This window comes from Malus sylvestris, chromosome 15, assembly GCF_916048215.2.
Source record: "Malus sylvestris chromosome 15, drMalSylv7.2, whole genome shotgun sequence".
NCBI classification, from domain to species: Eukaryota; Viridiplantae; Streptophyta; class Magnoliopsida; order Rosales; family Rosaceae; genus Malus; species Malus sylvestris.
Genome location: NC_062274.1, coordinates 9,018,874 through 9,120,967, shown reverse-complemented (window position 1 = coordinate 9,120,967; position 102,094 = coordinate 9,018,874). Strand labels below are relative to the sequence as shown.

The following is a 102,094-nucleotide window of genomic DNA, read 5'->3' as shown; positions in this document are numbered from 1 at the left end:
AGAAAACGTATCCTTTCTAATCTCCACAAAATGGTATGGTAATAAGAGCTAAGTTTCCTTCATGTCTAATCCCTTATCATCTCCTAGAAAAAAAATCATTCATCTCTATCACATATACTTTGAGGACGTGCTTACTTATTGTATAAGTAATGAGAATGTCATCCCTGATTGTTCAAGTATGAGATAAACGAGCCTCTTAGTGAACATAATATTCAAGTTTGAGAATGATATCGATACATGAACAATTAGGTATGATTCTCATTCACGGCTTCTCCTATTTTACATAAGTAATGTCTTCCATGTTAAGTCAATTTCTTTTAATCTGTTGCTAATGAAAACCATGGACTTCTAATTTGTTGTTTAATAGAGCCATTTTCTTCACCAAACTATACCGCAAGAATGGACAAGCCTATGGCAACTATTTAAGCCCATTTCAATATAAAACTAGCCAAACCACAAAAACCAAAAACCTGTATATTGGATTTTGTTGGTTCGAAACACTATCAACTCCGGTCGGTTGGGTTGATGAGTTGAACTCCAACCCAAAGGTCCAAACTAGTTTTAATCTTAAACGATTCACAAAAGAGCAATTTGCAAATATGTACGCTTATAAGAAGATAATTGCTACATAAGAAACCGTAGTTTCGTGATCTAAAACAAGTCACCCCTAATATCAACTACTTAGGGGTGAAAATACGGGTCTTTGGGCCCGTGGATCCAGAACTTATTAATCGGCTTTATGTAAAAGCATCCAGTTTTTATTTTTGATTTTTAAAATGGTCCAAGTTGGACCCGGCTTGTTAAAAACAAGTCCATATTTTTTATGCGTGGGCAACCCGACCAGATCGTTAAGGGTTGTCATGACACTTGTTATTTTATTAGTAGTCCACAATGAAACCCATGATCCATAATTCCATATCTATCAAACGCTAAGAAATAAAACAACGATCAAACTTCTTCAAACAAAGAGTCATAAGAGTCCCTTAAGAACATTTGGTGCTATTGATTTTGTTAGATGTAATTTTTTCGTAACAAAAATATTTAGAGATTATTTTATACTTTGTTTTGTTATACGACATATGATTGAAAACAGATATGTTCCACTAATAAAAGTACATAAAATCGAACCGACTCAGACTCATTTAAAAAGAAAAAATTTGTGTGTATCCAACCAAAATGAACCCGGCTCAACTCGCGCCCACCCCTAGAACTGCTTGTTGGTTTTAGCAATATTAATATTCTTAATGCCGAAAGCTTCAAGTTCAGAATCTCCCCTTAATCAAAATAATACTCCGCAAAACTCTAGGCTTTAGCTAGACCTAGCAATGCGGTCGTGGTTTTACAGGTGCATATTCTGTCGTTTTGGTCCAAAGTGAAAATTAGCTCAATTTAAACACGAAACAACACGACTCGCAAATTTTAACTATTAACACAACACGACTTGTTTCCTTCCTTTTTAAACGCAATAATAATGGGTTGAACTTGTTATCAACACGATCATCAATGCTCATTCCCAAACACTAGACTTTTTGTGCGTGTGTTCGACCTAGTTTGGGAGTGAGGTGCTTAAAAAAAAAGCACCAATGAAAAAAAACTGTGAGGGTTTTAGGTGTTTGGTAAACTGAAAAAAAAGGGCTTATTTTGGAAGCTGCTGTGAGAATAAGCTGAAATCAAAGGAAAAAGCTGAAGCTACTATTTGCAGCTTTGGAAAAATGGTTTTTTTCAAAGCACACGGAGCTACAGTGCTCCTTTAACGAAAAGACCCACTATCAGACTGCTTTTTTTTTCCAAAAGCACTTTTACAAAAAAGTTTACCAAACGCTCTGCTGATTTATTTCACAGCCGCTTATTCTCACAGCACAGCCACTTATTCTCACAACAGCTTTTTTTCAAAGCACAGCAATACCAAACCAGCCATTCGTTTCGTGTTATCAAGGTGTGCAGAATTTCGCCAACTCTAGCGTAACGATCCAAATGGGCCACTAGCAATTATGGGCCATGAGGCCCATGATGACAAACCTTTATGCCGAAGCAAATGGTCCAAAATAGGCATCCGATGCTTTCTCTGTCCCCGCCGTGAAGCTCAATGCAACTGCAAACGGAGACAGTTAGGTAAGACTGTTAATATTACCCCAAAAAAAGCAATTAATTTTTTTTTTTTTTCCAGAAAATAATTAAAATTAAATTAAATTAAAAGAAAAAAGGAGGAGTGCGTGGGATCGGTGGAAACGAATACTGACAGACTCGGAGAAAAGAGAGAGAAGACTTGGCGATTGAGAATTTTTGCTACACAGCTGCAAAGGCGACACGCAACGCAACGGCCGCCCTCCGCCGGCTCTGGTTAGCCACATAGTCCATTCACCTGCTAACGTGCGCCATCGCTTTTGGAGTGACGACGAAGCAGAACAATGGAGGCTCTGCGGACGCCACCTGTCCGTTGTGTTTTGTGAATGAGTATTGACTCTCCTCGGCTGGTTCGTCCGATCCGATAGCCAAAACGCTAGCTTCCTCTCTCTGGCCGTTCGCCATTTGTTGAGGGAGAGTGGGCGATGATCGATTTCGATTCTTAGAGAGAGAAACAGATAGGGAGTTTTAGAGAGAGAGAATTATAGGAAGATCGGAAAATGCAGAGACGGAGTCCTCCGAGGCACAGACACGATGGGACTTCGCCGCTGCCGCTTGGGATGGATTGGAGTCCTGCTCCTCGGAAATGGGTTCGTCTGCTTCCGCTCTTTCTCTCAATTCCAATTATTTCAAGTTACTAACTTTGGAAATTGTGTAATTGAAGATCGTTACTTTCTCATTTAAGCTTGTATTTATTATTAGTTCGATTGTGATTTTCGTATAATCCATCAGATAATCAGTTATGGAGTTTAGATTCACTTCCTAGGGTTTAGCTCAGTTTCAGCATGCACTCACATTAACTGTTTTTACTCTTTAATTATCTCTTGTTAATTGCAACTTGTACCTTATAAAATCACGATTTTACTTCGTCAGCAAGTAATTTCATTTTTTTTCGCGATTGGCTTAAGATGATCGTATAACCACTAGGAATGATAACAATATAATCTGCAAACAGAAGTTGAGACGGATCTACTCTTCAATCACCATGTTACCGAAAGAAGAAAATGCGTTTTCGTATTAGCAACCTCTTCAATGAAATGAACAAATTTGACCTTTTTTATCAACAATTTGCATTTTTGTTCTCATTTGCGGATAAGCTCGTTGCATTGTTCTTTCCTGCCACAGTGGCTTATATAAATATATTGCCAATCATTGTTACAAATACTCACTGGGTATCTGTCTAATCCAAAAGGCTGACATTCCTATTGCAGAATGGACGGGACACAGTTTGGCCACATGATCCTCGCACAGGATGGAGTTATTGTGTCACTATTCCTTCGTGGGTTGTCCTTCCAAAGTCAAGAAATTCCGATCCCGTAGTGGTACTCAAATTGAACGACTCTCCAGTGTTTATCTATTCCCTGGGTTAGATGTCGTTTTATATTATCTTTTAGGACTAAGTACAATTAGGAAATCTGTATCCATGGTTGAACTTTTCATGTGTGAATCTTTCAGTATCTCCTATCAAATAGGTTATTGGAGCGTTATGGTCTTTAGGGTTCTGCAATGTTATTGGTTGCTATTATGGTCAGTTTGGTGAAAAGAATGTTAAAGGTGATCCTGTAGGTGCCTTGTCGTTTCTTGTGGGATATAGCAAGTCTTCCTTATATTACAGTAAAATGTTTCCGACTATGCAATTTAATCACGTGGTAATCTATGATTGTGACAAACTTGATGTCATTCGATTATAATATAGATATTCTGTGTGGCAGTCAAGATTAAGATTTCTATTTGGATAAATCCAACATTTTTTTCTGTTGGATTTGTGTAACATATAGATAATAGATTGATCATAGCTTTTGGTGAAATAAACATTTATACTACCTACATGCGCAATGGTTATTTCAAGCTCATTGTATTTCGCATTTGTTCACTACCAGTCTTTTGCATGGGTTCTATTATAACATTTTAAGGGACAGTTCTACAGGGTTGAGGTTGGTGTACAATCACCAGAAGGTATTACAACTACAAATGGAGTGTTAAGAAGATTTAATGATTTTCTGAAGTTATTTAGTGATGTAAGTACTGACTTTGGATTGTCTGTAAAATAGGTATTTACTTTATGTTAGTATGGTAATTCATATGAAACGACAACCTGGTTGTTTTCTAAGCACTACTTTAGGAAACGCACTGTTGATTTTCCCTTTGTTAAACTAATCAAAGGACATTCTTAATATTTGTTTATTGGCTGTTACTTGTAGCTTAAAAAGGCATTTCCCAAGAAAAATCTCCCACCAACTCCACCCAAGGGACTTTTGCGGATGAAGAGCCGGGAACTGTTGGAAGAGGTAGGTAACATGAGTGTCGTTCAATGGAGGACAACAAACTCACACTAGTGTAGTTCATATTCTTAACAAGGGGGGATTACTCTTAACTGGAAAGTGTAATATACAATTTCAACCTTCAAATGTGTGTGTACTCGTACACATCTAAAGGGGTGATTAATATTCTTAAGAAGTTTCAGTTTTGTTGCAGAGAAGGTGTTCGTTGGAGGCTTGGATGACAAAGCTGCTATCGGATATTGATATATCAAGAAGCGTTGCAGTGGCGTCCTTTCTTGAACTAGAGTCTGCAGCTAGGTCTTGTATGTGACTATCTTGTGCATGAGTGCTGTGACACATCCCTTTTTTTTTTTTTTTTTTTTTTTTCTGTGTTAACACAGATTCCTTTTATAGAGTTTTAATGTATTAGTTCCTTGTCATAATACATTTCAGCGTTCCAAGATGCAAGCCAAAACACTTCAGACGCGAGTTCGCTTCAATCACCTTCTTATTCTACCTTACCTGCCATTGTAGGGAGTTCATCAATCACACCAGATTACGGAAGTGATACTGCTTATGAGACATCTGAGCTAGGAACACCAAGGCTAGGAAGGAATGACAGTTCTGACATTGGTCTCGAAGATCTGGTATTGGATGAAGATTTAACAAGCCCAATAGAAAAGCTTGTGAAGTATGGCATGACCAATATTGATGAGGGACTATTCATGGGACACACAATACTAGAGGAGTTGGAAGGCCTTCCTAAGCATAAAGTGAATGCTAGACATGTCAATAATGTTGTAGGGAAGGATACATATAATGGAAATGCTTCTAAATCTTCAATTCTAGCTCGTAATGGAATGGAACTTTTCTCTGAGCCAGAGCGTAGTAAAGTATTCAACCATGCTCGCAAGCTCTCAAATGAAAGTGTGGGAAGTGATGCCAGTTCTCTAAGAGGTAGTGAAATGTCCAACTCTGGTGTTCCAAACTCATCTGGTGATGGATCTCTTGACCATCTTGGAGGTGCTGAGGTTTCAAGCATTATGGAAATGCTGGGCAACACAGAGTTACAACCTTCAGGTGGCACTCAAATAGTTCTCCCATTAGATCCGCGAAACAAATTGAACAGGGTTCTCTTGACCATGCAGCGAAGACTAGTCACAGCAAAAACAGACATGGAAGATCTTATATCTAGACTCAATCAAGAAATAGCAGTGAAAGATTACCTTGCAACAAAGGTATGTCAAATTAAGTTGATCATGCTCTTCATGATTTCAATTGCTAGAATTATATTTGTTTGGGATGGAGAACTTCTTGATTGTATCAAATTTGGTTATTTGTAACATGACATTTTTAAAGGACACAAATAAGTACATTTTCAATTTAAGGATATCTAATAGGAGAAATAAGCCATTATAAATAACCTGGAAGAAATGTTTGTCCCGTGCCAAGACCACTTGGAAGCTTGTCATAAATTCTTGTCCCAAACTTTTCACTATGAAATAAATATCCAGTAATTTTGCAGTGACATAGTGTCTAACATATTTCATATATAGATTACCTCACCCTCGCCTCCAGGGCCAAACCCTTACAGTTGCATTTCCGAGGCTTAATTGACAAAAATATTTGTTTTCCCCCTCAATGAAAAAGAAAATCCATGAAATTTAAATTGTATACTTAGTTTTTATGCTTGCTTTACATATACCTAATTATGAATTGCTGCACAAATAAATTGTTGATAAAAACTACTTTACAAAGACCCAATTATAAATTGTTAAAAAAAATTATTGCTCAAATAGTTTGAGAAGATTAATTGGGATATATTATGCATTGTAAATCCAATTGATTTCGATGGAAGAAGGATGAACACAATAGCTGTGACACTTACGAAGTTATAGATTTTGATAAAATCCAGTTACAGTCTGTCGGCTGAAAGAATTGGTACACCATTTGATTTCACAGAGGGAGTTCATAGACTAATTGATTGGGTCCTACAGGTCAAGGATTTGGAAGTTGAACTTGAAACTACTAGACAGAAGAGTAAAGAGAACCTGCAGCAAGCTATTTTAACTGAGAGGGAAAGGTTTACCAAAATGCAGTGGGACATGGAGGAACTCCGGCGGAAGTCATTGGAGATGGAGTTGAAGTTGAAGTCGGAACAGGTTATTGTTCTGGAAGTTTGTCTTTTCTACTTTTATGTCTTTTCATTTTTTTGGGGTCAGTCTGTGGCCATCTTTTTTATGATCTGGATAGTTATACGATATATTCAAATGCTACCAGGACAAGAAGTCATGTGCAGAGTCAACAAAAGATTCATCTGGTCGAGAGAAAGAGATATTGCCGCAGGAGTTGGATCCTTACAAGGAGCAGCTTGAGAATTTATCAAAGCAATATGAAGAGCTAGAAGCAAAATCTAAAGCAGATATTAAAGTTCTTGTTAAAGAAGTTAAATCCTTGCGCAATTCTCAAGCAGGACTGAAGCATGAACTTAGTAAATCACAGACGGAGAAATCTGAAGCTGAGGTATTTTGTCACTCGTCCAATAGTATTGTTGCATTCTAACTTTTTCAAACTAGTTCTTCTTAGGTTGTTGGGTTAAATTGGTTGTGCTTTCTGTTATTGATCCACATAATTGGTGTCCGTCCTTTTGATTATTACTTCACTTATATTCCGCAATACCCTGGAAGCTTTATGTTTTGGTCCTAAGACAGATGCATTGATAGAACAATATGGCACATTTTCATCTTGCTTTCAGAAACAAATTAAAAATTGAATTGATATGTAGCTGACGAGCCAGAGAGTAATCTATTAGTTAGGTTTGATGTTTTTCTTGTTTTCATTTATTTTTCTATTTTTCAGAAGCTCCGCCAACAGGAAAAACAAATGAGCAAGCTTGCAGAGACTGCTAGAAAAAAATTGTTGCATGAATGCAACGTTCTTCATCAGCAGCTTCAAGAATGCAATATCAATTTTCCTGTTGATGATTCTTCAATTCTACCAGAGGCTTCAGAATTGTTGGATGCTTCAGACAACCGTATCAGTCTCTTACTTTCAGAGGTACTTTCTACTTATTTCCCAAGTTTCTTTTGTTTGCCGACTTTTATTTTCTGGCATATGGTCACATTACAACACTTCCAAATTTGGCGCATCTTCAATATTAAAATTAAATTTGTTTGTATGAGAAACATAATGTGCTGCACGTTTATATGTTTCTTGCTTCAACGATCAGTTGTAAACATTTGTTACGTATGGATGGCAGCATATTAACCGTTAAATTATACTTTTCCTAAATGGTTCTATATTTGACGTAGTGAAATTCCATTTGAGTTTGAAGTAACTTTAAAGCATACTGATTTTTGGCTTAAGCATTGTTCCCATTCTCATAAACCATGTCTGAAGTAACTTTGCAATAATTGATCAGGCACAACTCTTAGCTCAAGACAGTGTAGCTACTAGTGAAGTTGACAACCTCGATGATGATACGAGGACAACAGACAATGAGTTAAGGAAGATTCTGGCAGAAATTTTTTCAGAAAATGCTAGATTACGGAAACAGGTGAACTGTCTCATACGTCGTGCTCACAAAACGGATGTCCAATCTATGAAAGACGAAGTCCCTGAAGACGAACTTCACTGACGAGTAAGTAGGAAGGTGTAAGGATGAATATTGTAAATTTTGTCCTTCAAAAGAAAAAAAAAGAAGGAATAATTTGGCCACTCGCATCGTCTGTTGTTTCATGTATTTCTTGTTACACGACAATTCAAGCTTGTGGTTACACATATACGAGTCTCAAGAAAGTTTGTGCAATCTCTGGTTTACAGGAATGTTGTATTATTTTTTTCTGCGATGGCACCAATAAACGAAAGAGATGAATGGAAATTATTAGTGACAAACGTGTTTCTCTTCTGTTTTGGCTTAGAAATTTGAAAGTAGCTCTGCTCTTTTCCATTGTATGCACGTATAAGCGAATCATAATTTTGTCAAACTTTTCGGACGCCAGTCTGCTGGCCGTTTCAGCTATAAACATTAACCCTACGATGTTGCTGCTTGTCCTTCGGTACTGCTGCCTTTTGCAAACGTAGTTGCAGCTTTCCTTTCATTTTCCTTGGTTAAAAATTGACATTCTAGGTTGTGACGTAAATTCTTCATTGATTTGTTTAAATATCCGACTTTAGGTATTTCATGACACAAGTGAACGAATTAGGGAGATGATTTCGACGCTCCAAAGATCACTTCCCGCACTCACTCTCAAGCGTGAGGAGTGCGGAAATGAAGTGCAAGCATGTACAACCAGCCTGCAGTAATGAGCTTTCCTTTTTCTAATACAACGGAAAGAGGATTTTGAACACAAGCTCAGGTGCATGGATAAATGCTCTTAACCACATGAGCAAAGCTGCTTTCGATTTCTTTGGTTGGCATGCATTCGAGCAAGAGAAACCAAAATATGTCTTGGAGCCTCTTGCTTGGCAAAATAAATGAGCATTAGAGATTTAAATTGAATAATTTGCCATAATGCAGCAACGAAGTTTCCATTTTAAGAATAAATCAATCTCTCGAAAACAACATTCGTCCATGAATTTTGTTCGAAATGGCTAATGTTACATAGTAATCTACACGAGACGGAGACAAGGGAATGGCGAGCATTGTGCAGCGGAACTCGGTCACCCTAAACATTCACGGCCATTTTCCCAAGTGAAGCGTCATTGTTTCTGCAGTCAGCCCAAGCAGAACTCCAACAGAACTGCATGAATGAAAAGAATTTAATATCTAACTTGGGAGAACTTGTAGGAGACCAGCACACTTGATGACCTAGCGAATACTTGTCTGAACCGTTAGACCAACATATCGCTCTTGATCTAACAGTTCAGACAGTGTTTTGCGGTCAAATTTCCCACGTCAAAAGGGCTTGCTTCAGATCACAATCGAAGGCGAGACTCATTATATGCCACAGACGGGAAAACACAGGGACAACGAAATTTGAATCGAAATAAAGGAGAATGGTGGGAAGTATTAGTACTACCTCAACAGCAGTTATCTAACTGGCGTGGCTCCACAAGGATGTAGAGTGGCTTTCCATTAAGCCTGCACTGTCCCTGAAATGTCACAATCATCATTCATCAAGAGCAGCTCAACTGCATTGCACTTGAGATATCAAAAGACTTACGAGTAGCATGCACTCAATACACAACAATGCTTTCGAATTTGAATATCCCTGAAGTTTTAGGTCAAATTATGATGCCCGTCCCTAGAGTTTGGTACCCGTAGGTTCATCTTTCGCAATTTTAGATTTTAGTCTGAATTTTTAGGTCAAATTATGATGTTGGTCCCTAGAGTTCGGTACCTGTAGTTTCGTCTTTCGCAATTTTAGTACCCTATTTATCAATGGTTGCAACCCAAGGACGATAATCTACCTTGACATTAGCCACTCACGTAGGTCACTCGTTGAAAAATTGCAGCAATGACAAATGACTGGCCTAAAATCGCGAAAATTGAAACCAGAGGTACCAAAGTGGAACTTCCGCCAAACTACACGGACTAGAATCGTAGTTTAGCCCAACTTTTAAGTTAATAAATGCTTAAACATTACCTTAACCTCAGGCAACCCAATAACGCATCCACATTCGACCACTTCCGCCCCAACACGTTCTAGAAACACAGAAATTTGTTTTGGGATGATGTGAATTTCAAGTAGGGTACTCAAGCAGTATAAGGAAGAAGATGAACAAGAAATAACAAACGCCTCAACAGCAACCACTCACCTAAAAGTCTTATTGCTGCTGATAAGGTCCCACCGGTAGCTATTAGATCATCAATTACCAATGCACGTTCACCGGGCTGAGCAGCACCAACGTGCATTTCTAAGCAGTCGGTTCCATACTCGAGCTCATACGCTTCTGAAATTACTTCTCCTGGATAAGCAGCATTGTTAAGTGAAGATTAGCGTACAGCGAAAATGAAAAATGCAAGGCACAAAATAGACGCTACATCAACAACCAAGACCTCACTTCCAAACATCCCAATGTTGGAGTAAATTTTGCCTAAAACCGGTTATCTATCACGTGACGAGAGAGAGAGAGACAGGTTGTATATTGTGGTAAAAAAGAAAAAGAGCCAACAGCAACGTCGCCCTAGTAAAAAAGGCCTTATCCTAAATGAAACTAAGCACTAAACAATAGATAAAAAGCATTTTACCAGACATTAAAACTAGGGCTAATTGTAAAAATTAGCGCGCTGACTGCTTAAACGATGGGGGGCAATACTTTAACAGCCAAATCCAGTAGACCTTTCAAAGGCTCAAGGGACACTAGCTTTATATTATAACTACTTCAAAAGTTGATTAAGGAGGACTGAGTGCATGATTAAAAAGGTAATTAGCTCCTGGACATTAAAAAAAAAAAAAAAAAAAAAACCTAAGCAAATCGAGCTAATTAAAGTTGAGCGTACCCGGCAACTTTCTAGGTTTACGTAAAGGGACAAACTTGGCACCAATTGCTAGAGCAACTGAAGGACCAAACATGAACCCTCTGGCTTCCACTCCTGCAGATTAGTCATAAAGACAAGAAGTATGAAAAGCAGACCACGTAAGAATTAATTATATAATAAAATTTATAATTAGGGTTGTCGTTATCATGCTACTATTTGGTAAACTATATCACCAACTTGAAGAAAACAGTGATTGATTAAGGCCAATAATTGGGACGGTCCAACGTTCAAAACACCCTTCTTTTTAGCAATGACTGTTCATCTGTCATGAGGACAGCAAAATGTTGATGAACATCCACTCGGAGTTAACCATCCACATCAATAGCTAACTTTCTTCACTTACGTAAAGTGCCGACAGGAAAGCAAAGGTCTCAAGGAGCAAAAAGATTGATCTGTGAGAAATTAGTGCTTATCCTTTAACTCGGGAAACTTTCTCTTGCAGTAATGACCGATACAAGAATGCTATCCTTACCACATTTGGACCGCCTCTCAAATAGAGGTGGGACCTACCTCTATTGGAGAGGCGGTAGGAACGTGGCAAGTGTAGCATTAATCGAAACCAAAATGATGATATCCGAAAGATTAACTTTTTGTGGAATAGTAATGGTATCAGGTTGGTAATTAACATGATGGTCACACAATCAGCAGCAACAGAAATTTCTCAATTGTTTGAGAATGCAGTTGAGGTTAATAGTTTTATTAATCAAAATATACGAACAAAATCGTAGAATTTCACAAAAAAAAAAAAAAAAAAAAAAAATCCTTAAAAATCATAAAGAATGCATCGACAAAATTGTTCGTGAATTGGTCAATGAATCTTCTATGTGTCCAAGCAACCCGAAAAATGCAGCCGTGTAGAAGAATGCAATCAGCTTAAGCAAATTATACAGAAAAATGAAGAAATCTGCTCTGTTTTGAGCTTGTGATCCCACTGCATTAGCCGTAGATATAATTATTGAGGGGAATAAATTCGGAAAACCATTCCACATTAACAAAAGTGGTCAAATTAGAAAATCATTAATCTGTAAAAGTGCATAAAAACAAAATAGGAAAAATTATAAACTAATTTGGCTAAGATTAATGATGTATGAAACCAAAAAACAAGCCTTTCAAAGATATGGAAAATCTTCAAAGGCATCAGCAAGGATTGCAAATCCAGAAATTTATTTCTCAAAACAATCGAAGTGGGGAAAAACCAGTAAAACCCAAGAGCCAAAAGACAAAGTTGCAGACAGCAACTCATAAATTAACTAATTAAGCCCACATTTTAATATTCACAACATTAACAAACCTTAAAAAATACTTCAAAAATTTGTACATATATACAGATGTATTATATATATATATTGAGAGAGAGAGAGAGAGAGAGAGAGAGAGAGAAGGAGTGAGAGGGGGAGAGTACCGGCGACAACAGAGATGTCCATGTCTCTGTAGCGATCAACAAAAATGTCGACAACATGCTTGAAGGCCTTGTGATCAAGCAACAATGTTGTTATGTCTTGAAACATTATCCCTGCATACATACATAATAAATAATAAACAAATAACCACACAAATCATCAAACTTCACAAAAAAACACTGACAATCTACTTAAAAAAAACAACAAATTAAAAAAATAACCCAACAAAATAAACAACTAAAAAAATGGAACCTGGTTTCGGAAAGTGAGGCACAACCCTGATGGCTTCTGATATGGCTTGGAGCCTTGGGTCTCCTTTCAGTCCATTTTCTGCTGCAAACATTCTCTCTCTCTCTCTCTCTCTCTCTCCCTCTGGTTTTTCTCTCTTTCTCTCTCTACAAATACTCGAAAGGAATGGATTCTGCTCTCTGGGTTACGAAAATTTATGGGTTGAAATATATGTCAAATGGGTTTTGGGTTTTTGGGTTTTGGGATTTTCCCTCCTAAAATCTGAACAGCAAAGCTCAAATCTTTGTTCTTTCTTCTCTCTCTCTCTCTCTCTCTCTCTCTCTCGGTGCGTGTTTGGAGTAATTGCTGGCTAGTGGTTCTTTGTTTTCTTCATTTATTATGCTGGCCAAACCACAGCACTTTGGAAGATACGTAGGGGAAGTTTGATGGTGACGCGGTTTAATTGCACGTGTACTGCACGCTGCACGCTGCACGCCTTTTGCTGTACCGATGCACCCTCCAATCCGACGGCCACGATCCTCCTCAAATCCCACCCTCCTCGATCAATCCAGCGTAACAGTAAAATAACACCACCGGCAACGCACACTGTAACTTTGCCCCGTTTTTCCCTGCATGCACTTTTGTGTATAACGAGGTAGAGGGCATCATCGTCATTCCACATTAATTGACGGCTAACTATTGGCAGAGAATCCAGCCGCAGGAGATTTTGCAGATTTTGGAGGTGGTCCCTAGGTGGTCCTGCACGCCCATCCCCTTTAACACATGCTTACCTGGCTTGGCCCAATCTTATTCCGCCCTACACGTGGCATGATCATCCGAGATACACACTAGATCAGCGACGCATTAGTTTGTCGTTTCCTTCTATTGACCATATATTGTTACTTTATTTCCGTGGGCCCTGGTAGTGGATACGATGAGGTCACGGCTCTCAACTAGTGGAAACCATGCCCAACGCTCCATAGGGCGCGTGCTAGACAAACTCCCGTGAAAAACTGTTGTTCTAACATGTGACTGTTGTTCTAACTTGTGAAAGAAACGCATTAGGGACGCAAGTGGGGAGCAACACATGGAAGGAGATTGACCCCACGAATTCAAATCAACGGACAGGATCGCTGTTCATGTGCACGCGAGTGTACCTTCTATACAACATGATAACATGATCATTTAGATCTCCCATTTTCATCCACGGACCACTCTATATAGCCTACACAAACTCTCTCCCTCCCAAAGTGTCTCAAAACTCAAATCTCTCCTTTTTTTTCTTTTTTTTTTTTTAATTTCCTTGCATTGACTTCATAATTTTACATTTTATAATGACTAGACATTTTTTTAATATATCTCTCGTATAAGATGTATTGAGAATATAAATGTTAAGAACATCTCCAAGTAAGGAATACAAAAGTTTCCACCAACAATAATAGTTAAAAAAAAAAGGCAACATTAGTGTTTTTAAACCTAAATATTAGTGGCATAATGCGATTGACAGCAAAAGCGGTTGCTATCTAATTTGACATCAACTTTAAATCTAGTTAAAGTGATTATTTTTTTTTTGTTTTAAAAATACTTATTATTATTATGAAAAGTAATTAGTGCAATCTCTGAAATAATAGCTTACATTTGTCATATCGGGTGAAGACAAAATTTTTTTTTTATTTTTAAAAGTGCTATATAAGCGTTCAAATTTAAATTTTATATTTAAAATTTAACATCTCATTTAGAGATGCTCTAAGGAAACTCTCCATGAACTCTCTGTCATCTCAAGTTTTTGTCACAATGTTTTATAATGTTGGCACGAGAATTGACGTTAAATTGTGAGATAGCAGAGAGTCCACAAAAAGTTCCACTTTGAGAAGTCTTCTTAGCATTTCTCTTAATGAGAAAATAAATACACATGTTATAATTTTTTTTTAAACAAACGATATTATCTACACTAAAAAGAAGATGATGAACTTAGCTTCACAATGGACTAATAATAATATGATTTAAATTATAATTGAATTGAATAATTACATTACATAACAATGGTATGGATACACTTTTAAGTTCATTCCCATTTCAGACCAATTTCACATGTTTTCCTCCCTCATTACATCTTTATGTTGTCTCCTCGTACGGTGCTTTTGGATGGTGGAGATCCACCGCCGTAGTCTGAGATCACATCATGGCCGTCAAAATCAAATATCGGCCTAGGGTATGATGCAAGATCTTAGGCTTTTCTGGTTTACACGTAAAGTCAAATGCAAGGGTAAAAGAGTAAAGTGAAGAAGAAGGTCCACACACTCCTAACCTATGGACTTGACGACTCTAATTTCCCCATGCACCAATCGTTTATGTTTTGGTGTTCAATTGCACCCGGTCTTCCACAAACATGACGTGGATCATGTTAAACGTGAGTTCCAGATGCATACAACTTTGATATATATTGTTGGCAAATCGTCTACCAATGAAGTTTTATAATCTGTTGTTATGTAACATCGTATCGTATCTGCTTTTTTTCTTCGTTTCAAATAACTACGAGTTTGATCTGGTTCCATATTTCTTTGTTGGTTTTGCAAGGTATACTTGTTTCAATTCTAACTCTTGAACTAGAGGAAGGACCTACCCACCGATTTTGAGAGCGGTTTACAATTCTAAATTGCCAGTTGACAAAGGAAGACCACACTTGTTGGAGAGTTTTTCCTGATTTAAAGAAATTAAGATCGATTCTCCCCTCCTCATTTGAAGCTACAAAAATCCTTAGTCCAAGAGTTTTTTAAAACATTATTGATGTAAAAAAATGTGAATTAAAGATCTCACTAAATTTAACATTTTCATGGCTCGATGGATTATTTGATAAGCCAAGGATTTTTGTGTTTTTTTTTTGTATTTCAGAATAAGATTAACCAACATGTTAATTAATCGATTACGATAAATTGAATCATAAATGATATGCATGGCTACTTTTTTGTGATATACATAATTACTCACTCTGTAATAATGATTGTTAACAACATAGTCCTCACCTGAAGCTACGAAAATCCTTAGTCCAAGAGTTTTATAAAACGTTATTGATGGAAAAAAAATGTGAATTAAAGATCCTCTATATTAAACTTTTAAATTTCTAGATAGATAATTTAATAAGTCAATGATAAATTTTTCACATGTTTTAGAATACGGTTAATCAACATATTAACTAATCGATTATCATAACTGAATTAGAAATGATATGCACAACTACTTTTTTAGTGATATAGATAGGGGTAAATTACACAGTAGCCCCTCAGGTATTGAGGTTATTACAACCTCATACAACAACTTTAAAACATTTCACTTTCATACCTCATGTACTATTTTATTTCAAAACAACACCTCCGTTAGATTTTCCATCCAATTGACTGTTAAATGCTGACGTGGCTGCCACATTTGTGCTGATGTGGCTGCCACATGGCAAAAAAAATAAATTTTTATACATTAACAATATTATAATATTAACCCTTAAAAAAAAAAAAAAAAAAAAAAAAAAAAAAAAAAACCAGAAAACCCGAACCCATATCCCCTTCCCCACAACCCCACATCTCACCCCCACCCCCTTACCCATCTCTTCCTTCCCGTCAGTCTGTCCCCACCCCCTTACCCATCTCTCCCACTCTTCTTCTTCCTCCACACCATCCCCAACACACTCCCTGACACCCTTTTTTCAATTCCTTCATTCCCTCTCCTTCTCTAGGGTTTGAACTTCGAATTCCACCCATCTCCCCACCTCTTCCCCCGCCACCCTCTGCCTCCATGCGTCTCCTTCCCCCAAAATCCATATCCCCCTCCACCTCTCCCGCCTCAAAGCCCCCACCTTTAATCACTTATCTGCTTTTTTTCCACTATTTTTCTTAGAAACCCCTGCAACCCAAATACCTGCAACCCACTACCTGCAAAACCACAACCCGCAACCCACTACCTGCAAAACCACAACCCACAACCCACAACCTGCAACCGTCGCCCGGGGGGGGGGGTCGCGAGCTTATCATCGACGGGAAGGGCAGAGGTGCCTAGATGGGTCGTCGCGGGGGGGGGGGGGTCACGGCAGGTGGATCGTCACGCCGGGGGGGGGGGTGTTCACAGCAGGTGGGTCATCGTGGGGGGGGGTCACAGCAGGTGGGTCATCGTGGGGGGGGTCACGGCAGGTGGGTCGTTGCGCCGGGGAGGGTGGGTCACGGCAGATGGGTCGTCGCGCGGGGGGGGGGGGGTTTCATAGCAAGTGGGTCGTCGCGAGGGGGAAAGGCAAGTGGGTCTTCGGCGGGAGGGGGAGGGGTTTGGTTTCTTCTTCTTCTGGGGGAGTTACAGATAGGTGGGGGAAATGAAGGGGATTGGGTTCGGGTTTTTATTTTTTTTTATTTTTTTATTTTTTTAAATATGGTTAATATTATAATATTATTAATGTATAAAAAATTATTATTTTGGCCATGTGGCAGCCACATCAATACAAATGTGGCAGCCACGTCAGCATTTAACAGTCCATTGGATGGAAAATCTAACGGAGGTGTTGTTTTGAAATAAAATAGTACATGAGGTATGAAAGTGAAATGTTTTAAAGTTGTTGTATGAGGTTGTAATAACCTCAATACCTGAGGGGCTACTGTGTAATTTACCCTATAAATAGTTACACACTCGGTAAGAACTAACACATTTAAGAGTACTTATTAACAAACCACAACATAATCATTTACATATCTTTTCTTTAAAAAACAAAGAATTGAGTAAGTAGCAAAATCTTTCTTTGGATTTCAAGAATCATAGTTCTCGGACCTCTATTCCAAATTTTGTGGCTGAGAATCTTCACATTAAATGAGATCCTTTTTGGATTGGGGACCTACAAACGTTGCGCATGATTTAGTTTATAATTAATTAATTAACAACTCGTGGACAAAGAACCATGAGGTTATAATGATGAAGCTTATCTCATGGCGTCACATCGTCTGAATACCTAACCGCAACCAAATCTTCAACCTTAATTATAGTAAATAATCTAGTAGATCAAGATCCTCACCAGCTGCGTGTTTCACTTCTAGGGATATAATAATTCAACAAATCACATAATCCGTACTATTAAAAATTGATCAAACGGTTGAAGTTATTATAATTTTTAAAGTAGACCCCTGTTTGTAATCACTTAATCAATTTTCAACGTCACGGATTCCTGATTTAGTGAATTACGAGGAAGGGATCCGGAGAAAATCTCTTTCATATAAAACACATTACTTGTTTGTTTGTTTGTTTGTATGAAATTAAAGCCTCTTTTGGTGTTTATGATTGAACTAGAATGAATACTTAAAAGGAAAATTATAATTAAACACTCGTGTTGAGCCATTTTTTTCGTTTGATTTATTTAATTTGATAGTGAATAATCAAGAGGCGTGTGTTAAAAAAACACCTCTCTACGTTAAAATGATAAATAAAAAAATTTGTGTCCAGCTACATATGGTAAAGGATGAATTACTTACGAAAAAATTGTGTCCAACTGTATTCCTTCATGTGTTTCTTTTTGGCTTTTTGAAAGTTTAGAGGAGATTAGTTATTCTAGGCCATACCCATAATATTGAGGTGGATGAACTTACGCATAACATCTAACTGACATCTGCCACTAATATGGATTTACGTAAAATTTACAGATTGCGCACTAATAAGGATTGCTGACAACGAGACTCAAACTTTAAAGGACCGACACACAAAATAGGAACCTTACCAACTAAACCAACCCTTGTTGCCATTCATGTGTTTCGTCCCCTCCTAATTCCTTCAATATGCAAAAAGCATTCACTTTTAACTTGAGTATATCCTCGAACACAATAAATTATCGAATCTAATTTAATCCTAGATACGAAATGAGACCTATATGATCATCCACTAAGCAGATTCAAAAATTAATAATCAGCTACTTGAGTAAGTCACATCACACACCTAGTCCTAGACTCATAGCTAACAAAAAACAATGATCGTTTCTTGTTTAGATATCACATCAAACAAATCCCTTTTCGTTTGTTTATAATTATCCTTTCCTTCTGCGGCAACGAAATATATGGGTTTGTCCACAGCATCTTAATATATTCTTTTTTACTTTTTTCGCTACATCTTTGAGTACGTTTTAGGAAAAGGTGTCTATTTTATTAGGGAATAGTTTAATCTTTATTAACTATTGAGGACTGAGGACAAAAAAGGGAGATTAGCTCGTGGATTTGTTAATTATTAGTGTGATTTATCCATTTAGCTCGATCTCCATGTACGAAGTGGAAGATTTGTGGGTTTGGGTTTGTTGATACATGTGATCACCCTTCACCAATCAAGTGTGTTTTGGAGCTTCTACTTGCCTCCTAAATTATTAGCCATCTTGATTACGACAATGAGAGATTAAGAAAGTCATTTGCCCTTGGAAAAGTTGAGGACATGAAGTTTGGACAAGTCTCCTATCAAATTAAATGAGTCTTTAATGCTTTGCTCTAATATTATTCTTCAAGAGATTTTTGGGGTCTACGAATTGTCCAACGTAATTCTAGACTTATTATTGGTGATGGTTTTCATTTTTAATAGTAAATTATTATCCTCTTTGTACTTGATTTTGGATAAACAAATCTCTAGTTTCGAGCAAAAATAGCCCTTAAACTAATGAGCTCCTAACTAAAATTAAGGAAAGGATTAAAAATAAATAAATAAACTCCAGTCATGTTCTGTATCCACAGAGATTCATCTAAGAGATCCTAAATACAGGGAGTGAGAAATGAGCTTCTAGTGGCTCTCTATAATATAACTGATGCTTACTGTTTCAATATTATTTTAAATAATTAATTAATTTCTATTGGCTAATTATTGTCTCATGGTCATTATGGCTCTAAAGTAGGGTGGTATGGTTGGAGTACAACTTACAGAGGTCATAGAATAACTTTTTGATAGATTAATTAAAACTTTGATGTATAAAATAGAGGGCATAACTGGAGATTTTCTAACTATCTCACCTACAAGATATTCAAAGTTTTGAGGAGTTTATAATATATTTTTCATCCGAACAACAAAAACATATTAAATACATATATAAATGTGGGTTCAAACGGCAACCACATTTGTCGAAGTTATTGTAGACATCGAAATTTCGGTAAATAAATGTTGACCGATAAATCAAAGTTTCAACGCTCATGTATTACATAAATTTTCCACGTAGCGTGTGTCTAAACAAAAAAGTGAAATAAGTTGGAAAAATCATCAAACAGGACACGTGTCAACACCTGGCAGAAACGACTTATTTCATCTGGGATATTATATTCAAAATTAGACCTTAGAAAATTCTATAAATAGAAGCCAATTTCATTCATTTGAGGGGACCAAAATCATTAGGCAAAATTCTTGAAGCTCTGAAGCTCTGAAACTCCGAAGCTCTCAAGCATCCAAGTTCCCGAAGAATCAAGAAAACTCTCTTCGTTCTTCGTTCATCGTTCATCATCCGTTCATCTTAAGATCAAGCCCCAACGGCCATTTGGATCAATAACGTCGACAAATCCACACATCCAACCGTTATTCAAGATCAAGCTTCAACGGCCCTTGAAGAAACACTCATCCTCAAGATCAAGCCCCAACGGCTCCTTGAAGATTCGCTCAAATCCACATTCAAAGATCAAGCCCACGGCCCTTGAAGAAACTTCCAACAGTTCATTCAAAATCAAGCTTCGACGGCCCTTGGATCAACGAAATATCCACAAATCAACACCTTACGGAGATCGAATCAGATGATCAAATTTGAGAGAGATTGTAACCCAAAACCATCAAATACAAATATTATTTTGTGCACGTTGTTCTTGTCTCTTTCGTTTTAGGAAATTTTCGTGTTCACAGTTATCCCTTCATAGACATTCTCGTAAATAAAATACATATTTGATATATATATAAAGAACAAATCTTACACACATGAGTGAGTGCATGTAGAGAGTCTAGTATAACATAGGTAGGTTTAAAACGAAAAATGATTTCAGCAAATGGCCCAATGGTAAGGGCGTGGCCTGCGGCTCCCTAATAAACAAAAAAATGTAGGACTCAGGTTTGATGCTTCGAGCTAGTGAGTTTGCTTGACAGTGGCAGGGTGAAATTCCTCATAGCCTCTTTGGGGCCAGAAGATTGGATAATTATGACTTGACACCAACTGTCCTTTATATATATATATATAAACTTTTGGCCTAATCGGATAAATGGTCCTCGTGGTCATAAGGTATTCAGATGATAGCCCCTGTGGTAAAAAAATTCGGATTTAAACCTATGTGGTCACAGTCTGTTAGGATTTAAACCATTGAAGTCTAAGTCTGTTAGGATTTATGCCCTTCTGTCATTCCTCCATTAGGTTTAGGTTGGCAAAATCGGATAAATGGTCCACGTGGTCATAACGTATTCGAAAGATAGTCCCTGTGGTAAAAAAAAATTAGATTTAAACCTCTGTGGTCTAAGTTTGTTAGGATTTATACCCGAAACTAGAAGTTCTGTCATTTCTCCGCTAAGCTTATAGGTGGAGCAGAGTTTCTCTGAGGAGACGCGACAGAACGAGGTGGAACTAATAAATCACATTATTCATTAAAATTCAAGATCTAATAAATCAAATAATTCAAAATGCCTTTATAAAATTAACGAGTTTTTGATTTCCGAATATCCAACAAATTAATTCTTTACTAGCCTCTTGCCACACGCATACGCGTGTGGCAATTGACATTTTTATATATCTTTTATTTAAATAATTAATTTACATATTTTAAAAAAATTATTTAAAAAAAGAAGAAGAAGAAATAAATTAAAAACGTGAAACCACCCACTAATGTGGGAGGTTTTGTTTTTGTTTTTTTTTATAATTTTAAATATTAAATTCATTCAAAAAAAAATATGGTTAAATACTTTAGCTTCTTTTGGTTCAATTGTAATTTATGAAATTCTTAAAGGACAATTTATGGTATTTTGAATGTTTCACCATTTTAGGGTGCTCACTTTATATATATAGATATATATCTTTTATTTAAATAATTAATTTACATATTTTTTTTTAAAAAGAAGAAATGAATTAAAAATTATTTAAATCCGATTTTTTTCTACCACAGGGGCTATCTTCCAAATTATTTATGACCACGGGGACCATTTATCCGATTTGGCCAACCTAAACCTAATGGAGGAATGACAGAAGGGTTTAAATCCTAACAGACTGTGACCATAGGCGTTTAAATCAGATTTTTTTTACCACAGGAACTATCATCCGAATACCTTATGACCACATGGACCATTTATCCGATTAGGCCTAAACTTTTTAGTGACCCTTGAATCAATAGCATAGATTAGGGGAGCATTAGACAAGCCGGGCCAAATCGGGCTGAGGCTTTGAACCTTAACTCAAGCCTTACCCATCAACCTAACAGGCCCAATGGATTAGGCCTAGATTAAAGGTTGGGCCGGGATTTGACTCTTCAAGCCTCTTTATCCAATCTTTTAATTAAGTCGGTATTCCATCCAAAACCTTTTCGCTTTATATGTCATGCGACTCGTGCACATCACTCATGGTTCCAATTCATCACACGCGTCACGCCGTCGCGCTTCCACGACCTATCCATTTGGGGGGACCACACACGGACTACCGCTCCTATTGCCAAATGGCGGGCAACCACAGGGTCCAACACGACGTCGCTTACACGTAAGATTGACTCTATCTATCCAAAAGCCCCCAAGAGTCGGCGATGCTAAAGTAGAAGGATGGTGACCTTGGTCTCATATGCTATCGTGCGCCCATGGCCTTCTGTTTCGCTCTGCAGAAGCTTCACCCCCATCTTCTTCTTCCTTCTTAGATTCTCCGATCGATTTTTTTGTCTGAAATTTTGAATTATCGAGTTCTGAGGAGATCGGAAATGGTTCCAACGGTGATGGCGGAGCCCTGATGTGCTCGGCAGTTGAATATCCATGGCCTTCTCTGCCGCCGCCGCTCGCTCCAATCTCCGGACCTCCTCTTCTCAACCCTACTGCAAGGTACTTTCTCTCTCTCTCTCTCTCTCTCTCTCTCTCTCTCTCTCTCTAGGTTTGAATAACTGCTGCATCTTGTGTTTGGTTTCCGAGAAAATAGAAGAAGGTAGGGAAATTAGGGGGAGAATACTGTGTAAGCTGACTAGTCGTATGCTGTTAATTAGATACAAATACAATGAATGTGATAATATAGGGTTTATAAGTTGTGTTTCAGATATTATTTTTAGGGCATTGAGGTGAAATTTGTTGAAATCTGGTAGCATTTTGCAGAATTGTAAGATTGCAGGGATTGATGTTAATGTGGATAAAGTCGAATTATTTAGGATTTTATGTGATTTTGTCGCTTGGGTCTAATTTTGCTTTGGGATTTGTTGCATTGCCATGCTGTTTGATTTCGATTTTGGCCATTTCATTGTACATGATTTTTCGTCCAACCGATAATAACAATCATTTACGAATTTTGATTGTAAATGATGCTTGTAATTTTGGCTTTGGTTTCTAATCGAACAAGTATTTACATATATGGGTACAACATTTCTGCAGTTGTGCTCGCTTAGATTTAGCACAAAGCAGAACAAAGTAGCTTTTAGAGCTACCACGGAAGGGAAAGGCTCTTCCTTGAGGGTTGTTCGATCAGTCTTGAATAACAGGAAGTCGAGCATTAGTGACAATGGAGCTTCTGAACCTGCAAGGATTCTTCTCGAGAGGTTGTTTGCACAGACACAGAAACTGGAAGAGCAGATGAACAGAAATTCTCGTCATCCTCAGGATGTCCAGCTAGGATTTAACCTTGAAATCCTTGAGTCTGATCTTCACGCTGCATTGGCAGCACTGAAGAAGAAGGAAGAAGATTTGCAGGATGCCGAAAGAAAAGTTTTCTTTGAGCACTGTGCATTGCACCGCACAAAGGAGGAGCTGGAGCAACGGGAGAAAGAAATTGCTGCAGCTTCTTGCAGGTATGAAAAAATAGGGGAGGAATTGAAGCAGGCTAATCTTCGCCTATCTTCTCAGGCCTGGCATATAGAGGACCTAAAGCTTCGGCTTAGAGAGAGAGATCAGGAAAATGCGGCTGCACAGTCGGCACTTTCTTTGAAAGAAGAGGAATTGGAACAAATGAGAAATGAATTGCTGAAAAAGAGTGAAGAAGCTGCTAAGTCCAAGTCTGAACTTGAATCCAAGGCTCACCTGCTGAATGAAGCCAATGAAGTTGTCAAAAAACAAGAAGTTGAGATTCAAGGACTCCGGAAATCTCTGCAGGAGAAAGAAGCAGAATTGGAAGTTTTTCAAATGCAGAGGAAGAATGAAGCGGAGAAACTAAAAGTTGCGGAGGACAAATTGGAGAAGCGGACAATGGAGTGGTTATTGGCACAGGAAGAACTTAATAAATTATCAGAGGAAGCATCCAGACACGCACGAGAAACTAATGAAACTTTAGAGGATTTCAGAAGAGTGAAGAAGGTTCTTGCTGACGTGAGGTCAGAGTTGGTTTCATCTCAGAAATCTCTGGCATCTTCTAGACAGAAAATGGAAGATCAAGGGAAGCTTTTGGAAAACCAATGGGAAGAACTTGAAGAACAGAAGGGAAGCATTACGTCTTACTTAACAACTCTGAAAGATGCCCAAATAGAATTACAGAGTGAAAGATCAAAGCTTAGGGTTGCAGAGGCTCAAAAGAATGCACTTGAACGTGACTTATCCATGGAAAAGGAGCTTATGGAAGATTTACAGGAGCTGTTGAAGAAAGAGAGGTACTCTTTGCATCAGGCTATCAATGGGATTTCTTCTCTCCAAAATAAGCTAGACAAGAAAAACGCTGAATTTGGGAAAATGCGCAATCTTCTGCAGGATAAGGAGTCGGAAATGGTGCAGGCTAAGATCGCAATTCAGCATTTGAAATCTGAGCGGGATACCTTACAGGTTATTTTGGATGAGAAGGATTCGGAACTTTTGAATGCAAGGAATAAGCTTGAGGAAGTAAATAATGAAGTTGCAGAGCTCAAGATGCTACTGAACAGTAAAGAGGACCAGCTTATTCAAGCAACTACTCTGCTCAAGGAGAAAGACGAACATGTAAACATGATGCAAAATGAGTTGAACGATACGAAGCTCAAATATTCAGAAGCTGAAACTGTGGTAGAACGGATTGTGGAACTCACTAACAAGTTGGTTATATCCATCAAGGATGATGAGTCGCTTGATGACATGAGCCACGAGTTACTGCCGCAACTATGGGAGAAACCAGCTGATGGTTTCGGGTTGCAAATAAAACATCTTCAAACTGAGCTTGAATCAGCAAGGGACAGCTTAAGAATAAAAGAAATGGAAGTTCTAGCTTCTCAGAGGGACCTCACGCTCAAAGACGAGGAGCTTAAGATGGTTATCGGGAGACTCGAAACAAAAGAAAAAGAAGTAAAGCAATTGAAAGAAGAGGCAGAAGACGCTAATGATCTGAGAAAGCTATATGCATTGGCGCAAGAGAGACTGGGGGAGAAGACCATTGGAGACTTGGCAATCGAGAAGCTTCAACTTGAGGCAGCCCAACTAGAAGTTGAAGCTGCGACCGGTGCACTCCACAAACTTACAGAAATGAGTGGGGAACTTTTACGAAATGCCAGCCTGAGCATTGAGGCCGATGGAAGTATATTCTTTCCAAATGGTTACGATCCTAGCATAAGCATGGTGGAGAACAATGAATGTTTAACTGAGGTGACAGCGGAAGTTGCCCGGATTTCGGCTTTGACTGATAAGCTTGTGAAAGAGGCTGGTGTTGTAAGTGCAGGGCCTGCTGCAGGTCAGTAGGGGTAATTTATGAGCTGGTGAGCTTATATCGTGTACAGATATGCCACTGATCTATTTTCCTAGATTTGGTGCAGTAATCGTCTGCAGCACTCACCATAAGGCATCTAATATGCAGATGCCAAACCAATATAAACGTTGTACAATGTGTGATTCATAAATGATTAATGGTGTTTTTAGTTCGTTAATGTTGTGTACTTTAATCTTTTTATCTGTTTTCACATCCTTTCGTTGGACACCGCTTGGCTTCTTTCAACTGCAGTTTGACATATGCAGGAGAACAACCTACAAAACATGGCTACACTGTCACGTTATGTCCCATGCCAAAGAAACAAGGATATATGGCAAAGAATCTTACAAATGTCGCAGGAACGATATCGTGGCGGTATATATGTGCCATGTAAGTCCTTTCTCCTCGTTAGACCAGGGTGTAACTAAGTTTGGATAAAAATAATGTACTTATAAGATAAAAGATCAACAGATATTCCTATTTTCTTTGTTTATATTCGATTCCGTTGTGCCACAACTTGATTTTCTTGTACTTGAAGTTAGTTTCACATGGAAATTTCGTGGAGAACATTAAAAGAGTGAGACCTAAGATAATTGAAAGTCTCATGGTTACATGTGCTTTATGTTTTGTTTCTCAATTAATGAGTGAAGAGAACAAAGAGTGACATGCGTGTTAAAGTAAAACTCTCATTGCAAGCAAAAACCACATGCCAAGCATCTATTAGATAGGCAATGCACTTTTGGACACATAACAAACGGAATTGGATTCTCTCTTGAGCACAAGCTCAGGAGCCTCATGCCCAGCGCACGTGGACCGTTGGATTTTGATACAGCGGCTACAAACAGGAGCAGAAGGTTCCTTTAAAAGTTATAATAATTGTAGCCGTTAGATCAAACTCCAATAACCCACGTGCGCTAGTCAGCAGGTTCCTGAGCTTGTGCTCAGGAGAGGATCCAATTCCCATAACAAACACCTTGAGACGGTGATGCCACTAAAGCCACCCAAAGCTACGTCCCAATTGCAAGAAAGAATCTCTCAGGCGCGATTGTCAGGTTGTCCTTCACCAGTTTCCCGGAAATAATCTCCATAAAATTATGGATATAAGCTTCCAAGATAATATTAAAATACAGTAGAGATGATCAACACAAATTAGTTTAACATATATACATTTATATATACATAGAGAGCGAATATGTTTGCCCCTAAATTCGACAGTGGTCCGGTTTGTAACGCTGTTCTCCAGCTTAAGTTAAACAGTAAAATGCCCTAGTGATACCCAACAAACTAGTTGCAGCATATATGTATGGTTGAACTTAAAATTAGTTCTGGGCAGATGAACTGTGCATGAAACTACCGAGCAGGACCGGTGGTAACACCTTCTCTGAAAAGGATATTTTTCATATTAGGAGGAATCCACGCCGGGTTTCCAGAATTCTGACCATCGGTATGCTGAATCTCATTCGGAGTAGCACCGCTCTGTTGCTTCTTCACCCTGGACCCCCCCGCCTTTGTTCCAACAAAAATGCCTAGCTTCATGGCTGTAAATATGCCCAATGCAACCAGAAGTGGCCTCACTGCCCAATGAAAATCCTCAAGATGTTGGTACTTCTTCACTATTCCTGGACATGTATCAAACGTAACCAATTCCACTTCAGCAGGATCAGCTACAAAGGTTGAGTTCTCTTCCCCAAAGGTCAGCATTCCCGGGAACTTGACAACAAGGCACCCATTTGGTAGGATCCACGTTATTTTCCCGGTGGCCCATGTCCCTTTCCTCTTACGGGGCCATTCAAATCGAGGGCTCAATACATTAGCTTTCAGCTTGACAAACTGACCCACACAGTAGGACTCTGCCATCTGAAACTCTGAAGAATTTCCCTTCCAGAGAGTTTCCAACCCTATAAATCCAACAGCTACATTACCATCACGATTGATGGAATGAAGAATACCTACTGGTGAGTGTTTCTTGTCTTCTTTCTTCAAGCGTACCCAATCACCAGCTGCCAAGCCAAAAGTGACCCGCTCCAGAGTCGAAACATGAACCCTCAGTGGGTCATGGATGCCATGGACTCTCACCAAATCAAACCCATGTTGATCTGCATCATGTTCGACACCCACTACTGTGCCTTCTGGAATATGCATGTTTTCAGGCTTGCAGCAGTTTGGTGGCTTTCTGGAACGCACCGTGTCACCCACTTGCAGTTGATCCTTTGAAAGGAACCACTCAGTGTAGCCAATGCTACTCGATTTTTCCTTGATTGTTCTTATCCCAAGACCCGTCCAGTCTCCATCACTGGAGATTGTACTCTGCAAGCTGCTAGTGTGGTAGCAGTTAATATCAAATATGTAAAAGTGGCGAACAGAACTTTTCTTTATGCAATGGTTTCTTCAAAACACAACTAAGCAGAGATAACCCGACATGCAACTTCTCATATCAATTATGGAAAATGAAATGTTGACTTCAGTCGGAAAATATCATTGTAAAATGTTTTTATTTTCTATCCAATTTTTACTTCCTATACAACTACAGTAAGTAGTTCATAAGGTAAAATTGCTTCCACAACCACGTAATAATCACATGATAATTACTTAAATTAAGCAATAATATCTATCGGAGAATAGGATTCCAGATCAGGCATATGACCAAAAAAAAAATGCAATTAATATATTGGAGATTTCACCCCTAATATCACCGAGGCCATTTGATAAAACCCCACACCTGACGCTAGATGATTAAGTGGGGACAATATCGGTGATATTGGTGGTGGACCATGCTGGGCTTATAAAGTTTTCAATATCAAAAAGCTTGCATAGTTTAATCTGACTTGCCACAAGAACCATCAAGATTTTGTTTGTACTTTGTAAAATGCAAGCGTATTCTCTAGATGACGATGCTGTTTATGGTGGACCTAAAAGATTGCTTATACTGAGAAAAGGGGTCTAAGTTTACAGAAGTATTGATCCTACACTAGACATAATGAAGTGACCTGCTTCCTATGCATTAATTCTTATTTGGGTTAGTAAGAAGAATGACATTATTATATGAAAAGAACTCCTCTTCTCAAAGACTCAGAACAAAATTATAAACATAGTAGAGGAACCATACCTTTTGAATAAAGTCAATATGTCCGTTATTAAAGGGCGACTCCTCAAATCGTACTCAAAGCAACCAAGAAGAATATTCTCTATTGCAGGAGGAAGGCCACTTGGTATGTCTGGTTTTTCTTGCTTTCCAACAACTAAATAAGATATTTCATCAACAGATTTTCCGCCCCAAGGACGGACACCGGTCAACATTTCCACAATGCTGCACCCAAAACCCCACGAGTCGGTCTCAAAAGATATTGGACCTCTTACTTCTGGTTGCCATTGTTCAGGTGCCATGTAGTTTGGGGTTCCAATCCTCCGAGTCATATCTGAGCTTATCAATGGTACGCCAAGCAATAGATAAGGAATACCAAAATCACCAAGAATTGCTTGGTCCTTTTCATTCAGAAGAACATTAGAAGGTTTAAGATTAAGAACCAAGATGCCTTTGGAGTGTAGTTCAAGAATCCCCGCAGCCAAACCAATCCCATACCTGTAACCAATAGCACAAGTAAAAATCGAGCACCAAAATCTTTGGGAAATAATAAACTTAAGCATTGCTAATGGTCTAATCAGGACCCAACTAACCTCAAAACATCAGGAAGTGAGAGCTTCCCTCCTCTGAGTTGTGCCATTTTGTCACCAACGGATCCCTCATATAATCTCATGATGATGCATATCTGAGTGCACAAACCCAAATTGCTTTTAGCAAGCTAGAAATCATACAGGCAGGACCGAAATCTCCTTATAGTGCACGAAATACATAAAAGTGTCTCACCTTTCCACTGATGATTGAAGTTCCATATAGCCAACAAACACCGCCAACTCCTTGACATTTGTGAAAAATATCAGCCAGTTTATCCAACACAGCCCTCATGTTGTCTTCTTTGATTGAATGGAACATCTTGATAGCCACCTCATGATACTCATCATAATCTTCTGTTGACTGATGATGGGTTGCTAACCAAACATCACCAAAGGGTCCCCTCCCAATTCTGTGTCTAAGTTTCAATTTTACAGGTTCAATCCAAGGACTTGTCTGTTCTGAAAAGGCTCCAATAGTTCTCAGGCCATCAGAATCACGATCTAAAAGCTCGTACTCAAATGAAGCTGACGGTTGGTTAGCAACAACTTGTTTAGCCATTTCTCGACCTGAAGACAATGCAAAATATTGCATGGACGCCACCATCACAAAAAAAAATTAACACAAAATCATATAAATACATAAATACACAAAAACTCCTATGATCTTCTCATCGCAAGACAGCAGATAGTTTTTGTAAACAGAGCTATGCCACTGATTCACTGAACCAAGGGCGAAGTAGCACACTCAGATATTGCAAACTAAAAGCGTATGTTAATCAAATTATTTGGGACTATATCAGGTCCCCTTCCTTCTTTCTTCATCTAGCCTACATCGATAGAGGACTCATGCTCAAAGGGACTACAAGTGAACCGACTGCGAACGAAAATACACGCAATAGTTGCACATACAAAGCAATTCAAACGCTGAAGAAATCAATGGAAATGGGATGCATAAAAAATATGATCACAGACGTTGTATTTAGGATTTTCTTAACCAGAAAACCCAGAGAGCTAAAATCCTCACACTTCATAACTAAGCATTAATCAGTTGTCTTCCTTCATCTGTTCTTTTGACCCAAAAAAGCATCAAACTTTATCTCCCTTCAGATTCTTCAATTTTCCCAGAAACCAGACCGACTCTGTTTGGTTACTGGGAAAATTTAACTCCACCGATTCACCTTTCACAATTTTTTGGTAACCCATTAACGCAAAAGTTAATTGGGTTCCACCGATTTGATCATTCCCATGACAAACTAATCAAACAAGAGCCATATAGCACAATGAAAAAATTTCAACGGAACAAACAGAGACTAAAAGCTAAAAAGAATACCATAAATCCAAAAAAGGAAAAAGAAAAAGAAGAATTAATGGAGATTAATAAATACTCACTGAAACTTGGTGATGAGCTCCGATGAGTTTGATATTTCGACGAATTTAGAGTGAACTTTACATACGTAACACACCACTCAGTCTGAGAGAGAGAGGTCTGGAATCTGAGAGAGCTTCAGAGAGAATGAAAGAGAGAGGGAGGAGAGAGAGAGAGAGAGAGAGAGAGTAATAATAGTATATACAACAAACGAAATGAGAACTAGTTCAAGTCCTAGTTGGGCTAGAATCGGTGAAGCTGCTGGGCCCCCTCTTAATTCTCTTTCATTATCCTTTTCCTTTTTCTTTGCCTTTTTCTTTTCCCGTTCGATTATAAGTAATATTCCAAACAAACGATATAAAGAGCAATGCATCGTTGCTCACGAAATCAATTTACATATAGCGAGTTTATTGTCAGATGATATTTTAATTTAGAGTAAAAAAAATTTACACGTAAAACTAAATTATTAAACTAAAATAATAAAGTAGCAGGAAACCAATTCCATGTAAGTATTTTGCTCAAAGATTTGTCTTTAATAATCCAAACTATTATATAACCTGATTTATATGAATTAGATTGATAAGTAAGTAAAAAACTATATTTTCACAATTAAATTTTAACAATTGCGATTGTGCCTTTTGCTGCACGCAAAAGAAGTTTTGACCAATCTTGTTATTCAATCAATCAATCTTGAGCTTGCGGGAAAGAAGCTGAGGAGGAGTTTAAGAAGCAACTAATCACGTTCAATTATTGGATGTTGAATTCAAAAACAAGATGACGGCAAGAAAATAAAAGATACAAAATATAAAAAACGAGGAAGAATTGTTGTTAGTTGGATTGTTTCGTTTGGACACACCTGTCCCGCTTGTATTTTAATAAACGGTGGTGATGACTGATGGGTAAGTTAGTTGTGAGACAAGGGTAAAACCTTTGGAAGTGACAATAATGGTGAAAATGTTACTTTCATTTCCTTCTTCCATGCCTTAATATAATTTGATTAAATAAATACGAAAATATTTTATATTTTTGTAAATGTAATTTACCCATTTGTCTATTTGACTAGCAACCATACATATGTATACATGTGGCATACGTGTAACTGTATTATTGTTTAGGGTTTACGTGCAAAACAAGATGGTTAAAACTTGTTGGTGTTGTGATTGAACACAACTGTGTGATGTTGTTGGGTAAATCTGTCACATTACACATGCGTGATTCCAAGGGTATTTATTTTTTTTAATTTTTTTAAAAAGAAAACAATTGGTAGCAATTCAAGGTTATTCACCTATTACAGGGGTCGGGAAGACTCACAGAGGTATTTCAGCCTTCTCCTGGTCACAAGTCTGGCTTCCACACCAGCAGCGGAATAATTAATGTTTGTCACTTGATGCAACTCGGGTTCAATATTACTACTTTAATCTAAGTCTACATTAATCTAAATCTATCAGAGCAATTCATCGCTTGTCATGGCAATAAATATATTTCTAGGCTCATTGTGAGCCTTATTTATGTTCAATAAATAAGATTTTGACATGTGCACAGCCGCACATTGGTGAATAGATAAAGGGAAAGCTGATTCTGCAAGTCTGCAAATCACATGCAGCAATATAATCCAAAGGTACATATTGCTCTTGTACGAGATCTCCTCTTGTACCGAAGCCCTGTTCCTTTGGGCCCAGAAAATGTTGAAACCTACAGTGATGCATCTTTGCTTTATTTTGGGCCGAACGAATAACATTTTTTTCATGTTGAAACCTATGGTATTCACAGGCATCGGGATACCAAAAATTTTATGATGGTCCAATGTAAAGGATATTCCGAATCTTTTTAAAAAAATTTAGGGCTTGTTTGGTATCTTATTTGAAATTTTTTATAATTTCTTAAAACATTTTTTAAGAATTTTTCTTGAAAACAATTTTCTTTAAAACTCAAAAACTTGTTTGGTATGCGATTTAAAATTTTTAAATCTTACAACTTAAATTGGACAAAAAGATCCATAAAAAGGGGGTTGAGAGAGAGAGAGAGGAGAGAGGAGGAAAGAAAGTGAGAGATGATTGGAGGAAGGAGAAAGAAGTGGGAAGATCGGAGGAGATAGAGAGGAAGAGGAGTGAGAAAAAGAACAAGAGAATGAAGAAAGTGGATTAGAGGAGAGACGAAAAATGTAAAAAACAAAAAAAAAAAAAAAAAAGAGAAGGGGGAGAGAGAAAGAAGAAAAGAGAGATATATTTGGAGTGAGATGGGAGGAGAAAGAGAAAAGAAATGGGTGAGTAAAACTTTAAAAACTCATTTTTTGTGTTTTTAGATAATAAACTATATTTTTTAGTTAGTCTTGAGTTCAGTTTTTTAAAATAGTCTTACCAAACAAGTTTTTAATGCTTAAAACTTGAAAATTGTTTTTGAGTTTAAAAAGTTGAATTTAAGTAGAATACCAAACAGACTCTTAGATTCTTAAATTTTTGTTTTTATCAATGGTTTAATGATAAAATGCCCTAAGTGCCCGGTCTTCTAGAGCATCATAAAAAATCACTTTGAAACAATTTCAATTAGCGTATGGGTAAACAAAACTACCACTAATTTCTTGAAAGGCCCATTTTACTTCTTACATATCTTTCTAATTTTCGACCGTCATATCGGATGAATTGAAGAAGATCAACGAATAGAAATTAACAAATGATGTGTGATAAATAATTTGGGATGTGTAGATAGCACACCCTTTCTTGAAATGGACAATGGGAAAGGTGCAAGGAGTAGAGCTGACGGGTGAGTAACGCGTAAGAACATGCCCTTGGGAGGGAAACAACAGGCTACTAATATCCGGTAGGCTGAGGAGCAAAAGGAGGAATCCGCCCGATAAAAAAAATTTCAGGTAGCAAAACATTCTCTAGAATTTCTCTTTGATTCGAACCCACAGCTGACAGTTCTATCACTCACTGCTCTATTCTGCTCACCTTATACATCCAACCCGATCTACTTCCATGAATCGGGTTCACGGCCACCGAAAATCCTCTCCAACACTGTACAAATCCCATGAATCCTTTCTTCCCACGGTTATTCAAATTACACATCCACAAACTATTAAACCAGAACAAGAAAAAACACAGTAATTTCATTCAATTAACATACAAATATTATTATTACAATTATATAATCATAGACACAGCAATCCGATTTCCCATTTGCCCCCATTCCAATTCACACCTTACGCGAAAAACAAACCCAAGAAACTCAGAGAGGAAGGACCTTCTTTACAATCTGGTCACTGAGATTGGCAATCTGTGAGTCAAGCGCCTTCATGGTCTCCTCCTTCTGCTCCTCCAACTTCGCCAACGCCTCCTGCAGCTCCGCCTCCACCTTTTTCCTCCCCTCCGCCAACTTCTGCTCCACCTCCCCCTGCGTCTCCTTCTTCATCTTCGTCAGCGCCGCCGATATCTCCGCCCTCGCCGCCCTCATGATGGCGATGCCTTGCTCCTCAAGCTGCTTCACCTCCTCCGACGTGTCCTTCACGCTCCCCAGCTTCTCCCTGATGGCCGCGTCCCTCTCGTCCATGAAGTTCCCCAGTGGGCTGTAGTAGAGCTTGTCCAGCGCCACCATCAGCAGCAGGAACTGCACCATCTGGATGGGGAGGGTCAGGTCGAAGTCGAACAGGGCCGCCTTCTCGAATTCCTCCGCCAGGGACGGTGGCGCCAATGCGAGCGAGGCGGCGGCGATGGCGGAGAGGGAGGAGGATAGGGATACCAATTGGGGCTTTGTGAGCTTCGGGAGGTTTGCTGGCATTTTGGGGATGGAGATTTGGAGTGGGATTCTGGGTTTTGGGTTTGGGGTAGAAGGGGAGGAGGAGATGGGGACTTTGGAGGAAGCCATGATCATGTTGGCCATGGCGGAGGACTCTGCTGGTTCCTGTGCTGTTCTCTGGATTTTGGGATTTTGAGAATTCTTTGGGATTTTTGGATTTGGGGATTTGAGGGGTTGTGAATTTGTGAGGGTAAATCTTTGGGGAGGGCTATCTCAATTCCTTGCCACACATTTACGAGGATTTTATGGATTCAAAAGGGGGAAGGAGTTTGTGGTGAGTGATGAGTGGCACTGTGACAGTCCTACATGAGGACCCAAAAAGTTGGCACCTTGGACACAAATATGAAATAGCCCATCATCCAAACCTGGTCCAGGCCCAAGTAGGTTTTGAATCCCAAGTATGGAGAAATTGGAGTCAGTGTGGAATTCAACAGTGGCGTCATTGTAAGTCAAATCACACTTATATATGGGAAAGCAAAAACACATAGCAATGCGTGATTGATTTTAAGTTGTGTAACTACGGCATCCCTGGTGCAGGTAAGTTTCTCTCGTCACGAAGCTTTGAAAAGAAAATCCCTCCTATATGTACATTGACTTGGCTCCAAAACCTTTACAGCTACACTTTTCAGGTGATGAGAATGGGAGCAGTAGAAAATGAAATTTATATAAGCGGGCAAATGACTGTAGAGTGTAAGGCCTAATGTAATTTTAATCATACTATCTAATCAATTTAGGCCCGTAGCGATAGAAACCATACTGTAGCGCTAATCTGTTCTCCAAGTATCCCTTCGACTAGACCGTTTATCGCGTTTCTCGAAACAAAGCACAAATATCTTCCTAAACCCAAGCAACAACCCACTGGCTATGCTTGGCGCCCAAGTTCTTTTAGATGTTGTTCCTACAGCTGACAGTTTGGAGTATGGAAACCATTCTCCCAATAAGAAGGGCAGCCTGCTCTCATTGTGTTCGATAGAAACTTCGTCATCGCAATGCGGGTACTTTGGATTCTTGATGTGATCAGAATCATAACATACCTCGTCATTCTGTTCTACGTCTTTGCCATTCTCTTCTTTCTCAATGTCAGTCGGGTCTTCCTCTTGAAAGCTCAATGATCGCAACATTGACCTGCACATATTGAATTGACAAGTACACAACACGATTGAAAAATAAAAGACCAGCAGAGAAACGCGGTTAAGAAGCAGGGCCTGGCAACGATGGTTCCTATTATCTGTGTAGGGAACTGCGGTATTTTCTTTTTTTTTTGTGCTAAAAATTCTTATAAAAGAGAAATGGCAATAGGGAGAGCCTCACGTTGTGTTTTGTTTTAAAGCAAGGAACCCTTTCTTTGACGATTGGCTCTTTGTCATGCTGTAGTTGATTGAAACATGCCGGACAAAATGCAGCTGCACATACCAAACAACACCAGTTGACATACATGAAGACAACACAATGTTATCAGACTCTTAAGTAAAAGACATGCAGACATGGGGGAGGACGCGGGATAGAGGAAGTGAACTTGGAGTGGCAAAATCCAATTAAACAACCCAAATTACCAACGATCAATTTCAAGGACACCAAACCAAGCATAATAGTAGCCAACTGGATAAACGATAAATTTGATCTGCCGCATACCTGATCACCGTCTTTGATGCCATAAAGTTTGATATGATCAGTTTCAACAAGTAGCTTCTGATTATCGTAGCACAAGCAGAAATGACCCCACACATGTGGCCTCCATGAACCATATTTAAACAAGGAACATCGTTAATGATACGAATACGGTTGTGTAATGAAATTACCAACTCAAAAGTATAAAAACTGCTAAGCTTCACATCTGAATGCTAACAAAGATAAATTTCTGTGATTATATGGTTTTGCAGCTTTTGCTTCTCATCCAAAATATTTAAATGGATAAAGTGAACATACCATGAAATTTTTCCTGGTCCCTTCTGTGGCATGTGACTGAAAACGGCCTCGACTGCCTGCTTTAATTCCAAAATAGTGGCTGTCATGGAAACTTGAATATCTGTGAAAGGGAAGATCTTAGTTCATGCAACTCGCCAGAAAAAAAAAACAAGGAAAGAAAGAAAAACATCTCGATTCATGCAATTCTCAACCAGAAAAACAAATAAAGGAACCTTAAGAACAATGTACATATAATGAATTAGATATGAAGAAATCAAATCAAATCAAATCAAATCAATCATATATTGGCCCTGAAATTTTGTGGGGCGAAAATTTGTCTTTCAAAACCAAGGGAACCTTAAGAACAATGTACATAAAATGACCTCCTACATTCTTAAAATTTTCTCAGCAACCAAGCAGGCAGCAACGGGATTAACCATCGTGACAGAGAATTACAGACATGCCTAGAAAATGAAATTAGAAATTAATAGGCGCAATGCACAACAGCAACGGGAAAATTTCAAATACCTTCCCAGGATTAGAATCAAATTGTAATTCATAAGAGAAAATACAAAAAAATTAGTCAGTTTTCCAAAACTTTCTCAGCAACCGAACAAGCCACCAACAATGCACCATAGATTTTCAGAAACGAGAAGAGAGAGAGAGAGTACCGAAGCAAGAGCCATCCAATTTGAGAACGGAGAGCCGGAGAGGCTCCTGAGGAAGCGCGGAGTACGACAAGCTCTTGCGGGAGAAGCCATCGACGAGTAGCAACGGCACAAACGGCAGAGAATTGGAGAGGCCGTTCGATCGACGACCGCCCAACTGGGATAAAATCATCATCGTCAATTCTCAGCGCGCTATACGACATAATAGCTCTACGAATTTCTCCCGGACAAACCCCTCAACCATCGCCTTATACACACAAAAAAAGGAGCTCCAAATTCACCAAAAAAGGACTCAAAAGTTATAAGAAAAATAAAGAGGGATTAGATTCTTAGGGAAGAAGAACACGCATTGTAAGATTAGAGTTTCGGAGCTTTTGTCGGAGGCAATTCCAGACAGAGAGAGAGAGAGAGAGGAAGGAGAGGGAAAGTGAGCGAGAGGGAAAGGGAGAGGGAGATATTTCCCTCTACTTTTTTTTGTTTTTGTTTTTTTTGTAACAACCAATACATCTTAGACAACCAATACCTAAATGATCAAAAGATAGTCCAACGGTCATTCTCTGCTGCCAGAATTTGAGGTACACGAGTTTGGTTCCGTAACAACTTTTGTTAAGAGTAAGAATTACATGGAATAAACCATACTTTTTCTCGGAATTGGTATTGTGTGTTGTGCCTTAACAGAAGCACGAGATTCGGCCATTCCATACTAAGATCTGATGGTATTTCTTTTAATTTAGAAGTAAGAGATCTTAGGTTCGAATTTTATGAATGTTGAATTTGATACCAAATTAGGCTGCTCATTGTGTGTCTTTGCCAAACTCCCCCTCCATGGTGTAAAAATATCGATATACTAATGTTTGTACCATACTTAGGGTCTCCATATTTATATCTTGTATAAATACTCGGGTGACTCAAATGTAATTATGCAATAAATGAAAGGGCAAATATGTAAAGTGATGAGCCCTTGTTCTATAAAAGGACCTATCACTCTCTTCATTGGAGGATGCCAATTTTTAGGCCAATTGCTAGGCCATAAGCCTCACATCCCCTCTCATATTAAGAGCAAAGCTCTCTCCCTCTCAATCCTCTCATAAATAGAGAAATACAATATCAGTCTAGACATAGCCCAAACATTGGGGTGAACCACGATACATCTTGTGTTATTTACATTTCTTGCAGATTTACGGTCAGATTTACGTTGTTTTAAGACCTCCGGTTTTGTGCATCAACATTTGGCGCCGTTTGTGGGAATCGATACGAAAAGTTGTGTCGGTTCTCTTTCATTTTTTCACCTCCACCGTGAATCTACAGAAACCCCCACCAAAACACAGCAGATCTCAGCAGGCTGTTCCCATGGCTGCTCCAAAATCATAGAAAAAAAATCAAAATAACAAAAATCTTCAAATATGGTTCTGCTTCACCTCCCAAGAACCCATATATCCCTCTCCACCCATCTCTCTCTTTTCCTCAAAGCCCGCCACTGGTACTGTTCCAAAGTTAAAGAGAAAGGCAAATGCGAAGGCTAAGCCCAAGGAAGCAGGTGTTTCGACCAAGCCCAAACCCACCATCGGGATTATGAAGCCGATTCCGATTTCTCCAGCTCTGGGAAGCTTCCTCGGCATCAATGAGTCCTTCCGCGTCGAAGCTGTCAAGCAGATCTGAGCTCACATAAGCATAACCACCTCTCCCTCCCCCCCTCTCTCTCTATACCTTCATTTGTATGTGCGTCTTTAATTTCTCTCTGCTCCCACATTCCCTCCTCCTTACAGAGAGAGTCAAAGAGAGAGAGAGGAATTGCAATGGCAGTGTTTAAGGGTAAGAAGAAATGGGTCGGTGCGTTCGTGACGGTGCTTCTCGTGTGTTGCTTCGCAGCTGCCATGGTCTCCGAGATCTTTCACAAAAGCAATGAAGGAACAGAGGAGTTGCAGAGCTCGAGCAACTCATCAATGGCGGCCAGAATGGCTGATGATGATGAAGGATTCAATAAACATGCAGTTGAAGACCCAGAAGAGATTGCTTCCATGGTTGACATGAGTATCCGTCAAGGAAGAAAATATTGGTAATATCGGAAATATCGGTAGTCCGAAAACACGGAAATATCGATGAAAATATCGGGATAATATCGATATCGATAAAAATTACATAAAAACCATGGAAATTGTAAGAAAAACTTGGAAATTTTTATTGAAACTTTGCAGGATGTTTATTTAGTCAATTATCTATTAGTTTATCACAAAACATTGGAAGGAAATGCATTGCACGATGGATTTAACATTATTAAGTTGATTATATAGCGAGCTGACAAACATTGTGAGTGTAGAAAATATGTAGTAATTAATTAAAGAAGTTTAAACACACCAATTGGGGCTTATTGCGGCAAGTTTTTTAGATATTACCTCGCATCAAGTCGTCTTTTGTGTTAATTTGTAATCTTAACTGGTTGTGTTGTGTTGTGTCAATTAGTTAAATTAAGCGGTACATCCAATTGGGGCTTATAAACATTTTAATTCTCCTTAAAAATCTAAGGGCATTTAATCAGGATTTTAAGTGATTCTTTAAAGTTTAAGGGGTATTCGATCATGATTTTTAAGAAATTCATACATTCCAAATGTATTCATTTAGGAATTGATTCGAAGAGATTTTTAAAAAGTTGGGAAACTCGAAAAAATTATAAATATTTCACATGATATTTTAAACATTCTCAAATCGCTTCCTGAAAATTTGAGGGAATTCACTTAAAATTTTACATAAAAATTTTAAAAATTATTAAACTTCATCAAAATTCATAAATTTTTAAATCTATTATAATCCTTTAAAATCTGAATGGAGTAAAATATTCAAATCTAAACCTAATATGAAACAATCACTAAATTACATAGAATTTCTAAACCAAATCTAACAAGGATCAATTACAATTCTAATACGATATTGTAATTACTTGGAGTTTTTTAGGGCAATATGTAACACCCACGCCTATTTATAAAGATATATTTGTGTAATTATCCCCTAAACATTTTAATATATCAAATTGGTCCTCTTTGACTACCCAATCAGGATCCAAAACATTGGATCCCTTTCTTTCTGAAGTGGCCACGTGGCAGCCCCCCTCCACTTTTCTCTTTTCTCTCTCTGTTCCCCCGTGACTCCCTTCTTCTTTTCTTCTTCTTTCTGTTTTCTTTTCTTTTTCTTCTGTCTCCCTCTCGGCTCTTTCTCTCATATCTTCCTCATCTCTCTTCTCTACACCGCAGCACACACACACAAATCGCACGCACCTATCTCCCTGCGCGAGGAACATCACCATCACCATCTCGTCCTCATGGCCGCGCTCCACGCCCTTCGGCACCACCGGCCATGTCAAAGGCGTTATGTTGACTCACCGCAATTTTATCGCCCTCATGGCCGCGCTCCACGCCCTTCGGGTTCTTCGTGGTTGTTCGGGCCGGTGGCTACTGGCGAGACCTTGGTTTTGATGGAGCTCTCTGGTTCGTCTTCGACTCGAAGATAACAAGTTTTCAGGTGAGATTCCATTGAAATTCAGCCTCTGACCGACATCACATATGTTGATTACCTCTTGCATGCGTGAAATTTGAACCTTATATGTGAAATTTAAGTTCAAAATCGTGTTTTTGCAAGGTTTTTGGGAAAAAAATCGGCTCGGGAATAGGCACACCATCTCCGGAGTTCTTCTCCGATTGCACCGTTAAAAAACATATCGCGATATTTTGACGAAAATCATTCAGATACCTATTTAAATATCCATTGCGCGAAAAATCGATAATATCGGCGATATTATCGGCATTTTCTTCCATGGTATCTGTAACAGCACGGAGATGAGGAAGCTGGGCTACTTCTCGTGTGGACCTGGCAATCCAATCGATGACTGCTGGCGCTGTGATCCCAACTGGCATAAAAACCGTAAGCGTCTTGCAGACTGTGGCATTCGTTTTGGGAGAAATGCCATTGGTGGGCGCGACGGACACTTCTATGTTGTCACCGACCCTAATGATGATGATCTTATTAACCCCAAGCTTGGTACTCTTCGCCATGCTGTCATCCAGACCAAGCCTCTCTGGATTGTGTTCAAGCGAGACATGGTGATACAGTTGAAGCATGAGCTCATCATGAACAGCTTTAAGACCATTGATGGTCACAGAGTCAATGTTCACATTGCTAATGGATGATACATCACAATCTAATTTGTTATAAATATTATCATCCACGGCTTGCACATCCATGATTGCAAGCCCACTGGCAATGCTTTGGTGAAGAGCTCGCCTACTCACTTTGGGTGGCGGACAATGGTTGATGGAGATGTTGTCTCCATCTTTGGGTCAAGCCATATTTGGGTTTTCGAATGCCTAGCTGTGATTCTTCTTTACAGCAAGTATAGGAAGGACCATGAACAGTGCTCTTACTTCAAAGTTGTAAGGCGTGGCCTGCAAGGACTTCCCGCTGAAGCATGTATGGGCTCAAAAACAGTTATCCAGACAAAAAGAGAAAAGAGAAAAGAAGATGTATGCCACCTGCTAAAAAAAAGAAAAATGAGGAAGAGTCATAACTTATTATATATGCTAAAAAAATGGAGCAGGGCCAGGGAGGAGGGATGAGTCAGAGAGGGGTGAATTTTATTGGAGCGGGGAGATCAAGAAAAGCAAGTGCTGTCACTTTAGAGAAAAGGAATACAGAAAGCAAAAGCAAGGAAATGGGAGATCAAGAAAAGCAAAAGATAAGCTTCCTATTAATTCTATCACGATTCCTTTTGTCTGCCAGGTGGAGAGACAGAAAGAAAAGCAGAAAGTAAAAGCAGAAAGCAAAAGAAGATAAAATGAAGTAGACATAATTGCGGTGGTGATGGCATGCAGAAAATGGAATTATGGGCGTGACTCATTGAGCAGAGGGTCGGATTTATTTTTGAATGATGTAATTTATTTTTTGTATCTTTCAGAGATATCTGTATAACCCCATCATAGGGTAATAAAAAAAATTAAAAAAAGGCAAGCCCAAAATAATGGGCTAGAATGTTATGTGGAAGGCGAATGCCCATATGCCCAAAAGAGCCAGACCCTCTATTATCACTAACCAGGTGATCAAAAGTACGTCTAGTACTACAAAAAATTATTCGGCAACCTGCCTCTATTATCACCAACCAGGTGATCAAAAGTACGCCCAGTACTCCAAAATTATTCGGCACCTTGTCGTTATTATCACCAACCAGGTGATCAAAAGTACGCCCAGTACTCCAAAATTATTCAGCAGCCTGCCGTTATTATCACCAACCAGGTGATCAAAAGTACGTCCAATACTTCAAAATTATACATAAGCATTACTCATATCAATCGTACATAAACATTCATGAGCATCACTCATGTCAAATCATACATAAACATTCATGACCATCATTCATGTCAACATTCATGAGCATCACTCATGTCAACATCCATGAACATCACTCATGTCAATCAGATTCAAAAGCTTCATTTACAGAGCTCTAGCGTCAAAAACTTCATTTACAGAGCTCTAGCGTCAAAAGCTTCATTTACAAAAGCTCTAGCTTCAAAAGCTTAATTTACAGAACTCTAGCTTCAAAAGCTTCATTTATAGAACTCTAGCTTCAAAAGCTTCATTTATAAAAACTCTAGCTTCGAAAGCTTCATTTACAGAGCTCTAGTTTCAAAGCTTCACTTGCAAAGCTTCACCTACAAAGCTTTAGTGCAGAGTATACAAATACCGGCTCCGAACAACCGCCACTTCGGCCCATACATGGATTCAATTTGAAGTCTCCAGCTAATAGACTCTATTGACTGAAGACTTGGAGGACTACACTATGTACCATATATTGGGCCTCATAAAAAAATACTTAAGGGACTTAGCCCATTATTTTGTGTATTGAGGAGCGAACCCTTATTTTATAAAAGGGACTCCATTACCATTATTAGAGAGCATCGCCGTCTGCTGAGCAACCGCCTCGCCGCGAGCATCAACTCTTAGCCTATCACTTATGTATTGAGGAACGAGCCTTTATTTTATAAAAATGACTCATTCACCATCATTAGAGAGCATCGCCGCCTGCTGAGCAACCGCCTCGCCGCGAGCATCAACTCTTAGCCCAACACTTATGTATTGAGGAGCGAACCCTTATTCTATAAAAAGGACTCCCTGACCATCATTAGAGAGCATCATCGCCTGCTGAACAACCGCCTCACCGCGAGCATCAACTCTTAGCCCATCACTTATGTATTGAGGAGCGAGCCCTTATTCTATAAAATGAACTCCCTCACAATCATTAGAGAGCATCGCCACCTACTGAGCAACCGTCTCCCCGCGAACATCAACTCTTACCCCATCACTTATGTATTGAAGAACGAGCCCTTATTCTATAAAAGGGACTCCCTCACCATTATTAGAGAGCATCGCCGCCTGCAGAGCAACCGTCTCGCCGCGAGCACCAACTCTAGCCCATCATTTTTTGTATTGAGGAACGAGCCCTTATTCTATAAAAGGGACTCTCTCACCTTCAATGCCACAAGCCGAGCCAACCAAGGCAACATAAGCCACAAGCCTAGCAACCTTGCAACATGTGCTACTTCTAGTTGAGCATCATTTCAGATTGGGCACCGCATCATATCGAGCATCAGTTCAAGATGACATCTAGTTACTTCGGCTACACATGGACTGAATTTTAAGTCTCCAGCCAAAAAACTCTTGACTGAAGACTTGAGGGACCACTGTTTGTACCATACTTAAGGCCTCCGTATTTAGATCTCGTATAAATACTCGGATGACTCAAATGTAATTATGCAATAAATGAAGGGGCAAATATGTAATAAGTGAGGAGCTCTTGTTCTATAAAAAGACCCATCACTCTCCTCATTAGAGCAAATCCACCCCTAAGGACTTTGTGCCAACACCCAGCGCATTTATCCACTCAAGTGAACAGTAATATACTCCAGTGAACAGTAATAGGCCAAAGCATCTCCACCCCTAACAAAAAATAGCCTAGTCCATTTTATTAAAATATTATATTTTTATTATAAAATAATAATTTTATTTTTAATTTTTGGATTTATAAAAAATAAAATAATAATAATATCTAAATTTATTAAAAAATTTATGTATTTTTTAAAAGTGAAATTCTTAATTTTTTGGAGGAAAAAACGTGGACCGTTAATAATTTTTTTACATTTGGAAATCCAACGGTCTAGAATAACTAGCCGTTGGATTGGGCCACGTCGCCCACCCGGGGGGAAAGGTTAATGCGCTTGCAAGGCTGGGCCCCGCCTCTGATTTTTCTGTCTGCTACTCACTAGGACGCCCGCGTGTAGAACACACGCCAGGCTTAACAACACAAACAGCCCGGTCCCAAGGTCTGTCAAAAATGGGCTGGTCTGGAGACCAGCTTGGGCTAGGTGCCAGGCAAACACACAGGCTGGAGTGGATTGGCTGAGTCCCGGCCTGTTTTTTCCACTTGGTGCTGGGCTCTTTTTGCTCCGGTGGACTTGCTCTTAGGAGATGCCAATTCTTAGGCCAATTGCTAGGCCATAAGCCTCACATCCCCTCATATTCAGAGCAAAGCTCTCACCCTCTCAATCCTCGCACAAATAGAGAAATACAATATCAGTGTGAACGTAGCCCAAACATTAGAATGAACCACGATACATCTTCTGTTATTTACATTTCTTGCATATTCACGGTTGGATTTACGTTGTCCAAGACCTCAGGTTTTGTGCATCAACAACTAAAAAAAAAAACACGAGCTTGCATACACGCACAACTAATATAATTCCAACAAAAAACCTACGATAAACAGTATATATGAAACTACATTTTGCGTTTACCGTCGCTTCAAAATTTGAGCATATGTGACCGAAATATTGGAAGAAGGGAAAATATTCATGGTATACAATGACAAAGCCCAAACAAACTAAATCAGCAAGCAGCTGCCAATGCCAAATTGTGCAGCCGTTGTTTCCAACACCTGCTGGTTGGTATGGAAGAATACGTACACTCCGTTTCCAGTTAACAGTTAAATCCACCACTGAGCGGATGTCTCCGGTCTTAATACTGCACATCTCACTCCAAGAGCCTCGTAATCGCAATTTCAAATTTGGTGGTGGTGTAAACAAGGGCAGCAACTAATCGTCTTCAGTTGAGAGAACTAGACATTTGTTGAATATGTTACTTCCCTATGAGCTTATAGTAGGCATACAACCCAGAGCCAAGGAAACCGAGAGATTGACCGATAACATTCAACTGCCAAATAAAAAAGTTAAAACGCGTCAATTTCTAAATCAAATAGTGAAAGAGTGATTTTATTAGAGCAGAGAATAGTTTGCACTTACAATATCAAATGGAAGGCCGCCGAATAGCATCCAGCCAAGTCCAACGGTAAAAAAATCCTATAGCAGTTTAGTGACCAGAAAATGTAAGAGATGTGAAATGTTACGTTAATGAAGATATCTGTTCAATATCAGAGTCGCATATATAAACAATGTACCTTTATTCATTTATTTTCTGAATTAAAGTAACTTTCATATCCATTTGATCCATTTACGACATTAAGAAAGCTCAATCAAATGAGCCATAACATAGCTACCTCAATCGCTTCACGTTTTCAAATTTCAAATTATTCACACGCATAAAAGTATGGCCACACCACCTGGAGAAATTCATATAGGCTGCTAACTTATGTTGTCAATACATCTAAGAGACAGAACTATAGGCTACACAAACCTTCAAGTTACCGCAAATTGTCTGCGTAAGAGCTGAATTCAGAGTTGTGTTAAGGAATATGCTGTAATTCAAGAAGAAGGCTAGTATACAGGAACAAAGCAAGACCGCCTGCCAAAAGGAGGAAGAAAAATAGGAAACAACAGTGGATCTCAATCAAAACCACAGAAGTTACTTGGAAGTTATATTTAAGTAATGCAAGAAGAATAAGCTTATTATACTTGAGCAATTGATGTCAATTGAATTCTATGAAATGCCAAAAAACCCGTAGGGAAGATGTAAAATGCTACATGGAGAAAACTTTGAAATTCATTCCGGATGTTCTCAAAACTTAAACTAACATGACGCAACAATTGCAAGTCCAAACACGTCACTTTCACCATATATCAACTATATAACACTAATTCATGTAGGCCACATAGACAGCTGGGGGCGAAAAAAAATCAATGAAGTTCTACATGAAACATGGAAGATTTGTCTTGAGTTATCAAATAACAACATGAAATCAAATATCGCATTAGAACAATATCATAGTCATGAAACCCACGAACCAAACTGCAGGTAAAATTACTTTAAAGAAAACTGGAAAATATCAATAAACTAAACCACCTTTCAACAACGATGCAATAAAAGGGAATAACTGTACCAATCAATAACATATTTAAATAAGTATAGCTTATAGCTTATAAGCTACCAAGACACAAAGCCATGCAAAAAAATATTTTGGACTATTAAGTGTGTATATGCATTAGCAGAGAAGAGTGGCATTGGTAAAGAATGTACCATAAAACCAGGTGAAAGAAGATAAGGAAACTCGATTGTTGCCTTCAAGTCACCACTAATAAAAGTCAAAAACAGCAAAATCGGTCCGCATGTGAATCCTATCATAGAGAAACAATACCATATGTGTCACAGCTTGATTCAATTAAATAAAAATATATATTTTTCCACAAGTTAAAAAAACCCGAAAGGGCACAAGTTGAGTTGGGATGTTTTAGCTTACCGTTACACCACATGAGGCCAAAACTATTAAGGCCACTGGATTTCCCTGACAAAAAGAAACTAACAGTTAATATCTTAGAAACCTGTCAACCAGCAAAGTGGAATCCACTGGATTTCTCCAAAGATAAAATGTTAAAGTATTACCAATACGGGCTATGGTTGCAAGATATACTGCTGTCGTGATGTTGGATAAGAAAACAACACCATAGCCATGGGCATCAAATGACAAATCCCGAGATCCGGCAACAAATGCACCAAGAACAATCAGGCCGACACTGATAACAACCTTAAAATATTCAGTTAAATGAGAAAATCAGGTAGATGGCCAATAAAGTAAACACATAATGTACAACCATTCTTCATCACATTCGCTCATGGGATAATACAAAACTCTCACTCGACCAATTCATGAACACAAACAAAAGTGCCAACAGGTTAGCATTCAGAACTTTCATCCAATCAAAATGTATATAATTCTTTACGTATATTTAGAAGAGCAGATTCTATACATATTATCATCAGCATATACAGAATAAGTTACATACATACAAGGGGTCACTTACCTTCGAACAATGGGAGCTGTATATCTCTGCCCAGCCAAAACATACTCCATAACCATTGTAAATACCACGGTAGTTCTTCTGAGGGTGGTGTACATGGGAACATTTACTCCACGGACAGACTCCATGGTGGCTAGCTTTCAAGGAGAAATAAATGAATGCGCAAACATTAATCACAAATACAAGAAAGCTACTGATCAATAGTTACCCATCAACACTAGATTACAAAATGCGTACCATGTACAGCAAATAAGCTCCTGCAAGAGGAAGGGTTTTCTTCAATGTCTTTAATGGTACAAGTGTTGTGGTGCTGTCGTCAGAAATAATCGAAGATTCACCTACTGTGAAAGAAATCATCTTCCAGCGTCTCAAGGTGTAGAGAAAACCACATGAACATATCATCTGCAGTAGAAACCATAAAAAAGGAAAATGTCTTATTTTTTATCATTAGCTATTCAATATGCAGGGCAAACCATGAAGTTATGCACGAAAAGCATTCAAAACAAAGCCCACTACACCATGAGGTTAGACTGTGTCTTAATTTTGATTAAAGAAATGAACTTTACACAAGAACAGCACAAGAAAGCAGGCAGCAGACTTAAATTCCGACCAAAAGACGAAAGATTAATGTAGGATACGTTTGGGAAAATACCTGAAAAAGTGTGATAACGTTTGCACTTGGAAATTTATAAGACGAGAGAGCTGCCTTGTTGAACATCACCAACATCACTACAAACAAAATGGGAACAATTAACTAAGTTCACATTCTTTAAAAATTTCACACCGTTTGGGATTGCAAATAACTTCTAACCATAAGTGCTTCTGCTAGAAGAGCTTTTATTATAAACACTTTAAAAAAAATTATTTAAGTTTTTCTACCGAACGCTTTTAGCCAATCCCAACTAGGAATGCAAAAAACCCAAATTCATATCAAAACAATCTCGCCCATTAAAGCTTCCAATCTCCTTCAAATATTTTGATATCCAATTTCAATTTCTTTGAAAGTTTGAAACTTTAATTTCTGGGAATCAAAAGCTTTGAAAATTGCAGCATAACAGGATTAAAGGGGCGTGTAATTTACCTGCACAAGCCATGTACGAGATTGCAGCGTAGGCTCCACGTCTGGTCATGGCGGATCCTCTGAAGAGCTTCTCATCGTCGCCAGCTCCGATGAGTCTCTCTCTCTCCTGGTCCCTCGGAGGATCCGACACCGGCAATATCGAATTCTTGACCGAACCCGACATCTCTAATCTCTCTGTCGGAGTCTGTGTCTGTGATCAGAGAGAGTTCAACGTTAGGGAAAGGAATGGGACAAGAATTCAGTTCAAATGGGAGAGTAGAGAATCGTCTGGGGCGGGTTCGAATTGGGCAGGTCAATTGGTCCCTACACAGCGGGTCAATTGGGCTTGGTGGTTTTTAATTTATTTGGTCAAGGGAGTTTTGCTAATTGACGTTTGTTAGATAAATATCAACCACCAATAATAATTTTATATATGCTAATAAATAAATAACAGAGTATTAACAATGTGAAATACTATTGAATATACCAATTAAAAATCGAGGTTTGTGTACCGCAATGTCTTTAAAACTGATATTTTGTTCCTACTCAGTGCTTGTAGTTCTACAGACGTCTGCCTCATCAGGATTCAACGATCTAAGTTAGAATTCTAGCACCAGAAGACTGACTTCTGGCTAATTTCTATGTGGTTCTCTCAGTAAGAAAGTTTAGGATTGTAAAAGAAGAATTTGATGTTTTTGTGTTATAAATGTCATGCAGATGAATGTATATATAATTGGTTTATACTTGTTCGCAACATGTATAAGAATGGGATGTGTCTATTGGAGGTCATCTTTCACGGTGGGGTGCTTTGCTCTGCATTTTTTCATATCAACAACTTCATATGAAAAGATGAGTCTGTTGATAAAAAATTAATTAATTAATTAAATTTAAAAATAATTAAAAATAATTAATTATATCCGAAAATTGTTAATTAAATAATTTAATTATTAGAGCTCAGCCCCATCTTATAAAGTGAAGAAACTTTTTGTAATAACTAATGCGAAATAATGAAATTCCTAATAAAAATTTCTAACAACAAGGTTGACCTGGCAAATGCTGCTTTCTACAACAGCTACTATTCAATTTTCATGGGAAGTTTCTTGAAGTCGTCACCTGACTCACGACGGTGCCGTCCTAGTGAAATGTTCATATCATTGGGAAAATCAATATTCAGTAATTTGGATGGGCATAGTACCTATAATTTTTTCGACCAAAAAAAAAAAAGAGTACCTATAATTTAGTGATTTTTTTCTTTAATTTATAAGTTGAATTTTTTAAAGTCAACTTCACGGAGAGTACATACAGTATTAATTCATGATGTTGGTTCATTGTGTGACTTAGCTCATATCTTATGTTATTGTTGATTTTAAAAATTTAATTTTCTTGTGATGAATAATTTTTAGCTATACACAATTGTGACTCACTTGTGTTTATTTTTTTCGCTGTGCAATACAATTAGTATATAACCATTTTTTCAATTTTTCTTTTATTATTAAGGAGAGGGAGAGTTCGAAAATATGACAATAATCTAGGAAAAGGAATTATGAACCCGAGACGTATGGGTGAACCAAACATTCTATTTAGTGTGATATTGGCTTACATGCTAGACATATTCTCTGTCACGCAACTCTAATTGCAATATAAACAATAATGAAGTTTAAGCATCTTTAGGGGCAACTTCAAACCTCTGCCCGTTTGTTACGTTGGACTGTCTCGGACTGGACTAGCTGCAGGGACTAAGCTGGACTGGCTTAGACTAGACTAAACTGGACTAAAACGTTTGTTGCAGTGTCGGACTAAGAAGCAAAATAGTAAAAACAGTATTGTTCACCAGATTTGTGTTTGCTTAGACTAAGACTACAAATTTTTGTCATTGTGTAATAGAGTAATGCTACAAATCTCATGATATGGGTTAATTGAAGTATATTTTTGCCATGTATCTTATGAATCTTAAAAAAAGAGGACAATTGTTTTGTTTCTATTGTCTGCTAATAGAATTGGGACATACTATTTATAAATAATTGAGTTTAATTTGCAAATATAGCTTGGTTTAAACTCTATCACCCAAAAGAAGAAAAAGAATTATGCCCAATACATGCAACTCCAACAAATACAAGTACATAAGAAGATACTTGTGACAAGTCAATCTTTGCCATTGATTGACTCTTAAAACATCATTCACTAAACTTTCATCCAGGATATTTAACAAAATGCCTGTGAACTATATTATAGCATTCCAAAGTAGATATCCATAATTTACAAAATCCTAGTTAACATTAGCCAAAATACTTTATAGTGCAAAGCTAAGTTATAAGCCATAACATAAGATTGTACGATTAATAAAATACATCTATGTCAAAAGGCATCACATAATATACTCATCCACTTGCTTTGTCGCTTAAAAGCCTTTGGACGAACACTTTCTTGAGTTCCGATTTGATTGCCCTGAACACTCCCACATTTTGTATTTTTTCCAAAATAAGAGACAATGCATCAATTTGATCTATAAGAGAAAGACTCATTGCTTCAAGTTCGTTAGCTATGTCGCTACGATCTGCAGTACCTTGAACTAAAGCTTTAGTTACTATTAGCATCCTCTTCATAAAAATCTTTCAGTCCACTGATAATTGCCTCGGTTCCATCACTTGAATTTCCCACAGCTATTTTCCTCTTTCTTTGGCTATTTTCAGATAAGGTGCTTTGTTGACTTTGTTGGTTCAATGAAGAAACAAAATTTTCACCTCCAATATCACTTGCACCAACTTGATCATGACTTTGTTCCTCCACCATTTCAGCATGGGTTTCGGCTACATTACCCGTAGCCCGATCTTTTCCAAATATATATGCAAATCTATCATACAGTGGAAAAGGTTTGCTTCTCCATCCATCAGCTTCTTTATTTTTCTAAGATTATATCAACATAACAAAACTAAAATTTAGCATGCGTGACAAATATAGCAACAAGAATATAACTAATGTATAAATAAAATAGGATATGAACCTGCACATAAGTTTACCATGCATCATCACTGTCAACTTCAACGCACTTTTTGACATCATTCCATGCAAATCCACTTGTGTTTATCATGTCAACGACCAAACTATATGTTTTTTTTCCATTTCTTCAACTTTGACTCAATATGTGGAGTTGCCTTTATATTGGAATGAGGATGTACAACATTGACAACTTTCACTATTTCAATCAAAGTACCTTGTTTGAAAGCACCGGTGTCACACCATTGCTTCCGAGCAACAAAATCCTCAAGAGCGGATAATAATGCTTTTTCCTCAAATTCTTCCTATTTACGCCTTCTTCCTTTTGGCTCTTGAGTATCATTGAAAATATTGTCGTTATCCATACCTAAACAAAAAATATTTGAATTTACTAAAATACAATACAAATAATCAATTTGCATAATATCCAATTAATTTGCATATCATCAAATCAATAAAAAAGTTTTAACATTCACTGATGAGCAATTTAATCATTTTGCTAATATCCAACAAATGCATTATAAAATGAATACTAAAATAAAATGTTATCATTAACACATATAACTAGTTCGGTTGCTGTTTCCTAATTGCTCTCCACTCATTATACATTTCCTGAGCCATGACATTCCTCTTTGCAGTCCACTGGTCAGATGTTTCAACACTACTAACATATTCACCTTATTATGTATTTTGTTCATCTTCTATTATTGGCAAATTCTCCATTAGATCTATAGACATCTCTTGCCTAATAAGATTGTGTAGTAGGCAACAAGTGGTAATTATTCAACATTGTGTCCTTATCAGATAGAAAGATTGACTCCTTAGTATCGACCACCTTCCTTTTAGCAAGCCAAAAGAGTGTTCAATTACATTCCTTGCCTTAGAATGCTTCATGTTAAAATATTCTTCCTTATTAGAAGGTGTTCGTCATTTCCGTTCAGATAAATGATAAGGTATTCATCTATAGGGTGCAAGGAATCCTTCACCATTTGTATAACCACCATCTTGTATAACCACCATCTACAAGGTAATAATAACCTAATAAAAAAAGCAGACCTTATTAGCACTTTGTAGTTGACAAACAAAATTAGACCTAACTTACAAAGTTGAGACTAACTAATAGTCTTACCCGCCGGTACCTTAAAAACCATTAGGCCTAGTAATTGCATCATGTAGCACTCTAAAGTCTGATGCCGAACCCTCCCACCCCAGAAACACATATATGAACTGCATATCTCCTGAACACACACCTAACACATTAGTTGCGACTCGACCCTTTCTTGTTCGATATCTTGGTTTGTCAATTTCAGGTACATGCACGTCAACGTGTGTTCCATCTAATGCTCCCAAGCAATTCTAAAAATAAATAAATAAGCTTTTGTTAATTTATACAAAGGGAATGAAGAGTTAAAGCTTAAGGAAAATTAAAAAAATTATCATCATACCTTAAAACATCACCACCTAGGATTTGTAGAATCAATAGGCACATGCTGAGGGACTTTTAGTAGGATACCTTGTAATCACAAAATTCCTTGCAATACACTATTGAAATACCTACTTATAGTCTCTCCCGACCTATAAAATCTACCGCCAACACTACGATTCTTAGTATGATGTGCTAGTATTTGTAAAGTCATACACATCTGCTCCTCTACAAACACCAAACCATCCGTTTTTACCCTCCCATCTTGACGAAGTAATTCACATAATATGCCAAAAGTCATTCTATCCATTCTCAATTCGTTGACACATTCAATATTAGTATTCCCTATTATACCATTCAGATAACACAAACTAATCTCTCGTCTAACAAGTGAACGGTTAGCCAAAATGTGTCGTTCAACATGTCTCTGTTTGACCCTTAGCATCAGCAACACAAGAATCGTACAAATGCAAATTGTCTCTAAATGAGACATCTGTAATAATAAGATCAATAAAAGCTTCATTCGCTCCATATCTATCCAAACAAAAAAAGAGGAAAAAAAATAAGGACATTATATATGCAAAATACACACACACACACACACAAATTACACACACACAGAGTACACAAACACACACACAAACACACATAAAAATTACACACACACACAGAGTACACAAACACACACACACACACATTATCTTTTCAAATGTGCAGAATACACACACACACACATTATCCTTTCAAATGTGCAGAATACACACACACGCACACACACATTATCCTTTCAAATGTGCAGAATACACACACACGCACACACAAATTACATACACACGCACACACAGAGTGTACACACACACACACACACACACACACACATAGAGATTACACACACACACACACACACACACACACACACACACACACACACACACAAAGATCACACACACACACACATAAATTACACACACACACACACACATAGTACACACAGATTACACATACACACACACACACAGATTACACACACACACACACACACACAAAGATTACACACACACACAAATTACACACACACACACATAGTACACACAAACACACACACACACACTGATTACACACACACACACACTGATTACATACACACACATATTACACACACACACATAGAGTACACACAAACACACACACATAGATTACACACACACACACACACACACACAGATTGCACACACACACACACACACACAGAGTACACACAAACACACACAGATTGCACACACACACACACACACATATTACACACACACACACACACACAGAGTACACACAGATTGCACACACACACACACATAAATTACACACACACACACAGTACTCCCATTGTTGAAACCCCAAATTTTTAAAATCGAAAACAGCATGTGGGTAGGACTTCCAAGTTTCACAACTTTGACATCCTAAATTCCCAAGTTCCATCTCATCTTATGAAAACCCCAAATTCTAATCTCAGTTTCACCTAAATATCAAAACCCTAACTTGTTCAAGTGCACAGATCTATGATTGAAAATTTATCAAACCCAAAACAACAAAATCAAATAAAGCTCAGTTAATATCACAAACTAATCCACACAAATCAACGAAATAAATTGAAGATTCGAAGCTTACCAGACAACTCAAGACAGATGAGCGCCAGCAGATGCAGATGAGCGAAGACATAATGATGGGGGTGAGGAGGACGACGATGAGGGAGCACGGCAAGGACGACGATGCGGGAAGATGCCGAGATGAGGACGATAAGGGCGATGAGGGAAGACGCAGAAAATCTCTCGTGTTTCTCTGGCTTACGAGTCCGCCCAAAAGTGGGGATCCTCGTTAAGAACGGCTAATGAGGTGTTTAATCCGAGCAAATCCCTGCTAAGCTCATTAAAGCTAATCCTGGTGCACACCAAACAAAGGACTATAGTGTAATCCAGTTTAGTCATTCTTAATTCTGTCAAACAAACGGGCCCTAATAGTATTGTTGAACACAATACTTCAAAGAAAGATAAGGTTTAAACCCTTTTCACAAGTCTTGAAAAGTTTTAAGTGTAAAGATAACTAAGATTATGCGTAAGTTACTTAACCCCAAATGATGTCTAAAAGAAAAACAAGGTTTTTTTCTTGGTGCCCCAACTTCCCCTCATTGAAATGACATTTTTTGACTCTTTGCAAGATATAATTAAACTTGATCATTAGCAAACGAATCTAATTACAAAGTACAAGTTCAAACGACAAAACTAATTATTAATCGATGGACTTCAACTTAAAGTTAAAGAGAAAAATCAAACAAAATTCCAAGCAATTATCTCATAGATTCTATGTGTTGAGTTCTAATAAACAGATAATGTCGTTATTTGAAAATTAATTTTATGCAACTGTAACAAAAAATTTAGCTGATATCTTTCATATTTTGAGTTCAGCTATCAGGGTTTTATGTTCTAGTAAAAGAGAAATGTTTATTTATCCGACTATCAATATTAAACATTAATTATATTAATTTTGTATATAAATGTGCGACCAAATTCAGTCTGGCAATACAATCTGACACATCATTCATTGAGGAATCATAGGAGTAGGAACCTTGGACTCTTGACAGTTTGATTGAAATGAACAAAGTTGGTTGGCTTGTTTGCTACTACACGAATCTTCGAGGAAACCAAGTTGGTGGTAGTGATCCTTATGTCCTCATCCTACATAGATCTTTGATTAGTTAGATTGAACGTCATGAAAAGGACATGATCAAAATATAAGTACTTTGAACAGAGAGATATGGGTCTCTATAATTGAGAAGAGTGGCAGATTTAGAGAGGAAATATATGGGGGCGGCTGCCCCCACTCATTGTTCTTCCCAAATGCTTAGGTGGGGGCAAAATGTTCGTTAAATTTTCTCAAAGAGGTTGGACAAAACAAGCAATTGTTAGTTGAGTAATGTGTGTTTGCATCTTGTCTTAGCAAGAAAAACAAATTATGGGGACATATTTAGGATATCAAACTGCGTTAGGCTAAATTTATTTTACGTACAAATCTATCAGAAAACTCGATGATAATTTTCACATTCTCATTCTTTCATACTTAGTAACTTTCACGTTCTTTCTCAATAGTAGTCTCTGTCCCTAAATTTTTTTAATCGTCCGCTACTTCAAGGACATTTTTGTCCACAATGGAAGCACCTTGGATGTCCCTTAATTAGGTGATATTGTTGTGTGCGATAGTTTTTGGTGCCTATATATGAGGGGACCTCTCAAAAAGATAAGAACATGAATAATAGTGAAAACTGCTCCCACTTTTACTTGCCTTCAAAGTTCAAACTTCAAAGGCATATATGAATCTGATGTGCATGTGGGTTCTTAACATTATTTTTGTAAGGGTTGAACCAGACAGACTTTGCAAATAACATGCGATCGAGGTAAGTGACTGCTTTCTGGTTGTTTGATTAAGCAACCCTAAACTCACGTTTAGCATACTAAAGCACGTTTGGCTTCTTCGGGGTAAGCTAAGGTTCGTGAATATTTGGATATCTAAGTCTTCAAATCCATAATTTTTGGTCCCCTGTTCTGGTGGAGTATGTTGGCCCCGTCTAGGTGTAGGAAATCTAGGTCAAATTAATTAAACTTTGGCCTAATAGTAATTACGAATCAAAGTCCGGCCATCTAGGGTGTGGCACTCCACCGCTTCACCTAGCAGCACGACATTTGCATTGCTCTCTGGGATGTTGTACATATAGTCTATTACTAATACTATAATTTAATGGTATTTTTTACTACTTATAAACAGTAGTGAAATGTCTAAAATTCAACTCTTATGAGACTATGAATAGTGAGTTTGTTATCTAATTAATGAATTAATCATTATCTGATTTCTATATCTTCTACATATATATATGCCTTAGGTTCTTTTAAATGAGATTTTGGTCCAATTAAATAAAGGTTAGGATGGACTTGCATAAAAAGTTAACCTGTAATTAACAAGACGTGTCTTGTTAAGAATTGTTCTTGAAAAAAACCTTTGTTTATCAAACGCCATTTGTATTAGAACGTATACAAACTATCAAGGACTTTTATAATCCATTAACACTTTTTAGTAAAACGCCGCTTTAGAAAATCAGAATAACTGACTATTTGAAGACAGATTAAACGAGACCATGCATAGAGGTTCAATCCAGTTAGCTAATGGACGCGCTTTTGATTACCTTCATCATGCAGTAATATAAATTCATCTACTGATCACACTAATTGAGTAGGTCGAATTTGCATGCAAAGGCAGTAGTATCACTACTACTGATCCATTTGCCAGCAGCTGCAAAAGAAACACGAACTAAACAGCTCAGTTCACATGATTTGCGTTCCACCAAGAGCACATGTGCGCAATCCCGACAAGACCGACACGACTCGTCGTTTAGGTTGGCTTCAAAATGTGTGGGTCGAACCGACGAACCACACGAGCCATGCCGGCCTGCACTGCCCCATGCTTCCCCTCGCGTGAACTTCACAAGGGCTATGTAGTTCCAAGCAAACAAACCACTACCACCACGTACGTACGTCATTGCCTCCTGCAATGCAAAACCCTACATTTCACTTGTGTTATTGGATTTTGGAGCCAACATATACCAAAAATCTGTTGATCTCGATTAATATTCTTTCAGTTCCCACATTATTATATAATTTATATTTAAGGTTTACGTGTAAAACTCCGACAAAGAGAATCCTTATTTTTTTAATAGATGAAGCTATATACAGCTAGAGGATCTTTGTACTTAGTAGTTAATAAAATAATTTGAATGATTAACAAGGTCAAGGGGATTGTTTGAATCATTCACGCATGCATCAACATGTGTTTGATGGTTTTTTTCCCGACATGCATATGTATAAGTTATCAAAGGGTATTAACTAATTAAACTCTTGTGCATGAACTATTTAAAAAGAGTTTTTTTTTTTTTTTTTGTCAAATGTAGATTTTGTTAGATTAGCCACCAACGGGGTTCAAACCTACGCCGTCATATAATGACTCAACTCCTTTCCACCACTGTAGTAAAGGACTACTTGCGAACTATTTAAAAAGAGTTGCCACTGGCCAAGGTTTGTTCGTCTGTTGGACTTGAGTGCCCAAAAGGGTTCACTTGCTTGGTGAATTGCCATAACTCGCATACGTTTTACTGTCATTTTTTATGTTATGAGTCACCTTTTTTTAATCACTTGATATGTTTGATGTTTATAGATGACTTATGATATTTTTATGAAAATTACTATTGATCTGTAATATGATTAAAATTTTGTAAATATGTCTTGAATAATATTTTAGAAAATGAGCTGTTTAGTCATGACATTTGTACATTATAATTACGTAAATCAAATATGGGTTCACAATGAGGTATACAATGTACCCATGGCACAGACACACAACTTTTGTTGATTTTGTAATATTGAAAAACGTCTCAAGTTCGAATTCATCATTGCCAAAGTTTAAACCTTGAAAAAAAAAAGAAATTAAGTTTGGATTTTTAGGACTAGCCCATCAACCAAAAATCCATTTCATAAAGTTGTGCCCGTTATCACAGCCCTCGTGAACCAACTGAGGATTAATAAGCCCATCTCCAAATCCAAAGCCACGCGAAAGCTTCTTCCATGGAGATTTCCTCAAGCAACACAAACGTCCTTAACCAACTATAGTGTCTACAAAGTCATTAGCCTAAATTCCTAATACTAATTTTTCCATTCCAACATCATCAAATATAATTTGTGAAGATAAAGACCAAATAAACATTGGTAGTTTGCAGTTGCGTTCATATTACAGATTCAATTCTCTAATCTAACTTATTTTTAGATTGTAGACGCATAAGTAGTCACATTGGTTAGAACCTAGAGCGGATACCCTTACGCATATGAGTTTATATCTCATCCTGCAGTTTAGATTAGTTTAAGTAGAATATCACTCGGATAAAAGAGAGCATTGGTTAAACCTTTCAAGACAAACGTGTAGAACACAATCATGGACATCCATTTCTTGTAGGAGGAAGGCACTTGCTGCATTCCATCATCATCAAGGTTCTCATAATCTTCTGCATTTTCAACAACAGAAAAACTTTTACATACAACGGCTTTTTTACACAACACTCCTGATCCCGCGTTCAAATTAAAAGAGCACTGTGTATACTCGTTGCATGCAAAGATTTCTCGAGTTGTGCTTAATCTGTTCATTGTTTTGTTAAACATATTGTTGAAGTCTCCAGTGTTGGCTACTCTGAGGAACGTAACAGGAAGCGTGTTAGGAGGATCGAGGCAATCTCACTTGGAAGTGCAGCTGCTGTGATGATACATAACATTGTCCAACTCCGTGCATTATAAAAGTCTCGAGACGTGTCGCAAAACAAAACACTTACAGCAACATTTGATACCAAGACCAGAACAAACTATATTGACTAAGCAGGTCAGATCGTTGAGTCGAAGCTCCAATAGCTTACATTTCTTGCTATTCATTGGATCCAAAGGCTAGCTCCTTCCTCTCTTCTCGATCCGCTGTATGAAATGTGAACAAAATCATCTTCGTCCCTATTTTCCTCATCTATTGCAGACATCAAGGTATCTAAAAACAATGCAAGAATGATTACAACCACAACTTTGGAAGCAACATATGATTAGATTAGGGCCTACAACAATAAAGAAATGAGCTGAGGGAGGCTCACCAGTGGAAGGTTTAGTGTTCTTGAAAAAGACATATACTGGCTTTTTTCTGCTGAGCCTGATCCTTAGCCTCATATAATCAACGATTTATCCGAGGGCATTATCAAAATGGAACAAGTATCTGCGGTCAAGAGAATCCGTTCATAAGAGACAAGTGATGAACACAAATGAAATCGAAGGTGTTTTTCTTGATGTATGTAAATCTCATACAATGATATCGAGCGTATGAAAATCACTTAGAAGGTAAAAATGTTTGCTTTCTGTGCATATATCTTCTTGTTTTTCATTTTTTCCCCCATAATTTCAAAACATATATCAAAAAGCACAATAAAAAAATGAGGAATTTATTACACGGTAACAATAAAAATCTCAAAAACAAACATTCAAATCCGGAAGTGATAGTATCATACTACGTATTGTCTGTACCAATAAAAAACATCCAAAAAAGTTAGAAGAAATAAAAAAACAAACGATCACGGTGGGACTCGAACCCACAATCTCCCGCTCCGGAGGCGAGCGCCTTATCCATTAGGCCACGCGACCTTCTTATCAATTGTTCCACTTCTTTATTTATATAGAAACAAAATCCAAAAGTAAAATGCTGAATAAATAACTCGTTTTGATTTTGGAGTTTAAGAAATAAAATCCCTGTATAATATTCCTTTTCTTCCACCTTTTGGTTGGTATATTTGGATTTGGATCCTCTCCTCAGGGGTCCGAATCTTCTTTACCCAATAACACGGGTCGTTGTATTTTGATTTAATGGTTATAAACGGGGAGTTTTTCTAAAAATTATAATAATTGTAGCCGTTATATCAAAATCCAACAACATGTGTGTTGGATCAGGAGGATTCAGACCCCTGCTCAGGAGAGGATCCAAATACGGTATATTTTCCTTACATCCATTAATTTATAAATTAAGCTCAAGCCTTTCCTTTTGAATGGAACCTTTAATTGGACGTTTGTCATAGCTTTACAAAATAAATAAAAAAGTACTTAAAATAAAACTCTAATTGTTAGACGTCCAGTAATTTTCAAGAAAAAGAAAGACCACTAAATTTGCTTTTATTATTTTTCTTATTATAACAAAAGCACAATCAAGATTTCGAGAATAAAAAACATTTAACTAACCAGAAAAGAAAGTTAGTTGTCCACCAATATCAACTTATATTTATTAATTAACCAAGACGCCACATTTGCGATTAACTCAATATATTTAATATTACTCTATAATTCTCATTTTAATACTTTAATTATCAGCAAAACATAAACATAACTTTTTTTTTAAGAAACATAAAAGCAATTTTTTTTTAACAAATGATATTATTTACACAAAATAATAGAGGGTGATAATTCTCTTTACTTATAAGTAAGAGGTTTTAGATTCGAATTTCACCAAAATCGAATTTGAATATAAAAGCAATTTAAACCTTAAGTCATAACAAAATCGTAAACGAAATATTAATTTGGATTGGTGAGTAAAAAATAGAAAATATAAGGTAAATGAGGGAATATATTTAGAGGAAAGTTGATACCGATCCAATTTTGTGGGCCACAATTGGAAACAGTCCACTTATGTGAAATAGGTCCGGTGACTAGGATTACACATCTGCATTGTTACATTTTCATACCAACATACCATTAAGATTATAAATTATTATATATGTCAATGCACATAATCACTTAACTTTAGGATTAATAGTTGGACGGATTCCTTAATTATAGGATTTGAACTAATCCATTAATAACTTAAAACTCTCTCATAAGAATTATAGGTTGGGTGATTTTGGGGTGATTATGAGGGATGAGAAGATGATCCGAATGCCACACTTGGTTTCGTTGGTGTTTATCTACCTGTATTATAGGATTTTTTTTTATATAGGAAACTTCATTTTAATTCTTAGCAAAGATGACTATAGACAAAAAACATAGTAAGATCAAAATCTTATTTTAGTCCATTAACACATTAGTCACCTCATTTATTAATTATATTTTGATGTTTTAATTATTTCTCTTTTTTCTTTCTAATTTTAATGTATTAATTATATTTCATTATAATTCTAATGTTTATTTCATTTATCGTAATATATTTTGTTGTAAACATTAGATAAACTAAATTTTATTATACAATAAATTTCAATGTACTTTGTCTTCTTCGTTTAGGTACATTAAATTCATAATAATACATTTTGATGCATACATTTAGGTGCACACATTTAGTTACACAAATTTTGGTACATACATTTTAATACAAACATTTAGGTACATTAATTCAATATAATACATTTCGGTATTAAATTTTAGTACATTAATTCAATATAATACATTTTGATACTAACCTTTCGGTATTAACATTTAAGTACCCGAATTGAGCATTTCAAGTTTGAAGAATGCAAAATAAAACTAATAAATTTAAAAAAAAAGTTGGTCAAAAAATAAATTTAAATATGTATATTAATGAATTTAAATATTTAATGGGAGACATTGAATAAAAAACACATTAATTATTTTGAATTAAGGATACATCAAGGGACTATAATCAATATGTAATCTAACATCAGGTTTTTATCAAAATTCAATCTTCTTGAAGGACTAAAGTTAAAAAAACCCTCCTTTTATTTTTTATTTTTATCTATCTACCATATTATGTACTCTCTGTATTATAGATTAATAGTAATTTATCTACCTATATCACATGTTTATGATAATTTATCTCAAATTAAATGTTTATTAACTTGTACCAGAGGTTTTTGCTCATAGTTTGTAGAGTATATCTACTTTATAGGTATAAAGTATTTGCCTTCCTATATCATAGGTATACATGAAGGTAGACAATACTTTTGTTTATCTACCTATATGATAAGTTTTTGTTTATAATCTACCTCACATGTTTTTCTTCTTTATAATATACCTATAGATCCTTAATTATATCGATATCACAGGTTCCTTACCTCCCACAATTTTTAATTTTTGATAAACTTATCATATTTGTAGTATATGGATTTTTAAAATATTTGTTATTAGGAAGTGGGTAGATAAAGCCATATAATAATTTAAATCGATTTTTATTTTTACTGTAAAGGACAAAATGGGTATAATAACAAATTAAATAAAACTGGACTTGATTTGAAACAGTCGAATTTTTTGGACTGGAATACAAGTTTACGGAAAGGGATGAGGATCCCTTCCATCAAATTCACCTAATCAATGAATTTGATTCCTTAAAATTTGATCTAAATGCTACAAATAAAGAACATCTTTAAAAATTATAATAACATAAACCGTTAGATCAAATTTCAAAAATCTAAATTAGATGATTGAATGAATTTGATGAAGATATACAGAGATGATCATTTTCCTAATTTTACGTATTTTTTAAGGTAAATATTTATTAGTTTACTTTAGGACGTCTCTATCAAGTAGGTATCTCCGTAACCCGTACGCTCAGTCGCGCCTCCTTTTACTAAAATAGGTCGTGCTCCACCCCGTCCGAACCCATTCATACAAACACGCTCACACGTGTCATAATTCTTTCAGACACGCCGCCCGACACTACCGCCAGTCTCTCCCAGGTTCCCATCTAGATCCCAGATCTCAGATATAATCGACGGCTTCCCGCCCTCCACGTCATTGACTCCAATCCACCATTTAAATTCAACTTTTTATCCTTCTCTCTCTTGTTCCAGACACACAGAGAGCAAACAAATCCAACCAAACAAACACGAGAAATTTGATTGGTCGTCGGCTGCTCCGAGATCTGACTCGCCGGACTGTCCACGCCGCAGATCTAGAGACTCCGACGTCGACGGTAAATAACCAAAATGTACGCCCCTTTCTATTTTTAGAAACTCAACCTTCCTCCAGATTAATTCAACCAAGTGAACCGTTTCGTCATTTCCATTGCATCTCAGCCCGCGTGGTATATTAAATCGGAAGCGAATCAGATCGACGGCGGGGATGGCGCCGAGCACGATCCGGAAAGCAATCGGAGCCGTCAAGGATCAGACGAGCATCGGCATCGCCAAGGTCGCCAGCAACCTGGCCCCGGACCTCGAGGTCGCGATCGTCAAAGCGACGTCGCACGAGGACGAGCCGGCCAGCGAGAAGCACGTCCGCGAGATACTGATGCTGACGTCATCGTCCAGGGGTTACGTCCACGCGTGCGTGTCGGCGGTGTCGAAGCGTCTGGGGAAGACGCGCGACTGGATCGTGGCGCTCAAGGCGTTGATGCTGGTCCACCGCCTCCTGAACGACGGCGACCCGGTGCTTGGGGACGAGATCGTGTACGCGACTCGGAGGGGGACCCGCCTCCTGAACCTATCGGATTTCAGGGACGAGGCGCACTCGAGCTCGTGGGACCACTCTGCCTTTGTGAGGACTTATGCTCTGTACTTGGATCAGAGGCTCGAGCTGATGCTGTTCGAGAGGAAGAGCGGCGGCGGCGGCGGCGGTCTTAGTGCGGGAGATCGACAGAGCTCTGGTGGGTCGTATGGCGGGTCTTCGAATTTCAGGTCTCCGCCGCCGAGAAATTACGAGTATGAGTACGGAGGAGAGCGAGATCGCGATTATGAAAATGGAGGAGGGATGAGGAGGTCGAGGTCGTACGGCGATATGAATGACTCGGTGAGTCGAAACGGGCGAGATGAAAAGAGAATTGTGAGCGTGACCCCATTGAGGGATATGAAGCCGGAGCGAATTTTCGCGAAAATGGGTCATTTGCAGAGGCTGTTGGATCGGTTCTTGGCGACCCGGCCCACCGGGTTGGCTAAGAACAGTCGGTTGGTTCTGGTGGCGGTTTACCCGGTGGTGAAGGAGAGCTTTCAGCTTTATGCTGACATTTGTGAGGTTCTGGCGGTTTTGCTTGATAAGTTTTTTGATATGGAGTATCCGGATTGCGTTAAGGCTTTTGATGCTTATGCAAGTGCGGCGAAGCAGATTGATGAGCTGGTTGGGTTCTATGGTTGGTGTAAGGATTTGGGTTTGGCGCGGTCGTCGGAGTATCCGGAGGTGCAAAGGATTGGGAGCAAGTTGCTGGAGACATTGGAGGAGTTTGTGAGGGACAGGTCCAAGGGAACCAAGAGTCCGGAGAGGAAGGTGGAGCCTGCTCCTGTGGCTCCAGTTGAGGAGGAGCCCCAACCCAATATGAATGAGATTAAGGCTCTGCCCGCGCCGGAGAGTTTCACTCCACCACCGCCACCTGAGGTTGTGGTGAAGGCGGAGGTGAAGCAGGAAGTGGTAGGGGATTTGGTGGATTTGAGGGATAATGGGGTTTCAGCCGATGCACAGGGTAATCAGTTGGCTTTGGCCCTGTTTGCCGGTCCTGGTGGTGGTGGAAGTGCTAATGGATCCTGGGAAGCTTTCCCATCAGACGGGCAGCCCCAAGTCACCTCGGCTTGGCAGACTCCAGCTGCAGAACCCGGGAAGGCGGATTGGGAACTGGCGTTGGTGGAAACAGCAAGTAATTTATCTAGGCAGAAGCAAAATCTTGGTGGTGGGATGGATCCATTGTTGTTGGACGGCATGTATGATCAGGGCATTGTGAGGCAGCATGTGAGTACTGCCCAATTGACTGGTGGTAGTGCCAGTAGTGTAGCATTGCCTGGGCCGGGCAAGAGCGCAACGCAGGTGTTAGCTCTTCCCGCCCCAGACGGGACAGTCCAGGCGGTGAATCAGGACCCATTCGCTGCATCATTAACCGTTCCGCCACCATCCTATGTGCAAATGGCAGATCTGGAGAAGAAGCAGCATTTGCTTATGCAGGAGCAGCAACTGTGGAATCAGTATGCCAAAGAAGGAATGCAGGGGCAAGGCAGCTTACAGAAAATCAGCGGGACCGGATACTACGGAGCAGCTCCTATGGCAATGCAACCCTACGGAATGCCTCCGGTGAATGGAATGGGGATGCCGCCACCGGCCGGGTACTACTACGCTCCTTACTGAATTTTGTGATCCTCATTTGCCTGCCTATAAAATGACTCCTCTTTGTTAATTCCGTATGCTATTTTCTAGCTTTCTTTAATATCTTGCTTGAATGTACTAAACCTGTTGTGCATTGATGGTGGGGGAAGAGTGGGACTGAAATTATGAGATCAGTCATTTGTTGGCGGGGACTTTGAATGCTCGGATATACATAAAATCGATTTGTGATCTTTTTTTGTTTTGTAATATTAGATTTTCTGCACTTTTTTTAGTTTATTTTATTTTATTTTATTTATTTTTTTACCATGAACAAGATATCTTTGATATTTGTTTTGATAACAAAATTTAATTCAATCGATTTGATAACTGTATGTATATGATGCAAAGCATGTTTGGTCATCTATTTAATATCACAAGGCTATAGTTATTAGTTAGTTGTTTGATTCTTAAGTTGCTTGGATCGTTGGCATGTTACGGTCCTTTTTAGGGTTGTGAGTTATGTTTTCTCGGACAGACAAATCACAGTTTGATGGGTGTGCGTAAGCTTTTCCTTGTGATTATGATAGGTTAGTTTTGCATATGTGTCGGTTTATAATTAGCTTGTAAGGAGCAAAGAAATACTCGTATGTATATAGATGAACAAAACACAAAATATGTGTACTTAGTAGTCGCTTGTTTTCCTGGAGCGACACCGCTCCTCCAAACTGAACCGTGTCCGCTCCTACTTAGGTTGATTACAGTTTTGGTTTGTATGCTTTTTCATGTTATTTCCAACTATTTTTAACGCGGATCCAAATTTGGACATAGTTGGACTTATAATCTAAAGACAAAAAGAGAGTTCCAGATTATAAGGATGATTAAGTCGTGGCTAAGCAAGACCTGCGTGCGACATATACGATAGACGGAAGTCCAAACAAGCTTGGAGGTTATCAAAAGAAAGCGACGAGAATTAACTGAAAACGACCTCCCATGCCACTTTTGACGACTCTTTTATTCAAAGCACGTACTAAGAGACAGAAATGCAAAAATGTCATAAACCCATGGCTTAAATTTTCTTTTGTTAAGTGACCCCATAAAATATATTGAAATTGAATTTTACGTTGGAAAAAAAAAAGGATGAACTTTGCATATCCTTATAAGCAGCTGGGTTATTCACCAAATTGTCTATCGGTTTTACGATGAATTCTTAACTTGAAAACAAGCAACCAAGGGCAGAGGTACAATATGGCTAGGGTGGGCTATATGGCCTAGGGTGAGTTCAGCCATTGTAAATGCCCATTCTTTGCTGTTAAATTGACTGTTTCATGCCATTGACATTACGTAATGTTTGTGATATTCTCTCTAATTGTAAGAATAAAATTTCAAGTTAGACTTAAATTTACAAATTTATTGTGTGGTTCAATCCAAATCTTATTACGTAATTAAAAGAATGTTGATAAAAATAAGGATGTGACATGCATTAACACAATTAATCATACTTATCAAGCGTTGCATGCTTTGCTTTTTATTCTTCTGGTTGTAGACAACGGTGAGTAAAAAGAACCATATTGTCTTCTTTAGGATTGTGGACAACAACTGTCAATTGGAAGGGAGCCCACTGGTTCCCTTCCTCCTCCATGATATGAGGATCCACCACCATCACCGCCAATTCTTCGTGAATCCGGCACCAAGTAATATGTGACTCATGACCCACCTCCCACACATACACATACAGTCTCTTTCAAAAAGTTTGTGCTTTTTCGACTTTTAACCTTTCACTTTTGTTTTTGTTTAATAAACGCTACTCTCCAACTTTTTATGCCTAATTGACATTTGGTATACTCTTATTGATTGGATTCTACCTGAACCTTCTAGCCAATCCCACTATGCAAAGTTGGCATGGTTTATCAAAGCAAATGTTATTCTCACTCTCGGTTTGTCACTATAGTACTTGTAGATTATAAATAGGGGATCAGAGCGTAATCGAATGACATGGAAATTGGGACTCAATACACGAGTTTGATCGCAAAAACGACGCATGTGGTGTGATTGAATTACCATGCAAATCAATTATTCGCCCTCTTTGCTCGTCATTATGCGTTACAAAATAAAAGTATTGAGAATTAAAGTGTAAAATGAAAATCTCATCTCATCGATAAAGTATCTCTTCTGGAAGCAGAAGACAAAAGAGTCCGTATCGTATTGGTAGTGTCGGTGGGGAGAAATTTGACCATTGACAACTGGCTTTGGTCATTCCCTTGACATTTCGCGAAGTTGGCACCCATGAATTCTTCGATGAAGGTGGTGTGATTAAACATAAACAACCAATGGGTCGGTGGGTGGGTCCAACAAGCTGCGCTTGCACAATTGCATGTGTGTATTGCTTATTAGTTTTATATACAATTGTAGGGGCTTATTAGGAAATAAGTACAAATTAGTTGAACTAATTAATTAACTAACTCAATTTTCATTAATTACAAACCCAACTGCAACCTAAAAAATAATTAGTTTTACCTAAAATGGTTGGCCAATCCAAATCAACACCGAGAGGTCAACTGCAGGAGAGCTATAGAGAGTCCTACTGTATAACAATGTATATTTGTGTATATTGTACTTATACACAACGATATGGATTGGAGTAAATCACACAATAACTCAGCTTGATCAATTAGTATCGGATTTGTAATTTACGAGAATTTAAAACTTCATATTTCTCACTTATACAAGTAAAATGGAAGACCATAAACTATAGCACTGATGAAATACATTGCCTTCCAAGTAAATCATATCGACCTGTTAATTTTTTTTTTCAAAATTTTCAGCGTAGATTTATCAGTTAAATTCAACAATATATGTTTTGCATGTTTTAGTAGAGCGATAACGTTAGTTGGTTAAATAGTTATTTGTTATGAGTGAGGAAATCGAAAAGGATCGAATCCGCGCTAATGTGCATAAGCATAATTGTTTTGTCACTGTAGTCAGTGGCGAAGCCACGTGAGGGCGAGGAGTGGCGGCCGCCACTCCCCTCGTCGGAAATGAAGCCCAGGAGCGAGTACCCGCCCCTCCTCTCGCCGGAAATGAAGCCATGTTTTTTGCTGCAGCTGCACAAACGCTGCGCGTGCAGCGGCGAAGCTGTTAAGGCCCGGGAGGGTTCCGCCCCTCCTCTCACAGGAAAACATGCCCAGAAATCATGGTTTGCTGCCCCATAGCACCTCTGGTTTCGCCGGATTGCAGCTCACAATTGCTACAACTGCAGCAGTTCTTCATGGCTGCGCAGGGAAGGGAAAACTTGAAGAAAAAAAATTTAATATTAAAATAAGTGAAACGGTGTGTTTGGGCATTTGGGCTTAATTTGAAAAACAAATATTAAAATATGATGGGAGGACCACTTGTCCCCGTTACCTCTCGGCTTCCTCCTCCAAAGTTTTCCTTTTTTTATGCATGTATGTATAATGGACCTGTTGGGCAATGCCATTGGAATGGCTAAAGAGCACTTTTAGTTACATCTGCCATAAAAATTTACATCTTTCTAAGTTCTCGAAGTGCTTTTTGTCAGATTATTCTTCAGGAAGTCGTTCACGAAGAAGCATTTAGATATTGAATAAACTAATGAATGCACTTTTAGCGTAAACACACTTATAAATGAGCATAACTACTTTTTACATAGTTCAATCACCAACAAGTCGTATATCGCTAGACTTATGTTGACAAATTAAATCCAAATCAAACGTTTAAAAAAGAATCAACTTATGTGGTTTGTTAACCCATTTCTCTCTTCTCTTTTCTTTTTTTATTTATTATTCTTGTATGTATTTTTTCCCTCTTTTTAAAACCCCAACGTATTTATCTTAAACTCTCACATTATCTATAAATGTTGTATTAATTTTTTAAAAATAATGTAAATATCGTGTAATACTTATTTTACAATAAAACACATTTAAATCCATCTAAGCTCCTACCTAAATCTCGCCTAGGCGCCTAATTGGTAGGCCCCAGTCCGCTGCCTGACTAGCGCCTAATGTTTTTTAGAATCTAATTCTTACCAATTTAAGCTTCTTACATGGCTTTGATTTTACCGTTTACAACCGATTTGGTGGATAGACTGTTTTCTGTTATGAATATTGATTCAAAACTTTGCCCTCTCCAATGTGAAGGCAACCGTTTCGATTGAACCTTGCACTCTTTTGAATTTCGCCCCTCCCCTCGGCAAATCCTGGCTTCGCCACTGACTGTAGTAAAACACCATCTGCATATGTTATGCATCTATGCATTCTAGAATTTTCACTTTCTGCATCTTGGGCGGCTGAAGATGAAGATAGGTCATTAAACTCTTGGCAATGAGGGAGTGGAGGACCACATGAATGATATAAACCCTAATTTCTGCACTCTGCAGTATGATTTGTACCATTATTTCTGCAGTTGAACCAACTCTGCCCGTGATCTGATAGCTTAGCTGATTGTGATTTTGCAGTTTGGCATTGTTCAACTCTGGGGGCCGAATGGGCCCAAATTTCTCTATGAGACTCATAAGTGTCATTGTTTGGATAATTGGAGTTTCACTCTTAAATTAATTGACAACGAAAAGTAATCAAAATTTTATAAGTTTACGTACGATTTCTAAATTTTTTAATGTGAGGCAACTCTTTACATTGCCATATGTTTCTCTCACGTGATGTGAGAGAGACAATAAAAAGATATATATGCGGTTACAAGGACAAATTTTCTTATGCATAGAGTTGGCTTCCAACCCGTGTGAAATCCATAATACATTATAGTTGGGAGTTATTCATGTAAGATAAATATGATCTTCAAAGTTGACTGACCTTCTCATCTCTGCCAGATTCCCAATGCTCATGCAACAATAGATTTTAGTTCAATAATGAGCGGTCAAATTATGTGAGAGCATATGTCACTTTCCTATAGACAAATAATTCCTACGATTTTTATATTTGAATCATTGTACGAAATCACATTGTCTCCAAATTATGTGGACTATTAATAATATGGTTTAAATTCGCATTTGGTGAGAATCAAACTTTAGACTTCTCACTTAAAGTTACAGGTAAAAAAAAATATCACTAGATCGTATTACTAAATGACACAAAGTTTGGAGTTCAAGAGAGAACGTAGACATTAGAAACAAAATAAATATTATGAGCCCTTATATTCTGAAACCTTTAAAGAGACTTTGGTTTGGGCCTAGTGGATCTCCTATGAATTTTCTCTAGTGTACATCAAAAGTTCACATTTAAATTACATATCTGAATAAGATTTGTTAGGTCTAATTAGGTTAAATGATTTTACTGCTCTTCAAATGTATAACTTTTGATGTGCATTAGAGAAAGCATCTCCACTTCTATAATCTTGTACATACTTTACGTCGATGAACAAATTTAGATCCACATGCTTGCGGATCCACTAGTCCTAAAAGAATTTGGATCCAACGTACCTAGTAGCGGCGCCAAGATTTTAGGTGAGGAGGCGCCTCACATAAATATGAAAAAAATTAAATAATGCATGCTTGGAGTTGTGAGCTAATTATTTTTTAGGCTCTAAATGTTTTTTCTATGTCGAAGTTAACCTTCCATTCTCAAGTCAATGAAAAATGCTAGGGATACTATGTTTTTAGACCATATTTTAGAAACCACATAATGTGACCCCGTTGACGATTGAATTTCTTCTTTGGTGATTTAAAGAAGTAGTCCAACCATTAAGTACTATACAATCATGTGGTCACAAAATATGGCTCAAGTAGAAGCTATATATAGCATCACTCCAAGTCAATATAGAATAGATTGGGAATTTCTGAACAAAAAATGAAAATTATGGATTGGGAATTTGGTGAACAAAATATATGAAATTTTAAAAATTTAGTAAAAAGTTAAAGAGAGCAAAGATAAAATATATAAAATTTCAAGAAGCGGAGAAGGAGAAACTCAAAGTTTATTATTCTTCAGTTGGCAATGTAAAAGAATATTTTTTTTATAAAACTAAACTAGACTTTAGATTTTAATTTTAAGAGCTATTGATTTGTTTATAAAATAAGATTGTAAATTTATTTTAGGACGAGCGTTGTTGGGATTGAAAAGAAAAAAAGACTTCTTATTTTAACTATTAGTGAATAGCAATTAAGAGTTTTGTGTAAACTAAAAGAAGTATAATATTAAGTTTATCTAAATATAATACATAATTATTTAGAAAGGTTCGTTGGGGGGTCCTTTATGAGGGTAGGCCTTGGCCTATGGTGGCCTTAGAGTGCCTCTGCCCCTGAACTTACCAAAACAAATTTAGATCCATTACTTTACTCCCTATATTTATCCTTCTTTATTAGTTCTTGTGGTTGGATGACAAATAACACTTTACCGTAACGATGAAAAACAGTTATACTGATAGACCGGTACGAGTTCGATTTTCATCGACTTTTTTCCTTTAACAACTGATTGTCTAACCCGTCAACGTTATCTTTATACTAAAGTAGAAAATGATAGCATTATTTTCAAGAAAAAGAGGAAAATCTTCGTAAGAGAACATACGGTACAAACAAAAGCTTTCGTATTACATACTGATGAGAAAGTTTGTCTATATATATATAGTTGTGTCTTTTGCAATGGGCCTAGCTACCTGCATGTGACATTCCAACAACTCTTTTGACAGAATACTTTATAGATGAGAAATTAAGCACAAATCATAAAACAAACCGTACAGCTCTTATTAGCAAGTGGGTTTACAAATGTCTACAACACAAACATGCATGAATCTCACCATGGAACAACGAGATGAAAAAATAAAACAAGCAAATTAAATACTACGTAAAGGAAGAGGAGAAAACGGCGAATTAAGGAGACTTATTGTTGATATACTTAACTAATTAATGACAGAGATGATAGTACACACTGTTTGTATGACAGTGAGTACGATGAGAAAACCAGCTGCAAAGACAGAAATCATTGCCCAAGGTGTGTTGAAATACTTTTGTTTCAAGCTTGCCTTGGATTTGTTCCACGGCTTTCCACAGTAGTTGTTCAGGTCCTTGGAAAGATCAGCGAAGTAGTAGTTTTCGTTGTTCGAAGAAACCCCAACGCAAAGTTTGTTAATCAGAATAGAAACCTTATTGTTGTCGCCGAGCGTATTCACAAAAATTCCATGCTCAACAAGGAGATCGACATCCATTGGGGTGTTTACAAGACCATCCATGAAGCGAAGATAATCACGTATGTGATTCTCCGTGCAATGGCATTGTTCAAATGCAAGGAGATTTCTGAGTGTAAGCTCCGTGTAATCGTGTATTTCTACTTGTGGAATTTCCAGAATACCTTTATTAATATTGAATGATATATCAAACAAATTTTTGCTCGAACTGACCTGAAGCTTGACTCCAGCCTGGTGTAGTTTCTTAGCGCATGGTGTATTTAGAGGCCTCTCCGTTTGTGGCTTCTTAGTTGATAGAAATCCTCTTATACCATCACAGAAGTGTTTAACCTTAGGACTACAGCAAGATGTGGGCCCTCCAGTTTGTGAGCTCTTCGAAGATGGTTGATGTAAAGTTCTTATCAAATCAACAAAGTGTTTCACTTCCAATCTAGAAGAAATTATGTCCTTCAAGTTGTCTTCATTCCCCTGTAAATGCACCGTCTTCTGGAAGAACACGTAAGAAAGCCTTACTAGTGAAGGCAGTTCCTCAGCATTATCCCAGTTAGAACCGACATCTGCGAACAGATATTCAAGAATGAAAAATGGCAGCTGATTTTCAAGTAAAATCATGTCAGGCGCTATATTTTGCAACATCCATGGTTTTGTGAATATCCAGTCATTATCATCCTCCGAAGGCTGGTAATAGCTCCTCAATAAGAGCTCAATGATGAAGGCGGCATCAACTAATATGATACTTACAAATTCATCACTATTAAACTCACTGGCTTCTCCATCATAACAACCACTCAGGCTTGCTTTTTTGGCCACTATTTTCTTCACATAAACCTCCAAGTCTTCCTTAGTCTTTACCCTAATCCGATGTAGAAAATGTTGTAGGTACCTCTGTTTGTGTTCTTCCATGTATAACAAGTCTTTGTCTTCATGGTGGAGTGGGCCTATTGAGACTGCTTGCGGTGTGTAGGCCTTCTTCTTCACGCACCGTAGTCGCTCAGGAACTTTGTTGATACAACATTGACGGGACAGGGGTGAGAGGCCATTCAACTGGTTTGTCATCGAATCCACTACTGCCTTTTCTATGTCATCTGGAGCTTGAGTGCGGCTAGATTTCTTTTTCTTCGTGACCATGGTTCTGATTTCAATAGATGAGAATGAATTGATGAGGATTATAGATCGCTGGCACCATAATCTTAAAATATTTCACTCAATATGTTGAGAGAGTCCCTATTCGAATAGGAATGTAAATATTGATTGGAGATTTTATTGTATTTCCTAGTCAGTAGTTAGTCTAGGATTCGTTTACTATTCTTGTACCGCAAGAGATGCGGCTTCTATATCTATGTTTCCTCCGAGAGGGAGATGAATAATTGAGAGATGCGGCTCCTAGTCAGTAGTTAAAACCTTAATACGAATATCACTTAGTACTACGGTCTAGTAGTATATTTTTTCACTAATAAGTAAGAGATTTTAGGTTCGATTTTCGTCAAAGGTAAATTTGAACCGTATTATTGCTAACCCATTGTGAGACTTAGCCCACTTCTCCGACCTTTTAGTGTAGATAATATCGTTTGTTAAAAAAAAAATCATAATACACTTTTATGTCAAAAAGATGTTCGGATATATATCCATAGGGATCTCCATTTATTCTTATTTAAAAAAAACAGTGATTAGTCGTAGGGCTCACACCACATCGAACTTTAACAATCTGAACTCTCTATTTTTTAGGTTGCACCTCATAAATCATCTTTACAAAATATTAGTCAAATCGATAATATTTGAGGCATCTAATTTAGTACAAAAACAAATTGACGAACAATTTGTTCTCTAACAAAAATTGAAATTTCATCAGATAATTAATCAGGCAAATGATTTAGGATTGAATTGAACTTTTGCAAGGATAATCTATGAATCGAAACTTACAAAAAAGACTATTCGAATTGTTAAAGTTCGATTTGGACTTGACCTCACAACTAATCCTCATTTTAAAAAAATGAAAATTCCTTCCCTTAAAAGCCTTATTATATATATATATATGTATATATACGTATGTATTTTTATTTTTATTTGATTTTTATAAAAAACCACAAAATCAATCTCATGACTATCATGGGAAGGGACTAACCCAAACAATATGGAAGGTTGATAAAATCCACAAACTGGAAATACTTTTTTTATGACCGACTAAAGCCCAACCACGTAAGGATGTCAATTCTAACCGTTAAACTTGTTCACCATGGATAACCGTCCGAATAGATTGGATTTAAATATGAAAATTCGGGTATATTTTGAGTGTGGGGAAAACCTGTGAATATTATTCGGTTATGATTTTGGATATAGTTATAGGGGTCCCCAATCTGTATTTGTCCCCGAATCCGAAACGAATAATATATAATATAATTATTCATAATATTAAAGTATTAAAAAATACACACACACATGTATATTCATTATTCACCAAATCCCTTACTTTGAGTGTAAATACAAAAATTGCATTATGTGAGTTGCACTTTGTGAGAAAGTTCATAAGTTTTGATATGAATCAAAATCTATGAGAATTCAATGGTACTTATGGGAGATATCAAAGATTAGCCAAAATTATTAATGTTTAATTTTAATTTTTATACTCCACAAGATTCCCTCATTAAATCATTTTATACATCAAATATTTAATGACGAAATTAATATTTACCAAATTGTCATGCGTTAATTGAACGAATATATTTTTTGTATTAATAAGAATAGATATAACCGTTAATCAATGAGAAATATGTTACCCAGTAGGTATGATTATGGATAATACCTGATGGTTAATTTGTGGTTATGGATATGGTTAATTTTCATAGTTATAAGAATGAATATGGTATTTTCGTCCTCAAACCAAACTGTTGCCATCCATAGGGTAGGCAAAGTCTATACACCATTGGTCAATATTGTGGCATCCTGACTTATAACGAGCCACTACGGGTTTTAATTTTTTCGCATTCATGGCCTATCATGAGCCACTACGCAATTGGAAAGAGTAGGGTTCTTTGATATTTTGGCAACAACAAAAAGAAATAAGACAACCCAGTAAAACCAACAATTTTCGACAATTAAAAAAAAAAAAAAAAGCAAATCATTAAGTTGTCCCTCTATACAATGATTAGAAATCATGTCTCTACCGGCAATACTTTTATGTCTCTACGGGCAAAACGTTTTTATCTTATGTCTTTACACAAGTCAAAAAAAAATAAAAAATTAATTGATTTAACAAACCAAGTTATCATTCAGTATTACGGTCTGGTAGTATTCTTCTTCGTTTATAAGTGAGAGGTCGTAGGTTAAAATCTCGTAGATGACAAATTCGATACCAAATTAGGCTGCCCATTGTGTGGCTTAAACAAACTTCCTCTTTTCCTAGTGTTAAAATATTGATGTATTCAATAAAAAAAAAACAAACCAAGCTGACGTGACATCGCCTTGGGTTTGTGACATAACCCTTTAATTCATCACCGACTGCTCAAGTGGATATGAATTCTACATGGGGAAGTACATCAATAATCTTATATCTAAATGTAAGTAGTTCACTCCTATATACACGTGAAGTCTTTTGGTAACAGTATCCAATTGTTAAGATTCATCAAGCACGATACAAATACAATTCATATAGTAGACGTAAGTGGTTAATTGAAAATAATATCAGTGCATTGTTGTACTTAATATTGGACATTTATAAAACTTAAAACTTAACACATACATAGTCAAACAATTCAACTAAAATATATCAAGAAGAAAGCTGCAGCATTCCCTTAACCGGTAAATAAGAAACTAAAAGCTTCAAAATAATGGATATGTGCAAACATAGCAATGGACAAGAAACAAGCCAGATGAAAGATTATAAATTGAAAAGTGAGTTGATTTTGGTACTAAAAATAAGTCTAACACGTTTTGAAAGTGAAAATTACTTTGAAAATAAGTGCGCGATAAATTTTTAAAATGTAAATAACAATTCTTTTTATCAACAATGAAAATAAATAAAGCGAATTCGCACCTGCTTTGTAAACGAGGAGACAAGCAAGTTTGTACGGTTAATCTGCCTCTTGTAGGTGACTAAGAAATCTAAAGACAATTGCTTGCTATCTTCTGGTAGATGAAAATAAATTTTCTTTTAACAAACACAATGATGGGCTGGCTATATATAAGCATTTTTATTCAATATGTTTTTGCAGAAGGGCTTTAATTGGCCGAATAAAATTAATGTCATGACCCCATGTTACCTATCCTAATCTTTCCTCGACTATAAACACATATGATCTGACTTCTCTGCCCTTCCAGTTCTCATAGAATCTCGTCCCCTCTTTGTGCGGTTACAGTTAAGCTACGTCAATATTTTATATTGATTTTTTTTGTAAAGATAATAAGACAAAAAACAATAGTAATATAAGGGATGATACTAACAAAATGTGATAGGGACAGTCTGACAGAATGTGATTTGTGCTAGCTAAACTTTTCCCACTTACTGTGCTCAATTAATTTAGTTTCCTCATAGCTGATAATGTTAATGAGAGAAGTGTTAAAACGACTCAAAGATAAAAGACGAAAAATAATTCCTTCACTTATAGCGCAATACTAATTGAGATAGGATCCTTGCCGGATATTCTTTGTGAAAATATCAGGAATTATTTAATTATGTCATTTCATCGTAGATCGTGGGGTAAAAAATATTTAATATTATATTATTTAAAATTAAACACAAACAGTATCTAATGAAAATTGACCGTATAATATACAATGAATTAACAAGAATAAAAGATCTCTGTAATCCTCGCAAAGAGAATCCTATCTTATACTAATTGCAGTGGGATGGGGTCACTGGCCTTTTAACAGGATTTAGCCTAGACAATGTTTGTGGTGGGATGGACGTGCAACCTCAATTTGACTTGCAAAGTCGAGAGATTTTTCAGTGTTTTCGTCACACGAAGTGGTACACCACGTGATCCTATATAAATGGTGGGTTATGTGAGTTAAAAGGTTAATAACTTAAAAATTAAAATTTTCCACCACTTGCATAAAAACACGTAGTGTTTCATCCGTATTCCCGTCACACCTAAAATTTTTCCTGCAAAGACAACCATATGATTGCAAGGGTACTTTAGGCATTTCATATCCTCCACTTCTATTATTTACCGTATTTGAAATTTCTTTGATAAAATGGAAGTCAGAAAAATCAGAGAAGGATCATGGAAAGAGAGTAAAGTCTAAACTTTAAAAGATAACGGAGAAACCCTTAAATTTCGGATAAAATCGATAGACTTCATTGATATGCTCGAGATATCGATTAAAATATCGATAAACTACCATATGATATTTTCTAAAATTTCATTTTAAATGTCCACGTTTTTAGCAAATTTCTATTAAAAGCAACCGATATCAATACATTGATATTTTCACAAATTTGTATATTGATATTTTTATAATTTAACATAGTACTGCTAGTGTTAGATTAATTTACTCAAACCATAAACAGTCAAATTGTGTACAAATTGAAGGAATGTGATATTCATTACAAGTAACCAATCCGTGAGGTTTTTGAGTGGTTGGAAAACTATACGTGTTGGAAGATCTTTGGTTTTGGGTTTTTAACAATTAATAACAAAGTGACATCACCAGGGTTACGTCATCTGGCAATAATGATCTCTTCACGTGGAGATAGACGACCTTTCATTTAATTGACATATATAATTGAGGCCATGAGGCCAATAATTGTAGAACAGAGTCATACCATTCAAACATAAAAAAACTAAAATCTTCGAGAAATAAAAAATGCATCCCTCTTTAATTCGGCGGTTGAACCAACTCTGCCCGTGATATGATAGCTGAGCTGATGGTGATTTTGCAGTTTGGCATTGTTCATTGGGACTAGATGGGCCCAAATTCCTTCATGAGGCTCATAATTTTCTGCATGCTAATCTTTTTGTTTAATTTGGTGAGTTCTCTTTCGTCGTTATTATCGTTCTATAATTGTGACTTTCCTTTAAAATTAATTGACCACGAATTTTTTTTTTATAAGTTTATGTACGATTTCCTTAACTTTTTTTTTATATGAAACAACTCTTTACATTGTCACACGTCTTTCTCTCGCTTGATGAGAAGTGAGAGAGATAAACATAAAGGAAGGACAAGGGTAAAGGGGTTACCCATGGAAGATTAAATCTAACCTATAGAAGCCGATGAAGAAGATATGAAGCCATGATCTTCGAAGTTATCCTCTCTACTAGATTCTTAATGCTCACCTAACAATAGATTTTAGATCAATAATGAGTGATCAAATACTGTGGGAGCAGATGTCACCTTTATATAGACAAATAGTCCATACGATTCTCCAATTAGAATCATTGTATGAAGCCAACATTGTCTCCCAATTTTAATTTAAGTGAGTAATCTAAGATCAATTCCCTATTTCAATCACATAAAAACTAAACATCCAAACATATTCCAATAAAACTTTTCTAAACCAATCTAGGCTCAAACATCTGGACAAATACCCTTTCACTTGTGCTCATATTCTATCGACCCATGCATGCCTAGGCCATTTTTCTAGCATTTGTGTCTTTTTTTTTTCGTTTTTTTTTTGGTACAGGCCATATTGGAAGAGTGAGAAACTGAGCCTAGAGCATCGAGTACATGAATATTGCATTTAACCACTTGAGTTAAAAGCTCCTTACATCATTCTTCTTTATTGTATGCATGAGATGAGATGAGGCAAATCTTCGAGATTTAACTATTTAATAAATTGTAACCTTAAAAAATAGGACATTTTTAAAAGTGTTGAATAAGGCATTCTTTCACCCCCACCTCGGGGTTCAAATCCTCCCCATCTCCTTTTTCTAGCTTAGAGTAGTAACATCTATGGTAAAATAGATAAATAAATAAATTGGACATTCTTTTATCCCCAATAGAAAGAAAGAGGACAAATTGGGGGTTAGATTTGGGTCTAATCACAAAGCCCAATATACGAAAAGGTTTCCATTTATGTATTGTTGGGTTGGGCTAAATTTCCTCCTGGTTAGATAGTCAATAGTGATGATGATTCAGCATCGAATCAAATATAGAACATAGTCAATAATCAATTTTCCATTTATGCAAAGTTTGGAATTCAAGAGAGAACATAGACATTAGAAACAAAATAAATATTACGAGCCTTTATATTCCGAAGACCTTTAAAGAGACTTTGGTTTGGGCCTAGTGGATCTCCTATGAATTTTTTCTAGTGTACATCAAAAGTTCACATTTAAGTTACATAAATGAATAAGATCTGTTAGGTCTAATTAGGTTAAATGATTTGACTGCTCTTCAGATGTATAACTTTTGATGTGCATTAGAGAAAGCATCTCCACTTCTATAATCTTGTACATACTTTACGGATGAACAAATTTGGATCCACACGCTTGCGGATCCACTACTCCTAAAAGAATTTGGATCCAACGTAACAAAACAAATTTAGATCCACTACTCCCTATATTTATCTTTCTTTTCTTAGTTCATGTGGTTGGATGACAAATAACACTTTACAGTAATGATAAACAACAATTATGCTGATAGACTGGTACGAGTTCGATGTCCATCAACTTTTTTCCCTTAACAACTGATTGTCTTACCCATCAACGTTATCTTTATACTAAAGTAGAAAATGATAGCATTATTTTCAAGAAAAAGAGCAAAATCTTCGTAAGAGAACATACAGTACAAACAAAAGCTTTCGTATTACATATTGATGAGAAAGTTTGTCTATATATATATAGTTGTGTCTTTTGCAATGGGCCTATCTACCTGCATGTGACATTCCAACAACTCTTTTGACATAATACTTTATAGATGAGAAATTAAGCACAAATCATAAAACAAACCGTACAGCTCTTATTAGCAAGAGGGTTTACAAATGTCTACAACACAAACATGCATGAATCTCACTATGGAACAAAGAGACCAAAAAATAAAACAAGCAAATTAAATACTACGTAAAGGATAAGGAGAAAACGGCGAATTAATGAGACTTATTGTTGATATACTTAACTAATTAATGACGGAGATGATAGTACACACTGTTTGTACGATAGTGAGTACGATGAGAAAACCAGCTGCAAAGACAGAAATCATTGCCCAAGGTGTGTTGAAATACTTTTGTTTCAAGCTTGCCTTGGATTTGTTCCACGGCTTTCCACAGTAGTTGTTCAGGTCCTTGGAAAGATCAGCAAAGTAGTAGTTTTTGTTGTTCGAAGAAACCCCAACGCAAAGTTTGTTAATCAGAATAGAAACCTTATTGTTGTCGCCGAGCGTATTCACAAAAATTCCATACTCAACAAGGAGATCGACATCCATTGGGGTGTTTACAAGACCATCCATGAAGCGAAGATAATCACGTATGTGATTCTCCGTGCAATGGCATTGTTCAAATGCAAGGAGATTTCTGAGTGTAAGCTCCGTGTAATCGTGTATTTCTACTTGTGGAATTTCCAAAATACCTTTATTGAAGTTTATATCAAACAAATTTTTGCTCGAACTGACCTGAAGCTTGACTCCAGCCTGGTGTAGTTTCTTAGCGCATGGTGTATTTAGAGGCCTCTCCGTTTGTGGCTTCTTAGTTGATAGAAATCCTCTTATACCATCACAGAAGTGTTTAACCTTAGGACTACAGCAAGATGTGGGCCCTCCAGTTTGTGAGCTCTTCGAAGATGGTTGATGTAAAGTTCTTATCAAATCAACAAAGTGTTTCACTTCCAATCTAGAAGAAATTATGTTCTTCAAGTTGTCTTCATGCCCCTGTAAATGCACCGTCTTCTGGAAGAACTTGTAAGAAAGCTCTACTAGTGAAGGCAATAAAGAATATTGTCTTTGATGACTTATCATTCCACTCTACACTGCTGCAATGGCAGCATGGTTTATATACAGTTTACATACAAGCATGCAATAAACAACAATAAAGGTGGTAGAAAACATGTGATTGTCTGGCTGGGAGTATTCCTTCTGTCGTCCAGGTTGTACAACAACTAGTGGGATTATTAGTGGACAGCTAGTGGGAATCATTAGCTTCATCATCCCCCGCAAGCTCATGAGCGGATGACGAACGAGCTTGGACTTTAAGAAATGAAAACGATCAGCAGATAAGCCCTTGGTGAATATGTTTGCAATCTGAAAAGTAGTAGACACATGATAGACATTTAATGACTTTGCCACTACAAGCTCACGCACAAAATGATAATCCACAGCAACATGTTTTGTTCGAGCATGGAACACGGGATTAGATGCCAATGCAATGGAGCTTGTGTTATCACACCAAATTAAAGGAGTCAAAATACAGATGCAAAGCTCCTGCAACAGTTGTTGGATCCAAACGAGTTCAGTTGCCGTGATGGCCAACTGCCGATATTCAGATTCGGTACTTGAACGAGCAATTGTGCGTTGCTTTTTGAAGCTCCAAGATATTAAATTTGGACCAAAATATACGCAAAAACCACCAGTGGAGCGTCTAGTATCTGGATCCCCGGCATAGTCCGAGTCTGAAAATCCAACCAAATCAGTACCACCGCGACTAAACTGAAGCCCGTCCTCAGGTGTGCCTTTTAAGTAACGAAGGATGCGTTTTACTGCAATCCAATGAACTGAGGTGGGCTAGTGCATATGCTGACATACCTGATTTACTGCATACGTGATGTCAGGTCTGGTGATGGTTAAGTATTGCAGAGCGCCAACCACACTGCGGTAGCTGGTAGGATTAGGCAAGGGAACACCATGAAGAGAATGAAGTGGGGAGCTAGATTGAGCTGGAGTAGCACAAGGCTTGGCGTCCAACATATCTACACGCTACAACAAATCGAGAACATATTTTGTCTGCTTTAGATGTAACCCATCAGCTCCACGAGTTGCTTCAAGACCCAAGAAAAAATGGAGGGGTCCCAAATCTTTCATAAAAAAACTCTGACCAAGTGCATGGATAAGGGAGTCAACATGAGAGCATTGATTGCATGTGATAAGGATGTCGTCAACATAGATTAGAAGAATCAAATACACTCCATGATTATTAAAAATGAAGAGAGAATGATCTGCTTGTGATGCCACAAAACCCAAATAAAAAAGATATTCAGAAAAAGCGATGAAACCATGCTCTTGGGGCTTGTTTCAAGCCATATAAGGACTTGCGTAAACGACAAACATGATAAGGATACTCGGGGTCTTCAAAACCATGTGGTTGTTTCATGAAAACTTCTTCAGAGAGATTCCCGTGCAAAAACGCATTTTGGACATCAAGTTGGCATATAGGCCAATTATAAGAAACTGCAAGGGCAAGAACCAGACGAATGGTAACATGCTTAACCACCGGACTAAACGTCTCCGTGTAATCAACACCCATCGTTTGATGAAATCCATTGGCGACAAGACGAGCTTTATATCGCTCCACTGTACCGTCAGATTTCCTCTTTGTGTGATAGACCCACTTGCAAGGAAGAACATGAGTAGGAGTTGAAGAAGGTACCAACTCCCATGTACCAGCAGCTTTCAAGGCCTTAAACTCCAATGTCATTGCATCACACCAATGAGATAATTGATTTGCCTCGCGAAACGAGGTTGGTTCAGAATCAGGAGCTTGTAATGATGTCAATAAAGCATATTTGGGGTTTGGTTTTCGAATGCCAGATTTAGACCGAGTTAGCATGGGATGGGGAGCAGAAGCGGAGGAAGGTGGAGGAGCCTCATTAATGGAAATCAAACTGTCAGAGCTATCAGGAGCAGGTTGAGAATGAGGTGGCGAGGAAAGTGAAGGTGTAGACAATGGTGAACTTGAGGAAGGTTGCAAGGGGAAGAGAGGTGCTGCACTAGAAGATGATGTTAGAGTATGAGGAATAGAAATATGAGATGATGAAGGTACCTGAGGGATTGGTGGTAAGGGAGAATGAGTGATAACCACGGGAGAGTAAGCTTCTGACGGAAGGACTGAGGAGAATTGTGTAGGGTTGTCGAAAGGAAAAGTTTCCTCATCAAAAACCACATGATGTGACAAATAAACTCGTCCATTTGACATATCATAACAGCGATAGCCCTGATGATGAAGTGAGTAACCAATGAAAACACATTGTTTTGAACGAAATTCCAATTTATTTTTATTATAAGGGCGTAAATAGGGAAAGCAAGCGCAACCAAAAACACGAAGACATAAATAAGAGGGCTTGCGACTAAACAATTTTTCATAAGGCGAAACATAATTCAATTGGTGTGCTGGAAGACGGTTAATTAAATAAACTGAGGTGTTGAAAGCATCCACCCAAAAAGAAGAAGGCATTTTAGCAGTGGCAAGTAAAGTAAGACCCATGTCAACAATATGGCGTTGTTTCCGTTCAGCAACACCATTTTGTTCAGGAGTATGAGGGCATGTTAACCGGTGCTCAATACCATTATTAATTAAAAATTGTTGAAATTCCTTACTCATAAATTCACCCCCACCATCAGTTTGTAAAGATTTTATCTTATAAACAGTATGAATAGATAGAAGATTTTCAACGAGCAATTTAAATTTTTGAAAATAAGAAAAAGCTTCATGTTTAAATCTCATAGGAAATATCCAAGTATAACGAGAGTAATCATCAAGAATTATTATAAAATACTTGGAACCCTTAACAGAGGCAATTGGTGAAGTCCAAACATCACAATGAATCAATTGAAGAGGACAAACTGAAACTGATGGAGACAAAGCAAAAGGTAATTTAGTGCTTTTGCCCAATGGGCAAGAAGAGCAAAAACGAGGGAACTTAGAATCCTTAATAGGAATAGAGGACATAATTTTTGTAAAAATTGCAGGAGATGGATGACCAAAACGCTGATGCCACATAAATGAAGAGGTTCGTTGTCCAAATAATGCCACGTTCTTGAAAGGAAACTTCGACAAACCCACACGAAACGGATACAATCCATTCTCACTCTTGCCGTGGAAAAGCGTCTTCCCCGTGGATAGATCCTTCACGAAAAAATCAGTAGGAGTGAAAATGAAGTAGCAATGATTATCACAACAAAAGCGATGAACGCTCAGTAGATTAGCAGAAGCAGAAGGACAATGCAACACAGAATTTAAAGGAAATTGAGACACGAAACCAGAACCAATATGCTTTATAGACAAACCTGCACCATTACCAACCGCGACTTGGTCCTAGCCAGTATATTATGTGGAGAGGCTCAAATTAGCTAAATCATTGGTGATGTGTGACGATGCGCCACTGTCGGTATACCATGTAGGGGATCGTGCATTAACCACAGGAAAGGCAGCCATCATAGCATGAGATTGTGGATAACGGCCTTCGGAAAAAGGAGACTTGAAACAATTGGCGGTAGAATGACGATGATCACCACAATAGTTACAAATATTAGAGGAAGAAGGGGCATGCGCAGCATGGTTGGGAAGATAGGGAGAGCGACGAAGACCAGCATTTGATGTAGGAAGAAGTCCTTGATTCTGAAATGAGCCGCGACCGGATCCACCATGAAACAAACCACTGTTTGAACCACTACGACGGCCAACAAAGGGATTACCAGCATCGCGACCTTGAAAAAAGCCACGACCTTGAAAACCACCACGACGGAATGAGGATGTACGACCATTTCCTCGGTGAAGTGTGGTTCCACGACCATGATTGGGAGTGGAGCCAGAAGGGGCAAAGAGAGCTGTTGTGGTGTGATCAGGACTAAAAGTAGTGCTATAGTCGTCCATACAGCTTTCAGCGCTTAAGAGCAAAGCAACCATATCGTCAAGACTCATAGGATTTTCTCTTGCTTGAACCGAAGTAACTATACTTTCAAAAGCAGGACCAACACCATTCAAAATCAGCTCCATAAGATCATCGTCATCAACATGTTTTCCCGCAAGAGCCAGTTGATCAACAAAGTTAGTTAATTTATCAACGTAGTCTGTGATGGACATGTTACCTCGTTTAGTGGACTGCATATGGTGCTTAAGTTGAAGAACACGAGTGCGAGATTGAGAAGCAAAACGTGTTTTCAGAGTATCCCAAGAAGCTCGGGATGTGTCACAGGTTGCGACGATGGAAAGCACATTGGGTGTCAAAGTTGAGTTAATCCAATTTAACAATTGTTGGTCCTGTCGCTGCCAAGTTACGTACTCGGGATTGAGAGTAGTAGTATTCTCAAGAAACTTGGTTGGACATGTTTTTGTACCATCAACATAGGCAACAAGATCATTACTTTTAAGTAAGGGATTAAACTGGGCAAGCCACAACATGTAATTGGTTCGATCAAGTTTGATGGAAACCAGATAGGAAATATTAGGAAGGGAGCTGGTAAGAAGAGAAGAAGAAGCAGCCATGGAAGCGGAAGAAAATTTGAGAAGAAGGGAAGGTAGGAAAAAAAATACAGTCGCGAGCTTGCTGGGTTAGAGGAAGGAGGAAACAGATGCAGGAGGTTTTGTCGTTAGACAGATGGCTCTGATACCATAAAGAATATTGTCTTTGATGACTTATCATTCCACTCTACACTGCTGCAATGGCAGCATGGTTTATATACAGTTTACATACAAGCATGCAATAAACAACAATAAAGGTGGCAGAAAACATGTGATTGTCTGGCTGGGAGTATTCCTTCTGTCGTCCAGGTTGTACAACAGCTAGTGGGAATCATTAGCTTCATCAGGCAATACCTTAGCTGTATCCCAGTTAGAAGTGACATCTGTGAACAGATATTCAAGAATGAAAAATGGCAGCTGATTTTCAAGTAAAATCATGTCAGGCACTATATTTTGCAACATCCATGGTTTTGTGAATATCCAGTCATTATCATCCTCCGAAGGCTGGGAAAAGTTCCTCAATAAGAGCTCAATGATGAAGGCGGCATCAACTAAAATGATACTTACAAATTCATCACTATTAAACTCACCGGCTTCTCCATCATAACAACCACGCAGTCTTGCTTCTTGGGCCATTATTTTCTTCACATAAACCTCCAAGTCTTCCTTGGTCTCTACCCTAATCCGATGTAGAAAATGTTGTAGGTACCTCTGTTTGTGTTCTTCCATGTATAACAAGTCTTTGTCTTCATGGTGGAGTGGGTCTATTGAGACTGCTTGCGGTGTGTAGGCCTTCTTCCTCACGCACCGTAGTCGCTCAGGAACTTTGCTGATATAACAGTGACGGGACAGGGGTGACAGGCCATTCAACCGCTCTGTCATCGAATCCACTACTGCCTTTTCTATGTCATCTGGAGCTTGAGTGCGGCTATATTTCACTTTCTTCGTGACCATTGTTCTGATTTTAATAGATGAGGATTATAGATCACTGGCACCAGAATAAAAAAATGGAGTAATTAGGTTTTCATCCTTATTTTTACTACTCTATTGATTAAAACCTTATTACTTTTCAATTTTTGATCAAGGTCATTTGTATTAATAATATCATTAATTATTTCAATAATAAAATATTTTTTATTTCTAAATATATTCATTTAATATTAAAAATGTTACAATTAGTATATTTATATTTATGGCTAAATTTTTTATCATATATTTTTATTTTAAGTTTGTACCCATTTTTAATTTGCAACCCTTTTTTAATTTGTACCAATTTTCCTTTCAATTTTAATTTGTACCCATATATTAATTTCTTTTTGTGCCCATATTTTTTAAAGTTTTATTTGTATTGTACCCATATTTTTTTATTTATTTGTACCCATTTTTATTTTTGCTAAATGTACCCATTTTGAAGAATGTACCCATGTTTTGATACAATAATTTTTTGGTTATTTTTTATGAATGTACCCATGTATACACACACACACACACACAATAGTATATTTATATTTTAATATTTTTAATCCCACAAATTATGGTTTTTTTATTTAAAATCTCATTACTATAAACAACTATAAATTTTAATTTTTAATTTAAAAAATATAGTAACGTACATAGAAATAAATTATCAATTAATTTTAGGGACTTGGATCAAAAATTGAAAAACAACAAGGTTTCAGTCAAAGATTATTCATAATTAGGGACCGCATCTAAAGTCTCCCTAAAAAAATATTTCATTCAATATGTTGACGTGAGTCCCTATCCGAATGGGAATGTAAAATATAAAATATTGATGGGAGATTTGTTGTGCAACGAAAGCGGATTGACTGCGGTGCCGTTGGAAAAGATGATATGGGAAAATTAAAGCAAAGATAAACAGAGAAAATAACAACACAAGAAATTTAACATGGTTCGGCAACTTGCCTACCAACATAAGAAATTTTTAGTTGTGACATGAATATAAGTGGTACATCACGTGTTTTTTATAGGAGTGGTGAGAAATTTTATTTTTTAAGTTATTAACTTTTTAGCACATATATCTCACAATTTGTATAGTGACACATGATGTACCATCCAGTATACCGGTCAAACTAAAAAATCTCTCTACCTATGATGAGTAGATTTTATATTATATATTTTACCCTATTCTTAGTATATTTTGGTTAATATTTTAGAAGAATTTTGATACTTTGAATTGCATTTTCAATATAGAACTTTCGACTTCCTCTAGAGAAAAATATGACCAAATGGACGAATTTTGGAGTAATTCCAGTTGGAGGACGTTCATGTGTCTCTTGGCGCATTTGTATCAAAATTTGGGATTTTTCTACCAAGCAGTTATTTTCTGGCGATAAAATAAAGGAACGATGTGCAGTGCTGGAAAATAACGTTTTTGGGCTTAAATTGCGTTTTTGGAGCCCAAGATGACTTTGGATGGTTTCGTGGCCTTCTGGAGATGTCTTCGTAATGTCCTGATCTTTAAAACAAGCGATCTTGGGCCGGATTTGGAGAAGATCTGAGGCTAGAACGTGACTGGACAAGTACTTGACAGATTCTCCTAGTTTAATTAGGATTTTATTTTCTAAGATATTTTATTATTTTTCTTAGTTTCCTAATTGGAATAAGAGACCTATGTTTTAGGGTTTGTGGATGGCTTACCAAATATATTGCTTTGCCGTTCTCACTTTTTTTCTACACTTTCTTTTATGCAACTTTGGAGACAGAGAGAATTGTTAGGGTTTTTGAAGATTTTCTACTTTACGGTGTTTTCAATCCTTTTCTTACTAATATTTTCTATGATTTCAATTATGAATATGCATAACTAATTTCTTTTTCTAGGGCGAAGCCTTGAGCCTTAGCATGAATATGTGATTTTTATTTAATTTCTTATGATTGATTGCATGCATACTTTGAATTATTAATCACCAGGATTAAAACTATCTAATTGTCTTAATGCTTGATCACCATTAGGATCTTTAGAAAAGTAATTTGATGCAATTTTGGTAAGAAGGTTCCCTGAAATTGATGCTGACTTCTTGTGATAAATAATTGTAATTTTATTTAGGATGAACACCACGTCTTAAGGATTGCATGCGTTTTCATAAATCATAATGAGTCTTTCATGTTCAAATTTGATCCGAACGTCCGGACAGGTTGCATGTTAGATATATGTTCTATGTTGGAGGTTCCAAGTATAATATAAATTAGGAAAACCTAACCTTCAAAGTGTCATGTGTAGATCATAAGTAATTGGTAAAAGTTCATAGGATTGCTATGTGATGGTGGAACCCTAGTGCTTTCTTAATTTGATTTCTCCAAGATCGTATCCTTCTCTTTCATCTTTAATATTGCAGATTAGTTTACTTTTATTAATTAAATTCGTTTTTAATTTAAGTATGCTATAAAATCAATCATCTTAATTTTTACTTTGCAATAGTTAATTGGAATTTGGTTTGTTTCGAATTATTTAATAAACCATGTGGAGAACGACCTTGCGAGATCCGTTTATACTACAATAACCTTGTAATTCTTGCAAGTATTATAAAAGTTTTTAGCCCGTTCATATGTGTAGTAAAATCCCTATCAACGTACACGGGAGGGAGATCTCACTTTCCACTAACAAGGTAACAAGTGGAATACAAGATGAACACTCTTTACCTCTTAACCTCACTTCCAATAAAATCCCAAATACACCCTTGTTGGTTTTACTCACAAATTAGAGTACAAAACCAAACCACTCACTTACTCAAGTAAAACCTTATTTCTTGAAACAAACCAAGAAAACTAGAGAAACCAAAAGAATGCTTTGCTTCTTTATTGTTGCTTTGCTTCGAATATGATTTTGGGATATTAGGTACTTTGATGGATGACCTATTTATAGGCTTTAAGAATGAATCATCACCACAATTTTTTCTCAGCCAAGCACCATTATTTGTGGCCTAACTTATGGTCTAATTTTCCCACTTAATACTGTAAACACGGAAATTCCTGAAACGAAAGAGACAAGAACATGTGTACAAAATAATATTTGTATTAATGATTTAGGGGTTACAATCTCTTCTACAAATTTATCCTCTGATTCTATCTTTGAAATGTGTAGATGTAGTGTTGTTGATCCAAGGGCCGTCGAGGCTTGATCTTGGACGAACAGTTGATGAATGATGAACACCTTCTTCAAGGGCCGTCGGGGCTTGATCTTGAATGGGTGGAAGTTCTTCAAGGGGCGTTGGAGCTTGATCTTGAAGGAGGATTTCACGAAGAATAAAGAGGGCTTTCTTGATCCTTCGGGATTTGCTTGAGAGCTTCAAAGTTTCGAGGCTTCAAGGCTTTGGTGTGGTGTGACTTCTCTTCCAATTTGGGAGTAGAGAAAGTGTATGTAACAATCCCCCCTTGATTCTTTGATGGAGGAGCCTATTTATAGGCTTTGGAAATGAACCACCACCATCCATTTGTTTTGGTGGATGTTGTAGGTGAATTGGTGGATTGTTGTAGGTGAATTTGGGTGGATTGTTGTAGGTGAATTTGGGTAGGTGAATTTGGGTGGAGGTTGTAGGTGAATTTGGGTAGGTGAACTTGGGTGGAGGTTGTAGGTGAATTTGGGTAGGTGGATTTGGGTGGAGGTTGTAGGTGAATTTGGATGGATTGTTGTAGGTGAATTTGGGTGTATGTTGTAGTTTTAATGCAATGGTCAACATTTATTTCACTAAAATTTCAATGTTTACAAATGTAATTTTAATGCGATGGCTAACATTTATTTCAACGAAATTTCAATGTCTACAAATGCCCCCACTTCAAGGCGCGTAGTATACATGTGCTTGTCACGTGTAGAAGATGCGTTTTGAAGTCCCTTAATGTAGATGTCGATCCAAGGGCCGTTGAGGCTTGATCTTGAACTGGTCTGGGAGTTTCTTCAAGTGCCGTTAAGGCTTGTTCTTGAATTTTGTTTGAAATTTATTCAAGGGCCGTTGAGGCTTGATCTTGGATGAAATTGGACCACAAGGAGCTTCACGTAGTAGACGATCCTTGGCTTTGATAATGGATGAATCGGCACGTATTTTGTTGTGCTTGTTGACTTTCCACAGCTTTGATCTTGAACTAGGCTGGAGGAGTTTTCTGGTTTCCTCCAAAGGACTTTCCACAGACTTAATCTTGAACTGGATTTGACTCAAGGGTGGTGGACACTTGATCTTGAGTCAGGGTCGTTGAGGCTTGATTTCGAATTTAAACATGACCACGAGCGGTTTCAGGACATGCATGCTTTGAAAGATCAAGGAAGTTCGCAGCATTTTCATATGAACCCTGAGCAGTTTGGTCAACAGTATGATCTTCAAGATTGATGGGCTCTTCTTCCAGTTGGTGACTTGATCTTTAAGGATTATCGAGGCTTTGCTCTTCGGTGACGGTGCCAGCGAAGGGTTGTTAAAGCTTCTCGAGCCTTTTGGTTAGAGCAACGCTGTCCAGCTTGGATCTTTACTTGAACTCCTCCGTCTGGATTGTGTGGTTATGCAGGGAAGGGCTTTATGTTTCATGATTTGTTCCAGCTCATTGTATTGCATTCTTCTCTGCTTGTTTCTTTTGCATAGCTGAAGCGGTGTGCAACCTTTTGCCTTTAAATGGTTCTTCGGAGCACCATCTCTCAGCGACTCACCCATGCTTGGCAGCTTCAGTGCAAAGCGCCGATGTTAACAGATCCACACTCCTGAAGCATTTGCTGAGGGAATTCGAGACATATCAGCAGTTGAAGATGAGCACTCGAGAGCAACGCTAGGTAAGTAACCAGGCAAAGGTTCCGGGCAATCAGTTCCTGGTCGGACATTTAATTTCAGGTTCCGACTGATTGCATCCTTTCTCCTTGTTCAGCAGGCAAGAGCAAGGGCAAAGGAAAAGATGGGGGAAGAGCATGATATGAGATACCTTTGCTTTCGACCCCAGTGATATGAGATACTTTTGCTTTTGAAGAAGTAGCGGACGATCAGCACATGCATTCGTCGTGCTTGTCTCCATATGCTTCGATGCATCATCTTCATCTGCATCATCTTCACCTGCATCATCTGTTTTCCAGGTAGACGTGGTAGACGAAGAGGAAGCAAAAGATGTTGAGGATGAGTATCCGAGAGCACGGCTAGGTGAGCAATCAGGCAAGGTTCCAAGCAGTCGGTTCCTTACCAGGAGCTTGAGTGGAGGTTCCGACATATTGCTTTCTTTATCCTTGTCTTCGCAGTGAAGAGGGAGGACAAAGAAAAGGATAGGGAGAAAGCATGCTATGAGATACTCTTGCTCTCAACCCCAATGATATGAGATACCTTTACTCTGGTGTGGCTTGGTTGAAGAGGCGCTTCCAGGGAGGAAGAAAACTGAGTTTTGGTTGCAGATGCCCTCGGGGAGGAAGAAAGGTCAGGCTGGATGTGTTTTCAGGGAGGAAGAAAACTGAGTTTTGGTTGCAGATGTCTTCGGCAAGGAAGAAATGTCAGGCTGGATGTGTTTTCAGGGAGGAAGAAAACTGAGTTTTGGTTGCAGATGCCTTAGGCAAGGGAGAGGGGTCAGGCTGGATGTGTTTTCAGGGAGGAAGAAAACTGAGTTTTGGTTGCAGATGTCTTCGGCAAGGAAGAAAGGTCAGGCTGGATGTGTTTTCAGGGAGGAAGAAAACTGAGTTTTGGTTGCAGATGCCTTAGGCAAGGGAGAGGGGTCAGGCTGGATGTGTGTCTTACTATAGGATGGAGGTCGAATTATATGGTGAGCTCTCAACATCAAGTGGCAGGGTGAGCGTGGCCTTGTCACCCACACTTGTCGTCAGAAGTGCGGTAGTTGGCATAATGGACCTCACGCGTTTTCAACTTTGTCAGTGATATCTGACAAAGTTGCACGTGATAGCCGAAAGCTGAGATTGTGTCTGACAAGTGTCGACGGACTTTACGCAGGAAAATCCGGGTTTTGAAATTCGGAGAGTGGTGTCTCTTCGATTTATGAACGAATGGTTGTGCTGCCTCTCATTTTAAATAGGTGTCAATTGTATTCAACGCGCACAATTTGAAGGTTGCCTGCCCGTGAAAAATTATCTCTGCTACTCTTTGCTTCATCCAACCTTTTTCTTTTAGTATTTTTTTGAAAATGGCTTCCCCTTTTTACATTTGCTTAGATTTGAGTCTTAGCAGTGACACAGGTGCACCGCGTCAGGGTAATGTATGGCGCCCGTCTTTTTTTTTCTTCTAATGGCCCTCTTACAGTTGAGGACTCTGTGATGAGGGATGCAACCACGGCTACGGTTGTAGCTAGAAACCTCATCACTCCTAAAGATAATAGGATACTTTCACGACGGTCCGATGAGTTAGCTGTTCAAGAGTCCCAGGCTCTCAGTGTCCAGTGTGCGAACTCTGTTTCCAACATGGGCCAACGCTTACTTGCTCGAACTCGCCAGGTTGAATCATTGACAGCCGAGGTGGCGGCTCTTAGTCATGAGATTCGGCAGCTCAAGCGTGAGAATAGAGAGTTGCATGTGCTTGCAAATAGTTATTCGACGAGCATGAAGAGGAAGCTTGATCAGCTGATGGACTCCGAAGGTCGAATTCAAAGTGACCATCGGAAGTTTGTGGATGTATTCCAGAGGCACTTTTTGCCTTCGTCATCTGGAATTCGACCAAGTATTGAGGCTCTGAATAAGCTATCTTCAGTGCCTCCCTCCTTTAGGGTTCCACCGAGTACCAAGGCTCCAAGTACTGAGGCTTCACACAAGTGACATTCGTGAAGGCTCTTTTTTTTTTTTTTGTGTAATTTCTCGGAGATATTAATGGACATGCCTTATTTTATTCAGTATGTTGTGTTGAAACGCAAATAAAACGCATATCTGACTAAGATGCATTACTTCCCTATGCACCCACTTCCTTTTAGATGGTGACTAGTGCACCCATTTCTTTTTAGATGGTGACTGGAAGCATCATTTTGTCATCACCACCCATTTCCTTTTCCATTATTGACTTTGCGAATAGTAATACACACTCGTGAGTGGCTTGACGATAGCACAGTTGGTTTTTTTCGTGGCCTTCCTCACTGCATTGCGTTCTTCTCGCATGCGGACCATCTTTTCACTTGCACAATCACCTTATCACAATCTTCATTGGATGCGGATTGCTTTTTACACAGTCACTGCATCGCATGCGGATCACTGTTTGCACAGTCACTGCACTACATGCAAACCGGTTTTATTTGCAGCCTGTTGAGACCAATATATATATACACACGCATTCATACACACATGCATACATACATAGGGCATTGCGTAGCCTTTACATAGACACTGCACCAGCTTACTGCCCTGCATCTTAACTGCACTGTCGTGTTTCTTTGCTGCGACGTGCTCTTCTCGTCTGCCGTGTGGTGAGCTCGGTGTTGGACAAAAAGTGGTGCAGCTTTTTCAACCCCATCGCCCTGCAGTCGGTTACGTCTATGTTCATCGTGTTCACCCGAAGTCTTCACTGCGGCAGAGGAAAAGCTCACCATCATCAAAATTAGGGCAGCAACAACAAACTTCATTATCCTGCAAGCTTTAGGGAGAGTTGCATGAGAGTATGAGGACGGAAGGATGAAAGACTACAGCATGGTTGCTACAACCGCTTGGGCTTCCGTTTATCGTCTTCGATGGCGCTGCAAATGTTTCCACCAATAGAGAAGAGGAAGGAGAAGAGTCAGCGGAAAAGAAGGTGTTTGCAGACGAGGTCGCGTGGCTGACTTGGAGGTCCACTTGCTTCGGGTGTGCGCACCATGTGTTGCAGGTGGGGTTTTGCTGCGTAATGCCTTTTGGTCACAGTTTTCCCTTGGTGGTGACGTTGGCGTAGTGCTCACCTTTGTAATATGGCTTTGTAACCAAATCATTTCTTTAAAGAAATAAAATATTCATATCTTGACTTGCTATTTATTCATCAAAGTGTTCGTGTTTTTGTTGGTGATGTGACTGTACTTGAAGTTTTGAAGTTTCAAGTTGCCTACGTACCCCCGGTTGATGAGGGATCAAGTCATAACGTAGTTCAAATGAACGATGATTTTTTTTTATAGTGATTTTGATGATGATTTTGCCGTACACAGTTTATGCTCTTGCGGGCCAGGAGCTTTGTGCCGTGTGCAGTTTAGGCTCATGCAGGCAAGGAGTCTGGTCGTCGCCTTTTTAGGGGTAGTAACGCTTCAAGAATCTACCATTGATGGGACCGATCTTCAAGCCGTCTTCTGCCATGATTAAGTAGGCGCCGTTCGTGTAGACCTCTTGTATTACGTACGGTCCATCCCACTTTGATGTGAACTTGCTTTTTGTCTTGTGAGTCGTGATGATAGGCCTTCGTAATGCAAGGACGAGATCTCCAGTTTGGAAAGACCTTGGGCGGACCTTCTTGTTGAATGTTTTGGATAGCCGCGCTTGGTAGCATTCCAAGTGTTGTTGAGTTTCGAGCCTTCTTTCGTCGAGTGATTCCAACTCTTGAAGGCGCAACTTTGCATTCTCTTCATCAGTCAAGCCTTCTTGTATAGCCATCCTAAGTGAGGGGATTTGACTTTCTAGCGGTAGAACAACTTCTACGCCATATACGAGAGAATAAGGGGTAGCTTGGGTAGGAGTCCTATGCGTCGTCCTATATGCCCAAAGTGCTTCGCTTATTCTTTCGTGCCAGTCTCTCTTTGTTCGGCCGATCACCTTTTTTAAGAGGTTGCACAATGTTTTGTTGAATGCTTCAGCGAGACCGTTGGCCGGAGCATGATACATGGAAGACTTGTGCTGCTTGAACTTGTATTTCTCACAGAGCTCATCTACAAGTCGGTTGGAGAACTGTTTTCCATTGTCAGTGATAATGTAGCGAGGCACACCATATCTGTGGATGATATGTTCTTTGATGAAACGGACAACAATTTCCTTTTTTACTTCCCTTAGGGGTATGGCTTCAGGCCACTTGGAGAAGTAATCTGTTGCAGCTAGGATGTAGGCTTCTCCTGCAGATGACTTTGGAGTAATTGGTCCCACGACGTCCAATCCCCATGCATCGAATGACCATGAAGCAGTTGTAGGGTGTAATGGTTCAGGTGGTTGATGTATGAAGTTGGCGTGGAATTGGCAGGCTTGGCACCTTTTAGCATGTTCCAGGCAATCCTTCACCATACTTGGCCAGTAGTAACCCATTCTTTTGAGCTGGAAATGTAGCTTTGGTCCAGATTGATGCGCCCCGCACACGCCTGAGTGCGCTTCTTCCATGGCTTGATTGGCTTCTTCCTCACCTAGGCATCTCAGAAGTACTCATTCGAAAGAGCGCCGGTAGAGTGTTTCTTTGTAGTAGAGGAAGCGAGGTGCTCGTCAACGTATTTCAGAGCGGTGTCTAGGATCATTTGGAAGTTTTCCATACTCCAAAGAGTCAATCAATGGTTGTCTCCATTCTTCAACATCGACTGGAAGTACCGAGATGACATTTGTATCATCTAGTAGCATTTCGGTGGCAAGGGGGATGACCCATCTTTGGCAAACCGGCACATCTGCAGCTTCGTCTTCTCCTAGTGTCATACTCGAGGCTAGGTTAGCGAGAGCGTCTGCCATTTGATTTTCTTTTCTCGGCACATGCTTTAGTGTTACGGCTTCGAACTTTTGTAGCAGCTGAGTTGCTAGTCGGAAGTACGGGACGAGATCGTCTTTCCTCACCTCATATTCAGTCAAGAGTTGACTAATTATGAGCTTGGAGTCGCCATATACCTCGAGGGTTGTGATTTCCATGTTGATCGCCATTTGGAGCCCGATGATTAGTGCTTGGTACTCAGCGACGTTGTTGGAGCACAATTCGCTTAGTTGGAATGAATAAGGTAGTATTTGCCTTTGTGGCGACATGAATACTACTCCTGCCCCCGCTCCGTCTGCTCGTGCGGATCCGTCGAAGAACATCGTCCATCTCGGGAATATGTCAATGTAGAATACCTCCTCGTCAGGCAAGTCGTCTGAGATTTTCCAATCGGCTGGGATTGGATGATCGGCAAGGAAGTCTGCTAATGCTTGTCCCTTGACGGCTTTAGCTGGGACGTAAATGATCTCGTATTGATTGAGAATCAACGCCCATTTAGCTAGTCGCCCTGTCAAAACTGGCTTGGACATGACGTATTTAACCGGGTCAGCTTTAGCAACCAAGTGGATGGTGTAAGCATGCATGTAATGTCTGAGCTTCTGGATGGCAAACACCAAGGCAAGACACATTTTTTCTATTGGGGAGTAGGGGTGGGTTCAAATAACCGAAAACCGAAAAAAACCGAAAACCGAACCGAACCGAGGCCGAAAAAAACCGAACCGAAACTGCCAAACCGAACCGAACCGAATCTGGCTGGTTCGGTTTCGGTTTTTGAGGTCCAGAAACCGAACCGAACCGAACCGAACCGAAAAAAAATATATATATATAAATACAAAAAAATATGGTAGCATCAGGGTTCGAACCCCTGACCTGTAGGTTGGTTTTTGATGCTATCAGCCAACTTGACTGTAGACTTTCTATTGTTATAGTTGTACCAGTATATTATTTATAGGTTTCTTATATTGAATGCTTTATAAAAAGCTTAAAACCCTAGCCGTCTCTGTCCCATTCCCATTTCATTTTCATTTCAGATCTCAAAGTCTCTCTCTCCCCGCCGCGACTTCCTCTCTGCTTCCTCAGTCTCTCTCTCTCTCCCTCTCCTTCCTCTCTTCCTCCAAATCACTCTCTCTAGTCTTCTCTTGTCTTCCTCGTGATTTTTTTTCTCCAAACAATGATTTTCCCTCGCCCTTTTCGAGACCCGACGAAAAGAGGAATTGTAAGAGCTTGCGACGATCACTGCGATATCGCTGCAGCAAAGGTTGTGGGTTTTATCTATTTTTCAGTTTATGGGTTTTTAATTTTATGGTTACCCATTTGAAATTTATGTAATTTAAGGTGGAAAAGTTTGTATTTTTCTCTGAATATGTTTTGGAATTTTCTAGATCTATTGTGGACTTGACTATGAATTTGAATATGGGCACTGGGCATGTGATATTGGAGTCCGATTATGGCATTTAGACGAACCCATTTGCTTTTTTTTTTTATCTGCATCAGTTAATTTGTTGAATTATTTCCTGTTTTTCGGTTTTTTTTTGTTTTCGGTTTCGGTTTTGGATTTGTGTATTTGGATATTTGTTTCGATTGTTATTTGGATTACTGATGGATCCAAATACTGATGGATTTGTGCATTTGGTTTTTGGATTCGATCTCTGCATGCCTGTTTAGATCTGATGGATTTCGTTATTAGGTTATTCATATTTCCATTTTTATTATAGTTTTTTCAGTTTGGTGCCTAAGAAAATTGACGAGAACTAGTTTTTTCAGGTTATTTTTCTCTTTGAATTGTGATTGTTAATTCATCAGCTGAAGGAAAATTATGTTTGTTTGTGCTCAGGGGTTGTTAAAAGCAGGAAATCATGATTGGATATCGCGATTCATGGTCTTCACCTCTGGTGTTTGTTGGATTGCTTGTACATGGTCGCCGGAGCTTGCTTCGACGGCGGCAAGGGAACTTAGCAGCTAGGGTTTTCCGTTTTTTTCTTTCTTTTTCGGGCTCAACCCTTGGGTTGGGTTGTTCTGGCCCATTTTTTTGTTTGTGTTTAGTTGTGGGCTTTTATATGTATGTAAGTTTAATGAAAGTTTACATTTTATTAAAAAAAAAAACCGAACCGGACTGAAACCGAACCGAAAAAAATCGAACCGAAAAAAAACCGAACCGAAAAAAACCGAAAAAAAATTGAACCGAACCAAACCGAACCGAAAATTCGGTTCGGTTTCGGTTTTGGCAAAAAACCGAACCGTTTCAAACCGAACCCAGCCCTATTGGGGAGTAGTTCAACTCAGCGCCGGTGAGTGTTCGACTCAGGTAGTAAAGCGCTCATTCTTTCTGGAATTCGTTTTCCTGTGCCAAGAGTGCTCCCACTGAACTTTCCTGAGCGGCGATGTACAATATGAGTGGTTTCCCGGGCACAGGTTCCCCCAGGACAGGTGGACTTGATAAATATTTTTTTATGCTTTCAAAAGCATTGTGGCACGCTTCGTCCCATACGAACGGGACATCATTTTTCATGAGTCGACTAAACGGTTGACAACGCCCTGCAAGGTTTGAGATGAAGCGTCTGATGAAGGCTAGTCGCCCTTGTAGACTTTTCAGCTCGTGCAGGTTTCTTGGCTCGGGCATGTTTTGAATGGCCTTGATCTTTGATTGGTCCACTTCAATGCCACGGTGCTTGACAACGAAGCCGAGAAACTTTCCAGTGGTGACGCCAAATGCACACTTTAACGGGTTCATCTTGAGGTTGTATTTTCGCAGCCTTTCGAACACTACTCGCAAATCCTTCAAGTGATCTGATCTTTTCTTTGTTTTGACCACCACGTCGTCTACATAACATTCTACGTTTTTGTGTAGCATGTCATTGAAGATTTTCTGCATTGCTCGCTGATATGTGGCTCCAGCGTTCTTTAGACCAAATGGCATCACCTTGTAGCAGTAGATACCTTTTGGAGTGCGGAATGCTGTTAGTTCCTCATCTTCGAGAGCCATACGAATTTGATTGTATCCAGAAGAGCCGTCCATAAATGACAGTGCCTCATGGCCAGTGGTTGCGTCCACCATGATTTCGATGATCGGCAAGGGAAAGTCATCTTTCGGGCAATCGTCATTGAGGTCCCGAAAGTCTACACAAACACGTATTTGTCCAGATTTCTTAAGGACGATGACGATGTTGGAGATCCACTTGGGGTATTGCACCTCTCGAATGAAGCCTGCTTCGATTAGCTTGTCAATCTCTACCTCGATTTGTGGAATGAGCTCGGATCGATAGCGCCTTTGAGTTTGTTTTATCGGTCTTGTTCCAGGCTTAACTGCAAGATGATGTACAGCGATGACAGGGTCAAGGCCGGGCATTTCCTTGTAAGTCCAAGCAAAGACGTCTTTGTACTCTGATAACAGTTGGTAATACTCGTCTACCTCGTCCGCACTTAGCAGCGCACTCACGAAGATAGGTCTCTGCTCCTCTTTTGTGCCTAAGTTGAGCTCCTTGAGATCATCGACCGTGAATTGCCCCCCATCCTCAAGTTGCGGTGGCGCAGCAGTGACATCTTCTTCGGGGATCTCATCTTCTTTGCTTTCTTGGATCGTGATGTGGAAGACATCTTGGAATTCCTCTTCGGTGTCGTCCTCTTGGGCTGGTCGGCATGAAGATTGTCCAGTGTGGATGATGGTGCGCCTTCTTACTTTTAGTTGTTCATTTGTGTCCACCTCCAAGATTGCTTGACGCTTCATCCTTGAAGGAATTGAGCTTCGAATATCACATTTTTCTGCTATCATGTCGAGCTTTTCTTCCTTTGACGTTGTCTTCCTATTTCTAGAAAACTTTTTGTTGTCTTCAAGTCTTTCCAAAGCTGACTGACGAGGAAGAGAGCTAGTCGTGTTGCTTTGCTTCTTAGGTTTTGACAACCTTTCAAAAACAGAGCTTTGGGATGCTGGCATGTTAAGTCTCTTGAAGACGGAGGTTCGGTTTTGACCACCAATGCGATTAAGTGCTGACATTCTGGGTCTTGAACGATTCATCCTATCGAAGACTGACGTCCAAGGGGTGGATTTAGGCTCATCATGATCTTGTTCAATACTCACGCTGATGTGTTGAGTGCTAGCATTTTTCGCTTTGCTTGAAATCTTCACGGGTGCATTTGATGTGAAGCCTAGTCCAGCTTTGTTGTTATCAACTCCGTAACCGTGCTTCTTCAACTTCTTTTGAGTCTCGGTGAGATCACGTTCTTTATTGTTAACGGTGTTTGAAACCTTCTTTCCATGATTTGAAGAAGAAGCGAAGTCGTAGCCAGCTTTCGACATGAGTTTATAGGCGTTTGGATCAAAACCTTCTTCGGTCCTCTGGGTTGGGAGAAAGCTTGGTTCCACCCCCTTTGGTAAAGCTTTTATGAAGCCTTGTGGTAGTCTTGCGACCTTAGTGCCGCCTAGCTGTGTCAGAGGTAAAACTGCATTCGTCTTGAGCAACTTTACATTATCCATATGCCTCTGTGCATCGGCTTTGTTTGCTCCAGTTTCGAACGGAGATTGACCATTCTTTCTTCTCGACATCGGGATGTATCGGAAGACGGGTGTGTTTGGTCCATTTGAGGGCGTCCTACTCCCTTTTGTTGTTGCACGTTTAGCCAGCTCATTATCGTTCTTGCTTGAAGACGGCGTAACTTCTTCTTCTTGCTTCTTGGGCATGGCTTGTCGCTCCTGCTTTTTAGGTGTTGCTTTGCCCGTGGATTTAATCTCTTTTGGAAGAGCTTCGGGCACCATGTCTTCATCCATGTAGAACTTGGCGTCTGCGAAATGTGATTCGGCTTCAGTGAATGGTTTGGTGTCGCCATAGATCACCTTCACTCATTCTCGGTAGAATTTTAAGCATTGGTGAAGGGTGGACGGTACTACTCCATTCGCATGGATCCAAGGCCTTCCTAAGAGTAAGCCGTAGGAAGTTCTTGCATCAATCACGTGGAATATCGTGCTCGACTTGAGTTCACCAATAGTCATCTCCACTCGGATCATGCCCATCGCTCTTTGTCCTCCTGATTAAAACCTTGGATTAGTAGACGACTTAGGGACAGTTCATCCGCCTTGATGCCGATTGTAGTCATTGTCGACTTTGGCATGATGTTTATGGCTGATCCACCATCCACAAGCATGCGGTTGACTTTGTGCCCCTTTACATACCCAGAGACGAAGAGAGGACGGTTGTGAGGCTTGGATCCTAGCAGCAAGTCTTCATCGGTGAAATGGATTGCGTTCTCGATGGCACAACATGTGGCACATTCATGTGGCCGAGGCTTCAAGCCTTCGTTCTTGCTTTCTTGCCCTTCGTGTTCATTGGGACTTTCCAAGACAGCCGCTAATGCTATTCGCATCTTCTTTGGTAATCGTAACGCTTCCTCAATGCTAAAGTGTGTTGGCAGACCTTCTTCGAGCGTGAAAGTTTTTTCTCCCTCAGTGGTTATATCTTTGCCTTTTGAAGGTTCTTCCATTTCTACTTCGACCATGTGGCATGCAGCAATAGTGCACTGTTGGAAGAAGTCATTCGGGAAGTACTCGTACAAGGAGATAGGAATGCGTGGTTCTTGCTCCATAGGTTCCCCAGCATACGTTGGCTTATTGACTTTCACGTTTCTTTTTGGCTTCCTACTGTTGCGGCGACGGTATTTTCTCACTTGTTCCACCTTTGGTCTTGTGGCTTGTGGTTTTGGTTTCCTTGTTTTTTTGTAGGTCACCAATGTCCATCCTTCATCATCATCGGTATACGCATCTTGTTCGTTTGCCCCCGGCGATGGTTGTGTAGAAGGCGCCGTGTAGCTTGCACATTGATGGGAATGGTCGGGTGTCGCTTGGAGAGGCACGGGATCGAAGGATCCGAACGCCACCGTAGTAGTATGTGTTGCGGCTGTGTCCTCAAGGTCTAGCTCGATTCTCCCTTGTTGCGCTAGCTTCATAATGAGTTCT

The 102,094-nt window shown here is 38.4% G+C and overlaps 9 protein-coding genes, 1 non-coding gene and 1 pseudogene across 17 annotated transcripts; 4 read left to right on the top strand and 7 right to left on the bottom strand.

Moving 5' to 3' along the window:
- The first annotated feature begins 2,209 nt into the window (after nucleotides 1-2,209).
- On the top strand, nucleotides 2,210-8,279 carry LOC126604098 (PX domain-containing protein EREL1). Of its 5 annotated transcripts, none has more exons than XM_050271200.1 (10): nucleotides 2,211-2,714; nucleotides 3,336-3,446; nucleotides 4,044-4,142; nucleotides 4,326-4,412; nucleotides 4,600-4,708; nucleotides 4,839-5,623; nucleotides 6,383-6,547; nucleotides 6,666-6,908; nucleotides 7,245-7,442; nucleotides 7,807-8,279. In XM_050271200.1, the coding sequence occupies exons 1-10, from the start codon at nucleotides 2,625-2,627 to the stop codon at nucleotides 8,020-8,022; spliced, it is 2,103 nt and encodes a 700-aa protein (XP_050127157.1). In that variant the 5' UTR covers nucleotides 2,211-2,624; the 3' UTR covers nucleotides 8,023-8,279. The 5 variants fall into 5 exon arrangements, with proteins under 5 accessions (XP_050127159.1, XP_050127157.1, XP_050127158.1 ...); XM_050271201.1 differs by having other exon boundaries at nucleotides 2,566-2,714; nucleotides 3,336-3,489; nucleotides 4,052-4,142; XM_050271202.1 differs by lacking the exon at nucleotides 4,044-4,142 and having other exon boundaries at nucleotides 2,210-2,714.
- Nucleotides 8,280-8,875: 596 nt separating this feature from the next.
- LOC126604104 (adenine phosphoribosyltransferase 5-like) lies at nucleotides 8,876-12,894 on the bottom strand. Of its 4 annotated transcripts, none has more exons than XM_050271216.1 (7): nucleotides 12,522-12,893; nucleotides 12,272-12,382; nucleotides 10,831-10,923; nucleotides 10,146-10,295; nucleotides 9,974-10,032; nucleotides 9,413-9,479; nucleotides 8,876-9,153 (listed from the first exon to the last, which is right to left on the bottom strand). In XM_050271216.1, exons 1-7 carry the CDS (start codon nucleotides 12,610-12,612, stop codon nucleotides 9,053-9,055), a joined length of 672 nt encoding a protein of 223 aa, XP_050127173.1. In that variant the 5' UTR covers nucleotides 12,613-12,893; the 3' UTR covers nucleotides 8,876-9,052. The 4 variants fall into 4 exon arrangements, 3 of the variants coding, with proteins under 3 accessions (XP_050127173.1, XP_050127171.1, XP_050127172.1); XM_050271214.1 differs by having other exon boundaries at nucleotides 8,876-9,127; nucleotides 9,407-9,479; nucleotides 12,522-12,886; XR_007616481.1 differs by lacking the exon at nucleotides 9,974-10,032 and having other exon boundaries at nucleotides 8,876-9,127; nucleotides 9,407-9,479; nucleotides 12,522-12,891.
- Nucleotides 12,895-22,243: 9,349 nt separating this feature from the next.
- LOC126601724 (uncharacterized) lies at nucleotides 22,244-25,501 on the top strand. The gene is made up of 2 exons (XM_050268473.1): nucleotides 22,244-22,523; nucleotides 23,061-25,501. Exons 1-2 carry the CDS (start codon nucleotides 22,458-22,460, stop codon nucleotides 25,314-25,316), a joined length of 2,322 nt encoding a protein of 773 aa, XP_050124430.1. The 5' UTR covers nucleotides 22,244-22,457; the 3' UTR covers nucleotides 25,317-25,501.
- A 914-nt stretch (nucleotides 25,502-26,415) lies between these two features.
- Nucleotides 26,416-30,565, bottom strand: LOC126601725 (E3 ubiquitin-protein ligase KEG). Its single transcript, XM_050268474.1, has 5 exons — nucleotides 30,385-30,565; nucleotides 29,189-29,562; nucleotides 28,999-29,090; nucleotides 28,430-28,903; nucleotides 26,416-27,637 (listed from the first exon to the last, which is right to left on the bottom strand). The coding sequence occupies exons 2-5, from the start codon at nucleotides 29,552-29,554 to the stop codon at nucleotides 26,674-26,676; spliced, it is 1,896 nt and encodes a 631-aa protein (XP_050124431.1). The 5' UTR covers nucleotides 29,555-29,562; nucleotides 30,385-30,565; the 3' UTR covers nucleotides 26,416-26,673.
- A 2,884-nt stretch (nucleotides 30,566-33,449) lies between these two features.
- On the bottom strand, nucleotides 33,450-34,389 carry LOC126601727 (ATP synthase subunit b', chloroplastic). Its single transcript, XM_050268475.1, has one exon. It carries the CDS (start codon nucleotides 34,235-34,237, stop codon nucleotides 33,587-33,589), a length of 651 nt encoding a protein of 216 aa, XP_050124432.1. The 5' UTR covers nucleotides 34,238-34,389; the 3' UTR covers nucleotides 33,450-33,586.
- Nucleotides 34,390-34,799: 410 nt separating this feature from the next.
- On the bottom strand, nucleotides 34,800-37,201 carry LOC126601726 (uncharacterized; annotated as a pseudogene).
- Nucleotides 37,202-38,411: 1,210 nt separating this feature from the next.
- Nucleotides 38,412-41,330, top strand: LOC126602636 (probable pectate lyase 1). The gene is given in 2 exon segments (XM_050269555.1): nucleotides 38,412-38,763; nucleotides 40,540-41,330. Coding segments are annotated over 2 exon segments (1,032 nt in total). The 5' UTR covers nucleotides 38,412-38,522.
- Nucleotides 41,331-44,500: 3,170 nt separating this feature from the next.
- LOC126601620 (UDP-N-acetylglucosamine transporter UGNT1) lies at nucleotides 44,501-48,403 on the bottom strand. The gene is made up of 10 exons (XM_050268347.1): nucleotides 48,094-48,403; nucleotides 47,665-47,741; nucleotides 47,250-47,414; nucleotides 47,016-47,149; nucleotides 46,597-46,727; nucleotides 46,454-46,498; nucleotides 46,234-46,331; nucleotides 45,454-45,561; nucleotides 45,063-45,119; nucleotides 44,501-44,973 (listed from the first exon to the last, which is right to left on the bottom strand). The coding sequence occupies exons 1-10, from the start codon at nucleotides 48,254-48,256 to the stop codon at nucleotides 44,899-44,901; spliced, it is 1,053 nt and encodes a 350-aa protein (XP_050124304.1). The 5' UTR covers nucleotides 48,257-48,403; the 3' UTR covers nucleotides 44,501-44,898.
- An 11,272-nt stretch (nucleotides 48,404-59,675) lies between these two features.
- On the bottom strand, nucleotides 59,676-59,748 carry TRNAR-CCG (transfer RNA arginine (anticodon CCG)). Its single transcript has one exon. It is a non-coding gene; the product is annotated as a tRNA-Arg (tRNA).
- A 2,998-nt stretch (nucleotides 59,749-62,746) lies between these two features.
- LOC126601618 (probable clathrin assembly protein At4g32285) lies at nucleotides 62,747-65,490 on the top strand. Its single transcript, XM_050268345.1, has 2 exons — nucleotides 62,747-63,028; nucleotides 63,117-65,490. The coding sequence occupies exon 2, from the start codon at nucleotides 63,163-63,165 to the stop codon at nucleotides 65,143-65,145; it is 1,983 nt and encodes a 660-aa protein (XP_050124302.1). The 5' UTR covers nucleotides 62,747-63,028; nucleotides 63,117-63,162; the 3' UTR covers nucleotides 65,146-65,490.
- A 6,477-nt stretch (nucleotides 65,491-71,967) lies between these two features.
- LOC126602635 (UPF0481 protein At3g47200-like) lies at nucleotides 71,968-76,353 on the bottom strand. Its single transcript, XM_050269554.1, has 2 exons — nucleotides 76,283-76,353; nucleotides 71,968-73,428 (listed from the first exon to the last, which is right to left on the bottom strand). The coding sequence occupies exon 2, from the start codon at nucleotides 73,378-73,380 to the stop codon at nucleotides 71,968-71,970; it is 1,413 nt and encodes a 470-aa protein (XP_050125511.1). The 5' UTR covers nucleotides 73,381-73,428; nucleotides 76,283-76,353.
- Between the last annotated feature and the right edge of the window lie 25,741 nt (nucleotides 76,354-102,094).

Excerpts from the sequence above, each read along its gene's own strand:
- LOC126602635 (XM_050269554.1), bottom strand. The coding sequence starts at position 73,380 with ATGGTCACGAAGAAAAAGAAATCTAGCCGCACTCAAGCTCCAGATGAC.
- LOC126601725 (XM_050268474.1), bottom strand. The coding sequence starts at position 29,554 with ATGGCTAAACAAGTTGTTGCTAACCAACCGTCAGCTTCATTTGAGTAC. Across the intron at positions 29,091-29,188 it reads CTTCAATCATCAGTGGAAAG|ATATGCATCATCATGAGATT; the intron begins GTGAGACACTTT and ends TTGTGCACTCAG. Across the intron at positions 27,638-28,429 it reads ATATTGACTTTATTCAAAAG|CTTGCAGAGTACAATCTCCA; the intron begins GTATGGTTCCTC and ends CCACACTAGCAG.
- LOC126601618 (XM_050268345.1), top strand. The coding sequence starts at position 63,163 with ATGGCGCCGAGCACGATCCGGAAAGCAATCGGAGCCGTCAAGGATCAG.
- LOC126604098 (XM_050271200.1), top strand. The coding sequence starts at position 2,625 with ATGCAGAGACGGAGTCCTCCGAGGCACAGACACGATGGGACTTCGCCG. Across the intron at positions 5,624-6,382 it reads AAGATTACCTTGCAACAAAG|GTCAAGGATTTGGAAGTTGA; the intron begins GTATGTCAAATT and ends TGGGTCCTACAG. Across the intron at positions 6,909-7,244 it reads CGGAGAAATCTGAAGCTGAG|AAGCTCCGCCAACAGGAAAA; the intron begins GTATTTTGTCAC and ends TCTATTTTTCAG.
- LOC126601724 (XM_050268473.1), top strand. The coding sequence starts at position 22,458 with ATGGCCTTCTCTGCCGCCGCCGCTCGCTCCAATCTCCGGACCTCCTCT. Across the intron at positions 22,524-23,060 it reads CTTCTCAACCCTACTGCAAG|TTGTGCTCGCTTAGATTTAG; the intron begins GTACTTTCTCTC and ends ACATTTCTGCAG.
- LOC126601620 (XM_050268347.1), bottom strand. The coding sequence starts at position 48,256 with ATGTCGGGTTCGGTCAAGAATTCGATATTGCCGGTGTCGGATCCTCCG. Across the intron at positions 47,415-47,664 it reads ACGTTATCACACTTTTTCAG|ATGATATGTTCATGTGGTTT; the intron begins GTATTTTCCCAA and ends TTTCTACTGCAG. Across the intron at positions 46,499-46,596 it reads TGCAACCATAGCCCGTATTG|GGAAATCCAGTGGCCTTAAT; the intron begins GTAATACTTTAA and ends TCTTTTTGTCAG.
- LOC126601727 (XM_050268475.1), bottom strand. The coding sequence starts at position 34,237 with ATGGCCAACATGATCATGGCTTCCTCCAAAGTCCCCATCTCCTCCTCC.
- LOC126604104 (XM_050271216.1), bottom strand. The coding sequence starts at position 12,612 with ATGTTTGCAGCAGAAAATGGACTGAAAGGAGACCCAAGGCTCCAAGCC. Across the intron at positions 12,383-12,521 it reads GCCTCACTTTCCGAAACCAG|GGATAATGTTTCAAGACATA; the intron begins GTTCCATTTTTT and ends GTATGTATGCAG. Across the intron at positions 10,033-10,145 it reads AGCAGCAATAAGACTTTTAG|AACGTGTTGGGGCGGAAGTG; the intron begins GTGAGTGGTTGC and ends CTGTGTTTCTAG.